The sequence below is a fragment of the Natator depressus genome, chromosome 14 (assembly GCF_965152275.1).
Source record: "Natator depressus isolate rNatDep1 chromosome 14, rNatDep2.hap1, whole genome shotgun sequence".
NCBI classification, from domain to species: Eukaryota; Metazoa; Chordata; order Testudines; family Cheloniidae; genus Natator; species Natator depressus.
In genome coordinates, this window is record NC_134247.1 from 13,589,043 (window position 1) to 13,713,263 (window position 124,221).

General features: G+C 50.7%; 6 protein-coding genes and 3 long non-coding RNA genes across 11 annotated transcripts; 5 read left to right on the forward strand and 4 right to left on the reverse strand.

Moving 5' to 3' along the window:
* Positions 1–385: 385 nt before the first annotated feature.
* On the reverse strand, positions 386–9,987 carry RSAD1 (radical S-adenosyl methionine domain containing 1). The gene is made up of 9 exons (XM_074970830.1): positions 9,856–9,987; positions 7,540–7,673; positions 6,911–7,115; positions 6,279–6,644; positions 5,684–5,747; positions 5,241–5,388; positions 4,556–4,610; positions 2,971–3,074; positions 386–2,893 (listed from the first exon to the last, which is right to left on the reverse strand). The coding sequence occupies exons 1-9, from the start codon at positions 9,985–9,987 to the stop codon at positions 2,785–2,787; spliced, it is 1,317 nt and encodes a 438-aa protein (XP_074826931.1). The 3' UTR covers positions 386–2,784.
* Positions 9,988–11,743: 1,756 nt separating this feature from the next.
* On the forward strand, positions 11,744–13,812 carry LOC141998173 (uncharacterized). The gene is made up of 3 exons (XR_012641802.1): positions 11,744–11,854; positions 12,656–12,791; positions 13,752–13,812. It is a non-coding gene; the product is annotated as an uncharacterized LOC141998173 (long non-coding RNA).
* On the forward strand, positions 13,810–21,713 carry LOC141998172 (uncharacterized). Of its 2 annotated transcripts, none has more exons than XR_012641800.1 (4): positions 13,810–13,930; positions 17,959–18,199; positions 19,956–20,051; positions 20,844–21,713. It is a non-coding gene; the product is annotated as an uncharacterized LOC141998172 (long non-coding RNA). The 2 variants fall into 2 exon arrangements; XR_012641801.1 differs by having other exon boundaries at positions 13,896–13,996.
* A 710-nt stretch (positions 21,714–22,423) lies between these two features.
* ACSF2 (acyl-CoA synthetase family member 2) lies at positions 22,424–76,484 on the reverse strand. Of its 2 annotated transcripts, XM_074972200.1 has the most exons (16): positions 76,244–76,484; positions 64,465–64,660; positions 62,773–62,901; positions 61,674–61,727; positions 57,705–57,823; positions 56,986–57,148; positions 56,429–56,524; positions 55,877–56,025; positions 55,284–55,375; positions 54,247–54,323; positions 25,572–25,679; positions 25,273–25,424; positions 24,495–24,636; positions 23,110–23,220; positions 22,758–22,826; positions 22,424–22,658 (listed from the first exon to the last, which is right to left on the reverse strand). In XM_074972200.1, exons 1-16 carry the CDS (start codon positions 76,333–76,335, stop codon positions 22,608–22,610), a joined length of 1,800 nt encoding a protein of 599 aa, XP_074828301.1. In that variant the 5' UTR covers positions 76,336–76,484; the 3' UTR covers positions 22,424–22,607. The 2 variants fall into 2 exon arrangements, with proteins under 2 accessions (XP_074828301.1, XP_074828302.1); XM_074972201.1 differs by lacking the exon at positions 56,429–56,524 and having other exon boundaries at positions 22,425–22,658; positions 76,244–76,483.
* Positions 39,213–52,603, forward strand: CHAD (chondroadherin). Its single transcript, XM_074970833.1, has 4 exons — positions 39,213–40,056; positions 45,082–45,245; positions 45,468–45,613; positions 51,749–52,603. Exons 1-3 carry the CDS (start codon positions 39,277–39,279, stop codon positions 45,607–45,609), a joined length of 1,086 nt encoding a protein of 361 aa, XP_074826934.1. The 5' UTR covers positions 39,213–39,276; the 3' UTR covers positions 45,610–45,613; positions 51,749–52,603.
* An 8,460-nt stretch (positions 76,485–84,944) lies between the features above and the next one.
* LOC141997961 (uncharacterized) lies at positions 84,945–92,165 on the reverse strand. The gene is made up of 3 exons (XR_012641792.1): positions 92,012–92,165; positions 86,009–86,113; positions 84,945–85,304 (listed from the first exon to the last, which is right to left on the reverse strand). It is a non-coding gene; the product is annotated as an uncharacterized LOC141997961 (long non-coding RNA).
* A 2,586-nt stretch (positions 92,166–94,751) lies between these two features.
* LRRC59 (leucine rich repeat containing 59) lies at positions 94,752–102,972 on the forward strand. The gene is made up of 8 exons (XM_074970538.1): positions 94,752–94,793; positions 96,702–96,810; positions 97,369–97,428; positions 97,994–98,152; positions 98,523–98,627; positions 99,856–99,928; positions 101,275–101,448; positions 102,220–102,972. Exons 2-8 carry the CDS (start codon positions 96,706–96,708, stop codon positions 102,462–102,464), a joined length of 921 nt encoding a protein of 306 aa, XP_074826639.1. The 5' UTR covers positions 94,752–94,793; positions 96,702–96,705; the 3' UTR covers positions 102,465–102,972.
* A 1,150-nt stretch (positions 102,973–104,122) lies between these two features.
* On the reverse strand, positions 104,123–113,547 carry EME1 (essential meiotic structure-specific endonuclease 1). The gene is made up of 9 exons (XM_074971577.1): positions 113,506–113,547; positions 112,234–113,108; positions 112,021–112,151; positions 110,147–110,236; positions 109,581–109,702; positions 109,130–109,268; positions 108,010–108,125; positions 106,475–106,664; positions 104,123–105,277 (listed from the first exon to the last, which is right to left on the reverse strand). The coding sequence occupies exons 2-9, from the start codon at positions 113,066–113,068 to the stop codon at positions 105,101–105,103; spliced, it is 1,800 nt and encodes a 599-aa protein (XP_074827678.1). The 5' UTR covers positions 113,069–113,108; positions 113,506–113,547; the 3' UTR covers positions 104,123–105,100.
* Positions 113,548–113,569: 22 nt separating this feature from the next.
* On the forward strand, positions 113,570–119,506 carry MRPL27 (mitochondrial ribosomal protein L27). Its single transcript, XM_074971580.1, has 4 exons — positions 113,570–113,655; positions 117,517–117,639; positions 118,448–118,515; positions 118,978–119,506. The coding sequence occupies exons 1-4, from the start codon at positions 113,607–113,609 to the stop codon at positions 119,182–119,184; spliced, it is 447 nt and encodes a 148-aa protein (XP_074827681.1). The 5' UTR covers positions 113,570–113,606; the 3' UTR covers positions 119,185–119,506.
* The last annotated feature ends 4,715 nt before the right edge of the window (positions 119,507–124,221 follow it).

The following is a 124,221-nucleotide window of genomic DNA, read 5'->3' on the forward strand; positions in this document are numbered from 1 at the left end:
TTAGTCACTATGAGCTAAAAACAGGAAGTGGAGGATGGGAAAAGGCAAAACAAAAACATCTGAAACATAGACCTAGAATTTCCAACGCAAAATAATTACAGCTGTTCTGGCACATGGCTTACTCATAATCCCTGACACAGGACAGGCCCTCAGCTTGTATGGATGCAGAGAGATTTTCCCCATCCATTATAACGATGAAGGTGTCAGGCAAACTTTGGACCTAAATTTCTTTAGTATCTTTAATAACACCCATAAAAAACCTAAATATAGTTCGTGCAACCACAGATCTAGGACAGAGCCCCAGGATTTAATCTGATTTTGGAACCACTGAATACACAACACTGTTGACAGTGTAGCAATCTTGTCTTTGGGCCAGAAGGTCATTCATAATGTTCCACGACCACACACGGACTTCTCCTTCCCAAGGCTGACTGTAGCCCTATACTGCAGAATGAAAGGGGCACTAAATTCAAGCTGTATAAGCGATTAGAAGTTAAAATGACAATCCCTTCTACCCATCTCTGGTGGCACAGAACGATCACATTTAACCTGAGCCTCTCAGCTTTCACATCCTCTCTATCAAAAGCAGGTTCTGTGATCCAGGACTATGTATGAGCTATTGCTCATTGCAGACTGGTGCTTTTGCCCACAGAATTGCTGCCCAGCCAGTATGGAATTGATTCCATTATAAAGCACTCAAAGAACCCTTGTTTGGTCTGGTCTGGTCTGTAGGGTAATATGCTTTTCTGTTGACCTCTTCATCTTCCAGGAGTTCATGACAAATTGCAAATAAAATCAAGTTAATATTTTAAAATGATTATTCTCTATTTGAACTGCCGCCAGGTCTTGAAAACTGCATGAGTAATCTATCACGGGATCCAAATATTGATCTTACAGCTAAACTACAATTACCAGACTAAGTCAGAGACAAACTATTACAGGCTGGTTTATTAAAAGCAAAACTTCTTACTTGTGACTGTAGCAATCAGAACACCCGAGTAGATCAGCAAGCTTGCCTGAGCTCTTCACTTTGCATTCACCAGAGACCAGAAGGAACGTCTCAACAGCTGCACAGCTCTTCACCAAAGCTAGGCATAATATAATGGGCCTAAATCTGATCCAAGATATGTGGCACTCACCTCTGTGTCTCCTCCGCACGGGGAATGCAAGGACCACAATGAAGCAGAAGTTTCTGTATAGTAATATGTGCATTTGCTTTGGTTTAAAAGGGAAGTGATGTCTGGGCTGGACACTGTCCTGCAGCCTGGACTAGAGCACTGGACTAAGACTCAGCACACTCAGATTCTATTCCTGGCCCTGCCACTGACCTGCTGTGTGACCTCTGGTTCCCCTCCCACTTTTTGTCTGTCTGGTCTGTTTAGACTGTAAGCTCTTCAGGGCAGGCACTGTCTCTTATTATGTGTATGTACAGCATCTGGCGCAACAGAGCCTTGACCCTGATGGGGGCCTTTAGGTGCTACTGTCATATGAATTGCCGTCTAAAGACAGGTCTCTACACCTTTGTTCCATTCAGCAGTGAGGCCAAGGGCTGAGAGGGCCACTGAAGACAAACTCTCCTCTTAGCACGAAGTCAGGGCTATGGCGTATTAGTGGGGTGGGGTAGGAGAGCCTTGGCCTGCCAATGCCTATGCTGTAACCGTTCGGTGGGCAAAAAGCACTTCATTCCCCAGGGCTGTCCCGGCGGCACTGAATTCCCTCCAGAAGTGAATTGATACCCCAGGCGTCACTGCACCTGGGAGAAAATGGGGCTCAATAATGTATTATTCTGGGCTGCATATTCTGCACCTTCCCAGCTTTCTGGCGGGGGGGACGTGTGTCTCTGTGACATCGCCTCTGCTTGTGGCTCCGTTATCCACGACAGGCAGGGAAAGATGGAGTTAAACCTGGGGTGCCCTGCTTTTGCACTGAGGGGCAGCTGCTGAGACCAGCAAGCTACTCTGCACAGTCCAAGGAAAGGCAAAGAGAATAACCAGCAGCCTTTGCAAGGGAGCCCTGAGCTCACCTGTCCATCTTACCAGCGTAAAAGGTCAAAAGTGCTACAGAGCTAAACCAGGGGGACAGGGAACAAGCTGCACCCACATGCTTTATTAGTGGGCATGAGACGGAGGGCTTCCGAAAACTCAGCCAGAGTGAGAGGTAGCTCTAGTCGGTCCCGGTCGCCCACGCTGACCGTGGGGAGTTCAGTCCAGAGCACGCTGCAAGCGTCGGGCAGGAAATGACCTGCTCGCTCTTCCTCGGGGTTTGACATTGCAGTATTTTCGCTTCACTCCTTATCTCCATCTGCTGGAGGGAGATTGTATCACATGCTGACTGCAGAGAAGAGACTGGTTTCAGAGTAGCAGCCGTGTTAGAAGAGACTGACTTTCCTCACTGAAGTAGTTTAAGTCACTGAAACCCACACTATTATGTACTTTCCATTCAATCTAAAATTAAAATGCTTTTACCCTATTTTCTGCAGTAGCCACTGAGCAAATATGGTGCACATAAAAAACAAACAAACCAGCTTCCTCTCTGCTATAAGCAGATGCAAATTGCACTGATTTACTCCAAGCCTGGATTTGGCCCTAGTCCTGGATTTTGCAAATTGAGGGCTCCAAAGTGACTTCAGCCAAGAGCCAAGTTGTTCCTTAGGATCGGCCTCCCCTGCTGCAATGCTTTCCAGATTGGATGCAAGATCTGTCTGTCTTCGGGTCCCCTGTCCATCCAGGACTGCTGGAGTTTGCTGGGAAAGGCTGCTGCTTCCTGGTTGAGAACTGTCTAGCTTCAGGTCTGATGGGCTGTTCTGTCTTCCCAGGACTTCTGGAGCTGGTTGAGGAGGGTCAGCAGCAGAGAGTCCAGCACTGCCAAACCTTTCCAAGAGCACCTGAGCCCCCTGGGAAAAAAGCAGGACATGGATCATCCCCCCCATCAAAGAACAGGGCCCTTCCCCCGCCACAGGCTGTCCCTTACCTATTGTCCAAAAGCAGCAAGCCCTGATCCTCCAGCTCTTTCACTTCCTCTGAGGTTCCAAACACGTCCCACAGGCTCAGGCTGGTGGCAAACTGCAGCCAGTGCTGATGGGGGAGAGACTCCTTGTAAACACTGACTTGACAGAGTTTATTGGGGCTTTGATCTTTTATTTTGTGGGGTTAGTTTCACCTGCCTAGTAACAGATTCCACACAAAGCTCTAGAGGGAAGGGTGTGAGTCTCTCGGAGAGGCCTAGCCTTTCTCAGGGCTGCCTGCCTTTCTGCATCTGCACTGCTCCTGCAAAAATAGCACTCACCTGGCTTTGCACCCTTAATTTAGATGGTTCAATCCCTGACTGTGCCTGATGCTGCGGTGATGGGGGCAGTGTGAAAGTCCTGATCCCGCAGAGAGAAATCAGGTGCTCAGCTGCCTAACGGACAAGATTTGCATCTCCAGCTGAGGGTGCCAGAAGCGCAGGTGCAGTTTCTATGGGTGCCCATTAAAAAAGGGGGTTGAACAGAAGCCCCTTGAAATCTCTGGCTGTGGCATGCAGTCCAAGGAGCCGTTCGTATGGCCCAGTGGGTAATACCCCTGACTGGCCAACAGAGACTGAACTCCTCTCTCACCCCTAGAAGTCAGGGCTAAAGGGTGGGAGAACCTGTCCGCCACGTCCAATCACCGCATGGTCAGCATCTAGTATTGGTAAATGCACTTACAGTCGAACGTCAGAGTTATGAACCCCTCCGGAATGGAGGTTGCTCATAACTCTGAAATGTCCGTAACCCGGAACAAAACGTTCTGGTGGGTCTTTCAAAAGTTTACAACCGAGCATTGACTTCAGACAGCTCTGAAACGTCACTACCCAGAAGAGAAATGCTGCTTTCCCTTATTTTTTTTAGCCGTTTATGTTTAAACACAGCACTGTGCTGTTTTTGGTCTCTGCTGTTGCCTGACTGCGTACTTCCGGTTCCAACTGCGGTGTGTGGTTGACTGGTCAGTTCACAACTCCGGTATTGATAACTTCTACTGTACTTTGCATACTGTGCCCAGCAATGTGTGATCCCAACATGAGATTAGAATATCAAAGGTGCCACAAACAATCAAATCCTGTCCTACCGCGTGTGACTGGGACCTGTATCCTGACTGTAAAGCTTTGGGGAATTACTGAATTCACCGTTTGGACTTGATGACCTTGGGCCGAACTTTCAAAGGCATTTAAGCACTTAGTGGGATTTTCTAAAGCTACCCGTGCCTAACTCCCTTTGATTTCTGCATCTCTAAGCACCTAAATACCTTTAAACATTTGCCCCTTGGGGCTTTCAACCCATAGCAGCTGTACTGGGCCAGGGGCTGACATCTTGGCAATTCAGACTAAGGGAATCCCTGTGAGAGTTCCAGAGCTGCTCAGAATCCCAGCAGAGAACAGACCACTCCTTGCCGAGCCAGTCCACACAAAGCACTTGACCAGAGCTCTCCTTGGAAATGGTTCCTCTTGCTGGCCCTGTCCAGAGCCAGCTGCGAAAGCCACGTTCTGAGAGTTCAAACCCCCGCAAGACAGGCTGCTACAACTGAGAGCCAGCTCTCACCTGGTGTGTGATTCCTATGTCCATGCGGAGCCCCAGGACCAAAACCTCCTCCAACCTACAACACAAAGAGCGATGCTGGAGGGCTGTGGGGTCACCAGGGGGCTCCCGAAGGTGGTCCTGCATCTGGGGCTGTAGGTGCAAGGAAGGCAAAGGGGAGCACCTGAGTGCAAGTGGGAAAAGGCTGCCCACATTGTTCTCCTTCAAGGGCCTGAGACTGCAGCCCTGCTGGCAAAGCTCCCATCGTCTTTCATAGTTTAGCCTGCAGGAGAATGGCAGGATCGGGCTCCCGCTCGGTTAGAAGCATAGCCTTTAGGGCCAGAAGGGAGCACCAGATCATCTAGCCTGACCTCCAGCATGTCACAGGCCACCACCAGCCCCCATCCCCCGCACACTAAGCCCAGCAACCAAAACTAGCCCAAAGTCTCACAGTCCACAGAAGACCCAATATGTGCCACAGGCAGAGTACGGGCAGGACCGAGGGGCATCCATGCTCAAGGCCCTGAAAAGGCAGGGAAGTGATGGTGACATATAGCCACACAGTCCTGGCCAGTGACCCGCACCCAGGTTATTTTATCTCAGTAGCTTGCAGGAAAGGCCACATGCACCAAGACGCTGAGGAGGAGGAAGAGGAGGAGTCAGACACTACCTGGGGTGAGCCGACTGTTGGCCCTGCCCCAATACTCACACCTCCAGCTGGCTCAGCACAGTCCATTTCCGGGTCCCGTGTCCGCAGGCCAGCACCTCCTTCATCCAGCTGTCCGGCTCCAGGGTCTGTATTCTGGCTTCCCGAAGGCTCTCGCCATGTGCTCGCGGCACAAACCTCCCATGAGCTCCTAGGATAAAGACAAGCATTTCTGCAGCATCCCTTCCCTGCTGGAGTTCATCACCCCCAGAGCAGCACTGGCCCTTGGGTCAGAGCCATGGGGTTGATTGGGGGGCGAGAGGAGGTGCCTTGCGAGGGTCAGTCATCACTCAAGGCCCTGCAACAGTGCCCTGGGAGGATGAGCTTCCTCACAGCAGCTCCTTGTAGAGGTCAACTGGACCCCAGCGGAGAGGCTGCTTTGTAGCTCTATACACAACCCCATCTGGTGAGATCCCGTGTGCCTCTTACTTTCCCAGGGAACTCACCTGGCCCGACCCCTATGTACTGGCTGCCTTGCCAATAGGACAGGTTGTGGGTACTGAGCGCCCCCTGCAGGAGAAAACGACACACCGTAAGTGAGGAAAAGGAATCAAATCTCTTTGGACCCATTCCTGCAAGATGCTCAAGGCTTCTGGCACGGTGCCTCCCTATTGGACTCAACGGGACTGGTAGGCGCTCAGCACCTAGCAGGATCAGGCCCATCATGTGGGGTTCTGGGTTTATCTTTCTCACAGTGTGCAGAGTAAGCAGGGCTTCCTCTTTCAGTGCTGGGCTTCCCATCTCTCTCCTGGGCTGAAAAGACAGTCCAGCTTCCTTGCCCACCCCAGCTCCCTGCTGAGAGGGAATCTCAGCAAGCATTGCTAGCAGAGGGCATGCTCAGTGCTCGTCCCCACTCCCAACATCCAGAGAGAGTTCCCCTGGGCCTGCGTCTGCTCCCCCACATCTCGCCCCGGAACACGTTCCCTGCTTGGGGACTTCAGATCCTCTCACCAGTTGCATTCTGAATTATTTGGGTTTATTCTCCCCCCGCTTAGATCTGGGACACACTGCAAAAGGGACAGGCCAAGGGGAGGGACTCACATTCCTGGCAAAATTGGAGACCTCGTACTGCCGGAATCCCGCGACCCGCAGCATCTCCCGGGCAGATTCATACATCTCCGCCACCACCTCCTGCTTGGGCACGGGCAGAGAGCCCCGCTGGACCTGCTTGAAGAGGGAGGTGCCCCTCTCCAGCGTCAGCTGGTACAGAGACACGTGGTCATCACACAGCTGAAGCAGCTCTTCTAACCCCCTGGCCCACGAGGAAACACTCTGGCCGGGGAGGCCAAAGATGAGGTCAACGGACGTGCGGCCGGGAAACAGCTTCTTTGCCTCTTCCAAGGTCCCCAGAGCCTCATCAGCCGTGTGGTCCCTCCCAAGGAGCCTCAGCTCTGCATCGTCCAGGGACTGCAGAGAACAAGAATGACCGGCGGCAAGGTGCTTTAGGCTGCTTTAGAGAGGTTTTGCGGGAGGGAGCACGGGGAAGCCCCAGAGAGGGATGAGAAGGGCACGTGAGGAGACAGCGAGAGGGAGAAAGAGAGCGAAGGAGGGAGCGAGATAGAGCAGGACCCTGTGGGAGAAGGTAGAGAGAGTGTCCCTGAGAGAAGAGCATGGGGGGCAGGAGAGGGGGGGCGTGCCTGAGGATAAGAAGGGTAAATCTCCTGCTTTCTCACCTGGATGCCGATGGAGAGGCGATTGACGCCCGACGCCCGGAATCCCGCCAGCCGCGAGGCACTTGCTGAGGTGGGATTGGCTTCCAGAGTGACCTCGGCGTCCGCCGCCAAGTGGGCGCAGCGGGAGACGGTCTCCAGGACAGCAGCGATGGTGAGCGGGCTGGCCAGGCTCGGGGTGCCCCCACCGAAGAACACCGAGCTGATCCTGCCGAGCGGAGGGGAGAGAGGCCTGGAGTCTCACAGGGTGAATGGGCTGCTGTGCAGGCTACCTCCAGACTCCCTGCCGCGGAGGAATCCTCCTCCCATGCCCCAGGGGACACCTGCTTTCAGGCAGGACGTCCCCTCCCTCGGACCTCAATGGACCCTTACCACAAAGCCCCAGCTTCAGCTCCTGCCCCAGCAGGAAAGGGGAACAGTGTCAAAGAAGCCACGCCCAGCCCCCAGCCGCTCTGGGTCGGGTGCAAAGCTAAAGGCCAGCACAGCCTTTGTGGAATACAGCAGGGCGGATTTAACCACCTCTGCCTCCCACATGCCGCTTTCCCTGGCTGCTGTTGTAAAGCCACAAAGAACCACATTACCTCCCCTTCCCCCAACCGCCACTCTCTCCCCTTTCCTGCTGCAGGACCCACCTCTGGACTTGGCTGAGCCGGATCAGGGTCTGGGCTTCCCGAGAGAGACAGCTCCTCACGGACTCCTCGTCTAGGCCCCGGGGGATGTACTTGTTGAAGTTGCAGTAGCTGCAGCGTTTCTGGCAGTACGGCCACTAAGAGACACGGGGACCAGGATTCATAGACTCGAAGGCCAGAAGGGACCACTGTGATCATCTAGTCTGACCTCCCGTGACACTGGTCACAGGGCTTCCCTTAATTCATTCCTGTTTGTATTATGAATATGGTTACAGTGGAACCTCAGAGTTACGAACCCCTCGGGAATGGAGGCTGTTCATAACTCCGAACAAAACGTTCTGGTGGTTCTTTCAAAAGCTTACAGCTGAACACTGACTTCAGACAGCTTCGAAACTTCACTATGCAGAAGAAAAATGCTGCTTTCCCTTTCTTTTTTTAGTAGGTCACATTTAACACAGCACTGTGCTGTGCTGGCTTTTGTTTGTTTGTGCTGCTGCCTGATTGCACATGTCCAGTTCCAAATGAGGGGTGTGGCTGACTGGGGTCGAGGGTTGCCAACTTTCTGGCTGCAGAAAACCCGAACACCCTTGCCCTGCCCCCTGCCCTGAGGCTCCGCCCCTGCCCCTTCTCCAAGGCCCTGCCCACCCCCCACTCCGTCCCCTGCTCTCTCCATCACTCGCTCTCCCCCACCCTTGCTCACTTGCTCATTTTCACTGGGCTGGGGCAGGAGGTTGGGGTGCGGAAGGGGGCTCAGGGCTGGGGCAAGGGGTTGGGGGCAGGCTCTGGGAAGGACTTTGGGTGCGGGAGGGGCTCAGGGCTGGGGCAGCGGAATGGGGCGCTGGAGGGGGTGCGGGGTGCAGGCTCCAAGCAGCGCTGATCTCAGGCGGCTCCCAGAAGCAGCGGCATGTCCCCGCTCCAGCAGCATGTCCCGTCCGCAGGCGCCACCCCCGCAGCTCCCAGTGGCCATGGTTCCCAGCTAATGGGAGCTGCGGAATTGGCGCTCAGGGCGGGGGGCAGCACATGGAGCTCCTGGGCCGCCCCTGCACCTAGGAGCCGGAGCGAGGACATGCCGCTGCTTCCAGGAGCCGCGTGGAGCCAGGGAGCCTGCCTGGCCCTGCTGTGCCACTGACCGGACTTTTAATGGCCTGATCAGCAGTGCTGACCGGAGCCGCCAGGGTCCCTTTTTGACCGGGCGTTCCGGTCGAAAATCGGATGCCTGGCAACTCTACTGGGGTCATAACTCTGGTGTTCATAACTCTGAGGTTCTACTGTATTATGGTAGTGCCCAGGGACCAGCCAAGATCAGGCCCCACCGGGAGCGAGAGGAGAACTTCTAGAAAAACACCCCATCTTGATTTAAAAGTATCCAGTGATGGAGAAACCACGCGTGGTACATTGTTCCAACGGTTAACTACCCTCACTGCCTTATTTCTAGTCTGAATTTGTCTAGCTTCGACTGCCAGCTATTGGACCTAGGCCATAGGTTATATCGGAGACCTCACTCAAATCCAGGGGAAGTTACCTTCCCAGTAAAGATGGCACCATCTTACATTTAGTACAGAAGTTCAGACCCAGAGGTTCACACAGGCCAAAGCCTTGTCCTGACTCAGGATACGTCTACATTGCAACCGGGAGGTGTAATTCCCAGCTTGGGTTAGCGGACCTCCAGCTAGCACCTAAAAATAGCCGGGTGACCGTGCAGGCAGGGGCGGCTTGGTCTAGCCCCCAGGGCACCTGCCCCAGGATCTCGGCTTGCAGGGGGCGGCTAGCTGAGCCTGCACTTGCTATTCTAGCACCCCAACTTGACCAACGTTAGCACACGCACACCTGAGCGGGGCACGACCCCTGCCGCTGCCCTACAGCCGGCCCCTCGGGGGCTTGTGGGGTGCCCAGGCCCCCTCACGCGCTCCTCCTCCCACCTCCTAGAACGCGAGGGCGGCCGAGGCGGGCAGCCCGCCCCGCCGGCTGCACGGGGCTCGGGTGACCCAGCGGCGCGCCCGGACTCCGGCCCAGGAGGCCCAACGACACCGAGCAGGGTGGGATCCCAGGACGCGGGCTGGGGCGCCCAGCCCTTCCCTAGGGTGATCGGCCGCATTCAGAGGGGCCATCCCTCGCCCCCGTCCTGGGCCTCAGCTCCCGTCCGCACGCAGCCCGCCGCGCACAAGGTCGCAGGGAGCCCTCCCCACCTCCCCCGGCCCTACGGGGCACCGGCCAGGGGCGCCCACACGGGCACGGGCTGCAGGGCACGCGCGTCCGCACGGGATCCGGCCCGGGGCGCGCGCATTGGGGGCGCGCACGCCTGGCCCGGCCCGCACTCACGTGCACGTAGAGGGCCGCCTGGACCGGCTCCGCGCGGGGCGGCTGCAGCGCCCGGTGCTGCCGCGCCGCTCGGAGGCGGCGCAGAGCCGCGGCCAGCCGGGCCCGAGGGTGCCGCCAGCCCGGCGCCGCCATGAGCCGCCCCGCCCCGCCGGTCACGGGGAGGGACCGGCCGGCTCCGCAGCGCGTGTGGCCGGGACCCCTGCTGGGCTTCCCCGCTACGGAGCCCGAGCGCGTGCGGCCGGGAGCCCCCGCCCCCAGTGCCGCGCTCAGGCCGCTTCTTCCCCCCCTCCCCGTCAGCCCTCACCAGCCCCTCCTGCTCCTACCGCCCCTCCCGATTTCAGCCCCCCCACCCCCCGCGTACCTCTGTTCCTACCCCCCAGCTCCCCCTTCGTCCCCCCGTTCCTACCGCCTCTCCCGATCTCAGCCCCCCCGTGTCCCCCTTTTCTACCCCCAGCTCCCCCTACGTCCCCCCGTTCCTACCGCCTCTCCCGATCTCAGCCCCCCCGTGTCCCCCTTTTCTACCCCCAGCTCCCCCTTCGTCCCCCCCCGCTCCTACCGCCCCCTCCCGATCTCAGCTCCCCGTGTCCCTCTGTTCCTACCCCGCAGCTCCCCCTTCGTCCCCCCCCCGCTCCTACCGCCCCCTCCCGATCTCAGCTCCCCGTGTCCCTCTGTTCCTACCCCCCAGCTCCCCTTTCGTCCCCCTGCTCCTACCTCCCCGCTCTGTTCCTACCGCCCCCTCCCCATCTCAGCCCTCACCAGCCCCCTCTCCATCCCCCTGTTCCTACCCCATAGCTCCCCCTTCGTCCCCCCGCTCCTACCGCCTCCTCCCGATCTCAGCCCTCACCAGCCCCCCGTCCCCCTGTTCCTACCCCATAGCTCCCCCTTCGTCCTCCCTGCTCCTACCGCCTCCTCCCGATCTCAGCCCTCACCAGCCCCCCGTCCCCCTGTTCCTACCCCATAGCTCCCCCTTCGTCCTCCCTGCTCCTACCGCCTCCTCCCGATCTCAGCCCTCACCAGCCCCCCGTCCCCCTGTTCCTACCCCATAGCTCCCCCTTCGTCCTCCCTGCTCCTACCGCCTCCTCCCGATCTCAGCCCTCACCAGCCCCCCGTCCCCCTGTTCCTACCCCATAGCTCCCCCTTCGTCCTCCCTGCTCCTACCGCCTCCTCCCGATCTCAGCCCTAACCAGCCCCGTCTCCATCCCCCTGTTCCTACCCCATAGCTCCCCCTTCGTCCTCCCTGCTCCTACCGCCTCCTCCCGATCTCAGCCCTAACCAGCCCCGTCTCCATCCCCCTGTTCCTACCCCATAGCTCCCCCTTCGTCCTCCCTGCTCCTACCGCCTCCTCCCGATCTCAGCCCTAACCAGCCCCGTCTCCATCCCCCTGTTCCTACCCCATAGCTCCCCCTTCGTCCTCCCTGCTCCTACCGCCTCCTCCCGATCTCAGCCCTAACCAGCCCCGTCTCCATCCCCCTGTTCCTACCCCATAGCTCCCCCTTCGTCCTCCCTGCTCCTACCGCCTCCTCCCGATCTCAGCCCTAACCAGCCCCGTCTCCATCCCCCTGTTCCTACCCCACAGCTCCCCCACCAGCCCCCACTTGGTCCCCTGCAACCCTAACCAGCCACCTCTTCCTTCCCCTGTCCCTATCCCCTGCTGTCCCCAACACCACTTCCTACCCCTGCTTCCCACCCCCGATCTCAGCCCTAACCAGCCACCCCTTCATCCCCCTGTTCCTAACCCACAGCTCCCCCCACCACCACTTCCTTCTCTCTGTTCCTGCCCCCCCCAGCCACCCCTTCCTCCCCCCGTTCTTATCTCATGGCTCCCCCATTCCCACCCCCACTCCGTCTTCACCTCAGCCACACATGCCCTCCCCGTTTCTACCCGCATTCTTGTAGCCTTCCCCACTTACACACAGTATAAACGGACAAATAACTGAAAGAGCCTTTTTGCAGTGTGAAGGTTGAGGCCGGTTGGGAAGCAGGAGAGCTGGGTGCTGGGGTGAGCTTTAGAAGGGGGCTTTGGGATAGAATTAAGTCCCAATCTCTGTAACAACCCCGCTGGAGGAGTCCGTTCCCACACGCTCTGTGTGCGGCACCCACTCTGTTGAACAGCCGCACACAAAGGCAGCAGGCTGGTAGTTGGTATTGTATGGTGCCATGTGCCCATCATTCTGTGTATGACATTGGCCAGGGTGTGATAAAGTTCCTGATTGAAAACACACAGCTCAGCCTAGAGAAGGTGACTCCGTTGTGTCCGGGGCACGTAGGATGGACTTTCCACTCTCCTGTTTTTCAGGCAACACTCACTTCCCCAACATTCAGTACTAAAAACCAAGCCGTTTCGTTAACAATAAGTGTTTCCAGGTATAATTAAATGACTGGAACGTTCCCAAGGGGATATTGTGTCTCATTAATTTATACCCTCTAGGCCTGGACTTTCTAGTCAGGAAACCATCAAATAATCTGGTACTTATAAAGTATGTACGCAGGCCCTTATCCTGCAAACACACCAGTGAGTAGCTTAATTACCCGGGCAACTTTCCCTCGTGGCAGCAGCGAGTCAATGAGTGCATTTTTCAAGCCCTGTTGGGAGGCCTGGCTGGTCACGTCCTTTTCTTTAACTTCTCAGGTGGTATTCCTCTGGTATGCACAGTGTGTTTAATTAGTAATACCTACCTCTGAGTTCGTGCCCTTCAACCACTGATTTCAAAGTATTTCCCCAATTTGCAGATGGGGAAACTGAGGCACAGGGGCAGGGAATGACTTGTCTGAGGTCAAAGCTTGTCTCTCTCACCAACAGAAGCTGGTCCAATAAAAGATACTGCCTCACCCACCTTGTCTCGCTAATATCCTGGGACCAACACGGCCACAACACCGCTGTACAGCTTTTATCCAGTGCTTTTCATCGGTAGATCTCAAAGCACTTTACAAAGGAGGTCAGTACCATTATCCGTATGGGGAAACTGGGGCACGGGCAGGTGACGTGACTTGCCCAAGGTTACCTCAGTGGGCCCGTGGCAGAGCCAGGAACAGAATAGAGATCTCGTACGTCCCAGTCAGTGTGCTGTCCATTAGGCCACACTGCCCCCACCCCTCCCCATAGCAATGCTAAGCCCAGGGAGCTTGTTCCATCTGTTCTCCAAAGATCACAGTAGCTTCCAGCTGCAGTTCGAGGCGGTGGCCTGGAGCTATATAACTCGCTATGGTCTGGGCCCTGCCTGGTTCCTCAGAGGCTCTTTGCCATGGCTGGGATCTGCTGGGCTGCTTTGGCCAACAGCACCGGGGGTGACAGAGCCTGATATTCTTGACCGTCAGGGCCGGGGGCAAAGCTCAGCTGTTTACTCAGAATGTTGCCTGTTGCGGGGGGCTGCCTAGGAGAACGAAGGCAGTGCTGGGGGACCCGGGTTTGTGTAGACCGCGTACAGAGCTTTTTGTCACGGGCGCACTTTGATAAATCTATAACTCACGTTAAAAGGCCAATCCTACCAGGCCCGCCAGTAATTGCCACAGCCAAACAGCAGGTGGCGCATCTGTAGTAACCGGCTAAACTAATGAAATCTAATTATGCACTAGTGAAGAGGGAGAGAGGGGCCTGCCTTGCTGAACTCTTAATTCCCACCTCTAGGGGGGTTTCTCAGCACTTTCTTTTGGGCTCACACGTCTCCTGCTTGGCTTTGGGCCAAAGGTGAAGTTGGAAGGTCTCACCTGCCAGGAGAGCGCATTAATATCTGTCAGGTGTGCACAGCAAAGTGAGGGCAGCAGTTGCTACTTTTGGTGCCCAGAAGAGCAAGGAGCTGGAGCATCCTTTGTGAGGAGCTGAGGGGGAAGTCGTGGCAGCACCTGTTTTGTCCTGGGTTTCATTTGCCAGTGAAGTCTCTTTTCCTTCTGGTTTCAAGTGAATTTAGCACTGGAGCCGTTCCAGCTTGTCAGCAGTAAGAACAAGGTACATTTATCCCAGGTCTTCCAGCTCGATGGATCCCAGCTCCAGCTTGTCAGCAGTAAGAACAAGGTGCATTTATCCTGGGTCTTCCAGCTCAGTGGATCCCAGCTCCAGCTTGTCAGCAGTAAGAACAAGGTACATTTATCCCGGGTCTTCCAGCTCGGTGGATCCCAGCTCCAGCTTGTCAGCAGTAAGAACAAGGTGCATTTATCCCGGGTCTTCCAGCTCGGTGGATCCCAAAGTGCTTTACAAGCGTATGAACCACTCCACCCACCATTGAAAAGCCTCTCTCTGCGGGCAGCTGCATTAACAGAGCCCTTCAGCATCATACAGCCATCTTGGGCAGGAAATGAAGAACAGGGTAGCCGGCCAAAATAGCAGAGGGAGTTGGCTCGGGCAGAAGGAAAGATCCCAAACCTAGACACTGGAGCGAATCCCCTTTCTCTTACTTAAAGTGCCATGTGATCTTTAACGCCCACAGGCTATATGAATACAGGCTAGTAGCTCCTTTTTACATTTCATTTGAAAGATGGCACCAGCTGCAGCATCCCACTGCCGCAGCCCATGCTGGGAAACTGGTTTAGTGTTGTCTGAGAGAGACCAGCGCCACCAGCCAAGTTGCCAACGCCAGTTCCTGCAGCAGCCTGGTCTTACTAATCGTGTTTACTGTGAAGGTGCCTACGGGCCAGCTAAGCTATTGTGCTAGGCACTGTACAGGGTACTAGCCAGTCCCTGCCCCAATGAGCTCACAATTAAAGAGACCAGACAGACACAGAGGGAGAGGTAGCGCATACAAGCAGAGTGACCAATGGGATGGCAGCAAACATGTTAGGGCCACAATTTTTTGTTCGTTTGTTTTTGGTGGGGTTAGTTTGGAGGGAACGAGCTAAATGGAAAGAAAAGAGAAGAGTGAGGGGAGTGAGGGTAGGGGTGGAGAAGGGTTGAGGGGCAGGTGTGTAATAAAGCAGAGGGGAAGAGACCGGGGGGGTGGGGAATGGTTGGAGAAATTGGCAGAGAAAGTCCAGTCGAAAGGTCTCTGAATGTTGGAAGGTCCCTCCTTGCTCTGGCTGATTCTGCAGCTGCTCATAGGGGGGCTGGGGCCTGGCTGGCTCCTCTCTGCAGATTTTCCAAGGCCAAGTGGGGAGGGAGGTATCACGTGGGTCCTAATGCCCGCAGAGTACGTGTGAGTCTCCCCTGAAAAGTCCCAGGGACCCTGGGGTGAAGGGTGGCCCCATCTGGGTCCTATTTGACCCCGTTTCCAGTGCAGCAGGTCCCTACTCTGGCTGGTTCTGGCTTCTACAATCCCTCTCATCCCAGAGCTGACCAGAACCAAACATACTTTGCTGATGCAAGTTGATGAAAGCGAGGCTGAGGTCCTCTCTCCCCTGAACTCATGCACATAGCACAGACAATAGCAATGAAGGCTTCCCCCAGTTACTCTGTTAAGGTTCACACCCTTCTTGTGGGAGAAGATAAGTCACTCAGTGCCTATTCAGTCCTAGGCCTCTTTGCTAGCGCAGCCAACAAAGGTAGCAAACGTAATAGCGATTTTAGTGACTTGGCCACTTCTCCCATTGGATCTCACCTGGGCCCACCTGCTCACGTTGTAGGAAAACAGACAGATGTCATCTAGTAATGCATTTTGGCCACTGCTGATCTTGGTTGCATGCGCAGGAGTGAAAGCAAGTCTTCTAGCTCGTGCAATCGTGCAGAAAAGCCCCGTGCGTCTAGTAGGTGGGACGCTACTGGGGTACTAGGTCTCGTTCCTGAACCCTTAGGAAACTTACCAGCCTTCGGGTTTGTTGCTCCTGCTCTTCCCACCTTGCCCCATAGCTAGGGCAGCAGCATAGCCTTTGCTATGGCTGAGATTCCACCAGTGCCACGGCCTGCAGCCCAACCTATCCTGCCACTTCTAAAGGCTACGTCCCCAGCTTGTGCGTGGCCACGTCGCTGAGTCCGCCCAAGAGAGCGGCTGCGTGTTCATCTGTGCCGCAAGGCCGATCAGGCCGTTGGGCAACACCCGTGCTGCTGGACCAGGGCCAGAAGGCAAGGCTTTCCCAGCAGAAGCCTCTTCCGGTCCTGGTTTCTAGAGACACACAAAGGATGAAATTCCAGTCTTTCAGTCCATGGGATTCTGTGCTGTGTCCTGCCCAGTGCCTGTGGGTCATGCAATTAGGAGGAAGGTGTCTCAGTGACAGAGCGTGATGCTGGAAGGTGTTAATGGCAGCCATCAAGCTAGTCTTTTATTTATAAACATCACAGACATGGTTAAAGCTGATGGGGGCATCAACCAGCTACTCTCAGGCTAAATGGAAGGAGCAATTAAGGCCCTGGCTGGGGTGAGATAGCGGGAGACAATTGAAGCTGTTGCAAGACAATTGGCTGCACTATGAAGCTTGAAGAAAAGGAGTACTTGTGGCACCTTAGAGACTAGACTTAGAGACTAACCAATTTATTTGAGCATAAGCTTTCGTGAGCTACAGCTCACTTCATCGGATGCATACTGTGGAAAGTACAGAAGACGTTTTTATACACACAAACCATGAAAAAATGGGTGATTATCACTACAAAAGGTTTTCTCTCCCCCCACCCCACTCTCCTGCTGGTAATAGCTTATGTAAAGTGATCACTCGCCTTACAATGGGGCTAAGAGTGTCCTGAGGGATTTCCCTGGGACAGGGTGCAAAGGCAGGAGCCAAGATGCATGTGTGTTGAGGAAAAACCCAGCAGAAAGGGAGAGAGAAAGGCATGAGAGAGCTGCAAGGGACAGAGCTCCTTGGGCACAGGACTGGCTGGAGGGGCAGACTGAAACTGAGAGCAAGAAAACTGCCCGCTGTTGTTTGTGCCCACTGTGCTCAGGCAAATAGGGCTCTGGGCACCTTCTTGGGACATTACCAACATTGCACCAGAAATACTGGCTTTGTATCATCCATGTCTCCTAATGGAAACCAGCCGGCAAGGCTTGGATACGGGCTAATCGCGTGGGCCGGAGTGGCAAGAGCAGATCCTGTTTGCTGGAGGAGAAGGGAGTAGGATGGGCAGACACACACAACCCCCCCAGTCTATAAAGGAGTCGTGCACTGGAACCCTCAGCTCGTGTGTGCCTTCAGCTCCAACGGCAGGGCTGGGGTAGGGGTTAAGAGACATGAATTCAGGCCGTGCCATCTCTCGGGCACTTGTGCATTCTTAAGCACTGTCTAGCAGCCTTGGTGTTCGCACTCACACCACCAGTAGGATCGGTGCCCTGCACTGCCCCGCCTCCTCGGGGGCTCCGGGAAGCGCCTCTGGAGATCCGTAGGGCTGGCGTGCGCGGCGCCGGAGGTGGCTCTTGTCAGTGTAGACAGCTGCGGCCTTTGTTCACTGAGGCACTCACCTGGGCAGCTGGCCAGGGCAGAGGGAGCCTGGGACTTTGCAGGTGGCCGGTGAGTTCCTGACCCATCTTCCCCAGGGCGGGCTCTGGCTGAAGGGCTGTGGGAGGCAGGGACAGAGACGGGTTTGTCAGAGCAGCCGCTAGTGAGAGTTGTTGGCCGCACTCCGAGAGGCCACCAAAACATTTGTTGTGAGAACCACCGCCTCAGCTCCTGTTGTGCCATGCCTATCCCAACCCTTCCTTTGGCAAGGGCCGGCCTCCCTACAGTCAGTTAACGGGGCATCACCTCTTCCTCTGTCTCCTTTCCCTCGCCCCCACTTCCACCATCACCCACTGGTAACGCTTCCATCAGGCAGTGGAGTGTCAGACTGGTGCTGATCCAGGGCGTGCTGCTGATCCGTTTAGCTCACCTCCCACCCCTCACCATCCAGCGGGGTAGCCCTAGGGTGACCAGACGTCCCGATATTGGGGGCTTTGTCTTACAGATGCAACTATACCCCTCCCCATGAAAAAAAAAAAAGGGGGGTCCCGAATTTTCACACTTGCTATTTGGTCACCCGAGGTACGCCCAGCCCCTGACCCCTGCTCCACTAGTCACTGAGTATCTCTGCGTCCGCCCTCAGTTGCACCCAGGACATCTCACCCTGACTCAAGGGAGCCTGGCGTCAGGAAGTTTCCCAGTCCCCAAGGCAGCAGTGTCATATCCTTTCCTCAGCGTCAGCTCAAGTAGTTGTGCGGTTGGTTTTCGAGCTTGTTCTATTAACAGCTCTGGCGAAATTAATTATTTCTGCAGGAGGGGGGGGAAAAACCCTTGAAAAAGAGAAGTTGCAGCAGGATCAGATCCGGACGCCATTCAGCCTGTCTGTGATGTGACACGTCCCTCTTTGACTCAGCCTCAAACTGCTGAGGTCAGCTTGGAATTTCCTCCTGTGGGGTTAGCTCTATAAAAAGAAGAGATGCGCCGAACAGCTGGAGTGGGCAAGAGAGAGGAGATGGCAGTGCTTCACCGAGAGATAGTGGTTCCTTCCCGCCAGGTGAGTGTATGCTGAGAACTGGGCTCTGACCCCCGGTGGGAGAGGGAGACAGTGCAAGAGAGGACAGGGCCCAGTGCACGCTCCTGGCATTTGGTAGTCTCTGTGTGCTCACACAGAGGGGAAGCTGCTGCTGCGGGGGAAGGGGATCTGGAGATGGATGACGGCACACAGAGCCTTCAGGTCTAGGCCCAGTGGCGGATTAATGATTTTGCCGCCCCTAGGCCCTGAAATAATTCCGCCCTCCCACCCCCCTCCCCGGCAGCTCCCCGCCCCACCTCGCTTCCGCTCCGCCTCCTCCCCTGAGCGCGCTGCAGGGTCCTGCTCCTCCCCGCTCCCTGCCAGCGCTTGTGTGCAAAACAGCTTTGCGTGGCTGGGAGGGAGGAAGAGGGGGGAACGCAGCATGCTCAGGGGAGCAGCAATGCCTGCCCTCCCACAGCATCTTCCCAACGGGCTGCTCTCAGCCCCACCTGCAGGTCATAGTCCCTGGCCCTTGACTATGGGGCAGGGATTTGGGGAAGGGGACCAATAGGGGCAGGGATGGGGTGGAGTTGGGGCGGGGACTTTGGGGAAGGGGTGGAGTTGGGGTGCGGGTGGGGGGGGAGGGGTGCAAGTACCCACCGGTGCCGGGGGAAGTTGGCGCCTCTGGCTGCTCTTACAAATTTGCTGCCCTAGGCCTAGGCATTAATACGCCGCTGTCTAGGCCCCGGGTTCAGATCCAGCTCAGAGGTATTAGTGACAAAACACTACGCCCTTGTGGTGGCTCGGGGGCGGGAGGCCTATGAGGAAGGAGCGAGTGGTCTCTGTCCGGTTCCCAGGGGACAGGCGTCCACTTCAAAGGAAACAGCTTCACAACTGGCAATGACAGCTGCTGTTGAGTCCCTGATGGTGTGAGGATCTGGGTCCTGAACCCGGGCTGCTGCTGCATCCGCCCCACTGCCCAATAGCTCTGCTAGTGCCTGGAGAACCGGGAGCCCTAAGGCCTTATGCTCCGCTAAAGATCCCTCCCATCTCCAGAAGCTGAGTGGAGGATTGGGCTGGGTGCGCTATTTAAGCCAGAAAGAGACAGAGCAAGTTGTTTGTGCAACTATGAGAATTCCTGGCTGGCTGCTACGTCGGACCCTGCCTATGGTGCCTGACTCCTGAGCTCTGCCTTCCCAACTTGTCCCTGGTTCCCTGCCATGCTCCTGGTTCCTGCTTTCCCGACCTGCTCCTAGTTCTTGCCTTCCTGCCCTGACCCCTGAGTAGCCAAGCCCGCCTCTGACCTTTGCCTTGCCTCCCGCCTCGGGCTCCTGCTCTGACTGCCCCAGTCCTGGTCAAGGGCCAGGGACTATGACCTGGAGGTGGGCAGAGAGCGGCCCATTGGGAAGATGCTATGGGAGGGCAGGCATTGCTGCTGCCCACTCTGTAGCTGGCCTGTAGGTAAAGAGAACGTCCACGTCTGGGTCTTTCAGGCTGGTTCTACAGCCACATAAACCCAAGGTCCCCTGGCTGGAGTACCTGAGCACAGATCACATGGCACCATCTCCGGGGAGAAGAACAGTGCGCCAGTGAGAGGGGGTTGCTAGATTTTGGCTTCAGATGTAACTCATGCAAACTGGCGCCACGTTAATGAGGCTCCTGGCAACGCTGCTCTGCTGCATAGATATGAAGGCCCATTTGAGATGTCCCAGGCTACGGGGAGAGACATGGGGTGACAGCGGGTTTTACAGGTTGATGGTTTGCTGATTGTAATCCATTATTGACGTATTTATTGCAGGGTAACACAATGGTTCCCGGTGTTCCTTCTTACCAATGCTGTGGCGATCTTTTCTATTCTTTTGTTCCATCCATCAGCAAGGGTGCTGCTACCCTAGTGAGTATACAGCGCACTCCCATCAAACACGAGACCTGTGCCAAATGCACTGCTATGAAACAAGCACTAGGGAGCACTCCTCTCATGAGCTACCTCCTTCCCCAACACTGCGAGAAGGGAATTAAAGTGTATTTCCTTTGATTGTTTGCACTGTTGGTGTCATCGTGTTGGGCCCGGGATATTCAAGAGACAAGGTGGGTGAGGGAATATCTTTTACTGGCCCAACTTCGCAACAGTTTGTCTCTTTCACCAACAGAAATTGGTCCAGTGAAAGATATTAGCTCACCTCCCTTCTCTCTGTTTCCTTTGATGGCAGGACTGTAGATCTGACCTATCTTTGCTAGCATGTTATTGATTTTGAGTCATTACAATCCTGGGTTATACTCAGCCCCCTTTGTGTAACACACACCCAGGGCAATGAGTTCTGTGCGCCTGCCTCGGGAACGGTCTTACTTAGGAACTAGGGATAAAGGCGAAGTGCATCTCCACATCCAACGTCACTGTCACAGGTTCAGTGGGGAGACTATTTACGTCTCCTTGCCCCCCAGGTGACACGTTACAGGGCAAAGTGAAGGGAGTGCATACTGCACGTCAGCGCACCCTGCTGGCCAAGGAATGCAGCAACAAGAGCAGGCTGGAAAAGGGCACATGTTCCACCTCCAGTTAAGGCACTATCCACCCCATATATGTATCACCCATATATGTATCACACACATCGCTACATAGACCCAGAGCACTGCCAGCCCAAAGCTTCTGGGTTTGAAAGAAACTGCTGCATTTGTTTTCTTTCAGATGAAAAGCATGAACCTCGGATATTTCATTCTGAGGATCTGCTTCCATGGGTAGAGCCCACCCTACAGCTGTGAGACTCAAGATCTCTGGGAAACAAACAAAGGATTCACTGACCCATCTCCCTTCTCCTGCTCTCACTGCTCCTCCCTGTGTGTGTGTTTCTGACATTGGACTGGGGTGAAAGAAGAGGTTAGAATATCCTTGCCCCCTAGCAGAATGCTTGGGCATTGGGTAGGCCAGTTCCAACAGGCATTAGCTTTGCCCCATCAATCCCTGCAGTCAGAGCATGAGACTGCACCTTACAACCAGCAGCGACTTCGGATTTCTACACATTCTGTAAGAAACGGGAACTGCGAGGGACTGGCCCAGAGGCTCCCTCCTGTGACCAAATCCAGCAGTTCCGCTCTCTCTTCCACTGCAGAAATGCCTCAACTTTAACAGCGAAGAGAACTCGGGGTCCTCACTGGAGCATGTTTTTCTCTACTCTGCATTTCAGTGCGCTCCAGATCCAGGGTGGGAGGAGTTCAAGGATGGACCTAGCAGGGCTCTTTAGAAAGTGTTATGAATCCATACGGCTCTGCCACAGCAGACGCCCAGTGAGCAGCAGGGAGAAGGGAAGGTCAGTGGTGCAGGATCGTCGTCATCAGTCGTCTATCTGATCTCCAGCTGGAGTGGGACATTGTGCACGAAGGGGAAGAGGAGCTTCGGACCGCTGCCCCTCTGCTCAGTGTTTCATGGTTGGGAGGCGCCAAATAACTTCCGTAAAACCACTGTCCCGGGCACGCTCTGTCTCGTGCTTCCGACGGGACGGATCCTTTGGCATTTCTGTACCGTGTCTAATGAGCTTCCTTTCCAGGCAGAAATAAACGGTTTTGAGATCGATGAGAGTTTCATGTCACTTCAAAACACCCAAGGGAGGGCTGGGAACAGAACCGGTCCTCTGACTCCATCCCTTCCATTCAGCTGCAGGGAACGGGGCCCTAATCCTCACACGAAGCTCAGCTCCTAACCCCCTCTGAGTTCAATGGAAGTTAGAAGCCTAAATACCTGGGAGGTATTGCTGTTCACGAGGACACCCCTTGAGCGCTGAGGAAGGTCAGACAAAGGCAGAGCGAGGCTGCCTCTTCCTAAAGCCCTTTCTCCCGATTCAGATCCTCACTCTTGGGACAGTGGCAGGTCCAGGGCAGCATCATATCACCCAGGAAATCTAGTCTCACCTTCCTTCCGAGTAATGCAGCTACGCTGGAGTTTTCTTTGCCGGGGAATTGAAGCATAGGTGGCCCACAACAGCCTCAGGCCCTTATGGGGCAGAATCTTTTAAATATTTAAACATGAATCATTTGTATTTCTCTAGCCCCGCCCACCACAGGATCTCAAAACCACTTTGCAGCCCCCTGGAAGGTAGGGAAGTCTCATCATGAGACATACACAGATTAGAGAGACCTGCAGAGGCCGTATCAAAGGAGTGGCAGTCAGGAGTAGAACCTGGTCGTCTGGATGCCCCCTCCTTTGGTCTACCCTCCATCCTTCCTCCCCCCACTGTTCTGAGTCTTTATGAAAAGATCTCAGTTGGAAAAAGAAAGGTTTTCTTTCTTTTAATTGACAGCATCACCAGGCTGACTTCAGGTAGCCAGCGGTATAACGGGGTGGTGGGGGCAGGGAACCAGCTCCCAGCTGCTGTTCTTGGCTTGGTGTGGATGGAGAGACACCAGACTGGCTGAGGCAGGTCCATTCGTGCTTCTCTTCGATCCTCCACCTTTGTGTTCAGAACAGAAGTTGCTTCTCCATCTGCTCTCTCAACTTGTATTTCTGAATCTGGAGGTAGAGCACAGAGGAGAGAGAGTCAGAGGAGAGACAGCCAGGGGGAGCTAGTCCCCGGCGCCCCAGCACCCCAGCCCATGGGCTATCCCTTACCTTCCCTGAGACGGTGAGTGGATATTTCTCCATGAACACTATGTACCGAGGGATCTTGAAGTGAGAGATCTGAAAAGAGAGAGCCGACAGCTACAGCCTGCAAGTAACAATGGACTGGGCATCGTCTGTCACCCCTGGTTACAAAGGGCAGCGTTATGGCAGTCACTGCTCATGTCAGGAATACGTGGGACTGGTTTCAGGCCCGATGCCCAGCGGGTGTAGAGGACTTCGCTGACTTCCAAGGAGCTGTGGCGATTTACCCCAACTGGGGATCGGACCCTTAATACGCTGAGTTCCTGAGAAAAGCAAAGCAAACGTGGGCACGGCATGGGAATGGATGGAGAGTTCCTACCTTCCCTTTGCAGAAGGCTTTAATTTCCTCCGCCGTGCACTCCTGCCCAGCCTTCACTCTGATGCAGGCACAGATCTCTTCTCCCATTCGCTGGTCCTTCACGCCGATCACCTGGTTGGGAGGGAGGGAGGACGACATCAGTCCTAGGAAGTGCTCTTCTCCCAAGAGTCATCTGGCCCCTTCCCTTCCCTAATGGAAGCTCCTTATCCCTTCCTCGGGTCAGTGCTCTGTCCCCACCCTCGGCCCTCATTTTGTTTTCCTGGCTGAGGCACTGTGCTCCAGTCATTAGAATAGCGGACTGAGAGCAAGGCCTCCTGGGTTCTATTCCCAGGCCTTGGGCAACCTTCTCTGTACCTCCATTTCCCCATGTGTAAAATGGGGTCCCTGCCTCAGAGGGAGAGCTGTGAGGCTTAATTAATTGGAGTGCTTTGAGAGCCGCAGATAAAAGGGGTTACAGAAGGGCAAAGCTTATTAATATTGTAAGCTCGGTTCCCCATCCCCATACACAATCCCCAGCAAAACCCTATCATGGCTGAGCTTACAGGCCTACTCTGTACCGAGCTAGGAAGGTCAGATCATTCCACGTAGGAGCTGGATTTCCCCTAAGCGATTCCCCTCGAGTTTGGCTGCACAATTTCCCTGTCTCCCCTCCCACCGTTCACCATCCCAAGCCAACATCCTGAAATTCCAGACACACAGAGATCGTGCTGACTCCCAAGACAGTGACCCAAAGCCCCGGAAAGTGAAGCTCTTCCATACTGGGGTTATTGCACTGAGATGCTGGAGCAAACACAGCAGTAATTAAAGAACTGGATTATTTATGGGTTAAACAACAGCCGGTCGTGCAGCCAGCACACCCAGGTGTGGTTTGTCATGGGAACTGGAGGATGTTCCCAGCAGATTTGGAGCAGCTGGCCACAGCTTCTTACTGATAGACAATGGAACCCTCAGTGCAACTCCTCTCCGCAGTGACTCAGCACAGGGAGAGAGTTCATTCTGATTTCTTGGTTCATAATTTGTGGTTAATGATAATGTGCCCTTCCATAAGGCCTTCCCTTGGTGGATTTCACAGCACTTTCCAGGTGGCTGTGAGTTTAGAAATGAGGAAAGGAAGAGTTACTCTCCTGCTTGGCAGACAGGAAATTGGAGCGCAGGGATTTTGCCCAAGCTTCCAATGAGTTTGTGACAAAGACAGGAACAGAACCCAGGAGTTCTACTCTCACTCTTGGATTTTGAGCCCAAAGTCATCCTTCCCCTGTATATCAGATCGCCAGCTAGGTGAAAAGCTGAGCATGGATGAAAGCAAACAGGTTCCTCCTGACAAATGGCCTGGATGGCAGCATGCCCGTTACCCCCACCCCACCATGCCTATCCATCCTACTCACCTGCACCTCCTCAATCTTGGGGTGGGTGTGTAGAAACTGCTCGAGTTCTGCCGGGTAAATGTTCTCCCCTCCACGGATAATCATGTCCTTGCAACGACCTACAATTTTGCAGTAGCCATACTTGTCCAGGACAGCAATGTCCCTGAAACAACACCCGAGTCAACTTCATAGCCCTTAGTCCAGATCTCCCAGCTGACTGGAGAATGGCTCATCCATCCAATCAGCCCAGAGGAAGTCTTCCCACTGGCATATTCAGACCCTAGAGCTCTTAATCCTGACCACCAGGAGGTTAGACTTTCCACTATCCAGTCCGTAGAAGATGCATCACTATTTCTGCAACCCCAAGAGGAGACTCTCATGCAGGGATCAAAGGATTCCCAATAACTCTTACTTCCAGGAACCTGCATCAGAATTCAATCTAAACTAGAATTGCTTCCATTCCCCTCCCTTTCTCTATGTTCCCCACCCGCATATGCATCCGCATCTGGTTATTTCATGGGAACAGCGCAAAGACACATCTAGCGCAGTGTCCTGTCTCCAGTAGTGGTTTGTACTAAATGCTATGGACCAAATTCTGCCCAGGTGTAAACTGGTCCGACTCCACTGAAGTTCATGGATTTGGCCATGCTGCCAGTAGAGCTGATTCTGGCCTGTTACTAGAAGTTAATGCTTCCCACTCGGACACATCCATTCCCATCCAATGCCAGACACCTGCGCCCTCCCTCCAGAACAGAAGTAAAAGGGGAAAGAGTGGATTCTAGGTAGTTCCCAAACTCACCCAGTCTTGTACCATCTGTCATCAGCGATCACTTCGTTGGTTTTGACGGGGTCTTCCCAGTACCCTAGCATGACGCAGTAGCCTCGAATCTGGAGTTCCCCAGAGCTGTTCAGAGCGGCAATCTCCCCGGTTTCAGGATCCTCAATCTTTGCCTGCAACACAAGAGAGACAGGCTCTTCAAGCACAGTGCAAGCCCCATGCTGGCTGCAGCTCAAGGACTGAGGAAGGGCAACAGCAGCGGTGCTCTGCTGTGGACTGTAAAGCTGGGGCAGCAGGGTGGGGGGGAAGATCAAGTTCACCTCTGTGTGGGGAAAGATGCACCCCACCGTCTCAGTTCTCTGGGAGATGTTGTCCTGTGGGAATCCCATGAAGGTGACAGGGCTATTCTCTGTGGTCCCATAGGCAACCTGCAAACACAAAGGTGTGGGGGATATTCATCAGGGACTCTGCTGGGAAACAGAAACAGCCAAGTTCTACTGTGAAGGTGGAGGAAACTAACAGTCAGTACAGGAGAGGACATTGGGGATGCAGGAGTTCTTCACAACAAGTCATGGGTCACCAGGCAAACGCTCCCATCTTCAGGTGTACATCAGGGCAGCTCCAGATGTTACTACCTCCAAAGCCATTACTGAAAAACTCCCCCCAGGAGACAGGAGGATAAAGAACAATGAGACTGGACCCCCCCCCCCGCCATGGTCCTGCCTCTGCTCTACCACGGCAAGCCTACCAATGTTCAAAACCTCCCTATCTTCCAAGACCTGCTGGAATGATAGTGACGCTCACAACTCACCTGCCTTTCATGGAGGATCGCAGATGCTGTCTCCCCACCCTCTGGTCTCACATGGTCTTTCCTGCCTCTGCTACTTCTCACAAAGCCCTGTTCTGTTTGCTTCCTGCTATCCCTGTCTGATTCGAGACTCCTGTCCCCAAGCTTCTCTCTCTGGTTGTGTCCCCATGACCATACACACTCGTTGTGCAGGATTCACCTTGGGTCTGCCATGCAAAATAGTACACTTTGGACACCACCCCTTGGCACCTGGAAAGAGTGTGCCCTGAAAGAGTCCCAGGCCAGGCCCCTGTTGGTGACAACCACACTCTCAATCTGTCAGCACAAAGGTTTACTTTGATCCTTTTGTGCGCAGGCATCAACATCCCTGGTCCCCTAATCAAGGCATCAAGAGACAGCCCGGAACACTCAATGCAGCTGCATTTGCAAACATAAAGCATCCCAGTGGGGCAGACCCACCTCGCCATGACAAGGGCCCCTGGAATGCTAACCTAGCTGTGGGTTCTGAGACACTCTTGTTGATAGGTTACTCCTTCCATCAAGAAAAACTCCAGCTCTATTGTTCATCTCAACAATCTGTACATTGGCAAGGTCAGAAGCTCCTGTCACCAGGAATAAGCTGTGAAAGGGACGTCTGTGGGGCTTTGAATAACATTTGGCATTTCAGATCTTGTGTCTGCAGCTATGGAGACCCCCTTATATGATAGCACTGAGATGCGACAATGAGCTCCGTATTGGAGCTTTACTGATTTCCTTTGGTCCTGTCCTCCTCTAATGGTGGGTGGGCTACAGATAGCGATTGATAAGCCTGCTACAGCCTTTGCGAACAGACCCAGCTCTGGCAGTGGAGGATCTTGGCGTTACATCCAGCGGTCCCAGGTTTGATCGCCACTGTTGACATTGCCGCTGTTGACTCCCAAGGGCACAGTGTAGCTTCTGCACTGCATGGGTCACCATGCAGCACTTGCTCTACTTCCAGGCCACCATTTGCACGAGGTATTTGAGGTGCCTTGTTTTTGGGGAGGTCCAACTGGAGATGCCTTAAATGGGCCTGTGTTTTGGAGGGTAAGCACTCAGCCCTTTCTGAAACTCAAGAGGCTTTAAGGTGACTCAGGTTGGGCACCCAACCACGAGTTGCTTTTGAACACCGTGTGCAGAGCTCAGTGTAATATCTAGAATGGATTCTCTAGGGGAAGCCTCTTCTTTAAGTGCAATGTGATTCTATGATTCTAACATGGAGGGGATTGACTCCTGGACATTGCAGTGGCCATCCTGTTGAAATGTGGTATCACTGCAGCCCAGAAACCCAATAGGAGCGACTGTGAACATCCCTTTCCTGCCAGGCCTAATAATGGTTTAACAGCCAGGAGGGAACCTGCAATGCTGAATGGTTATGAAGGACTTCTCTCCCACCCACTAGTTGCGAGAGCTCTCTGGCTGGACCTGCACCGCATTTTACAACTGAGACATAAAACCAAGGTCTTCAACACTTATTGAAAGCCTCACTGCACTCTGTGGTGAGGGCTGGGGTATTAGTCCAAGAGTCCCGGCCAAATTCTGGGACACTATTTTCTGCCTCCCTAACCCCCCTGCAATTTCAATTGGATACAACAGAGCACCTGGCCGCAGTGCCAGGTGTCGTCGGGAGTGGTGTGCTGCCCCATTCCCCTCTACATGTCTGGGAACTCGCTCTGTGTTCAAGCTCAGAGACGTGCGCATTCCAAGTGCTCGGCTTGCCAGGTTCTAGCCCAGGGGTTCTCAACCTAGGGGTCGGGACCCCTCAGGGGGTCAGGAGGTTATTACATGGGGGTTTGCGAGCTGTCAGCTTCCACCCAAAACCCTGCTTTGCCTCCAGGATTTATAATGATGTTAAATATATTAAAAGGTGTTTTTTAATTTATAAGGGGGGTTGGACTCAGAGGCTTGCTATGTGAAAGGGGTCACCAGTACAAAAGAGAACCACTGCTCTAGCCTACCCCCCATCCCGAGGCTTCAGAGCCTGCCTGAATGTATACACTGCTGTTTTTAGCACTGTTGCAGAGCCCCCAAGGCTGGAGTCTGTAGACTCACTGCTGTGGGTTACTGCTCACTGTGTGGGTGCTCCCAGTGAGCCACAGAGGTCGCTTTGCTAGAAACCCAAGGTGGAAATCCCCTGGGCAGAGTGCTCAAAGCTACCAAAGATAAACCAGCAGTTCTCAACTCAGCCCCTAGGGGCAATCAAGTGTGAGGGTACTAGGAGTCTCTGAGACCCCTCACATTGTCCCTCTGCCTTTAGGCTGCTGCCCTCTAACTCTAATCTCCTGCTGTGGCTGCTGGCCAGGTACAGGGGAGTTTCTGTCCAGCTCTGAGCCTTCCCATCCCACCTGCCCAGCTGCCTGAGGCCAGGCCTTGTCCCCACAGCCAGCTACCAGGCTGGTGTTCAGGGCCTGCTGCTTCTGTTCTCACCCAGCTTCCAGCTTGCCTCGGAGCCTGGTCCCCTCTGACCTCAGGTAGCTCTTTCCTTGCCTGTACTCTGGGGATTATGGAGCCTTCTGCTGCAGACCAAGTAGGTTCATTGCAATATCCTTTACTTTCTTTCCCAGCTGCTGTGTTCCACCCCAGAGGTGGCTGCATGTTGTTGGTGGATGAAATGATGCTTGTATAAAAGACATATGTCAATTTAGGTTTGAAGACATCCTTGGGGATTTATAGATTTTTCAATGCTAGAAGAGACTCCTAGGATAATCTAGTCTGACCTCCTGCATAACCCAGGCCAGAGAACCTCACCCAGTAATGTTTGCGTCAAGCCCATAACTTCTGTTTGAGCTGGAGCCTATCTAATCTTGAAAGACTTCAAGCGATAGAGAAGTCACCAGGTCCCTAGGATCCTTTGCCTTGAAGGGAGCTATAGCAAATACAATAATATAGCTGATGGTAAACCCTGCTAGGGATGCATGGGATTCATCAGTCTTCAGCAACCTGATCACCCTCTGGATTAGCTCAGAAATGCTAAGTGTCATTTTAAAATTATAGCATCGCAGTTTGTTTGGTGACAAATGCTGCTTTCTCTGTGAATTCCAAGTCTTCGTCTAAACTGGGAATGAAAACTACCTTAGCAGAATGGTGCAGTGTTTTGTTTTAAACACGGTTTACAAACATTTCCAGCTACCACTGTGTAAATATTGACCAGTGTGGATCAGGCAACACTGTTTAAAAAATAACAAACTCTGCTCCAGTCTCAGCAGTGAACACTTGAGAGGCAGAGTGGTCCAGTGCATAGAACTGGGAGTCAGGATGCCTGGGTTCTTTTCCCGGCTGGGCAACATTGGGCACATCAAGTCACCCTTCTGTGCCTCAGTTTGCCCATTGGTACAATGGGGATAAAAATACTCACTCCCTTTTGCCCTCAAATGATGCTGATAGGTTGCAAGGGCCTGATTCATCATTGTGTTACTCAAAATGGAATTCCATTGGGGTAGGACTGGAGTAGAGATCAGGGCCCTAGAGCACCAGAGGGGTCCTCAGATACCAGTACTCTGTCATTGCAACCTATTATTCTATTGGCTGGGAGCAAGCGGAGGGACAAAACCATTGTGCTCCCCCTGCTGGCTCTGCAGCAGTTGTTACACAATAGCGCTGGGGGTGCACAATGATACTGGGACACCAACAAAACTCCAAAGACATGCTTGTTTCAGATCCCTTAACAACACAGGGAGAAACCAGCATCTTGGCCCCAGAGAGAAGGGAGGAAGTGGTTGGGAAAAGTAAAGTGCTTTTCAGGCGTCAAAAAGGGTGTAACAAACAACAGAAAGTCAAATAACAAACCAAAGGAAGTACTGAGGGCTCTCACGCTGGCTCCGCCAGTCCAGCCCCCAGTGACCGAGAGGACGGATCTCATTATCCTAAACCAATGCCGGATGTTTTGTCTAGCTTTGAAGATCTCAACTGAAGTCGATTCCAGACCCTCCCTTGGCATCTAGCTCCCAACAGTCCTTAACTCATCACCCTTCTTGTCTCATTCGAATGTTCACTGGGGCGATGGGGCCTAGCTCTGCTGGCCTTGGCACTGGGTATACCTGAGCTCTCCGGAGTTGCCCCTCCATTCCAAATTTTATGGGACTGACCTGGATTTTCCAGGTCGATTTTACTGCCCCACAACGACTTCTGGATATGTTCCCACTTGGATTACAATGTGATGTCGTCAGCTTCCAGAGCGACAGTGTCATCTCTCTGCCGCAAAATCGGGCAGCAAACAAGTTTGCCTTGTAGGACAATTCTCCAAAGGTGGCCATATTCCTGGAGATCCCACCCACCCAGATAGTCACAAGACAGTCCCAGTCTGAACCGGCTTAAAGAATCCCCCAAATAGCCAATGCAATGTCCTCGCTGTGTCATAATGGCTTTGCCCCAGAGCAGCAGTTTCAAAACCAGCAACCAAACCAGCCTGGCAGACACAACACAGGCGATTGCTGCTTTCCTGCACTGCTGAAAATCAACCTCCTGTTATTTTACTGTCAGGACAAACTGCTCCTGGTGGTTTGGAGTTCAAGCTGTTTCTCTTCTTTCCAGGCCAATTAGCATTCTTGAGGCTCGTAAGTATTTCCCCAGCCTGGCTAGAGTTTCAGAAACTCCGCTCACTGGCGAGCAATGAGGCATGTGACAGTTACTTGGTATTTTATCAACACCTTGAAAAATGCCTTCACTATACAACTCACCCATTGACCTGACACAGGGAGAGGACAACCCGGGGTGGGGGGAATACAATGCACATTGAGAGAGAGAAAGCACAGAGAGACCGAGGAGGACAGAAAAACCAAGAGAAACCCCTTGGCTTGGCGGGTATCTGAAGGCTCCCAGCTGCTGGCATCCCATGAAGAAGTAAAACTGAGGACAAACTGGGCAAAATCCTGCCCCTGCTGAAGTCCATGGGGTTAGGACTTCACCTACTGCAGGCGTCATTTTATTAGTCCACTACCTTGATGATTAGACGCTCTATTAATAATCACTGTTCTGAAAGTACTCGGCCCCTGGGACCTCAGGAACAAAGCAGCCTGTATGGCCTGAAGGCCACCCACCATTGAGGTCGAGCTCTCCTTCCCCCTTCTGCACAGCTCAGTGAAGAGGGCTGAGGGCTGGGGAGGGGAAGAGGAGACTTATATCCAGGACACCTGGTTAGATCCCTGCTCGTGAGAGCTTTAACCCCGCTCCCACTCCTGGAGGCTTGTGGGTTACATTCAGGAATGGAAAGTGGAAGATTTTGGCCATTGGAGGATGGAGGGGGGGGTGAGGGTTGTGGCAAGGGGACAATGGGGCACTGAGGGTAGGGGAAGGGGAAAGCAGCACAGCAGAGGACACTCTGTTCAGGAGTGGGAGACACCCCCCTCCCCCCAACAACTGACTAGCACGCAGGTGCATGGTGGGGTGAAGGATGGAGCGAGAGCTGGGTGGGGGGCTTCAGTGGGCGAGGCAGGGAGCATCAGGGAGCTGTGGAGAAGAGAAGCCGGAGAGGCGGCCAGGAATCAGAGAGGAAGGCAGCTGGGCGGGTGGAAGATAACAGCAGGAAGCTGAGCTGGCAGAGTGTGGGTGGATGGGGTGTGGGAAGGAAGCTGCCTTGCCTACAGCTCCCAAAAAGCAGCAGCCTCATGTTGGCTGGCCACTAACTGCGGGGCAGGGAGCTCTCCAATGGGAAGCAGGCATTTGAGGGTTCCTGACACAGGCCCCAAGCCCTAGGCACTGCAGTGAGGGGTGCCCGACGCAGGCCCCGAGCCCTAGGCACTGCAGTAAGGGGTGCCCGACACAGGCCCCGAGCCCTAGGCACTGCAGTGAGGGGTGCCCGACACAGGCTTTGGGTTCTAGATGCAGTGGTGGCGGGCGCCCACAAACACCCCAGACAAACACCCTGCTGGATTCTGAAAACGTGAGTGCTGAAGGCCCCTGGAGCTGAAGCTCAGCCATCACTAAGGGCGAGATTCTTCCTCAGGCTGGTTGGGGGCTCTGCAGCACCTGGGTCCCTAAGCAGAATTCTGGCCGATGGAGCCAGAACTGCCCCAAGGAGCTCCCAGATAGCACACACTGTACTGCTCTGCAGCAGGTGCAGCATACTTCCTGCTCCATCCCTTGTCCATTCTCCTGGCCTTTGCAGAGAGTAGGGGAGGCCATAACCCTGCTCTCTCTCACCACTGTGCAGGAGTGTAAAGTTGGGGAGGAACCCCCTGTGCATCAACACATAGGCTACCAAGAATCTGGCCCTATGCTATTCCCTCCAGCTAGTGACAGAGGGCCTTGCCTCACATCCCTCTTACACCAGAGTAATCCTACTGGTGTCAGCAGAGTTATTCCTGATTTTCACCAGCGTGAATGCAGACTCAGAGCCGAATTCACACAGGGGACACTGGCTTATGGGACAATGAGCTCTTTTAGTGTGGGGTGTTTCAAGTGTATCAAGTTCTACACAGAAGGACATGCTAATAAAAATGAAGCATGGGGGAAAGGGAAGGGACTGCCTCTTTGAGCTAAAACAAGACACCAGAACAGCCCTGCCCTGAGACGCCAGAGAAATACCCTCAATCTATATTTACCCTGTTTTTAAAAGCTGTGTATTTATTGGCTTAGCCCACAAAGGCCTCTGCGGAGAAGCAGAGGAGAGTCACACATTTGTAAATTACTAGGAACCGGATTCACCTCTTTGTAGAACAGCAAATGTTTGCAGAACTGTTAATCAATTAAGAAAGAGGGGAGTGTGGGATAATCCCTCCTCTTCTGAGATGTCCCAGCAGCGCCAGTCCTGGGGGATCTCCAAGGGCCAGGGCTGAACAGGGGCCCCAGCAAAAGAAACACTCACACTAGACCCGTTGTCACCACCACACCACATGCCACCCATGAGACACTGGCATGCACCAGGCAAGCTGTGAACTTCTGTGGCTCATTGCCCGTTTGCTGCCCAGTCCTTACTCATCCCCAGTCAAGGGCTGTGAAATTCAATGAGTAAATACCAGCTCCTGCCTGCCTGGCAGCAAGACACTCAAATACAAACAGCTGGGAGCCCATGGGCCCCTCCCAGCAGCTGTGCGTGGTGCCAGCTTGTGCAGGACGCCAACCTGCTCCCAGTCTCCTGCAGGAATCTGCTCACTGAAGCAGGGGAGTCAAAAACATTAGCAGAAAGAATTTACCTTTTATTAAACTTTTATATGCATTAAAGTGGAACGTGAGACCAGATTCCGTTCCCCTGACGGCAATGTCCAGGCCCCGTCCCCCAGTACGTGTGTTCCAACTGGAAGGCACACAGCAGCCATTTAACCTCTGCTGGGTCAAATGGGCTGTATGAGCTGTGCCCAGCATGGCGAGACCCTTCATGGAATAAACCCGATCACCCAGCTCCTTGCATCTGCATTACTGCCCGGCCCATTGTGTTCAAGGCCCCATTGTACTAGGCGCTGTACACAGACAGAGGGAGAGGCAGTCCCTGCCTCAAAGGGCGTACAATCTAAAGAGAGAAGACAGACACTGGGTATGTCTACAACGCAAAGAGAAGTGGGTGTTCTTAACTCGGGTTAAAACAGCCGTGAAGACACAGTGACTCGGCCCCGAACTCAGATCAGTAGCTTGAGTTCAAACCTATAGAGCTACTAACCTGAGTTAAATGCGAGCTGCCAGGTCTTTGCTGCTATTTTAACCCGAGTTAAGAACACACCTTCGTTTGCAGTGCAGACACACCCACGGGGTGAGAGAAAGGAAGGACTAGCCCAGGGGTCTCAAACTCAAAATGACCACGAGGGCCACATGAGAACTAGTACCTTGGCCTGAGGGCTGCATAACTGACCCCGCCCCCGCTGCCCTGCCCCACCCCCAATCCACCCCTTCCATGAGGCCCTGCCCCCGCCCCACCTCTTCCCTGCCCCCATTCCAACCCCTTCCCCGAAATCCCCACCCCAACTCCGCCTTCTCCCTGCCCCAGGGGGTGCAGGAGGCGTGCAGGGTGCAGCAGGGGGCTCAGGGCAGGGGGCTGGGGTGCAGGAGGGGTGCAGGGTGCAGCATGGGGTCTGGGTGCAGGAGGGGTGCGGCAGGGGACTCAGGGCAGGGGGTCGGGGTGCAGCAGGGAGTTCGGCTGCAGGAGGGGCTCAGGGGGTGGGCTCCGGCCCAGCGTGCACTGGGGCCAGGGCAGGCTCCTCCAGGCCACACCTGGCCTGACCGCGCCTCCAGGCACCACTCCCCGCAGCTCCCATTGGCCGGGAACAAGGAACTGTGGCCAATGGGAGCTGTGGGGGGGTGGTGCCTGGAGGCACAGCCAGCAGGGAGGGAGCCTGCCCTGCCCCCAGTGCACACCGGGCCGGAGCCGCTCTAGGTAAACGCTGGGGCTGCGGGGAGGCCGCAGAAAATAAACATGCGGCCCGCGGGGTTGAGACCCCTGGACTAGCCAAATGGTACAGATGGGGAACTGAGGCACAGGGAAAACGAGTGTCTTGCCCGAGGTCACACAGGGAGTCTGTGGCAGAGTCAGGAACTGAAACCAGGTCTCCTGAGTCCCAGTCCAGTGCCTGACCCCATAGTTATTTATTTCCATCTATGCATTCATCCTCTGCTCTGGGCACCTCTCACGAGACATTAAGAAATACAGAGTACATAAATAGCTGCAAATCCAGCAGGCTATCTTCATCCCATCCAAAGTACCCCATCCCCCTGCAAACACTGTCACTGCACATCCCCTCCCAGAAGACAGTGGAAACAGATGGCGCTCTGCAGTGTCCCCTAGACTGAGGAACGGGGATTCAGCCTCACTGGGACAGGGATGTGAGCACATTCCAAAGCAGGGCCCCCCCAGGAAGAACACCCTCCCAGCGGCTCAAAACCAGCACCGCAAACTCACCCGGAAGGCAAAGGGCAGGTAGCACAGCTCCTGCAGTCGTGTGCATGACGAGATACATGCTCTCAGCAAGCAGGCGGCTGCACTCCGCACTAGCGTCCACTTCTGAAAGGACTGAACGTGCAGCTCCATGCACTGTGGGAATCTAATCTTGCAGCAACAAAGGCCTGGACGAGGGTAGTGGGGTGAGCATCCCAAAAACAGCTGCAATCTCTTGGCCAGATGGAGATGGAAAAAAGCTATTCTGGCAGCTGTTGCTATCTAATCATCTAACAGCAGCTGGAGGTCTGATCCGACTCCAGCTGGCGAACCTGAGATGAGCACTCTTTGCCCAAGAGGCATATATACGCTCTTGGCTCTAGCTTCTCAGCCTGTGCACTTTTATGCTCCCAGTTAACTAATTCCTTGCCTAGTGGTGTCAGACAGATGTCTGGCCAATGGGTACCCACTGGCCTTCATCTGGGGACAAAGATTCCCATCAGCACGTGCAGCGAATTTTGGATTTTCTTCCTGTTTCTTCACACCATCGTATAGGGCTGGGTCAGACTCATGCAACACGTGCATCATTTCAATGGGGGTTTGTGATGGGGGCGGGGTCAAAGTAAAGGCTGTGTCCCTGTTTACCGGGAGCTCCTTAAATCCAAGCATTGACACAGGACAGCAGGGAACAAATCCCAGAGGAGAGCTGGGTAAGAACAGTGAAATAACCACGAAAAATCCTTTGAATTCTGATGCAAACTCTCTTAGATGGCGGCTGTGCCCCTTTTGTGTTTGCTTTTGATGACTATCCTCGTGAACAGTCAGGCTCACTGGCAAGAAAAGCTCAAAAGTAGCCAGTCCGCACCCATATGCCAAGCTGGCACCTCTCTGAGCCTACCGTCTTGTTCTATAAACCCTCAGCTTTCATCTGAAAATGTCTCTAGCTGTTGTGGTTGTGAAGAGAACCTCCAAAATATCAGGGATGCAGGGATAAGGCTGCAGGGAGCCTGGAACAACAGCTCTGAAAGGTGTGAGCTGCCCCGTTCATCTCAGTGAGGGGTTAACCCAGAGGTCCAGTGATGATGGTTTAAGTGTCACCACTGTTAACTATTTTATTGCTGGTGTAAGAAAGGAGAGGGCAGGTGACAGCTGCATGATTTAACTGTAGGCAATGTCTCATTTTGGTGCAGATAGCACCATCTGGGAGGTAGCACCCCTTTATTTCCCTCCCAGCTAGGGAGCAGTCAGGCCCTAGGAGCCTAACAGAGCCCAGGGATATGCTCAAGCCCCACTGAGGGGGAGTCATGCTCAATGAGCCCACTGGCGCCCACAGAGCTGCTGGAGCCAGAACATTTCGAAGAAATAAGCCTGAGTGGTCTAACAAAGCCACCCCAAAAAAGGGGGGGGGCCGGGTTAGAGAGCAGTGTGGGGGCATGGTTTGCATCATCACACTGGGCATGGGGGGCAGGGTTTGCATCTTTGCATCATCACGCGTGGTGCCCACCCAAAAAATGCACAGGAAAAATAGCAGCCCCAGAGTTAAGCGGAAAAACCACCAGCCACAAGTGGGTAAAACACCCCACCCCATCTTTAAAGGGCAAACCCAAGAGTCCCTTACTTTAAACCACTTGGCAACCCACAGGTGACACATATGGGAGGAGCTTATTTTATGGGTGGAGTTTGGAAAAGTACCACTATCTTTATTCTCAGTCTGACCCCTGCTGGCAGGCATGTCCATGGAAACCAAACTGTTAGTCAACATTGTGAGGAAGAAGGGGAAATTGAACGTTGAAAGGTATAAAGCCAACTATTTACACAGGAAACCTAACTCTGAGAGTTACATTTATCCAACCAAGGAACAGAGATATACCATGTGACCTAGGTGTCCAAACAAAACAGCTGCATTTCAAATGCTGCCAATGAACTGTTCACACACAAGATACAGCTCAGGTATTATTAACAGAAATTATTCAGAAAATAACTTGGAGTAAGTCTGAGAAAGCCACAGTCTGTTCACAGATAGAAAGAGAAAGATGAAATTTTGGGAATTGCTTTACTAATCATTCCCATGCTGTACGGGAATTCTCACCGCACAATGGAGCTCCCAGTGGAAAGCCTGGGAAAGAATTTCTGGGGTGCCACTTCTTTAGTTGCTCCAAAGTCCTGATCAGGAATCTCAAAGAGACATTAAATTACGTGGACAAGGTGAGTGAGGTAATATCTTTTATTGGACCAACTTCTGTTGCCTCCCCCATCTTGTCTCTGTAATATCCTGGGACCAACGTGGCTACAACAATACTGCATTAAACTAGGTGTCAGAGTAGTCAATGCACTCGCCTTTCAGTTCTGGAGACCCCGTTTTGAGTTCTTATTAGGCCACAAACACACGTTTTGTGCCATCTGTTTAACAGATGTTTGACCACAGAACAGCTAGCTCGAAAACCCAGGCTTCCTCTATTGTTCCATCTCAGGACGCAAATCAGTGAGAACTCCTCACATACCGAGGATGGAGAAGAGGATCCAGGATTTGATTGGCAGCATGCTGCCTGGCAGGACTGAGGAGTACTGGAAGAGCTGTATGGCAAGGTTTGCACCAGATTGTCTACATTACATCTCCAGTCAGCCAATGTTAGCTGTCTCTAAGGTTCAAGAGAAACAAAGTTCACCCCCAAAATGAAAAAATAAATAGCCCCATTAAAATGTTCATCTGCAAAACAGAGGCTTGGATGCTGTCAGCCAGTTTGCATAACACCCTCTGGAGCATGCTCAGGAGGGATGGCTAATTCCACATCTCAACAATGGAAAAACCCAGAGATCCCTGTGAATAAGTCAGTCTCTGTGTCCTAAGTCAGCCCTTGGATTTCCTCCCTTTCTTGAGACTGTCTCGCCTCCATAAACACTCCGTCGGGGCTTTGTAGCCAGCTTCAGAGGTGGAAGCCTCAACAAGCTCCCAGTTATGTGCTCGGCTCTCAGTTGTTTGCTACTGCCAGGAACTGGCTAGAAACCAGCTCAAAATGTTCCATTTACCACCTCCACACCACAATTCCTCCCCTGATCTCTCCCCTCTCACACTCAGAAAGGGAGAGAGACCTAGAGATCCTACCTTCTTCCCTTAATTCCCCTCCAAGGGGAGAGCAAGGGGCACCCTCCAGATCTTTAATCCACCTCCTTGTTGCTATTCTTTGTAATCCCTTAACCTGACCAAAGCACCCAGCCCCACTTCCTGTGATGCCATTAGCCTGATGTGACATGAGCCCCTTCACCAAAGTCCGAGCCATCATGTCTTCCCCTCTCCCCTACCTCTGTCTCAGAAGCCCCAGGTGCTACCTGAAAACCACACTGCACCTTAGCTACTGCTCCCCAGGGTATCACAGCATCGGGGTCACAACCCCATTATTCCATTCTGGCTACAGTTCTCCCTAACGGGACATCAGCCAGTCTCTGTCCCCACCACATCATGGAGGTCTCAACTGCTGCCCCATCACCAAACGGCAGGGTGTCTGTCCCCCATAGCTCACGCCGCCAGAGTCTTTCCCCACTACCATATCACCATGGGGCTAGCTGCCCTTCAGTCCCAGGCTGGTCAGACTGCGACTAGCTCAGCAGGAACTAGGTTTCTCCCCACCTCATCTTTCTCTGACCATGACAGATCCTGAAGTCCTCATCCATTATTAGCATTACAGTAGCACCCACAATACACCCGGAGCTGTCCATACACTGAACCTACCCCCAATTGCTCCCAATCTCACTCAATCCTCGCACAGGAAATAAGTGGGAGATGGACAGAATAAGGATGCCAGGGTTTGTCCCTATATGACAACAGGGTTCCTCCCTATCTTTAAAGCCTCTGAAAATAGTTCAAGATTCCACCCATGTTAAAATGTCACCAGTAAACACCTGGAAAACATCAGTACAGGAGAGGTGGGCCCTGTACCAGTTAATGGTCCCTGCCATACCCCCTGAGCCTGGCACTGAAGGGGGACATGTTCTGTGTCCTCTATCCCTGGACTTGGTTCTCCATCTCTGAGTCACCGAGGGTTTTAATCACCACCTGCTTCAGTGGGGAGCGAAGAGATCCCCCCCAAAAGGCAGATGCACACGCTGTTTTCCCTGCCCATTTACCTCCCTGTCCCATGGGGAAAACTGCTCCAGCCTGCTGTCTGCAGCACAGCAGTGGAGGTTTGAAGAAGCCCAAAGGGGTTAAAGTCACACTGAACTCCCAAAGTCAGTCGTTTCCAAGTCAGAGTCTGGCTGCTGCCTGCGGTTTGTGGGAAGGGATTTCGTTTTTTAATAACAGCATTATAAATAGGGCTGTGTTCAGCTTGCTGCAGACTCTCACTCGCTCGTCTCCCTCCTCCTGCCGCTGCTCTTCCCTCCTACACGGATCCCTGTGCTGGCCATGGACCGGTCAGCCTTCTTCCTCAGCCTCCTCAGCTTGCTGGTGTGCCTCCCCCGCCTCCTCCAGGCATGCCCCTCGAGCTGCCACTGCCACGGAGGAGAGCTCCAGCACGTCATCTGCGACAACGTCGGGCTGAAGAAGATCCCCAAGGTGTCCGAGCAAACGCGGCTCCTCAATCTGCAGAGGAACAACTTCCCCGTCCTGCCGACCAACGCCTTCAGGGAGATGAAAGGGCTTGTGTCCCTCCACCTCCAGCATTCCCAGATCAAGGAGATCTCCAGCGGCGCCTTCCGGGGGCTGAAGCAGCTTGTCTACCTTTACCTGTCCAATAACGATATCAGCGTCATCAAGATGGGTGCCTTCGACGACCTGTCAGAGCTCACGTACCTGTACATGGACCACAACAAGATCTCGGACCTGCCCAAGGGGCTCCTCTCCCCACTCATTAATCTCTTCATCCTGCAGCTGGGCAGCAACAAGATCCGAGAGCTGAGATCGGGGGCCTTCAGCGGTGCTAAGGACCTGCGCTGGCTCTACCTCTCTGACAACTCCCTCTCCTCCGTCCAGCCCGGGGCCCTGGACGACGTGGAAAACCTAGCTGTCTTCCATTTGGATAAGAACCAGCTGAGCACTTACCCAGTGGCTGCAATGAGCAAGCTGAGGGTAGTGGAGGACCTGAAGCTTTCTCACAACCCCATGAAGGTCATTCCCGACTATGCCTTCCAGTCCTTCGGGCGCTACATGGAGACACTCAGTCTGGACAACATGGGCCTGGAAAAGGTAGGTTCCTTTCCACCCTCCCTCCCCTTTCAAATTGAAACGTAGGGCCTGGTTCTCTTCTCACTTACAATGCAGTCACGCTTCTGTCCTGATCCACATGGGTCTGAGGAAAAGGAGACTCAGGGTCACAGTTTCGGCAGAAGGGTGAAGGGTTCACTAGCAATTAAAAAAGGCACCTGAACCTTTGAACATCCACGTGATGAATAAAAACAAGAGGACCCCCTCCTCTTGTGCTATGGGACACTAAGCTCTCCTGGGCTCACTGCGCCCAGCGGAAGGGTGGTGGGGCCCAGCTCCAATGGGAAATGTATTCTGGTGCTCTTAAATAAATGAGCAAAGACCTCCCAGCCTTGGGTGGTGGGGTGAGGGAAATGAGAGGCAAGGGGCTGCCCCGTGCTCAAACTGGCAGGACACAGTGGACTGGTAGAGCTGAACTGCCCTGTCTCCTGAGCTGCAGCCTGGGTATCTGCTGTCGGTTCAAAGTGTCAGGGGGAGGAGATTCCTCCAGAAGCATTATGAATAGCAGCAGTTTCTTCCTAGTGCAGTGCAGACAGGTACCCAGTGCACACATGTCCATCTTCTACCTTTTTTTTAAAAAAAACTTCCAACTTTACACTCTATAAAGAAAGGTTTGTCTATTGATGAGCTCTCAAGAGAAACTCTTGCAGCCTTTTACAAAGAAGCCCTGTTTCTACCCAGAGAGCAGGAGGGATATTCAGGTAACCCAGCAAAATACTCCTCTTCTTCTCATGGAAAAAGTCAGGGCCACGGGTAGGAGCATCACGCTGAAGGAGCTACTTGCAACAGGACCCCTGGAATACCAGGCAGTAAAGGCACATATCCAGCTCAGGAAGGACAGCACCTCAAAGCAGCAATGTCCCACATTGCTCTGTTGGGATGCAACAGGATGATGAAAGAGCAGCTCACAGCATCCCAAGATGCTGTGCCAAGAAGCACAGGGATGGAGCGTATCCACGGGAAATAGGATAGCACCTCACAGCAAGGCAGTACCCCATCATCTGGTGCAGAGGGATGGAGAACATCCCAGTGAAAAAGATGAGCGCCTTCTAGCAACACGGAGCCAGCATCATACTGTGCTGGGGTGTGCAGAGCATCTGCATTCAGAAGGACACAACCCAACAGCAGCAGAGAGCTGCCCGACGGTGTTGGGAGTTAGAGAACATCCACGTTACAAAGGCAATACAGCATCCCAGAATGCCAAGCTAGGAAGCTGGAATTTATCCAGGTTGAGGAGGACAGTATCTATAGCAGCACAGCGTCCCTTCGTCGATATCTCAGCTCTTTCCTATTCTCGAGATTACAGTCCCCATACGGATTGGTGTAATCAAGCTCATTCACCTGGAAATTATCTGCTGACACATCTATGGAAGGACTCCACAGATGACGAGCATGTCATCCTTCAGTGATGCTGCCATGTCACTACTGGGGGCATCAACTCAGATTCTATCTGGTTTCATCACGCATAAATCAGAAGATACAGATTAAATGTGAAACTAGATGCAGAGACACCAGAGACAAGATGAGATTTAATGAGTCCAAGATGTTGGGATGCTCAACAGATGCAAGTGCTCTTTATACCGTCAAGGAATTAGCTGAACAAACTGGAAGTCTATGAATTCAGTCTAGCTATGCAGTGACCTTGTTAATCTGGAGAACAGTACCTTGGGCATGAGAATGGAATTTTACAGCAAACAGATGTGGATTCAGTTCTTCCATCTGTTTGATCAATAGGTTGCTAGCTAGAGATGAAGGGTTTAGTCATTGCTGACTTACGGGCGTGCATTGCCTGAAGTCCATAGAGTTATATTCACTCTCACCAGTAGTGAACTTGCTCAGTGGATCGATGGTAGTTCTTTGTTATGTGTATTATCTCGTGCTGCATTGCTGTTTTAACGGGGTTGTCTCGGTATAATTCTGCACATTGACTGTCCCTCATCTTTCATACTTTTTGCCATCATTTTAACAACATTCCAATATAAAAAACTACCTCTGATATCATCTCACATCTCCTGTAGCTTCTTTCAGATTGGAGAGATCCAACCACATGTTACTGGTGGACAAGCTGCACAGAAGAACCATTTCATCCACCAATGCAGTCCCTTCTGGGGTGGAACACAGCAGCTGTTTCACAGTGCACACACCACTCCCTTTGTATGCAAAAGTGGAAAACAATGCCAGATTCAACCTAAACTGCAGGAGGGGTTTAGCTAGGCAGAACAGAATTATACAAATTAGCCAAGACACGAGGGTTAACACCGCTAGCTTTGCAAAAAAGTGCTCTTGACACTTTAAGGACTTACTAGTGGTCAGTAATCGACAGGAACTTTGTTTGAGGTCTCATATGAAATATGGCACTTCCTGCAGCCAAGTGCCCTCATAACAAAGTCTGGACCATTTGATTAGTACAACCGAGAGAGGCGTGCCACCAGATGATCATTCCCATTTCACTATGAACACGGTCAGCCATGGTTGCTCCAGGGTTTTCATTTTTTCACTCTAAAGGTATGTCTACACTGCAGCAGAGGAGCAACTGCACCCATGTGTAGACACACCCGAGCTAGCTTTGATCTAGCTAACTTGAATAACAGTAGCAGTGAAGTCGTGGCAAGGCATGCTGTATGAGCCCACCTGGGACCCTGGGTAATTATTTGAGCAGTTAGCCCATGCTGCTATGGCTTTGCTATTGGTTTTTGAGCTAGCTAGATCAAAGCTAGCTTGGGTACCTCTACACGTGCTGCAGCCACACCTCTGATTGCAGCCTAGACACACAAATTAGTTTTCTCCTCACGCTTGCCAAAGGCCTTGTATCCGTATGACCCATGTGATCCATATGTATGTATGTGAGTCTCCCTGGACACAGTGGCCAGGTGATGGTGGTATTTAAAGTATGCAATGGTGATAATATCTGTGTTCGCAAAAAGAAAAGGAGTACTTGTGGCACCTTAGAGACTAACCAATTTATTTGAGCGTGAGCTTGTAGCTCACGAAAGCTCATGCTCAAATAAATTGGTTAGTCTCTAAGGTGCCACAAGTACTCCTTTTCTTTTTGCGAATACAGACTAACACGGCTGTTACTCTGAATATCTGTGTTGCAGCCATTCCCCCCCCCCCCCGCAAATACCATTCTCAGCTCCTCTTCTCTGATAGGGTTGAATTCTTCTGTGTGGTTTCAAAATTCTATAGCCACTCAGATGTGCGAAACTGTTCCAGATGAGAATCCCTGTCACTGTTGCAATTAACATCATCATTGTCACACCAGAAAAGAAAGAGGTCTTAAACAATTTTGCAACTCTAGTAATGGGAAGTCCTCTCACATGCATGGAAACAAAGAGACCTGACTCTTCTCCGAAGCTTTAAACAAAGATATTATGATACCCATTTCTAACAGGGCTCAGGACCATATTAGCTATGTGCCCCCCAAAAAGTGAACAATAATCATCTTGCATCTACATAAGGACCTTCATCTTGAAGGATCCCAAAGTGCTTGAAGCTCCGGGATAAAGCACAGCAGCTGTTTAACAACACACGGCAGCATTACAAAACAATTGGAACAGGAAGTGAAGTAGAATGCCATAGTAGATTGAAACCGCAGGGGGAATTTACGTGGTCAGAACGGAATTACGCAAACTGGAATTTGGCCAGGACACTGGTGTCAAACACCCCTGCTGCACAAAGCACCGGAAGTGGTCAGGACCTTGGTTTCACATCTCATCAGAGAGACAGCACTGGCAGCAGCATAGTAGAACCCGCTGGGATTTATTCTGTGCTGAACCATAGGGGGCTGTCACCTGCTGACTTCCCAAGACTACTCGCTGCAGGACTTCGGAGGTCTCTTATACAAGCACTAATCCAACCCGATGCTGCTTGGTTTGTAAGATCTCCCAGGTTTGCAGCCTGAGATGGCATAGCTGCAGGAGCTGGGACACACACTGAGAGGACATGTCTGAGGAGTGATCAGTGAGACATGAAAATACACAGATGGGTATTTGACACAGAGCTTTCTGGTGGACCGATGGATGCGTCTCTGGAGATAACAAATCTGTTTTCTCCCCTCCCCACGGTTCTGAAAAGAACAGGAAAGGGGGGGGGAAGAAAAAAAGTTTGTTATTGCTAAGAGAAGCACCCATGCAGTCAACAGTTTCCTCTGTAACCAATGGGCTGCAGGGAAGTTTGTGCTGATGGGTTTGCATTTTACACAAATTCTTCCAAACTAAGTGCCTATGGACAAGTAGGATTGGGGTGGGGAGAAGGGGAGATGGCTAACAGGAGGTGCACAATTGCCAATTTTCTCTCTCTGGCACACGCATTTTACTCTCAGTGCGTGAAGGGGGCTATATTTTAAAGCCTGCCCATAGGTCATGAACAGACAGACTTGCAAACAACCCATTAGGGAGGGGAGGGAGAGAGAGAGAGAGGTGAGGAGACCAAGGCACTGGAAGCCTGCCCTGCTGCATCTACAGCGCTCTGAAGCCAAGTGTAACTTTCCACTCAGAGCCCACGGGGCACTGCCAAAGCCTACAGGCCCTTCAGACTCCACAAACACTCCCTCCATCAACAGTTCCATGAGCCGGAATGCAACAGGGACTGGGAGGAATTCCAGCCCTGGAAAGGTTTGTACCCAGGGAATGTCTCGGCCCATTTAGAGAGGAGGAGCATGCTTTAGAAACAAATGGGACTGGCCTGACCTCAGCTTTTCTTTGGGCTATATGGAGGGGCCTGTGGAAGGCAAGGAGCAAATGGGGAGGGGCTTGGGCTTTAGCCACCCTGTGGTGAGAGGAACTAAAATCCATCACTGAAAAAGAAAAACACCTTCCATGCTTCTGCCTCCTGAATCCCTCCAGGGGGCCATGGAGGAAATTCCTTGCTCCTTACCCTCTCCCACTCTCTCCAGCCCCGCTGCTGTCACTAAGAGCCATGAACACAGGCGGCCTGGAAGAGAAAGGAATGGAGAACATCCCCCACTCGCCCGAGTCACAGCGATCCGCATCTCCCCTTGTGCTTTAGTTTTCAGATAAAGCATTTGCTGGAGTGACCACACTGAAGACTGTTCACATCGAGAACAACAGACTTAACCAGCTACCTGGGAACTTCCCGTTCAGCAGCCTGGAGAACCTCACCCTGTCCAATAATCCTTGGCACTGCTCCTGTCAGCTAGCAGCTCTGCGCAAGTAAGAGACACTCACTTCTCTCTCTCCCCTACCCAATCTGGTGCCCACTGACCAGGTCCAGGGGGAAGGTCCCGGTTAGTTGTGCCCGGTGAGCAGGAAGAGGCAATACCAATAACTTGACACTTGGTCAGTAATGCAGTTTCCGGTCTCCTCTGGCAGCCCACGTGAGCAGTAGTCTGTCCCCTTCTGAAGCGTAGGGGTTTTCTGTTTGTCCTTCCCCAGGTGGTTAGAGTCCAGCCGCTCCCGCCCTGATGCGGTTTGTGCCTCACCATCTCAGTACCGAGGGCAGCAGATAAGAGACACCGCCGCACTCCGCAGCTGCAAACTTCCCACCAGGAGGCCCAGGAAAGGAAACCGCCATTAAACAGGTAAGAAGCTTTTCACAACCACACCCTGTTCTTCTTCCTTCTCCTTCCATCTCACACAGACTCAAACCAAGTCCTGGTCCCCCTGAAGTCCATGGGAGTTTTACCCTGGACTTCCCTGAGACGAAGGATCACCTCCAAAACAGTTAATCCATTTACCTGCCACGACCTAAATGTATAGGTTATAAAGCCAGAAGGGATCATTTTAATCATCTAGTCTGACCTCCTGTATAATAGGCCAGAGAACTCTCCTGGGCTAATTCCTGTTGGAAATAGAGAAAATCTTTTAGAAAAACATCCAACCTTGATTTAAAACATTTCCAGTGATGGAGAATCTCCCACAACTCTTAGTATATTGTTCCAATGGTTAATTACCATCATTGTTGACAAATTGTGCCTCATTTCTAGTCTGAATTTGTCTAGCTTCAACTTCCAGCCATAGGATCTTGTTGTACCTTTGTGAGCTAGATTGAAGAGCCCTTTACTGCCAAAGTTTTGTTCACCATGTAGGTACTTACAGACAGATCAAGTCACCCCTTAATCTTCCCTCTGGTAAGATAAATAGAATACACGCCTTAATCTCTCACTACGGTAGAAGCTCAGAGTTACGAACACCTCAGGAACGGAGATTGTTCATAACCCTGAAATGTTTTTAACTCTGAACAAAACATTCTGATTGTTCCTTCAAAAGTTTACAACTGAACATTGACTTCATACAGCTTTGAAACTTTACGATGCAGAAGAAAAATGCTGCTTTTATCCATTTTAATTTAAATGAAACAAGAACAGAAACAGTTTCCTTACCTTGTCAAATCTTTTTTTAAACTTTCTCTTTATTGTTTTACTAGTTTACGTTTAACGCAGTACTGTACAGTATGTGCTTTTTTTTTTTTTTTTTTTGGTCTCTGATGCTACCTGATTACGTGCTTCCGGTTCCAAATGAGGTGTGCGGTTGACCGGTCAGTTCATACCTCTGGTGTTCATAACTCTGAGATTCTACTATAGAAGGCATGTTTTCCAATCCTTTAATCATTCTTGTGGCTCTTCTCTGAACCTTCTCAAATTTATCTGCATCCTTCTTGAACCGTGGACAGCAGAACTGGACACAGTATTCTCGCAGCAATTGCACCAGTGCCAAATACAGACTTACTATAACCTCCCTACTCCTGCTCCAGATTCCTTTTATACATACAAAGATCACTGTAGCTCTTTTGGCTACAGCATCAGACTAGGAGCTCATGTTCAACTGGTTATCCACCATGACCCCCAAGTCCTTTTCAAAGACACTGCTTTCCAGGATAGAGTCCCCCATCCTGTAAGTGTGGCCTACATTCTTTGTTCCTAGATGTATGACTTTAGGTTTGGCCACATTAAAGCACGTATTGTTTGCTTGCACCCCACTTATCAACCAATGCAGATTGCTCTGTATCAGTGACCTGTCCTTCATTATTTACCACTCCCCCAATCTGTGTGCAATCATCTGCAAACATAAAATTATTGCTGATGAAGTTTTCTTCCAGCTCATTGATGAAAACGTTAGCATAGGGCCAAGAACTGATCCCTGCAGGATCCCACTAGAAACACACTCACTTGAAAATGATTTCCCCATTTACACTTACATTTTGAGATCTATTATTTGGCAAGTTTTTAATCTATTGTGTGCCATATTAATTTTGTATCCTTCTAGGGTTTTTTTAAACAAAATGTCACGTGGTACACTAATTTACATGCCTTACAAAAGTTTTAAGTCTATTTCATCAATACCATGACTTCTATCAACCAAACTTGTGATCTCAAAAAGAGATATCAAGTTAGTTTGATGGGATCTATTTTCCATAAATCCATAATTCCATTGACTGGCACTAATTACCTTCCTTTAATTCGTTATTGATCAAGTCCCATATCTGCCATTCCATTACTTTGCTTTGGATTGATGTCAAGCTGACAGGCCTAGAATTACCTGGGTCATCCTGTTTACCCTTTTGAAATATTGGCACAACTTTAGCTTTCTTCCAGTCCTCTGGAACTTCCCCTGTTTTCCAAGACTTACTGTTAATCAACATACATGGTCTAGAGAGCACCACAACCAGCTGTCTGAGAACTCCTGGATGAAAGTTATCTGGACCAGCTGATTCCAAAATGTCTAGCTTTAGTAGCTGCTTTTTAACTTTCTCCCAAATTACTGTTGGAATGGGAATTGTTTCATCATCTATATCATCTAGCTTTTCCCCAAATATGGAACGAATATTTGTTGAACACTTCTGTCTTTTCTGCATTATCATTGACAATTTACCATTTCCATTTAGTAACAGGCCAATATCACTGCTAGGATTCTTTTGCTCCTAATATACTTACATTCCTTAACTCTGCTGGCCATAGAGTTCACCTTCTGTCCTTTTGCTTGCCTTATCAATTTTCTACAATTCCTACCTTTTGATTTATATTCATAACTATCAACTTCCCTTTTCTTCCATTTGGCTTGGGTGTACATAATTATTTTTATAGCTGCTTTCACTTCCCCTCTAAGCCAGGCTAGTTTTTTAACCAGTGTAGCCTTCTTTATTAAATGTGGCTTTTGGGGTATCTTGTAAAATGGTCTCAAACAATTCCTAATCATCATTCACATTTTTCTGTTCAAATTCTCTCTCTCAGCTGATTTGGCTCATAATTGTTTTATGAAACTGGTCCTTTTGAAGAACCAAGTATATGGGTTTGGACTTTATTCTACTTGCACATAACAAATGTGAACAAATCATGATAATTTGTGCCTAAGCTACCATTAATTTTTAGTTACATGATCCATTTCTCTTTGTCTGTCAAGACGAGGTCGAATATAGAACTCCCCCTGGTTGGATGCAACACTTTTTGAGGCAGAAAACTGTCATCTGTAACATTTAGAAATTCGGAGGACATTTTAGTTCTGTCAGATCTGCAACAGGTCATCAGATTGAGGACCCCGTCGATAATGCAGTTTCCCCACCATATACAATACAGATAAGTGCTTAAGGAGCCTGCCATCCTTTTCTCTAGTGTGATTTACAGCAGACACCAACTAGTACCCCTTCCTATGCATTATCTGTTAGGACACTGATTTATTAGCATTCAAGACCATTACCTTCCAAGCTGTCAGTGACTCAGAGACAGGTAATGCCATTTTTGACAGAATGCTGCTCCCCTTCCCGTTTCGCCCACTCAAGCCTTTCTTAATAGGTTATGACCATTGATTTTTACGTTCTAATAATGTGACTCCTCCCCTCAGGTTACAGTAATACCAACTAGGTCAAATTTATGCTCACAACTGAGCAATTCCAATTCCTCTAGTTTAATACCTAGCTCCAGCCTTGGTGTAGAATAATTTAGCAATTTCTTCTCTTCACGTCCTTTGGTGACTTGATTAATTTTGTTCTCAACAGCTTGATTTTCTGCTAGATGAGTGCTCATTTGTTCCCTCTTTTCACCCTTCTCTTGTAGTTTAACGCCCTCCCCTCCCATTAGGCTGGCTCCCTTCAAGAGTCTTCATTGCCCTGGCAACAGTGGATGACACCACAGCCTCTGAGATTGCAGCCTTCTAGAGCCGTGATGGGAATTCTTTCCTGAGCGGCTGTGATGGTGTCAGCTCCACAGAGCAAAAGCAGGCTCTCAAATACAGGCCTTGGAGGGCAAGTAAAGGTGAAATATCTATTTAGGGTATGTCTACGCAGCAAAGAAAAACCCGTGGCTGGCCTCTGCCAGCCAACTCGGTCTCACAGGGCTTGGGCTGTAGGGTTATTTCATTGCTGTGTAGACTTCTGGGCTTGGGCTGGAGCCCAAGCTCTAGGACCCAAGCCCAGAAGGCTACACAGCAATGAAACAGCCCCACAGTCCAAGCCCCGCATCGGCTGGCACAGGCCAGCTGCAGGTTTTTCTTTGCTGTGTAGACATACCCTTAAACGGTATCAATGGAGTCAAACTAGGGATGGATTTAGCCCACAGTCTTGTCTTGACTAGGGATCATAAGCCTTTTATTTTTCTAAAGTTTCCCAGTTTTCTTCCCAAAAGGCCTTTCTGGGGGAAGTGGATGGGACAGGGGATTGGGGATGGGACACTCAACCATTAGCCTCTGTCAGATGTGGGCAAGGTGGGTAATGACCAAAAAATCATTGCCATCAGACAGCTGGGCAGTGGGCTCTATGCAATACGCTGGTGGCCACAGTGTAGTTTTCAGTGGAACACCATCCATGACCCCACCTGCATTCTTGCTGGCACTCTCAGTAAAGAAGCCAGTGACTGCTTGGGCTGCAGAGCCCGAGCTACTCTCATATCCTAGCAAAGGTCTCTCCAGCTCAGCTTTGAAACCCATTGGCAGGGCACAGTGGGGAAAGGTGGCACCACGGCCACCCATCTTGTACCTGGTTCAGTATCTAAGCAGAAGACTTGGCTCTCCTGGGGTCCGCTCAGGACCTCGTTTATTTATTTAAAGCACTGATTTAAAAACAAGGCCTTGTGCCCTGGAACATGGTGTCCTGCTGAGCCCAGAGCTGTGCCCCAGATAAGGGAGAGCGGAGACAACAAATGGGTTTTGAATCAGAAGGTTGGTGCAGGAGGTAGGAAGGTAAGAGCAGGGAGGAGAAAGAGAGAAGGTGACACAGGAGATAGGGTTGCCTGGGCCCTAAGCAAAGATCCTGTTGATCCTCAGTCTGGACACTGAATATGCAAATACATCACAGACCCATCTCCCTCTGTTGAAAGCTGCTGAGTGTATTATCTTAAGGATTCAGAAAACCAAGAACCTCACCAACGTTTTACTGTGCCCTCTTGCACCTCATAGGCTGCTCAGCGTTTTGTTTGTCTGACGGCCTGATCCAAAGCCCACTGAAGTCACTGGAAGAATTCCCATTGATTTCTACGGGGCTTTGGATCAGGCTCTAAGTTTGTAAGCTGTGTGGACAGGGACCTTTTCTTTTTTGATTTGTAACATGCTGGGCACCTTTACGGCACTGTTTAAGTAATAGTGACAACCACTTTTACTGCTCTAACAGAAGAAGTAGGGAGCAGCCACTTGTGGCTCTCCGATTCCCAGTTCACCAGGCCCAAACTTTGTTTTCTACATCCATGGCTAAAGAGATGGTGAAAACAAAGCTGTATGTCCTGAGTGCCAGAGGAGATACCAGCTCTTCTACCCCTTCCCGGAGCGATGCCATTTCTCCTGGTCGGCTGGCAGATGTTATTGATTACAGATGCAAATACCAGCCATTCCAGGCAGGGCTGGTAGACTTCCGCACTGGAAGTGGAAACTTTACTTTTCTAAACCACAGTGCTTAACTTAGTGTATGTAGGAGACTCTCCCTTCTCGGGCAGGAAGAGGAGAAAGCCAAACCCCCATTCCAGAGCCCTCCTCCAGAAGGGTGGAATAACAAAACGACGATGATAATAATACTTTGCCTTGAGATCCTCACATGGAGGGTGCTCTACAAAAGCAATTTCCCAACATCAGTGAACTGATTCTCACAACTCGTGAGTCAGAGAATTTATCCCTGTTGTACAGATGTGAAAACGAAATACCTTCAAGCTAGGCACACAGATATATCCTAAGGCACCTAATTAAGTGTCCTGATCTTTACAAGGGTCAAATACCTACAGTTTCCCCTGCTTGCACTGAGAGTTGTTCTCAGCACCTCTGAGAGGCAAGTCACTTATTGAGATGCCCATATATACTGATTTAAGGTGTAATCTCTATGAATGACTTGTGCCTTTTAGGTGCCCAACTTGAAACATTTTAAGAGGGTCTGATTTTCAGAGGGAAGGTGCTCTGAGAATCAGGCTTCTTTGCAGTGTCTCAGCCCAGGCACCCAAAATCACTTGTTGCTTTTGAAAATCTAGGCCTCAGGTGTGTGTGTGCAGGCAGCCAAGTTTGAAATTTTAGGTAAGTTACTTAAGAGTCGCACAGCAAAATAGTGGAAGAGCCAGGATCACAGAACCCATCGGCCTGGTGTCCAGTGGAAACTGGGGTTGTTTGGCACCTCTGAAAAGGAAGTCAGGTGTCTCCTGACTCACAGTTGTGTATGCCATTCATGAGACCATGAAAAAGCCTCAAGTCCCTGGATCTGCTTAAAAAACCTTTTAACATAGATTCATTTTCTCCCTCCTCTGCCCTAACAGGCCCTGGTATGGCTTGTCCAGGTGACTGGCCGCTTCAACCAATCAGAAAACTACTGACTCCATCCAAGTCCACCCATAAGCTTCTACCATCTGTCAAGAGACATTTCTGATGTATCTGATCACCTCTAGCCTCCTCACAATCCTCGCCTATCTGCTGACTGGAGGATGGAATCCAACTTTTCAATCTTTTCCAACATCTATGTATTTTAAAAGAGGCATTTTTTAAACTAAACTATGCATGACAATGCTAACACAAGCTAACCTAGATCCTGCCCGTAAAACACAGTCATCTTCCCAGAGGCAACCTAAACCCATGTCCCTGATTATCCTGTTTGTCTCCATCTTTCTCCTTCCAGTGGGATGCAAGTGAATAGAAAGCCATAAGGGTTCCTCCCTCCCCCGGCCCCTGACTGCTCCAGGAGGAAAGCCATCCCACCTCAACTCATGCAGACAGAAACCTCCTCCTACCTGAGGAGGTGATCCCTGCAGGTCAGGGCAGAGGACCACAGGTGAAGCAATGTTCAGGGTTCAGTGGACCTGGAGAGTGAGTTTCCCTTACAGTCCAGCAGGGGATGATCTCTCTAGGTCAGGCTGAGGTCTGCTAGTGTTGGGGAACCTCAACATTGAAATAGCTTAGAGATTGGATTCTCTTCTCACCCCGCAGGAAGGTGGTCTCACAAAGTACCTACACATGTAAGGGGATCAGCCTATATCCGTATCAGCCTATATCTGGGGAGCGATCTTGCTCTCCAGTCCTCCTCCTCTTCTCCCCACCCCTAACCCAGAAAGCCTAGCGGGAGAAGAAGATGACTATGGTTTATCGTCATGGATTTTACAATACCACAATTTCAACTTAACTGCATTTTTTTATCTAAAGATTTATATAACTATATATAAATATATATATATTTATTCCTCTGTAACTGAGTGTAAATGACTCTTAGGAGGATGAAAACTCCTCTTACTCTTATATAGAAAACAAACTGTATATTTTCTTATGTACATCTTCTGTATAAAGCTCTCGCTGCAAAGATGCACTCAGCAGGTTTCCAAGTTTCTGCCTGAGGCCTGGTGACTCATGCTGCAAACTGGGTGTGAGTCCAGCTACACAGCTCAATCCAGACCCTAGTCCCCCTTTATCCTGCCTGAAGGTTCAGAACAAAGTCGTTTTAAAGAAAATGGTTTTATTAGCAGCCCTACTACTGTGCAGGAAGCGGTGACTCACATGTTCCAAGTATTGGCCACCTTGTAATAATGGTGGGGAACATCGTGGGAGGCCACGTATAGGCCTGCTGTAAAGTAAATGCCTGCCACCCCATTGAAGTTCATGGAGTTAGGCCACAGCTGAGTTTGGCCCCTGGTGTTTTAAACTCAGCCCTGACAGCTTCACACAAGAAGCAAAGCCGCAGAGCTCCCTTGAGACATCACCCTGTTCTAGAACAGTTGCCCCACACTCCCTTCGTGCTGCTCCCTCCTCCCGGAGCACACAGCAGGGCCGACAAAACTCTTGGTATCAGCACGTTCTGAAGCTGCCAGCAATAAGAGCAGAAATCTGACGCCTAGTCTCGTGTGGTTAACCCATCACATCACTTTGTTTCCTCGGCCTTCACAGGCAGCTTGTTACTTCCTTTAAAGCAAAACAACCAAGCTGTGCGCGCTCACTCGCCTTCAAGGACTCCCAGATCTGTTTCTCAAATGGATAATGAGGGTGGGATCTGGGGCCAACTACACAGAAAGAGACAATGCCCCATTACGCTAAACATAGCTGATGCATTTTGCAGTAAACCCCACTGAACAATGGATGGGACCGGGCTGGACATTCAGAACACACCGTTGTTCATGCACAGGAATGAGGGTACACATGCATGCTTAGTGACGGAGTGCAAGTCCTGCTCAGGCACGGTGTGTGTGTGTGTGTGTGTGTGAGAATACACAAGAAGGGCTACAGTGTACATGGCACTGGATCTGACCCTCCACACGCTCAGGTTCAGGGCGTGTGTGCGAATCATGCAGGAGACTGAACATGTGAGTGCCATCCATGCTGGTCAGCCAGGTGTCTTCCTCAGTGTTTATACTTGAGGATTCAGAGACAGCATGCGCAATAGGGAAAAGAGAATTGTCTGCTGCAACCAGAAAATACACAGAGACATGTCCCAGCCTGGGATACGACCCAATGCGGTCACGCTGGGTGCAATGCTCTCCCTTCTCACAGTAGCTGTCCTTGTAGTTTCCTGTGTCCCTCCCCAGATGGGTTGGGCCTCTGATCCCCAGCCCAGTTACTCTACCCTGTACCCCCTTGAAAGGCCAGAAGGCACGAGGCCTCTGCATCCCATCACACATGGACACATTCATTCAGGGAGCCTCCAGTTCCATCGCTCTGTACACAAGTCACACATGCTCAGGTTCCCGAGTCCCACTGGGAGGGTGTGTGTGGGGAGGGTGTGTGTGTGGAAAACACAACCGAGGCAGCCCAGGCCCAAGCATGGAAATCGACTCACCACAATATCCCTCATATTCATCTTGGTCATAATCTTTTTCATGATCTCTGGGGGCACCGGGGACCCTGCAATGACTCCTGGAAGAGAGAAGGCAAGAGGACTACGTTGGAGACTCTTCCCCTGGAAATCCCACTGAGAGGGGTCGGTACAGTTAGATTTAACAGCTGACAAAGCCTTTGGGAGGCACTCGGCAACCTCAGCCCTGTCAGCATGCCTCCCTCCTGACCTGGTCAATAGAACCTATTTCAATGGTGGGACAGCGAAGGGTAGAACACAACCTTCCGGATGAGACTGATATTGCACAAGATGAGAGATTACAATGTCAACTTTCAGCGTAATCAACAGACTTGACAGGGTCAGGCCCCTTCCTCAGATGCGCTACCCAGGTACCTCTCATTCACCCATCGCAGTAGTCTCTGGGTGCTAACGCTGCCCATAAACTCTACATCACTTGCTTCAGCTGTTGCTACAGGAAATTTCTATTATTGATGCTTTGGGAGGGAAAGGAAAGCTCCAATACAAACGATCTGCACATCAGCTACCTAAAAACTTGGGGAGCAATTTTAAACAAGCAGGGAATTTTACATGTAGGAAATTCACTAATCACTGCAGCATTGCCCGTTGTCACCCTGGGGAACGCGTACAAAGTACAGTACACCAGGCGTCTGCTGCCACATGTTGGTGGATGGAGGTATGGAAGTCCAACAAGTACAATCCTTCCAGCATACCCCATCCCCTCTCTGTTTCCATAACACACCACAGCTGGATAACTCTCCCCTAAATGTTCAAGTCATCAGGCCATTGCTCTGAAGAGAGGAGAAGGGTGCTAGAAATAAGGTAATCATGAGCAGAAGATTGTCAAGGTAGGAAAGCACACCATTGAATTAACAGGGCAAAGGAAAGAGCTTGCAACACAAATTTTTCTTCCTCACTAGTGATTTGCTTGCGCAGCCAAGCCCATGAGCGTCTGCCTGTCCAGCTGGCTTCCTTGAGGAGAAGCAGCAGAGGCCAGTTACCGTGGGTGCTGATGTACTTACCTCCCCGGAGAGACGAGAGGTCATAGCTGTCGAACTCGGGCTGGGAGAGCATGTCTATGAACATGGTCGGAGTGCCGTGTAAAAGGGAGCATCTTGAAGGGACAGGAGAGAAAAAGCCAAGCTGCAGAATCAGAGCCTGCGGCAGTAAGGCCTATGTACCCCGCTCCCCACTGCGCCTGGGTCAGGCCTTTGAGCCCGCCGGGCAGGCCTGGGAATAATGGGTTTATCATGCAGCAGCAGCACCTTTGCTTTACAGACTACACCCGGACAGCACCTCGGAAATGCAGCCACCGCTGGGGCGGAGGGGATGGTGGCGGGAGAAGGCGGCTGGTTATGTATAGACACACACACCAGTCACTAATCCAAACAAGGAGAGGCCAGGCCTTCCAGCCAAGAGTCAGCAGTGACCAGGGCAAGTTGGGACCAGGGCAGTGGGGCATTTCACAGGTTCCTGGGCGCAACAGGGCCAGGACTCAGACAAACAAGAGATTATGCCTCTGCCCCAGTGGGGAGGCCAGGGGCAGGAGCTGCCTGCCAGCAGAGCTGAGCTAAGTGACCCCTCCAGGTGACACTCAAGGGCCCTTGATTCTCACTTCTCTTGAGCCACTGCTTCCAGCACAGCTTTCCCCTCAAAGCTCAAGGATGAGAAGATAGCGGGGGCGCCATGCACAGCCATCACCATAGCACCTCCAACGGAGCCCAGGCAGTGGTAGAGGGGTACAGGGAGGGCAGTACGGGATTCCTAAGATCAAGCCAAACAAAGGCAGCAATGAGGAGATAGCCCTTCTGGTCTGTCTGAACCATTCTGATGCCTGGAGTACATGGGCCTAACACAGGGCTCTCCCAGAGCCACTTACACCCACGAGATATGGGGGCTGGATAGCAGGGGGAAGGAACTGCCTGAACTGTCATTGTGCCTCAAACCCAGCCCTGTGGGAGTGCCCTCTGCTGGCACCCCGGCAGCACTACATTTCTCCATACTCCGTCCTTAGGGCTCCTCACTAACAGTGCTCTCAGCACCCCGCACCCACAACTTGGGGGGGGCCTTTCGCTGTGTCTTGCTGGGGAGTCATCTGCCTTCTCCACGTGTTCAGTCCCCCTACGGCCGGAGCACAGCCCATCCCCGGCCAACCGAGGAGACTCACCTGCTGATCGACTCCCAGCCTCAACCCAATCAGGTTTGCATTATTCACAATATTTTTATGAGAGAGGGTGGCCCCTTTGGGGCTCCCAGTTGTGCCCTGAAAGACAGAGAGCATTACGAGATCCTCTTGTACGACCGTCCGTTCAGAGGGACAGCTGCACAGATTCTCTGTGGTGATCCCTCCCCTCCCCGCTCCGCAGATTTCTGTTCTGCTCTTGTCCTTTAGTCTCCCTCCAGACACGGAGGCCTCAGATCCGACAGCCCAACAAATGATATGACACAGAGCAACTGCAGCTGGGATCAGAGCTCCGTGGCACCGAGGCCCGCCCATCTCATCCCTGCTGTCAGCTCCTGGGGTAGTGGCAAGCCATGGGAGTGGTGGAGAAAAGGGGAAAATCCCAGATGACCTCCTAAATCCTATTCTGAAAGGGCCAGGGAAGATGGGACAGTATCCACCCCAAGTGGCCTGGTGTCAAAGGGAGCAGCCTGCTTAGCACTGGCCACAGGGGTCACCGGATCTGGTGTCCATTGCAGGGCAGAGCAGCGTGCGGTACCTACAGAAGTGAACTGGATGTTGACAGGCTCGTTGCAGGACAGAGTCTGCTGGACATCTCGTAACTGCTTCATATGGCTGCTGTCCCCAGCCTGCATCACCTCGCTCATCTGGAACGCGCCAGGCAGCTTGGAGTCTAAGGTGATTACAATTGATAGGTCTGGCAGCCTGAGACAAAGAAAAATACAGTCAGCAACAGCGGAGTCAGGAGGACAGACTGCCTTGGTGCTTGTGTTCTGCTGGGGTTAACCCCTGGGATGGGCCCAAAGGCCCCTGTATCGCCTGGACACAGGAAGCAGGAGCTGATTAAGGTAGCTCACAGGGGTAATGCCATACTGGACTCTTCTTCCTTTCTCCTCTTTGGAATGCAGGTTACGTGGGAGGAGCTGTGTGTAACACAGGGCACTCAGCTCCAGCCCAGGTGGGTCTAAGCGAGATCTCCTCTGTTTGCTGGGGAAGGATAATGGCTGATTCCCAACTGGGACAGGGTGCGGGTCCCAGATGTTATCAGCCACTGATCTGGGGTCTATTTGATGCTCAGATAACAGGGTGATGGGTGCAGCAGGGTATAAAAGCCTAGACAGAGATATTTGTGTGGGACCCCTTTCCCCCTGGGATTATCCACCAGGTTCAATAGTAGGTTTGTCACCCTGCAAGTGTGAGGACCCAGTGCAGGGCACAGCCCTGGGGGACTGCAAGAGGATCTCTGGTGTTTCTCACTCACCTCTTGCTCTTTATTCCCCCTGGACTGGATTTCTCTAGCTCAGGACAAGTTTGCTTCAGGATCTCATAGTATCTCTGGGTTTTAAACTGAGTGGGGAACACCAGGGCCTTACAGCCAACCTGTGTGGGGAGAAAGAGGGAAGTCAGGCTGCAGTGACACCTGCTGCCCAGGGAGTAATGAACAGTCCCTGGAAACCTGACAGCAGGGCATTTGCATTCACTGCTGATGGAAAACCACCACACACACCCTGAGAAACCAAAAGGCAGGAGTTAAACCTTAACACTACCTGGGGCTCTTCCCAGGACTTGTTTGGCTATGAGTGTGTCTTACAACAGCCCCTGTCTAGACTGAGCTTTCAAACCATGTTAGCCCCTTCCTAGAAGGAACCATCCTGTAAGACGGCTTAGAAGCTGGGGCTGGGGACAGCTCCTACACCACACCAGGAGACATTTAAGGAGTCCAACCCTCCTCGTGCCTTGCTGCGCCCATGAGCAACCCTGTTTCCCAGCAGAACGGTGACCCCAAGATCCCAGGCTCACACCCACCTGCAGCGTTGGGTTTAATGTTCAGCATTCTAACATTTTGCCCAGAGCGGACATCCCTGGTGTAGGCAGGTGCAATTCCACAGACTTCAGCAGGGCTGCACCTGCTTACACCAGGCCTGAATTTGGCCCAGAGTACATAAATTGTATGTTCCATTTAACATACCATTTCTGAATCTGATGCTGGCAGGAACAGCCTTCCTGAAGGCGACCCTGCCAGTGAGGGAGCCAGCGTCAGATTGAAAGCCAGTTTACATCCGATTTTAGTATTGGGTTGACAGAGCTTAAAAATGGTCCTGTTTCCCCAGCCGGGACTAGATTCCCCCCTCACTTCCACGGCTTACACTCTCCTGTCGCCCCACTGTCTTCAGCGGTGCTGCTCCTGACTGAGACAGATGTATGTGTGAGAGGAGGCTCAAACCCGTACAGCCACATTGTCAAAGCAGGGAGCAGCGGATGTGCCCAGGAGAATGCAGCTGCACTGCTGTCACACGCTGATCTGCATGTGCAGCTGTGGGTTTCTGTTGCTTCCTGGGCCCTTTGCATTGTGCTGAAACTCTGCAGTTCCTTTTCTGATTCGCTTGAAAACAGGACAAATGTTACCTGTCACCCCAACCTCACCACGTTAAGAGGAGGCCAAGACATGCCAGTTTTAACCAAGAAATTATTTGCATGTACTCTGTGATTTGCAATGGGAGAGAGCAACAATTGCTTTCACTTTCAGACAGGAATCCACCAAAGACCTCATCTATACAAGGAAGTTTGGGGCTTTGTAACTCGGGGTATGTCTACACAGTAAAGAAAAACCCATGGCTGGCCCACGCCAGCTGACTCAGGCTGGTGGTGTAGGTAGACTGCTTGAGCTCTGGGATGCTCCCTCTCCACAGGGTCCTAGAGCCCTTGCCCCAGCCTAAGCCTGGAAGTCTACAAAGCAATGAAACATCCCCACAGCCTGAGCAGGCCAGCCATGGGTGTCTAGTTGCTGTGTAGACATAGCCTTTAACTCCAGGGACACCATGATCAGGGTCCATTTGTCAGGGACAGACAATTCAAGCCACAATACTAATCTGAAAACTCCAAAGCACCTTGTCTGTAAAGGTAGCTATGTGAGGAGAGGAGATGCTGCAGGACGGCCCCTCTTAACAGACACGGCAATGGTTAGCAGTAGATCTTTCTGTAAAGGATCTGCACTGGGAAAGCCATGATCTGTTTGTATTTACAAAGTTCTGGAAATCTGGTGCAGGGAAATGATCGAAGGGAGGAGCAGTTTGGAAAATTGGCTATTTATTATTGTGTGCTGGAGGGAATTATTCTGCAGTGGCAGGAAAAGGATGAGGCTACTGATGGGTTCTGTGATGAATCTATTTAGATAGTCCAAGCCCGTGAGGGAAGGATTTTTGTTTTGCAGATTTCCATTAACAAACAGCAGCAATCTAAGGAGAGAGAAGGCACTGGCAGGAGATGAGGACAGGCAGACAGCCTTAATGTCAAAGCTACAAGGAACAGCCATAAATACCAGGGAACCGTTTCTCCTGCCACAGGATACAAGCGACTCCCACTGAAGTCAAGAGGGCATGTTCTGCTCCTGGCCACCCCTTTGTAAATCCAGATGGATTCCACTGACCTTAATGGAGTCGTTCTGAATTTACACCAGTGTAAATGAGAGCAGAGTCTGACCCAAGGAGACCAAGATAAAAACAAAAGCTAAGTCCTGGAGGAGGAAAGAGAAGCTACTGTTGTCCCTACAGAGCTAATCAGAATGGAAAGCACAAACAAAGCCAGGAGTGGCACAGACAGATGATACAAATAACAGCTGCAGTGAGGCTATGAAAACCCTCCGGTGCCAACACTCAGAGCTAAAGCAGGCCCCAGAATCCAAGCTCTAGAGACCACCTTTCATTCCTCTCTAAATGCAGCTATCTGTTCCCACCCCTCTGCTCAGGGTGGTCATTAAGGAAACTTTGGGGCAGGAACAGACAACCGTTTGGAAAAGTTGTGTCTGACTCTGAAAAGGGGAAGCCACGTTGGTGAGTTTACACACCAGATTTAACAGGATGACAACTTGAGCGACCAAACTGCAGCGCAGGAGCTGACCGTCCAGGGCACTGAGGTGGGAGAAAGATCGCCCAGTGCTGCTGTAAATTCTCCATTTCAATCTTCTGATGGCATAGGGGGTGGACTGGGAAAATCCAGACTGGCATTTTGGTTCCACCTCCTATTGTACTTGGGTTTTAGATTCCCAAACTGAACAAGTTAAAACAGAAGCGCAAGTGGCCCCTTGATCCAGGAAGGATTAATTTTATTCATAAAAGATTCAATAGCTTTAATCCCTCATTATTGGGGATTAGAAACCAGAACGTCTTAGCCACTAATCGTTCCCTTGCATGCTATCATGCAGAGCTGAGGAAGAGTCCCATGCAGCTCTGGAACCAAGGCAGGCATGTGGGGACTTGAAGCATAGCAGCATGGGAACAGATCATAAAACGTGCGGACAGATGTATAAGAGCCAAGCCAGACTGAGCATAGCCCTGGAAAATACATGGTTGGGAGCAAACCTGCAGTGATGGAGGAGGCTGGCACCTCCAGAGGATTTTCCCCTCTCTGGTTTCAAGGGGTTAAATCCTGGCCCCACTGCAGTCAATGGGAGTTCTGCCATTGACTTCAATGGAGCCAGGATTTCACCCTATGATTCTACCATACCTAACCACTGCCACCGTACACACAGAACTAACAGCCCAGCAAGGCTCAAACAAGGGAAGTTCACAGGGGATTCCAGAGTCGGCGGGGCTCCTGCAGTTATTGACAGGGGCCTACTGACAGGGGCAGAGTCAGTGGGATCAGCAGCTGCTTTGTGTTTTCACATTGGCAGAAGCCCAAGAGTGCAGACAAGTGTTAGCTCACAAGCGCCAGCTGAATCAGAACTGACTCTCACCCTGCAGTCACCCCAGCACACAGCTTCTGAATGGATCTGTCACTCCCAATGCTTTATTGTCCAAGGTGAGTAGAACCGACCCTATGCTGGACCCTCGGCACCTGCGTGGTTTCCTCAGCACCAGTCTCGAACCGGCAGCTGGAGACAGAGGGGATGGGACGGAACGCAGGAATCTCTTTGTGGAACAGGTGGGAGGGTAACACAGGGAACAATAATGGAGGAGATTTACTTCTAGGCATTCACACTCAATAGGGCCAATTGCTGCACCGTGGGGCCCCCTGTATACGTGGCCATATGGCCCACACCAGCCCTGTTCACACAGGCTGCCCCAGAAAGATGTTTTTCTGCTGCCTGCATTTCCCAAGAGCCCTCCCTGATCAGAAGTTTTTTTTGCCGGTGCAGTTCCCACGGTTACCCTCTGCCTTTAACATCTCCCTGTTTCAAAACATTTGCGGACAGAATCAAGTGGTGTTACCCGTAAGTGGCCTACAATACCTTCTTGATCACAAACTCCAGCTCCTGGGCCTGATATGCAGGGTTCACAGACACCTAGAATGGGGAAGAGACAGGAGAATTAATCAAGGCTCTGAAAAAGCCTCAAAGACCCCGTCTTTGCTTTGGAGGAAAAAAATCTCAATGAAAACACACTTCCAGCTTCTTCCATGTATAGGACAACCAGGATTAGGATAACAACCCAAATTTCATGTTAACCAGGGAAGCCCATTTATCCCCATTTTTACATATAGGGCCTGGAAGTAAAATGACTCGCACAAGGTCAAATGACAAGTCAACAGCAAATCTGGAAATAAAATCCAGGCCCCCTGACTCCTAGCTCATGCTCAGCCCACTACACCATAGTAATTCACATTTCTAGGGACAACCAAAATCCTTTCTGGATAACACAAAGAGTGAAAACTTCACTATCGCATATAGCACACCATAGAAGTTTTGGCCCCCAGTGCTGAGCTGAGCCATCAAATTTAGACTTTTGGTAGCCCACTAAGTTAAACCCATCTATTTACCCTGTCTAACATTATATCTTTTGAGCGCCACCACAGCAGGTTATGCTGTACAAAACTTCCAGGAAGACACAGTGCAGGCCTTGCCCCATCATGTCTTATAATGTAAACAAGACAAAGCCCTAATGGTGCTATCGGTGATGGCTGAATCTCAAGGGCGGGTGGGGCAGACATCTTAGCATATATATTTTTAAATGGTCACTTTCTGCAAAGGATTTTCATCCGGAGGCACCACCGAAAGTATTAAGGGGGGATTTTAATACTGGTTGCTTCTTTGGGGGCACCAGGAATAGATATAAAAATGCATAGCCTCCCTATACATTCCCTCATGCCATCAACACTTGTAAATTATGTCCCAGGGAAGCTGGTCTCACCAGCTTGACGTTTTGCTTTTCTGGGTAATGGAGGGTCAGACTAATGAGGACTGAATGGACCTTGCATGACATCTGCTCCCATTCTTCACCTCAGTTCCCTTACCCAGCACATTATTCAATTTCTCCAAGATCTCCAGGCTTCCCCTTTGTCTCCCCCTCACCCTAAAAAATCCAAGCACCTAGACAGACAAGTCTCCTTACCAGGATGATTCCTGCCTGGGCTGTTGCAAATTGCATTAGAACCCACTCATACTTGTTGGGACCCCACATGCCCAGCCGATCTCCCTTCTTCAAGCCAATAGCCAGAAGTCCAGCTGCTGCCTGGTCCACCTGCAAAACACATACGACACCAGATCGGGAGAGAAGGCGCATCAGGGCATTTCAATCTCTCGTGTGCTAACTTGAAGGCAGCTGAGCTTCATTTTAGCCCCCAGTTTAGGAAACTGATATCAAACGTTATGCAGCACTACTGCACAGTCTGGCAGCTTACTGCTTGGCGCTGTTCGTTTTATAGACGGCCATGCCTAGTGGACTTACAAAGAACAGATCACCCACACTTATCTGGTGACTGATGGCACGTGAGGCACAAACTCAGAACACATGTACAAAGGCAGCTGGGAATCTGGTATATTGGACATGTACAGGCAACATCATTCCTGTGCAGCCAAGGCCTATGCACCCTGTAACTCCTACATAGCCCTCAAAATAGGACTTATATAGTGCTGCTGGATCCATGTACAGAGTGAATTTTAATCACACAGGCCTTATTGCTTACTTCTGAAATAATTTGGATTAAGAACGCAATTTAATGAGAAGTCTGACTCGTCTCAGGTTTGAACCCTATCCACATGAGTCAAAACCCAGGCATTATATTAAGATCATCATTTATCTTGCATAATGGCAAATGCATTTCAGGTGGGGTTGGACATACACTGTCCAACGTCCTCAGTAATGTTTCATTAACTTTCTGACATTCTCTCCTTCTAGTGTTTCCAGATGAGCTGGATTTCAGTCCACATAACTGCTTATAAAATCTCTTTGTAGGGTTCTTTGTTTAAGAAATGGGTATTTTCCAGATGAGCCAGTAAATATTTTAAAAATTAGTGAGTTCTGCAAATAGAGTTTATTCTTGTAAATTAACAAAACTCTAGCAAATCTACAAAAAGCAATACGTGAACACCTTGGATTATCAAGACCATCCATCACATCTAGGATCATACAGCAAATCTAGTGGAAATTCCCTTCCCATTTACAGATGTAATATTGTATGCATATTCAGAACGCCCATTCATACATATTATTATAAACAGGGCCAAGTCCTGTAGTCTTTACTCAGGCAAAACTCTGACTGATTTTAATGAGAATTTTACTTGTGTAACAACTAGGAAGCTACAGGTGCTCAGTACCTCTGAAAATCAAGTCACACTGATTTCAATGGGATTTGAATTAGACTTCAGGACTTGGCCCAAGATAAATCAGATAGAGAGAGAACCACTTCCTAAATGCAGTAATGCAATCTAGAATGTGCATTTACTGCATTACGCATGAGTACTTCCTCTGTGCACTGCCCTCTCCCTTTGCTCTCATGCCTTACAGAGCAGCTCATGAAGATAGGGTAAGCATGCATGCACACACACACACACACACACACCTGATCACGCACATCAGATGATAAATCAACACGTAGCTTTGCTATGTATTCAGAGCCAGGATCAGAATCCAAACCAAACCAGCCCAAGCTCTGTTTTCAATCCAGGGACGAAATCACTTTTTTTCATTTCTCCGATGGGTTGATCAAGCCACCCACTCATACTGCAATTTGGCTGGATTGCAAATTCTCAAGGGTGGTGAGCTGAAGGACTGGACTCTGTAACAGACAAGTTGGCCACTCACTTCTTGTATGAATTGGGCAAATGTCTTCCGAACCCCATCTCGACAGAACACCAGGGCCTCGCGGTCTGGAAACCGATGGGCTGTCTCCTCCAGGCACTGACCCACAGTTTTGGTGAGCAGTGGAATGGTTGTGGCCCCTTGGATGTAGCTGTTGGTTGCTATTGGTGTGACGGGGGCCGTATTTATGTGCAGGGCACTGTAAAAGAAAAGACGAAGATCAACAACAGCTGGGAGACAGACAGTCACCAGTAAGGTCTCCCTTGCGATACTCAACTCACGCAGCACTCCCTAGGCTACTGCCCTTCCTTCTTTTGGATTCATCTTATACTCACATTGGCTTCACTGCACTATAATGTAGCTACAAAGGATTTACAGGTCATGTGGCTCTCAATCCCAACAAGACAGAGGTCTAGTCACTAGAGTGGTTTTGGATATATGTAGCCCACACACCTGCTGGGCGTGGTGCTCTGTCCCATCTAATGGCACCGAGACTACTTAGAGAGAGATTAATGAGTATGGTCTACAGCCTTAGCTAACGGCCTTATGGCTTTTAGCTCATGAAGTAGAGGCTCATGCACTAAGCTCCAGAGGTTCTATCCCGCCCACTGACAACCGGGGTCTGTCGGTGTTACATATAGTACAACAGGGCTACTAGAGCACTGGACCACAACTATCTATCTATGGTACTTCTATCGCCCTCATTAACAGCCTTTCTGAGAACCTCACACTCTAATGTATTTGTCCTCCCAACATCTTTGTGAGGTAGGGAAGTGCTGTATGTGACAGACTTCCTGGGCAAACTTTATTGAATTAAGTGTATGTATCATTGTGGGCCAGGGATTGTATGTATTTCCCTGAGAGAGGGTGACCATAGCCCATCCAGGAACTAAGAACAGTGTGTGTAGTTGTGGGGGTGATTAAGCAAATTCACTCAGGTTGTAACACTTTGCAAGAGGTCCCACCACCCAGAGAGGTTGACATATACTGATTCAAACCGGATTCTTTTGAGACCACCGGACAACAGAAGGACTTTTGGAACAATAAGCGACGTTTAAACTGACTCCGGGCCTGCTTCTGGATCCAGCAAACAGACAGCACCTTCTGTCCAAGGGAGGCAATCCCCAATCCTTTCTGAGACAGGTTGAAAGGACTTGACCTATTCCTGGGGGCGCTTGTTCCGAGCTAACAGCTGTTATGAACTTGTGACCACAGGGAAAAAACCCTGGTGGGGTCTGAAGGTCTGGTCACCTGCCAGAGCCCTTGTTGGGGCTGGGGTGATCTCTGCTCAGCTTATCAGAACATGTGCGGGTTCTTTCATTGTTTGTAATGTTTTTTATGTGCTGTTTTCACCTTAACAACCAATGTACTTGCTTAGAAAGGGCTGCGTGTAACTTATACAGTGGGCAATGATGCTGTTTATAGCCTCCAAGGAGAAGGCAAAGCAGGCCTGCTGAGGCAGTCTGACTTGATGGGGAATTCACAGGGTAGACAGTGGACTGTGCAGCCTGGAAAAACCCTGATCTGGAGGGAGAGAGGCACCTGTCTCTGCCCAAGAGAAGTGATGGCAGAGAGCCAGAAGCCTGAACATGAGTGCCCTGGGTGGACCATAGAGGGGGAATATAGGTGCAGTTGCCCTGAATTGTGACACTGTTCCCATTTTACAGATGGGAAACCGAGGCCCAGGGAGGCTAAGTGACTTGCCCAAGATCACACAAGAAGTCTGTGGCATAGCAAAGATCTGAACTCAGCCTCATTTACCAGAGTGCAGACAAGTATGTTTGCTCTCAATTCTATCTGAAAGAATGAAGTACCTGAGTGAGCAGAAGGAAAGAGAAGGTAGAGAGGCTGCTAACTGTGCGTGCAAGAAAGGGGGTGGGGGGAGAGAAAGCATCAGAACAAAGTTAAATTTTCAATCTTTCATGGCAAAGACGGAATCCTTTAAAACAAGCAGTCTGAGAGGTTAAATTCCCCAGTCATTTGAAACCAAGACACCCATGTCAGTTGGCAGGCTGACGCAGCCCCAGCATAACTCAGGTACAAGCAGGTTTCCTCAACAGATAACACACCAAACCCTCAACTGGTGCACATGGGAGCAGTTCCATTCCAGTGAACAGAGCTGTACTGATTTACACCAGCTAAGGGTCTGACTCAATGTTTATAGCCAGAATTAACGCAAATTAACCTAGGCTAAAGTAACAGGAAATGCCTCCTCCTGGGCTCCAGGCAGGGTAGGCAAGCTCCACCATCTGTCTCTCAAGCAGCTTCCTCTGAGCACCTGTGGAAGAGGAGGGCATGTTCACCGGGGAGCAGGCCGGGCCCCTGCAATCTGTCACAGTCTACGCAGAACAAGAGTTCCGAAGGCCAGCTGTGCACTGTCCGTACAGAAGGCGTGCGGGTGCCCAGGTGGGCCACAGTTTTTATTGCTCTGATACAACAGCCGGAGCTTATTTAATGCATTCCTCCCAGCTGACCTGGAACCGGACTCTGGATAGCTTTTGAGGCAATAAAGATACTTTCCACCCTCCGGAGACAGAGGGGAGAGGGATGGGTCAGAGTTACAGGGGAAAAGTCCTTCTCCCCATCCCCTTACAAGTAAACATCACGGTAGGTGGTGTCCTCCCTAGTCATTAAAAGGTACCTGGATATTACAGCAATTGGTGCTATAAAAGCATCTAAGATGGACACATACCCTACCCTCAATTTCCAGCTTGCTTGCTAGGTCCCTGTTACAGCAAACTTCCCTCTAGTAAAAACCCCTGGACCCAGTTTCCCCCAGAGCCAATCAATGGAGCTCTTTCAGCCAAAAGCAACCATGGGTTTTATGACACTGAATGCATCCGATGAAGTGGGCTGTAGCTCACGAAAGCTTAGGCTCAAATAAATTTGTTAGTCTCTAAGGTGCCACGAGTCCTCCTGTTCTTCTTTCATGGGTTTTATGTCGCCTCCATGTCTGACTGCCCATCTTTATATAGCGTGATTTTCAGAGTTGGGGGATACCTACACTGCCATCAGAGGCGTGACCGCAGCACGCCTAGATGTATGCAAGCTAGCTCCGACTTCACTAGCTCAAACCAAGCAGCTAGCTCTTGCTGCTGTTAATACATACCCGGGGTCCCAGGCAGGCTTGTGCAGCCCCTGCTCCCACAGCTTCACTGCTTCTGTTATTGGAGTGAGCTAGAGCAAAGCTAGCCTGGGTACATCCACCAGCGCGCACGCACAACTCCAGCCAACACCAACGGGAGCTGGGGCACTCAGCACCACTGAAAATCAGGTCCTTGGTGTCTCAAGTACAAAGACAGAAGTATCCAAAAATTAAGAGGATACTCTTGAAACTATAGAGATAGGCCTGGGAGGGACCTCCCGGCAGCGAGACTCCCTTACATAACCCATCCCAACTCCAGAGGATGATCCACTTCCAGCCACGGCGTGCCTAGCCCTGCTTGCTTAGAGCTTGAAATCTAAACGGTGGTTTCCCCCAGGGCAGGACTCTGTGCTAATCCTAAGCCATTGGACCAGCCCTAATGTTCTTTGCGCTGCAGATATTTCATCTGATACGCAACCTCTCTCGAAACGCTGCTGTTCGCTTTGGACAGCTAATGCCCTCTGCCTTTTCCTGTGCGAAGCAGAGGGAAGATCTATCACTACTGAGTTGCCTGGGAAATGAAAAGATGGAGATAGCCCTGAAGTTCTGGAACAAAAACCAAGAGTTTGTAGGAGAATCCCCTTATGTTGGATTAATTATAAGGGGTAAAAACTGATAAAAGAGAGACAAAGAGGGCTAAAATAAAGCCAGATAAAGACATAGCATCTCTCTCTCAAGAGGATTCAAAGGACAGAAGGTCTTAATTAGGCAGATTAAAAACTTTGTGGGGGGAATCAAACAAAGGGAGGCCACAATAAAGTGGCAATCTCACATTATGATTTGTGTATATAACACCACAGATGTCAACAAGCTCAGGGAGAGGAGTGACAGGCCCCAAAGGACATATAGTCTTGTAGCTAGCAACAACGAAGAGCAGTAGTTGCTCATCTTCTCAGCAGAGAGATCAGGAGGGAAGGCAGAGCCAAAGCAGCTGGCTGTAAAGACAGAGAGGAATGCTGCTGCAAGCATACGGTAGCACGAAAGCAGGGGAACAGGAGGGCCTGGAGGAGGAATATAGGATGGGATGCCCAGCTGTAGGAGGAAACAAAACCTAAGCAGTGGTGGGCTGTGGAGAACACTGAAAGGGAGAATGAGGAGCTTGAACTTGATATTGAAGAAGAGAGGAAATGGTTCTTGGAGAGGGGGAGGGCAACAGGGCCAGAGCAGTGAAACAAGAAGTACTTGTGATGATTTTAACCCTTCCGGTGCAGTACACCACTGACAACCAGAACACCTTTCTTGATCAAAGGGTTGTAACGCCACCATCAAGCTGTAACCCTTACAGATCCTTTGAGCCAACTCCGCAGCCCTTCTCCCCACCCCACCACTGACCAGCACACAGCCACAGCAATTCTTCTGGGCCGGCCAACCCAGCTCCACAGGGCTTGCAATCTTCACTTGGCCACTCCAGCTAGCCTGATTCCTCCGTTCCTCCTTTCCCATCTTCCGCCCCACCCCCCCAATCCCAGCCCACCCCCTTCCTGAATGAAAGAAAAATCAGGAGAGAAGGGGTTAATAAATAGTCATTGGGTTCATCAGCTTATGGGACCGTGAGGCATGCATACAGATTCCTTGTAAAACTTAAGGAGACTAATGTCTTTAATGAGACTTCTTCTTGGGGAGGAAAATAGATCAGACGGAGCTCAGATTTCCATTGTTTGAATCATGGGGCATCGCAAAAGCAATATTCTGCCCAGTATTTGTCTTTCACTGGCATAGAGGTGTTCTCCTGCCTCTGGGAAAAAAAGAAAACCACCTCCCCCCAGCCCATTTCTATCCTAAAACATTGAGGGGCAAGTTCGGGCCTCTGATATGCTCACATTACTCCATACAGCTGACTTTTACACCCGGGACATAACGAGAGGAGCATGGAAGGTGTGAGGGAGTGTGAGAGAGAAGGGAGCAAATGGAAGGGGATAAAGACAGGCCAACATTAGTATTAACTTTTATTGTTTGGAAACGGGGAGGCAGGGCATGTAAATAAACTAGGAGCGAGAGAAAAACAGAGTGAGCTGCAGGAGAGAGGTGGTTTTATAGGGAGCTTTTATTTCCTAGAAAAATTCTCCCTCAGCCAAGGAAGCCAGGGTGCCCCTCTTCAGATAAACAGGAGAAACTGCTACAGTATTTCACAGCTAGACCACTGCTTCAACTAAAGAGCAGGTCACTGGCTGCTCAAAAGTCTTTATCACCGGATCGCAGCTCAGCAGTCTCAAGTAAATAATCCAGCTGCTAGGAGCAAAGCGATCCTAGCATTAGCACTGTTATTAGACTGAGAAAGGACTGACTGGGCTGAACTCCATCGATCTAGGCACTTTTATGGCCCACTCTCACTTTAGCAGAGGTCCCTCCAGGCCAGGCTCGAGGAACACAGGGAGGCAATGTAGAGAAGCTTGCACTGAGGTGTTCGGTTGATACAGGACTTTAGTCTTGAAAACCAAACCTTAGTCCCACCCACTGCGGTAAAGGGCAAAGTGATCATGGGCTTTAGTGGGAGCAGAACTTGATCCTAATGGCTTCATTTTCTTCTTGACCTCTGTTGTTCTGGGAGTGCCCGCTTCTTGCCTATGCACAGCATTCACTTGCAGAGATTTAGATGGAAAGGAGAGACTGGCATGATCAGGCAGCCACTGCTGGACAGGTTATACAAGAGTCCCCTGCTCAGCGCCCGCAACTCCATGGAAGACACTGGGAATTGAGGCTCAGCACCTCCCAGGATCAGGTCTGAAAAGCGTGTGAAGCAACCAAGCATTCCATCTCCTTTGCAGTTTCCATGGGGACTGGGCCTGAGGGAAGAGCTCTTAACTGGGGCAGGAGAATGGCCTGGCACATACTCCAGCATCATGTGGCTCAAAAGAAACAAAGGGAAGCTGAAGAAAGGAGAGGTGGTGAGGAAACCCGTCCAATCCAGTCCCTCCTGCCAAGTCACACCCCACAAGTGTTCCCCTGCCTGCAAGTGGTTAGTCTATCTTCTTTTAAACACTGTTCATACTGGCTGCCCCGTTGCCTATTAAAGGGCGATGTGCTGGCACTGCCCCATCATTTGGCACACTGCCTCCTTCAGGAGGGGTTAAAAAGTTCAGGCTTTATGTTCTTACCCTTCTATCCACTTTCACCGTTTCTCCAGTTCTGCAAGGCAAACCTTGGTCCCACTGACTCCAGTGGCACCAGAACGTCACCCTGCGTGCTTGAGAATTTTCTCCATGGCATTAATCGGTTTGGGAATCTACAAGAGCCCCTCAGGTTGGCTTGATAAACTCTCTCATGGGACGTTTAAGGGCCAGACCCTCACTTGGCGAAAACCAGCACAGACAATTTAAACCACAAGAGGATCTGGCCCCAAGTCTTTATGGCAGCAACTTTCCCCTACCAAACAGGAGGGGTGAAAGATGACCAGATTATCACGAGGAAATCCTCCTGGAATGTTGCACTTGCTAAAAGACAGTCTGTCAGGTATGCCCAGAGCCTGAGCGCATAGGGCAGTTGCAATAATTTTGTACTTTGAAGAGCTAGATGCAGGATCAAATTCTGTCTCCACTTCCTCCAAGTGTCTAACAACTGAGCACACTGTTCTCCTGGCTCATATCCATGTAGCTCATTTCATCTTCCAAGTGCTTCACAAACATTCATGCGTCCTGTCAACAACCTTCGGAGGGATTAGCCCCATTCTGCAGAGAAGGAAACTGAGGATGCAGAGGGGGTATGCCCAACATTTTCAAAAGAGGCTACTGATTTTAGGTGCCCAACTCGAGACACCTCAAGTTCGATTCGCAGAAGGGCTGAGCACCCACATCTCAAATTTAAACTCAGCAGCCCTGAAATTAAGGCCCAAGTTATCATGTGTTGGGCACCCAAAAACTGAAGCACTCCAAATCACTATCACTTTTCCAACATTGGCCCACATGACTTGCTCAAGGTGTCAGAGTCGCACCTGGGATCAGAAACCAGGACTTCCTGAATCTTTGCTTACCACTAAATAGAGGACACATCTATCTTAATCCAGCTGCCCACAAGCACTGCATGTTTTAGCCTCTCTGTGCCTGGCTAAAGCTGAAATGAAAGCAGTAGGAAAGGAAAGGGGTGGGGGGGGGAGAAGAAGACTCCATTTGGTTTCATGCCTTATGAAGCTGATACAGAATCCTCTGTATAACATAGAATCCTGGTAGCTCTCATATTGCATGGGATGCTGACATTGAAAGAGACAAAACAAATGTGGTAAGTTAGCAGATTGTATTCCTGGTAGCTCCCAGCCTCCCTAAAAATGACCAAGGATTATACATATAGATCTTCCCCAACAGCTTGCGGCCAAGGAGGGAAAGAGTTACCAATCTGCCCATTAGAGAGAGACAAAAGGGATTTATACCCAACTCATGTATCTGGAATCCTTCTAAGCATCCGTCTTTCTCCAAAGAATGGAACTTTCCTCACAGCACAAGGACTGCACTAGGGAAGAGAGGAACCCAAGGTGATAATGTTTGTTATTTTATCATTGTAGCATGTTCATTCCTTCTCCCCCGACTCTCCCCATAAGACTGGATAGGAAACCCTCTAGTCCAAATACAGACCTGTGCGAGCAACTGTAACACCATAGATTTCAGTGTAGGCTGAATTTGGCCCTCTCTTTTTTAATTGTTGCACAGAACTTGGATGTTAAGGACAGGCAACGATCCTCAGAAAGTCATGGCAACTTTTATAACATTATGGCTATAGAGTTAGGAAACTAAAAGGGCGTAGAGGAGGTAAATACCTGTCAGAGAGTAAACAACCTTGTTTAAGCAATGAAAAAATCAATAGAGAACAATCACTCTTGAGCATGGGCCACTCCATAAAAATGTTGATTGCCAAGGAGGCAGCGTGCATTTGGGTCACTGACTGACCTTTTCCACAATTCTGGACTGAAGAAGCTTGGGCACCACTGGTATAAGGACCGAGTATGGGACTGGGGATTAGCAACTCCTGAGACCTAATCCTGGCTCTGATACCAATTTACTGTGTGGCCCTGAACTAGACAGTCTAGTTTTTCCATCTGTGAAATTGGGACAGTACTTAGTCACCTACCTCATCGGCATGTTTGGGGATGGACTGTTTGACATCTGAAGATGTAAAAACACTATAAGTGTATTGAATAGGAAGGACAACCTTGGGGCTGAAGATTGACAGCCAGAAAGTCAGGGTTCTGTTCCCAGCATTGCCCAGCAATTGCTTTGTGATCTCGGAAGTGTCATTTTCACATCTGTAAAATGGGAACAATACTAGTTGCCTCTCTCTCAGGGAGCTGTATGGATCACAAAGAGCTTAGGAAATGCTTTGAGATTATAGGATGGAAGGAACCGACATGCAAAGTATTAATCATCACTAATGCCACACAGAAATCACATATTCAGTCTCTATGCCCTCTGGCCAATGGTGAGTGCACCGCGCACTCTGAAAGAACATTTTCACAGGGAAGAGGTGAAAAGAAAGGCATAAGTTTTGGCAGGAAGTATTCCAATCACCTTCCCCTGGCTTCTGTCAGGGCAGGAGACACGAATGGACAGACTGCAGGTCTGATCCGCTATGGCCGTTCCCTAGCGGAGCAAAGGAATCTGAGAGCGAGGAGAGCAGAGTGGGCTGCCAAATGAAAGCACTCTCCCTGAAAGCACATACGTTGCCTAAGCAACAAATTCTGGTGCCAAAACAGTTTCTGGTGTCAGATAAGGAGCCAAACTCAACAGCGGGTCCGGCAAAGAGGACGGTCAGAACAGACTCTGCTGTCAGCACAGAGCACAGATGTATCAGAGACTTAGGGATGTTGGTTCGATGTCTGCACCAAGTAAAGAAAAGGCCCCACCTTTCCTCCTGCAGGAGCAGGGCAGCTAAATCTGAAAGTTCTCCGCCCTGGTGGGAACAGGTGGAAAGCATGGTGCATACACAGGCACTCTCGGAGATGAGGAGGAGCTGCATGTATTTATCTCTGCACAGCCTCAGCCACCTCTCTACACTTGTTGATTCAAGATAAGTAGCCTTCTCTCTTGACCTCTAATATTGTCCCCTGGAGAAATTACCACAGAAAGGGAAAGGGACTTGGTGCAGTGTGCATGGGCCCTGGGGAAGCAATGCATTTACATCACCCTCGGCCCCCCCATGTGAGCACACGAGAGGGCTCTGGCTACACACCCACAAAGGTTTCAGAGTAACAGCCATGTTAGTCTGTATTCGCAAAAAGAAAAGGAGTACTTGTGGCACCTTAGAGACTAACCAATTTATTTGAGCATAAGCTTTCGTGAGCTACAGCTCACTTCATCGGATGCATACTGTGGCATCCGATGAAGCGAGCTGTACCTCACGAAAGCTTATGCTCAAATAAATTGGTTAGTCTCTAAGGTGCCACAAGTACTCCTTTTCTTTTTACAACCACAAAGGTCATTATTCCCCTGTTTGGCATCCTCCCCTCTGCTTGTCTGGGTACCTCCTGAAGGCCAAGTGCACAATGGGGAAAGCTCATGAACTCCTCCCCAACCCAGTTTCCACCTGCTGTGGGGAGACTCCTTCCCCCCTCGTCATAGCAGCTCATGACTGAGGCTCTAATGTACCTAAATTGCAATTTTTGGCAGGGTGGGGATGGGCAGGAAAATTCGCCCCGTTCTGCTGTTTCCTCATATCTTCCCCACTCTTAAAGTCAGACATTTCAGACAAACTCATCTTGAATTTTACTTCCCAGAAACTAGTTTTGAACTAGAGGATTTTTAAACCAAGAATGGATATTCTTCTTAAAGATATTCTCCAGTTCAAACAGGAATTAATTTAGGGCAATCCTATGGCCTGTGTTATACAAGAGATCAGACTCTGGGATCCTAGTGGTCCCTTCTGGCTTTATAATCTATGCATCTAGGACTTGGAAGTTTCCTGAGCTTTAATGGAGCCTTCACATTCTAAATTCTGGTAGAATTTTGGCTTAAAGTTTCCATTGCCCCCTCCCTTCCCCACAACAAATCTGCTCTGAAGAGTTTCAGTAAGACACCCAAAGCCGCCCTTGAACCCAAACCTGCCCTTATAATTACAGTCCTGGGTTGGATTCCAGACCACAAGGGGACCTATCTCCCCATGCAGAGGCAGCTGTAATTTCATGAGAACAGTTTATCAGGTTTTGTTGCCATCGAAGGCACTCCCAACCTCAGCCTGGTCTCTGAGCCACAGACGAACACCTCCCTCCTGGCCCCCATCTCTTGTTATAAAAGAACAGGTAGAAATTATACAGTGAAAAAGAAAAGGGGTATTTCTTCCCATTTGCTGCTGGGATGAACTTTAATTTCAACTGCACTGCCGGGAATTCAACTGAGTTCATGAAAAAGCCACTCCCTTCCTGTAGGGCAGGTGGGATTTGAAAGCTCCATGACTGTAGCTACATGCCCTTTCCCACCACCTACCCTACAGCCAGCTTTAAGACCAAGCAAGACAAAGAACCATTTCCAGATCCGTAATACAGTAGCTTCATCTCCCAGCCAACTGTACAGGACCAACTCACCTCCCAACACCCCATATAGCTTGGGGATCCACACATTGTAAGGTCACTTCCATCTAGGTCCCATGCTGCACCCCAGGAGGCTCCTGTTGAATAGCAAGGAGCAGCGACAGAGCTAAGCAAAATCAAGTGCTGGGATCAGTAACACAGAAGGAGCTGGAGGAGCCACTTGAGAGGTTTTCACTTGATCGTCACCAAGAATACACGATGGGGAAGGAAAGATTGGATCTGGGGCAGGAGACTGCCCTGAGATGCCCTTGCTCCCTGTGAATTCCCCTGCGCCCAAAGTCACAGCCTCCGGCCAGTGCTTAAAGGGATCTGAAAAAAGTGTGGGTGGGGGCCAGGGTCTAGCATAATCAGATGGTAGCAAGTTTGGTAAAAAGAAAAGGAGGACTTGTGGCACCGTAGAGACTAACAAATGTATTTGAGCATCAGCTTTCGTGAGCTACAGCTCACTTCATCAGATGCATGCAAGTTTGGTAAAGCAGAACGTAAAGTGGGCCCCTCACAGACCCAACTCAATTTAGAAAAAAAAAAGGCAGGTCTGTGATTCCTTACAAGCGTCCCTTCCCCACTGTACGCATGGCCTCCAGCCCCACCATGGGGCTCCCAAGTTGTAGGGAACTGTCCAAGGGACTGACCGCCACACACTGCTCTGGGGACACAGGGTGAGCTGGAGCCGCGTTTCTCAGGGTGCCGGTCCCTGAGCTCTCCCTGACAGTTTAGGAATGCAGCAAGCCGGTCCCTGGTATCAAACAGGTTGAGAACCACTGAGTTAGAAGAATCAAAGAGGGCTGAAATACAGAGCAGGAGAACTTGGGTAGCAAATTAGCTGTTCTTCGCACCCCTCCCCTGGCATCTGCACCATCTTCCTCCTACCCCAATTAGCGCATGCCCCCCACCTACCTCCAAACTGCCCTTCTCCAGGCAACCTGCCCAACTACATCACCCCCCTGCACCTACCCGCTACCCTTCCCAAACCGTGGGCATCTTCTTCACTGCTCTCCCTGCCCAAGCTGCCGGGGTCCCCGCCACTGCCCAGAACACCCCCAACTGCCACCTCTCCTGTCCCCCATGAGCCCCTCTCAGGCACCTGCCTCCCCCACTAGCCCTGAACGACTCCTCCCCTCCCTCCATACCTGACCCGCTGAGCGCCCCGGAGTCCCGGGGGCTTCCCAAGGGCGGGCAGCACCTCCTGAGCCACCAGCTTCAGCCTGGCTGCGCTCGCCATGGCTGGATAGGGCGCTGCGCCCCAGAGCCCAGCCCCACGCAGACGGGGATGGCAGCCAGCGGCGGCTACTGGCAGGGCTGCAGCCCGAGAGTGAGTTTAGGGAGCGAGGACGGAGGAGGCGGGTAACGCTCCGACTGCGAAACAGCCAAGAGCTTTGCCGAGCGAGGGGCGGAGCAGGCGCCGGGGTGCGCACAAGAAAGATCTGTGTTAAAGGAACTTCTGCAGGCGGGGTCCCGCCCCAGCGAGCTCCCACACGGCGCCATACTTCCCCAGCCACTTCTGCCGGCGGGGTCCCGCCCCAGCGAGCTCCAACACCACCCCAGACTGCCCCAGCCACTTCTGCAAGCGGGGTCCCTCCCCAGCGAGTTCCCACACCGCCCCAGGCTGCCCCAGCCACTTCTGCAGGCAGGGTCCCTCCCCAGCGAGCTCCCACACCGCCCCAGGCTGCCCCAGCCACTTCTGCAGGCAGGGTCCCACCCCAGCGAGCTCCCACACCGCCCCAGGCTGCCCCAGCCACTTCTGCAAGCGGGGTCCCTCCCCAGCGAGTTCCCACACCGCCCCAGGCTGCCCCAGCCACATCTGCAAGCGGGGTCCCTCCCCAGCGAGCTTCCACACTGCCCAGCCACTTCTGCAGGCAGGGTCCCTCCCCAGTGAGCTCCCAGACTGCCCCAGCCACTTCTGCAGGCGGGGTGCCTCCCCAGTGAGCTCCCAGACTGCCCCAGCCACATCTGCAAGCGGGGTCCCTCCCCAGCGAGCTTCCACACTGCCCCAGCCACTTCTGCAAGCGGGGTCCCTCCCCAGCGAGTTCCCACACCGCCCCAGGCTGCCCCAGCCACATCTGCAAGCGGGGTCCCTCCCCAGCGAGCTTCCACACTGCCCCAGCCACTTCTGCAGGCAGGGTCCCTCCCCAGTGAGCTCCCAGACTGCCCCAGCCACTTCTGCAGGCAGGGTCCCTCCCCAGTGAGCTCCCAGACTGCCCCAGCCACTTCTGCAGGCGGGGTGCCTCCCCAGTGAGCTCCCAGACTGCCCCAGCCACTTCTGCAGGCGGGGTGCCTCCCCAGTGAGCTCCCAGACTGCCCCAGCCACTTCTGCAAGCGGGGTCCCTCCCCAGCGAGCTTCCACACTGCCTCAGCCACTTCTGCAGGCGGGGTGCCTCCCCAGTGAGCTCCCAGAATGCCCCAGCCACTTCTGCAGGCGGGGTGCCTCCCCAGTGAGCTCCCAGGCTGCCCCAGCCACTTCTGCAAGCGGGGTCCCTCCCCAGCGAGTTCCCACACCGCCCCAGGCTGCCCCAGCCACTTCTGCAAGCGGGGTCCCTCCCCAGCGAGCTTCCACACTGCCCCAGCCACTTCTGCAGGCAGGGTCCCTCCCCAGTGAGCTCCCAGACTGCCCCAGCCAATTCTGCAGGCGGGGTGCCTCCCCAGTGAGCTCCCAGACTGCCCCAGTCACTTCTGCAGGCGGGGTCCCTCCCCAGCGAGCTCCCACACCGCCCCAGGCTGCCCCAGTCACTTCTGCAGGCGGGGTCCCTCCCCAGCGAGCTCCCACACCGCCCCAGGCTGCCCCAGCCACTTCTGCAGGCAGGGTCCCACCCCAGCGAGCTCCCACACCGCCCCAGGCTGCCCCAGCCACTTCTGCAGGCGGGGTCCCACCCCAGCGAGCTCCCACACTGCCCCAGGCTGCCCCAGCCACTTCTGCAGGCAGGGTCCCACCCCAGCGAGCTCCCACACCGCCCCAGGCTGCCCCAGCCACTTCTGCAGGCGGGGTCCCTCCCCAGCGAGTTCCCACACCGCCCCAGGCTGCCCCAGCCACTTCTGCAGGCGGGGTCCCTCCCCAGCGAGTTCCCACACCGCCCCAGGCTGCCCCAGCCACTTCTGCAAGCGGGGTCCCTCCCCAGCGAGCTTCCACACTGCCCCAGCCACTTCTGCAGGCAGGGTCCCTCCCCAGTGAGCTCCCAGACTGCCCCAGCCAATTCTGCAGGCGGGGTGCCTCCCCAGTGAGCTCCCAGACTGCCCCAGTCACTTCTGCAGGCGGGGTGCCTCCCCAGCGAGCTCCCACACCGCCCCAGGCTGCCCCAGCCACTTCTGCAGGCAGGGTCCCACCTCAGCGAGCTCCCACACCCCCCAGGCTGCCCCAGCCACTTTTGCAGGCAGGGTCCCACCCCAGCGAGCTCCCACACCGCCCCAGGCTGCCCCAGCCACTTCTGCAGGCGGGGTCCCACCCCAGCGAGCTCCCACACCCCCCAGGCTGCCCCAGCCACTTCTGCAGGCAGGGTCCCACCCCAGCGAGCTCCCACACCGCCCCAGGCTGCCCCAGCCACTTCTGCAGGCGGGGTCCCTCCCCAGCGAGCTCCTACACCGCCCCAGACTGCCCCAGCCACTTCTGCAAGCAGGGTCCCTCCCCAGCGAGTTCCCACACTGCCCCAGCCACTTCTGCAAGCGGGGTCCCTCCCCAGCGAGTTCCCACACTGCCCCAGCCACTTCTGCAAGCGGGGTCCCTCCCCAGCGAGCTCCCACACTGCCCCAGCCACTTCTGCAAGCGGGGTCCCTCCCCAGCGAGCTCCCACACTGCCCCAGGCTGCCCCAGCCACTTCTGCAAGCGGGGTCCCTCCCCAGCGAGCTCCCTCCCCAGCAAGCTCCCACACCGCCCCAGGCTGCCCCAGCCACTTCTGCAAGCGGGGTCCCTCCCCAGCGAGTTCCCACACTGCCCCAGCCACTTCTGCAAGCGGGGTCCCTCCCCAGCGAGTTCCCACACTGCCCCAGCCACTTCTGCAAGCGGGGTCCCTCCCCAGCGAGCTCCCACACTGCCCCAGGCTGCCCCAGCCACTTCTGCAAGCGGGGTCCCTCCCCAGCGAGCTCCCTCCCCAGCAAGCTCCCACACCACCCTAGGCTGCCCCAGCCACTTCTGCAGGCGGGGTCCCTCCCCAGCGAGCTCCCAGACTGCCCCAGCCACTTCTGCAAGCGGGGTCCCTCCCCAGCGAGCTCCCAGGCTGCCCCAGCCACTTCTGCAAGCGGGGTCCCTCCCCAGCGAGCTCCCAGGCTGCCCCAGCCAATTCTGCAGGCGGGGTGCCTCCCCAGTGAGCTCCCAGACTGCCCCAGTCACTTCTGCAGGCGGGGTCCCTCCCCAGCGAGCTCCCACACCGCTCCAGGCTGCCCCAGTCACTTCTGCAGGCGGGGTCCCTCCCCAGCGAGCTCCCACACCGCCCCAGGCTGCCCCAGCCACTTCTGCAGGCAGGGTCCCACCCCAGCGAGCTCCCACACCGCCCCAGGCTGCCCCAGCCACTTCTGCAGGCGGGGTCCCACCCCAGCGAGCTCCCACACCGCCCCAGGCTGCCCCAGCCACTTCTGCAGGCAGGGTCCCACCCCAGCGAGCTCCCACACCGCCCCAGGCTGCCCCAGCCACTTCTGCAGGCAGGGTCCCTCCCCAGCGAGTTCCCACACCGCCCCAGGCTGCCCCAGCCACTTCTGCAGGCGGGGTCCCTCCCCAGCGAGTTCCCACACCGCCCCAGGCTGCCCCAGCCACTTCTGCAAGCGGGGTCCCTCCCCAGCGAGCTTCCACACTGCCCCAGCCACTTCTGCAGGCAGGGTCCCTCCCCAGTGAGCTCCCAGACTGCCCCAGCCAATTCTGCAGGCGGGGTGCCTCCCCAGTGAGCTCCCAGACTGCCCCAGTCACTTCTGCAGGCGGGGTGCCTCCCCAGCGAGCTCCCACACCGCCCCAGGCTGCCCCAGCCACTTCTGCAGGCAGGGTCCCACCTCAGCGAGCTCCCACACCCCCCAGGCTGCCCCAGCCACTTTTGCAGGCAGGGTCCCACCCCAGCGAGCTCCCACACCGCCCCAGGCTGCCCCAGCCACTTCTGCAGGCGGGGTCCCACCCCAGCGAGCTCCCACACCCCCCAGGCTGCCCCAGCCACTTCTGCAGGCAGGGTCCCACCCCAGCGAGCTCCCACACCGCCCCAGGCTGCCCCAGCCACTTCTGCAGGCGGGGTCCCTCCCCAGCGAGCTCCTACACCGCCCCAGACTGCCCCAGCCACTTCTGCAAGCAGGGTCCCTCCCCAGCGAGTTCCCACACCGCCCCAGGCTGCCCCAGCCACTTCTGCAGGCAGGGTCCCTCCCCAGCGAGCTCCCAGGCTGCCCCAGCCACTTCTGCAAGTGGGGTCCCTCCCCAGCGAGTTCCCACACTGCCCCAGCCACTTCTGCAAGCGGGGTCCCTCCCCAGCGAGTTCCCACACTGCCCCAGCCACTTCTGCAAGCGGGGTCCCTCCCCAGCGAGTTCCCACACTGCCCCAGCCACTTCTGCAAGCGGGGTCCCTCCCCAGCGAGCTCCCACACTGCCCCAGCCACTTCTGCAAGCGGGGTCCCTCCCCAGCGAGCTCCCACACTGCCCCAGGCTGCCCCAGCCACTTCTGCAAGCGGGGTCCCTCCCCAGCGAGCTCCCTCCCCAGCAAGCTCCCACACCGCCCCAGGCTGCCCCAGCCACTTCTGCAAGCGGGGTCCCTCCCCAGCGAGTTCCCACGCTGCCCCAGCCACTTCTGCAAGCGGGGTCCCTCCCCAGCGAGCTCCCACACTGCCCCAGGCTGCCCCAGCCACTTCTGCAAGCGGGGTCCCTCCCCAGCGAGCTCCCTCCCCAGCAAGCTCCCACACCACCCTAGGCTGCCCCAGCCACTTCTGCAGGCGGGGTCCCTCCCCAGCGAGCTCCCAGACTGCCCCAGCCACTTCTGCAAGCGGGGTCCCTCCCCAGCGAGCTCCCAGGCTGCCCCAGCCACTTCTGCAAGCGGGGTCCCTCCCCAGCGAGCTCCCAGGCTGCCCCAGCCACTTCTGCAAGCGGGGTCCCTCCCCAGCGAGCTCCCAGGCTGCCCCAGCCACTTCTGCAAGCGGGGTCCCTCCGCAGCGAGCTCCTACACTGCCCCAGGCTGCCCCAGCCACTTCTGCAAGCAGGGTCCCTCCCCAGCAAGCTCCCACACCGCCCCAGACTGCCCCAGCCACTTCTGCAAGCGGGGTCCCTCCCCAGAGAGCTCCCACACAGCCCCAGCAAATTCCCACACAGCCCCAGACTGCCCCAGCCACTTCTGCAAGCAGGGTCCCTCCCCAGCGAGCTTCCACACCACCCCAGCCACTTCTGAAGGCAGGTCCCTCCCCAGCGAGCTCCCACACCACCCCAGTCTGCCCCAGCCGCTTTTGCAGGCAGAGTCCCTCCCCAGCCAGCTCCAACACAGTCCCAAACCACCCCATCCATTTCTGCAGGCAGGGTCTCTCCCAGCCAGCTCCCCACAGGGCCCTTAACTTCACCTGCCACTTCTGCAGGCAGAGTTCCAACTTCCTCCCCAGTGAGCTCCCCAACTGCCCCTGCTACTTCTGCAGACGGGGTCCCTCCCCAGTGAGCTCCCATTGGCTCCCTGATTGCCCCAGCCGAGCTCCCACCCCACCCCAGACTGCCCCAGTCACTTCTGCAGGCAGGGTCCCTCCTTCGTGAGCTCCCACACCAGGCTTGAAAGGCAGTTAGTGGAGAGCCACCCACATAACCCCTGGCACCCGCACTCTTCAGTTCACAGTACACTATCTCTTCCCAGCACAGACATGCTGCCCACAGCCTCCACTCCCTGCGGGAAGGCAGGGGAAAGACTCTTTAAGAGGCAGTGTCCACAGAGAAGATGAACTCCAAACCTTCTAGATGTAAAGAAGGTGGGGGAAGGGTGAAGCAGGTTGGGAGGAGGCAGAAGAAAAAGAAAATCTGTTACGTAAGGGTAATAATTGGGCCAGGAAAATGGAGAAATGAGCCTGTGGAAAAACAGATGGAAGAACATAAGAAGTGTTGTTCTAGCCATTCTGTGTAGGTTGGAAACTCTTTGGGACAAGAGCCTGTCTTGGTTTATGTCCGGAAAAGCAGCCAGCACACACTGAGGTGCTGCATCTAAGGTCAAGCAAGGCAGCAGCCTGCTTGGGTGTCTGCAGTAGCTTCAAGTTTCAGAGTAGCAGCCGGGTTAGTCTGTATTCGCAAAAAGAAAAGGAGGATTCGTGGCACCTTAGAGACTAACCAGTTTATTTGAGCATAAGCTTTCGTGAGCTACAGCCCACTTCATCGGATCACAGACCGCTCACAATTCCACTCTCTCCCACTAGCTTGAGCCTTACCAATTGTCCCACCAGCCAGCTGCACTTCTATACAGATTCCACCACCCTTGTTAAAATTGAAGGGTTGGTGGATGTCTCTGCCTCAGATGGACACACACACACTTCTCAGGCTGCTGCTCAATCATCCTGCCAGAAATGGCATGTTACTGATTTGCCTTTAGAATGGGCCAGACTGCACCAACGGAGAGGTCATTGGGGGAGGGGAGGAGAGGAATGTCCTGGGGGAAGATTTGTCCCTCCAGAACCTACTGCAAAGTCTCCATCCCTTCCTCCCCATGTACAGTGACACACCCTGGATTGAATCAACACACTCCGAGTATTTCTTGGAAGCAACACACGGACACTTGCAGCTGCTTTCTCTCAGTTTGTTAGCTGAGTGGTGCTGCTGCCCAGCTTGGTTCCTGTTGTGAGAAAACATCATTTTTCCATTTAAACAAAATACAGATTTCCCAGTCCTCCTGGGACACGGGGTACTGCACAAACTAAGAGGGAAATGTTTGCGTGAGCCAGAGCCCCTTGATAAAATACAAGCAGCACATCACTCCTCCACACACAGAGATCAAGGATAATTTTAAATTAATTGAAGGGGGATGAATACAGAGACAGAGAACTTTGAAGCTCATTAACTGTCCTGCCTCTGTCCCTCTTCCCTGGATTCTACCCCACCATACGCACCCTGGTATCTGTTCCTTTGTTATCTGCGTCCCTTACCTGTTCCCCAAGCTGCCCCACTTGCATCCACCCTCCCCAACCCAAAACTGTCCCTTTTTTAACATTTGTCCCCTACCTACCTATTCTCCAAACTGCCTCTCCCTGAACATCTGCCTCCTTCCATCTAACCTTAAATTGCCTGCCCTCAACTTGGCCTCTGTTTCCCAGAATCACCTGGCCCCCTTACATAACTTGTCAAATGCCCTTCAGCTCCGTTCACAGGTGCATTTACAGGTGCAGCTCCCACCTCCCAAACTGCTAGCTTCAAACATGCCATGGCGATCATGCATCTCCCTGCCCCCAGTGAACCTGTGCCTTGGAGCCCACCTACCCACATTGCTTCACCGGGTAGGAAGAGCAGCTGGGAGCTGCACAGCTATTCCAGAAACCACACCTAAGGGACCAAGGCAGATCCAGACACCTAGCCCCAGGACACAGAGGTACCCAGCTCTATGCAGCACCCAGACACAGGGAGAAAGCAACCCTGAGCCGATCACAGCAGCACTGAACCTGAGGGACAAAGGGTGCTGCAAAAATTACTCTGATTGTAAAATGACAACTGCCCTCACTGGGCATTAGCATTTCAGTGTCAACCAGCACCGTATGGACCTAAAACTTGCCAGGTTTCAGAGTAGCAGCCGTATTAGTCTGTATCCGCAAAAAGAACAGGAGGACTTGTGGCACCAGGCAGCATTAAGCCATGGCTAGGATAGGTTTCACACCAGGTTTTTGAGGGGGTCGATGGGGTTCATGTGCAGCAGCCTGTTTGGCATTAGTGCCCCTTTCTGATTCAGTCACTCAGGCTCGCTCAGACTGAGAGGCTGCCCCACCTTCACTTTCCTTTAGCAAACTCAGTGATCTGCTGGCACAGATCCCTTGAACTGTAGGCCTGACTTCCACTTTATGTAATTGGAGATGCGTGGAAGCAGAGACATGGCAAACCTTAAATACACCCTTTGATAAGGTAGGACACAGCTATGTGAGGGCAAGTGGCAGAGACGCTGTCTATACAAGCCTCCCTATATTTCTGATAGCCTCAGTACACTGCCAGTGCTAGGAACTGACCATTTTACATCTTTAAAGTACCGTACAAACGGTAACTAAATAACGTCACCAGTGGGCACTGGACTGTGACTCAGGAGACCTGGGTTCTATTTCTGGCTCCATCACTGATCTCAGGCAAGGCATTTCACCTCACTGTGCTTCCGTTTCCTGCCCACCCTTTGTCCACCTTGTATAGGCAGAATGCAAGCTCTTCGGGAGGGGGACTGTGTCTTATGATGTGTCTGTACAGTGCCTAGCACAACAGGGCCCCAATCTCAGCCTTGAGGAGAGCCTACCACAAGCTACATCCTCCCTCTTCGCAGCACAGTGTGACTAAAAGCTGGAAAATTAAAATGCAGAAGCCAGATTTTACAACAGAGACTAATGATTTTGGGTGCTCAGTTACAGGCAGCTTAACCAGGCCTGATTGGCAGAGGGTGAGTGCCCAGCACTTTCTGATATTCAGGCTCTTTGAGAGTGTCTCAAGTTGGGCATCCAAAAATGGAAGCACCCTACGCCACACTGGTCTGATTCTACTCTCACTCTCGTGGAATGCCCCAGACTTCAATGGAGTTATTCCTGATTTACACCATTGTAAAAGAGCAGAGAATTTGGCCCATAGTGCAGCTTCATTTAGCAAATCCTGCCTCCACTCACTGATATTCCTTCCATCCGCCTGCTCTTAGACTGTAGTCCTGCCCTATTTGTCTCTTATTTTGGTGCCAATCCAGCAAACACTAACTCACGTGTTACTTCACTCATATGAGTTAGTCCTATTAAAATCAATACATAAATACAGGAGTAAATTTATGCATGTGCATAAGTGTTTGTGGTATTGGAGCCTTTGACTATAAGGTCACCTTGGTCGATCGGTCCTTCAGCCCTCGTATAGATTGTGCTGATCACAACACGCCTTCCATTCTTCTCATATCCTGGCCTTCCTTCTCCACATGCAGCCATGTCTTTAAAATCTTCCCATCTCTTGGGAGGTCGGCTGAGGGGTCATTTCCGTTCCCATCGGTACCACTCGGCGACAGCTGCAGTCCATCAATTGTCAGTGAGCCTTGCTATATGCCTGGACCGTTGCATTTACTGTAAGGTATTCAGGGCAAAAATAATGTATTTTTATCTGAGTTAATAATGTCAATTGTCAGTGCTATATATGGCAGCATCCCAAACATGCCGTGTGTTACAACCACAGTGGAAAACACAGGCTCTGACCCAAAGATCTTACAATAAGTGCAATAAGATAATTAATAATAACAAATTCGGCATCAGTCTAACCTCCCCACATTCAGATTATCAGCCTACGTGGGTGAATCGCAGTTACACATTAATCTAGGTAATATGCAGAAATCCCTGTGACTGACCCCTCTGGCGAAATGAGGGCACATGGTCAAGGCTGTCAAAACAGCGACAGTATGAATGAGTGAAATCTTGCCTAGGGTTGAGAAAGATTTTAACTGTCTCCAACTAAGCCACAAGTCTTAAAATCTGCCTACAAATTCATTCCAAATGGGGCAACTTGGCAGATCTGCTGTGCAACTGTGACATGTGCTCTCGTTTCCTGCTGATAAGAGCCAAGTGCTCCTAGCCCAGTTTAAACCCAGAACCCAAAGTCCATGGACACTTCCCTGGATGCCAAAGATTATTGGAAATCTGCAGCGAAGCAAATGAGACAAGCCCTTTCCTTACAGACACAGAACCTGCTCCTGATCCCACTAAAGTCAATGAGAGGTCTGTCACCGGAAGCAGGATTGGACCCACAATATGGCCCATGGCCAGGTCATACTCACAGATTCCGTACTGTACTGTGCACTGCAGATTTGGCTTTCAGTCATCCTAGGCCCAGGGCAATGCTACAGCCAGAGATGCAGGATCCTTGGAACTTGCAGCTGCTTCTAAAGTATTATGGGAGATTAGGTACTGTTTTATTCACCTTTAGGAGATTTATTCTAAACCACTTTGTTAACCGGTCTGGGCTAAATCTACCCTGTGTGCTAGAGTTTGGGGCAGGGAGGTCAAGTGATTCTGTCCTTTGTGTTGTCCTGAGGGCCACAGGGAATCATTGGCTCCATCAGGCGATCAATGTTTGGGTGATCTGAATAGCTGTGTATCCACCATCCCTGCCTGATTACCTTCTCTGGTCCTCTCCTGCCCCCAGTACCCAGTTGTGTAGGGACATGGAGAATCCCTGAAAAATTGGACCTCACTGGTCCCAAGGAGTTCATAAGAACATAAGAACAGCCATACTGGGTCAGACCAAAGGTCCATTTAGCCCAGGATCCTGTCTTTCGACAGTGGCCAATGCCAGGTGTCCCAAGGGGAATGAACAGACCAGGTCGTTATCAAGTGATCCATGCCCTGTCGCCCATTCCCAGCTTCTGGCAGAGGCATACCCCCTATATGGGCTCTAATTCTGGCCCACTCTTGTGAGGCAGAATTAAATTGTTAAAAAAAAAATGGGGGGGGGGCGGGGGGAGAGAAACCAATTTGTTATTTGAGCCGATTAACGTCCCTTGCGATGCTCTTAAGTCGCCCCCCCACCACAACTCACCTGTACCCAGGTTCCATTTCTACTAGTATATTTTGAAGCAGTCAATTCATCTAGAAAACCCGATTTCCTTTTTAGTGATTTTGACTAAATCATTTATATTTCAATAAATTAAATTAGGTTCTTACTTTGCCTGCAGTGGCCAGGACAAATTGATCATTTACAGACACATTCACTGGGAAAGGCCCAAATTCTTCAGAATGAATGGCTGTAAAGGCTTCTCAGGAAAAAAAAAGCATATAGTGACCTTCCCTTTGTATAATTTGTTTTGTTGTTAAGGGTTTCACCAGGTGTGACTGCACAGAATAATACTGCCATAACCGGGTTTATTATTAAACCAAACATTCTCTCCTTTAACACTTAACATTCTTTTTAACAAAAAGAAAAGGAGTACTTGTGGCACCTTAGAGACTAACCAATTTATTTGAGCATAAGCTTTCGTGAGCTGATGAAGTGAGCTGTAGCTCACGAAAGCTTATGCTCAAATAAATTGGTTAGTCTCGAAGGTGCCACAAGTCCTCCTTTTCTTTTTGCGGATACAGACTAACACAGCTGCTACTCTGAAACCATTCTTTTTAACAGTTACACAACCCCCAGCTGTTGAATTCCCTTCAAACTTTGCAGTGTTTATTTGTGCAAAAGCTTCTTTTAACGTCTTACTTTTAATAAAAAAAATCACTTGTTTCCCAAAGTGACATTTTTAAACAAATTGTTTTGGGAGCTTTAAGCTTTTTACAAATTTATTTATTTTTACATTTATTTAATGCAGTACACTTGGCCTGCAAAGCTGTACTCACTAAATACAGTCCTTGAAGGACAGCTCCTTTTTAGTTTGGATTTATGCAAATAGGTAACAGACATTGTTTTCTCCCTGACCTTTTAGGATTTGGTTTCCATTTAATTTTTCTTCATTTCAACTTTCCTTTGCTCTTTATGCTTTTTACGGTCATTCCTTAAGGTGGCATATTTTGTTTGTGAAGTTTTAGCCACCAGAAATAATCCTTATAAAACTGCTGTCTAGATCTCGATTTTCTTTGCCTTGGAGAAATAAACTAGATACTATTTTTAATTATTTTTATTTGTAGTGGCATTTAACAGACCTTTGCTGTACTTAGCCAATACTTTATTTATGGCATTTGATGGACCTCTACTATCTTCTGCCAAGCATTCTTTTTTCCCTCCCAGACCACTCTCTGGAGTTCCTTTTTTACCCAATCCCAGTCTATCCCTAATACTTCCCATAGGGGCCTCCCTTAGATTTAACCTACCTCTTCCGCTAACTTCGTTATATTTAAACCCTTAAATCCTTCCAATGCCATTTCCCTTAATGCTCGGTTGTGACCCTCACGCTAAGGGGTTTCTACAGATGAGCAGATCCGAGTCACAGTACTGATATGCTGGGGTAGCCTCTGAGACCGTATCCACTTCGGAGTATGTTGGGGTGGCTTTTGAGACCTTATCCACTTGGTTCCCAAGAACTCAACCCACCTCCAAATCATTACTTTGTTGGCATAGAGTCAAACGACACTTGAGTTGATCAGGCTTAAGCATATGGGGTGGGTACAGGGCATACCACACATCCAAAATTACACTGCAAACCTCTTCCTTTATATACATTTACTATACATTGCATTACACATTGTGGAATTGGCTTAGACACTTTGTAGGAACCAATCCCAGTACAGCATGCGCTGTCCACATGCTCTCCATGTATGACTTTCTCTTTATCTCACCTTTACATTCCCAACTTATCTTATCCATTGTTATCTTGTCCACTGTAAGTGGCTCCTTGAGCATTCCCCATTATCATAGCTAGCACAGACATTCTGTTTACAGCCTGCCTATCCATTTACCTCCCTAATCTGTCGCCCAAGAAGTGAGGCTTCACCTTACTCATGTCAAGCCAGGCCTACAACAATCAGGGTCCAGGCAGTCCCAGGTTTAAACCCTGCAAAATAAGCAGTTAACCCAACTGATTGCACACTGTGTTATTTTACTGTAAGAGTACATCAAGTAAGATCATTTATGAAAGCTTGTAATGCACCGAACTGAATAGCCAAGGTCAGATATATATACAGGTTATGAAGGTGTGTGTGTCTGTACATATGGAAAATTGTAAGTGTGTTGTGACTTCAGCCTCACCTCACAAGAGGTCAGTGAAGCAACCAGGCAGGGAAGGGATACCTCACCAACCAGAAGAGACTGGCTTCAAGCACCTAGGCATTGTCCAGCCCAGGAAAAAATGACGAGGAATATCAATACAAGCGGGAATAGCTTGAAACTGAAAACAAAACCCTTGTGTTCAGAAACCAAAAACGGAAGGACTTTCCCCCACTTTTAATATCGAAAGAGACAAAAGAAAAAAACCTGTAAACCCTTTTAAAGTGGAAGGGCTTTGAATTGAAGACTATCCAGAATTTGGGGGACAACCTTAAGGCAGGAGGCTGTCCGTGAACACTGTAGCTACATTGGGAAACTGTTTTAAGATGACAGATAACTTATTCGAAAAGGGATTTGATGTAATATGAGAGTGTAAAGCCTGAGATTGCATCTTTATGTTTATTTTCTATCTAATTTGTATACATTTGCTTTCCCTTACCATTTCATCTCTGAATCTCTGCTTTTTCTGTTAAATAAACTTTGTTTATTTTTATACCAAGCCGGTCTCTGGCGTGCAAACTGTGTGGAGTATGTACACAAGGTGAGCTAGTACCTGGGGGGCTGGTTTCACACCTTCAGGGTTGATGTACTAGAGGGGAACAGTCCGAATGTCTGGGCACTAAGGACTTGGGGAGACCCATGACTGGAAGGGCTATTGGTGTCACCCTCCAAAGAGGAACTAGGTTGGTGAAAGCCAGGGTGAGACGGTATGCTTGTGAGCAGTCTACTGGTGTCAAGGAATTGAACCACAGCAGCACAGCATAAAGGCCCCCAGCGCTACAGGGGTAGTGACAGAATCCCTTATCGCCCTGGTGGTCCCCAAAACATCACAGTCCCATCCCCTGATGTTCTGGGGGAGATTACAGATGTCTGCCCAATGCCCCACATATCATACTTTGTGCAGGACCCCAGAAAAGTTAGGGCCAGCACTGACTGACTCCCCTAGAGCAGAACCTATAATTTGGCTCTGTAGCAGCCTCCTTTCCTCTCTCATTGACCCCCTGAGCAGTGAGGCAGTAAAGGTGGTGAGAAAGCACTTTGCTCGCGCTCACCCCACGGCTCAGCAACTCTGTTCAGTGCCAACCTCAGCATCAAAACCAGAGAGCACTAATTCCAGACTCAGAGGGAGACCTAGTGACCTGTCCCAATGCAAGCAAGCCCAATGCCTGCTGCTTAAAGGGGGTCACCCCCATGGAGAACATGGGAAATTTGTGTCTTATCATTACGAAATTTATATATGACTCAGTTTCCCCACTCAATTTTGTAGTGTTGCCCATTGAGTGTGAAGGGATTAATTTCTTTCCTGGGACAGAGGATAAATTTCACTGTACACACACAAACCAACAAAAAAATATTTCCATCAATAATAATTAAAATTTAAAGATAGGCAAAGTAAGAAGAATGCTGCTTGAGAACTTAGTCAAAATCCAGTGAATTAGACTTGTTCCAGATAGACTAAGAAATGAATACGGTATGATTTGTTGATTTATGGATATGACCTTTGCATAGTTTGACATGTGATGTTGACCATTTGTGTTAATGGTTTATAAAGCATTATCTTTTTGAATCTCAATGTCTACTGTCGTTAAATAATGATCTGACCCCTCCCCCATCACTTCCTGCTTTTGTGAACATTTAAAATCACTAAAAATCTAAAAAATTGCTTAAAAATAAACATTGCTATCAGCCATCAAAATTATAAAAAAACCCAACAACAAATTCTGCCAAGTCTAAGAATAAGCGATGAAATGACTGGGTGTAAGTCTACAGAGAACTGTCAACATGTGAATGGAGCGACCTTGGAAATACAACGTAAGACCAAAGACTAGATCAATAACTTGACAGGACATGTTAAAACAGCATGATTGGAACCGGAGACAAAGGTGCCGGGGGACTGCAATAGGATCCTGCTCTGTGGGGGCTGGGGGGCAATCCAGGACATTTAGACAAGGCTGAGGTGGTGCTACCAGCATGCAGTTTAGTTCCCCAGGCCAGGGCAAAGCAGGGACCACCTAATTGACTACACAGAAGCTGGCAAATTAGGGGAGAAACGTGTGTTGGGTTTGCTCTTCTCTTCTAAGGTAGTATCCCTGTCTTCCACTTGACTAATAAATGATGTCATTTTGCAAAGGCTGTCCTGTGTCTCCGGAAACATCTGCTGGTTGCAGAGCTCCAAGAAGGGTAAGTCTCCAACAGGGATGCAAGCTCATTGGGACCTGCTAAAGGAGCCATGCTGAGAAACAGAGGTGCTGAAGCCAGAGACACAGTCTTGGAATAGCAGAGCTACAGGGCTTCCCCTTGTAAAAGGTGGAGGCCCAGGGCCTAGCACTGAGAAGGACACACTCCCAGAGAGACTGTATGAAGGGCAGAGGTATAGCATGCCCCGTGGATGTGTGACAATTGGGGTTAGCAGTAGAATACTAACTGCTGCAGCAGTGCTTTCCAAAAAACACCTAAAAAGAGCAGTTAAGGGAACAGCCGGGGGAAAGTGGTTTACATTCTTTGGGGTAGAGAGAAGGAAAGGACTGACAAGGAAGATGAGATATTATCCTCTCCCTAAACAGATTATACAGCTGTGCAGAGAGAGAGAGAGTTAAACTTTAAGAAGTTATCCAAAGCACAAGTGGCTGATCTGCTACATGAGGACAATCAGTCAAAGAACCTCGATCCTAGGGTGACCAGGTGTCTGGTTTTCGACCAGAACACCCAATCGAGAAGGGACCCTGGTGGCTCCGGTCAGCACCACCGACCGAGCCATTAAAAGTCCGGTCGGCAGTGCTGTGGAGCTAAGGCAGGCTAGTCTCTACCTGTCCTGGCTCTGTGCTGCACGCCAGAAGTGCCCAGCAGGTCTGGCTCCTGGGTGGGGGGGGGAGGGGCACGCGGCTCTGTGCGCTGCCCCCACCCCGAGCACTGGCTCCGCACTCCCATTGGCTGGGAACCATGGCCAATGGGAGCTGCAGGGGCAGTGCCTGTGTAACCCACATATCTGCTGGGTGTGGTGCTCTGTCCCATCTAGTGGCACTGAGACCACTTAGAGATTAATGAGTCTGCTCTACGCCTTAGCTAAGAGCCATATGGCTTTTACCTCATGCAGTAGAGGCTCATGCATTTAGCTCCAAAGTTCCCAGGTTCGATCCCGCCTGCTGACAACCGGGGTCTGTCGGTGTTACACCTGCAGGCAAGAGCAGCATGTAGAGCCACCTGCCATGCCTCCGACTAGGAGCCGGACCTGCTGGCTGCTTCTGGGGTGCAGCGCGGTGCCCCTCTGCTTACTGGGAGCTGACGGAGGTAAGCCCATGACCCGAGCCCCAGCCCCCTGACCCAGCCCTGAACCCCCTCCAAACCCAGAGCCCCCTCCTACACCCCAAACCCCTCATCCCTGGCCCCACCCCAGAGCCTGCACCCTCAGGCAGAGCCCTTACACCCTTGCACCCCAACCCCCAGCCCAGAGCCCCCTCCCACACCCTGAACCCCTGTGCCCCACCCCCCAGCCTGGAGCCCCCTCTTGCACCCCTCATCCCTGGCCCTACCCCAGAGCCCACACACCCAGCCGGTGCCCTCACCCCCTCCCGCACCCCAGCCCCCTGCACCAGCCTGGAGCCCCCTCCTGCACCCTGAACTGCCCATTTCTGGCCCCATCCTGGAGCCCACACCCCAACCCCCTGCCCCAGCCCAGTGAAAGTGAGTGAGAGTGGGGGAGAGCGAGCCACTGAGGGAGGGGGAATGTAGTGAACGGGGGGGCAGGGTCTTGGGGAAGGGATGGGGCCTCGGGGCAGGGGGTGGGGCTATGGTGTTCGGTTTTGTGCGATTAGAAAGTTGGCAACCCTACTCAATCCAGATCCTGACAAGGTTGTGGGAGGACAACCCAGTTCACCAACGTCTGTCGGGGGAGCCGGAGGCCTGCATGTCCCAGAAGTGCCAGGAGAATCCAAAGAGGACAACTGCAATGAAGGGTTCTTTCACTATGGGTGGCAACTCCTTGAGGCTGCTCTGGGGAATCAGCTCTCATCCAGTCTGACACCCTCTTCCATCAGTTACTCAAGCTGTGATCCCTCGCTCTCGAGTCATGACTGAGGGTGTTTTCTCGTTGTGACTCAGCCCGCTAGTCAGGTCAATAGAGTCCTCCCCCTCCAGGGTAATAAAGTATCTCTGGACCAGTTGTCTGGTGGGCACCTCCAACACTTCTGTGCCGCTTCCCAGTGGCTGGTTGGGGAACCCAGGCCCACCCTCTACACTGGGTTCCAGCCCAGGAATCCTATAACAAACAAACAAGATCTGCACAGTCCTACCCCTTGCTGCTGTTTCCCTAGGCTTCTTCCTACCTAGCTTTCTCAAGCTTTCTTTCGCCACAAATCCTCTGGGGTTGACCCTTCTTCCAGGGCTAGAACCCCAAGGCTTATTCTCCTTTGGATTTCTCCTCCCCTCCTCCCTGCTCCCAGAGAGCAACCGCAGATTCTGTCCCTGCAGCCTCTTTCTGCTGCAAACTTCTTGGCTCTGTACTCCTGGCCAACTGGGCTTCAGTTAGATGTGGCTCACCCTCCAGATGCAGTCAGGTAACCTAATTGGCCCCTCAAACCCACATTAACCCCTTCACAGCCTGTGTCGGGTACATACCACATCACAGAGATCAGGAAACTGAGGCACAAGCAGCCCCATGGCAAGATAAGCAGGGGGAGACCACAGAATGCCAATTCCACAGGGAGCATAGATGCTAAATTATTGCCCCAGTTTAAGGAGACATAGCACTCCCTTTGATCCATGATACCTCAGTTACATCAGGGCCAAGGCTGGCCCCTTGGGTTTATTTTAGCATCCAAACTTGTCATGTAAACAGAGATCAACACATCCATGCAAAGGGATTTAGCATCCAGTATCTCATGGGCCCACTGAGGGCTCCCACCTTCCCAGAATAACGGGGCTTGACGTAGCCTGAAGAAAACTGAGCTAATAAATCTAGTAGCTGGAGGATGAAGTTGTTGCTTTGGGGGAAGGACCAATTTCAGGGGGAATAAACACCTGGATTAGAGTGAACATCTGAGGAAGATTAAAAATGTCTCAGAAGTGACGTGTGGCAGAGATCACAATGGTGGCCACTGGAGAACTCTTAAAACTCTCTGCATGGGAGAAATCCCAAAGTCTGAAACAGAAACTCGAGCAGTGACAGATACATTAAAGCGCTGTAGCTCTGGTACAGGTTTAATAACGGGGTTTCAGAGCCCCTGTCAGGCACAGCTACTAAGGGGAAACAATGTCACCCTCAACTGTGTTAAACAAAGCAGTGCTAGCAAGGGCCATCTCTCCCCCCTCACCGCCTGGTCCCCCTGCCACCTCTGCCCCCCACTCCGACCTTTACCCCTCCCCTCTCCACCTCTCCCCGCTCGCCCCCTGCTCCCACCGTCACACCTCTCCCATCTCCCCGCCACTTGCTCCCACCTTCACCCCTCCCCTCTCCACCTCTCCCACCCTGCTCCCACCTTCACCCCTCCCCCTTCTCCCCCTGCCCCCACATTCACCCCCCCCTCTCCACCTCTCCCCGCTCACCCCCTGCTCCCACCTTCACCCCTCCCCCTTCTCCCCCTGCCCCCACCTTCACCCCTCCCCTCTCCACCTCTCCCCGCTCACCCCCTGCTCCCATCTTCACCCCTCCCCTCTCCCCGCTCGTCCCCTGCTCCCACTTTCAGGCACCTCCCCGCCCTTCGCTAGCTCAGCTGAGAGCCGCTGGCCCTGCAGAGGGCGCCGCTCTGCCCCTCCTCCTCCGGCCTGAGCGTGGGGCCCTCTTGGCCACCGGGCCGGCTCGTTGGCGCTGGTGGGCTAAGACGGCGACGTGGATGCGGAAGTGGCTGGCAGCGGAGGAGCTGGGCGGCGCGGTGAGTGCGGTCACCGGGGGGAAGGGTCGCTCCGCCGGCTCCGGTACGCGCCCCCCGGGGGGGAGTATTGGGGGGGCCGCTGTGCGGGGGCGGCCGGGGGGGGGAGGAGTGTGTGGGGGGGGTCCCTGTGCGGGGCGGCCGGGGGGGGGAGGAGTGTGTGTGGGGGGTCCCTGTGCGGGGCGGCCGGGGGGGGGAGGAGTGTGGGGGGGGTCCCTGTGCGGGGCGGCCGGGGGGGGGAGGAGTGTGGGGGGGGTCCCTGTGCGGGGGGGTCGGAGTGTGGGGGGGGTCCCTGTGCGCGGGCGGCCGGGGGGGGTCGGAGTGTGGGGGGGGTCCCTGTGCGCGGGCGGCCGGGGGGGGGGAGGAGTGTGTGTGGGGGGGGTCCCTGTGCGCGGGCGGGCGGCCGGGGGGGGGAGGAGTGTGGGGGGAGGGTCCCTGTGCGCGGGCGGCCGGGGGGGGGAGGAGTGTGGGGGGAGGGTCCCTGTGCGCGGGCGGCCGGGGGGGGGAGGAGTGTGGGGGGAGGGTCCCTGTCGCGGGCGGCCGGGGGGGGAGGAGTGTGGGGGGAGGGTCCCTGTGCGCGGGCGGCCGGGGGGGGGAGGAGTGTGGGGGGAGGGTCCCTGTGCGCGGGCGGCCGGGGGGGGGAGGAGTGTGGGGGGAGGGTCCCTGTGCGCGGGCGGCCGGGGGGGGGAGGAGTGTGGGGGGGGGTCCCTGTGCGCGGGCGGCCGGGGGGGGGGGGAGGAGTGTGGGGGGGGGTCCCTGTGCGCGGGCGGCCGGGGGGGGGGGGAGGAGTGTGTGGGGGGGTCCCTGTGCGCGGGCGGCCGGGGGGGGGGAGGAGTGTGTGGGGGGGTCCTTGCAGTCTGAGGCTCCCTCTTGGCCCCTTGGGGGGGAAGCCCCGGCTGTCTGGGGTGCCCCCACAGGGGATGGGGTTGATGGGACTCGGGGTCGCCTTCTCTCTATGCAGTGCCTGTAAAGCCCCCGGCTAAAAGGCGCCTGAGGATGCGCCTCGCTCCTACCTTTGTGCTCCCCGCCCCCTTTACCAGAAGCAAAGGAATAAAAGCAGCAAAGTGGCAGCAGGATGTGCTGGGACAGTCAGGGAGCTGGGCCAATGAACTGTTCAGCATTGCCGCCTCCCCTCTATCCAGTCACCCCCTCCACTCAGGATAATGTTACCCCTCTTGTACGTCTCCCCTTCAAACGGAGAGCTCTCTTCACAAACACCCTTGGGATATCCCGCGCCCATCCCCCAAAAACCTCAACCCTCGTGCAGTGGGACAAACAAATAGAAACTTCACAATGTTTTCACAGTGCTTAGATGCCCTGTTGCCAGGAACACCTACCTAGGCTGGCACTGGAGGAAGCTGGGTTATTTCTGAGAAAATAAAACTCGTGGTCAGTCAGAAAAGTATTGAAGGTGTACACCATGATCTATACTGGGGATCTCTATCAGGCGTCTCACGTCTAGGTTGCCAATCTATATCCAGCTTGAATTGGTAAAGAGGAACGACTAATAGTAGTTCCCATTTGGTGGGCTGTTCAGTAGCTTGTGCTAAATGAGTTGGTGGGCTGTCCATCCAGTTCCCAGTAAGCAGGTTGCAAAAACCACATCCTCAGTTAGCCTGAATTGGCAAACACTGGCACCTGGACCAGAAAGATCTGAATGGCCCAGGGGGACCAAAATATCCCTGGCCTCTAAAGGAGGTTCTTAAAGGTTACAGTTGAGGCATACTTGTGAGGCATAACAGCTGTCACTACTCCTGCTGTACTTGTTAGGTAGATACAGATGAAAAGAAAATCTGGAGGCTTGTTAAAATTTATTGGTGCCCCCTCCTCCATTCCCTGTCTTTTTCCCTTTCCAAGAATGGGAAGGCTCTTTGCTGAGCCACTTGAGACTCTGAATTTATCTCTCAATAGGATCATGGCCAAAGCTGGAGGAAAAGGAGTGAACCTGAAAGACAAACTTGATGGCAATGAATTGGACTTGAGCCTGAGTGACCTGAATGAAGTACCAGTCAAAGAACTGGTCAGTATCAGTCTTTCTTGGGGGATGTAAGGTATTGCAGGGGAGCCTCTGAAGTTACACCTGGTCTTTGGGGATGTACTGGTTCTGGAGGTGGGATTCCTGGGAATGCCTTGGGCCCTTTGTAAATTTTGTGGGTTTTATCAGCTCTAGGTGTTGCCAGTTCTGTGTTTAAAGGCACACACTCTGTTTCTCCTGGTTTGAAGAGAAGGAGACACAACCTTGAACTCTTCCTTTCATCTTGACTTTTGGTGGTTGAAGTGACCTGAAGAAGAGAGGGCTCCCAACTGATCTAACAAATCTAGTAGATTGTGGGTTAAACTGATGCTTTGGGTGAAGAACCTGTTTCCAGGGGGAGCAGTGTTCATAAGCCCCTGAATTTGAGCAAGATGTAAGAGTCTCAAAAGTAACTCGAATGGTAGCAACTGGGGAGTTCTTAAAACTCCATGTATGGGAGAAATCCCAAAGACTGAAACAGAAACTTAAACAGCAGGGTATCAAATGTGTTAAAGTACTGTAGCTTTGATATGGGTTTAATCTGGTTCCTTGGCTCTTTTTTAGGCTGCCCTTCCAAAGGCTACCATATTGGATTTGTCCTGTAACAACCTCGCTTCCCTACCGGTAAGACGAGAGAGAAGCTTTGTGGAGGAGGGAGGGGTCTGTTTGGAAATATCTTTGGAAAGGTACAATCATCCTCCTGCATGGGAGGACCAGGCTGGAGTGTTGTAACGAGCAGTTCTCTTAGCTTTGTGGGAGGATGAGTGACACTGCCACCATTACAGAGGGGTCAGTAGAGGTGACTGACTTTTACTGAGGATGGCTGGCATAATTAGCTGTACTTTCTCATAGAAAATGTGAGTGTACTCAGTGAAGATTATAGCAGCTTCCACTCCAAAGTGCTCTACCAGCTAGATACCAAAAGCAGCATTGCATGTCTTATTTTCATTGTAATTATATTGCTATGTGTAGTCCTGTTTAGGAGAGTATCCACTGTTCCCTACTTCACAGTCCGAAGATAGAGGGGGAAGAAAGTAACTTTCCTCCATCACACAAACAGCTCTGTAATGAGTCCAAGTCCATGTAGATCTTCCTCAGTGTGCAGCATACGCTAGCTGTTATATCTGTTATTCCTTAGTAAAGATGATTGACAAACTTGTAAACTTCTTCACTCCTGTTTGGGTTCTAGTCGGACTTCTGCAGTTTGACCCACGTGGTGAAACTTGATCTGAGTAAAAATCAGCTTCAGCAGCTCCCCTCAGACTTTGGTCGCCTGGTTAACTTGCAGCACCTGGACCTCCTGAACAACCGATTAGTCATCTTACCAGTCAGTTTTGCACAGCTCAAGGTAAAACCCCTCTGCTCTGATGTTTACGTAAGGCCTTGGAGTGCAGCCCAGAGTCTCACGATTCTTCTGAAGTTGATTTCTTTGGTAAAATGTCAGTCTCTCCGCCAGCAGACCACTGTGAGCTCCAAAATGTAACTGGGAGCTGCAGCGCTGCCCTTGATGCAACTTCCTCAGTTTTGTTACAATTAAACTCCTGCCTGAAATCTGCACTTGCCTCCCATATCTCTTTCATTCACGTGACAACTAAATAGATCTTTGTTTCTGCTTTGAACTCTCTAGAATAAACATAGCCTTGTTTGTGCTCTTTCTTTAACACTGTACTGATGCGTGCCTACTCTAGCCTGGTCGCATTTGTGTTTCCTTTCTGCAGAATCTGAAGTGGTTAGATCTGAAGGACAACCCCTTGGATCCTATCCTGGCCAAAGTGGCAGGAGACTGCCTGGATGAGAAGCAATGTAAACAGGCTGCTATCCGAGTAAGGAACTGCTCTACATTTTATTCTTGTCTTCCTACATGGATTCCATGGCTGTTAGTTCTCCTCCTCTTGCTTGGAGGCTTTCAACGTGGTAATTTTTAAGGTATCAGTCAGGAGGGCAATGAGGGAGGGGCTAATCCCATTCAAAGCCAATGTTAATCCTGCAATGATTTCACTAGTGTCATGACCCTGTTGATCTAGGAAGTGAGCTAAGCAGGGTGCTCAGCCTAAGGAGGCACTAAGAGCGAGCATTTAAATGTTGATCACTAGGAAAAAGATATACTGAGGAAAAATAATCCATATCCAGCTTTGCGGTTCTGAAGAAGTGCTGGCAATCTGTAGGCTTGTGTGAAGAGTTACTGCTGGGAGCCATGGAGCAGGGCTAGAGCAGTTGGAGCCTATGCTGCTGCTGCAATTCTCTCTCATTCCTGAGGCAGGGATCACTTCCCCTTTTTCAGCCTTAGAAAAACCATGTGATCATGGAGCAGTGGATACACCTAATACCAGCGCACAGACTGCAAGGAGGATTTCTTTTTTTAATGGAGAGATTTTGTCTGACCCTGAAGCAGCAGCTTTGGGACCGAAGCTGAGCCAGCGCTCCAAACACTCAGCAAAGGCATGGAAGTCTCAGCGGAGCTGCACCAAATTGTACCAGCTGAGGATCTAGCCCAATGCAGATTTTATTAGACGTTCCTTTATCAGTCGTGTATGTATGTTGGTAGATGACATTGTCTCTTGTGTAGAAAAGTCAAATCAGTGTCTATTGTCACAGCTTTCTTCACATTAACGTCTGTTACCTCACTTCCATGATTAAAGCCCAGTGTACTGTGAGGCAAGTTGGACCTAAAATGGGCAGCAAGGGCTCCTGGACTCTGGCAGCCTCACTTAAATTAAGTGGTGGTTTGTATTATTCAGTTTCATGTCTAAGTCGTATAATCAGTATGGTGTCTCCTCTTGTTAAAATAAAATGAAATATTATCTTGTCCCAGCACTGAATGACAGGGTTTTTTTGTACGGACAATGCATACAGTCAATGTGGAGGTTGTGGCATCGGTGTAAGAGCCACTTGGGACTCACTTGTATTCTGCTACATAGAATTAGAAGTCAATCCCAGAGGAATGCGTTCCTTCTCCCACTTATGGCTGCATTCTAATGCTGTTTCCATATTAAGAGGATAATGCAATGAATCTGCTGCATAGATCTTACGCTATTGTTTTGAATCTTGAAGGTGCTGCAGCATATGAAAGCTATCCAGTCTCAGCAGGATCGAGAGAGGCAACGAAGGCTACAAGCAGAGCGAGGTAGGCAGATGAAGCCCCCACCCACTTACTGCTTTAGGCTCTTTTCTGCTTCCATTGACTACATATCCAAATCAGCTGATTCTGCCCTTCCACGGCAGCTAACAAAGACTGTTCCAAATATAATGGCACTGAGGACCTATAGAATATTCGTTTTGAATTGGAGGTGGAGGAAGAGATCCCTCGATAGCCAACTGCTTAACTCTGTGAAAGGGGAGAGAGGTCTGATCCACTCTAGAGGAGAGGCATGGGCCTCTGGAGGATCAGTTGGGTAACCAAAAGAAGGCCTGATGGGTTGTGGGTTTCTGATATGTCTTGGGAGGCCCACTGAAACCTAGATGCTGATTTTACTTCAGTATATCTTGGGAAATGATTTCCATGCTGATACACCGTACTGGAGAACCGCCTCTCTTCTTAAAGGGGATCATTTTCCATAAGCACCTTCTTTTTCTTCCCTTCTTGAAAAGGTTTGAGTGCTGGAGCAAGAAAATGGGAGTCTTACTGCTATTCACTGTGAACATGTCACACAGGTCTTGTCTACACTGACAAAGTTCAGAGCTCTAATTCACCACAAGTAGAAGTGCTAGTGTAAAGAAGGTTCAGTTGTTTTACCTCAACAGTGCTAAAAAGGCATGAAGCCTGTCCACAAAGTGCTTGCACAAATGTTGTTACCATTGATGAATTATGGGTCCAAACTCTGAATGTAAATGAACCCTTAAAGGAACATTAACAAACTGGAAAATCACATTTGTCTGAAAACTCTAATACCGAAGATTACTATAGTTGAAAAGTTAGTGACAAACATTTATGTCAATATACTTTGTGCATTTGACAATACTCAGAGCATGGTCAGTTTCTCGTTTGTGAAACAGACCCATATGAATAGGGGGCAGAAGGACCCTTAATTTTTTTAAAAATTAAAAAACTACTAAGGGAATACTACATAAAGAGTCCTCTATGAAACTAGGATTTCTTTAAAATTTAAGTTTACAGTGTCCCTTTAACCTTTGTGCTTCCATTTTATGCATATGTAACAAGGGGACAGTGCCTCATATGTGGGGCTCAGTTAATGCTTGTCAAGTGCTGAGCTCTCTGGATGAGAGATGCTATTGAGAAAGTGTAAAGAATGAGGAGAGTGTAGATTTTTCACTCACTCACATAAGACTGCTTCCAGGGGAGAATAAACCTGAAGGAGGAAGATGGGGAGTGCATGCAACACTTCTAGACAATAAAATGGGGCAGTTATTTCATTGCTTTACCTTCCCTGTGGGGAAGAGCAGTCATGCAGCAAGGGGGAAGATGGAGTGCTGTATTTACAGAAGGAAAAAAATGTTTGTGTTGGTCCTCAGAAATGGAGAAGAAGCGTGAAGCAGAGCAGCGAGCAAGGGAGGCTCAGGAGAGGGAACTACGGAGGCGAGAGAAGGCAGAAGAGAAGGAACGAAGGAGACGGGAGTATGACGCACTAAGAGCGGCAAGGCAAGAGATGGAAACACAAACAAAAAAAGAAAGCAGTGAAATCCCAAGTAAGTTAATTGTAGATTCAATTGAGAGAGATCCACCAAGGAGCAGGTGTATTCTGTATAGTGCAACTGTTTTCATCTATATTTTGGCACAGCATAGGAGAAATAGGTGGAAGAGAATGAGCAAGAACCTTATCATTAAAGTGTACCTACCTCCAGCTCCACCACGCTTTTAATCGTGCCAGATTACGTAGCAAGATGTTAGGAAGTAGTCCCTTGTGTTGAATATGGTCATGGGGTGGTGGAATCAGGCCACAGTGGCCGAGCTAGTTCAGAATCTTGCAACATATGAATAGCAGAACTTCAACATCTTTGCAATTGATGGAGCTCTTGATTACTTACCTGCATGATTCAGAGTTCTGCAATTGCTGCTAAGGAATATTTTCCTCTGCGTTACAAAATTGAATGTACTTTAAAAATATCTGCAAAAAAGGCTTTTTAACATCAGTTTAATGTATTTCATCATCTTCAAAGCTGTTTGCAAGCATTATGGTGGTTTTCTGAGAGATCAAAAACATCTGCTTCTTGAAAAGAAATACGTGTTGTTTCATCCTTTGTGGATGGGGCAGGCGCATATGTTTAGAACTGAAGAAAGCCAGGGAAGTCTGAAATGGTGTAATAATTGTTTTCTTGTTTTGGGAGAGCTAAACATGTGGCATACCATTTTACCATAAGGGACTCAGATCTGCATGTTGGATGTTATAGGGGTACAGATTTCTCTTGATAAGTGACTTGGTCTTCCCATTCTCTTTCCCCCAATTTATATCATTACAGAGCTTTCATCAGTTTCTCATCCATCTCAGCTGCCCCAGCACAGGCGCTCCTGGTTCCAGGCATTGTTGAAGCTGCTGCTTTTGATGTTCCTGTGTGCCCTTAGTACTGTGGCTGTTTGCCGCGTGACGGAGCTGCAGCGCCAGTCTCTGTGCGTCAGCGTGAACGCTCTCTATGAAGATGTGGTAACTGCTCTGCAAAGCCACAAAATTGTGCAAAATGTATTACATCAGAACTCACAGCAATGATGCTGCTACCTGGACATGTGCATTGTCAGCATCTCTTGCCACCATCGACACAGCCAGAATTCCTATGGAATTGTGTTCTGGTGAAACTGTCTTTAATCAGTCAGCACTGGATTTGCTGGTCGATTCAGAACAGAGCAGAACTACTGCTTAGATCATTTTTGTTGTGCTTGTGTCTCAGATGGTCTGCAACTCCTGTCGTTTGTTCATATTAAATTAGAACATGTTAAGACTCTCTCCCTCACTAATGGAGTAGGAGGTTGCCAGTCAGAGGAGTGAGGAAAGCCATAACCCATCTGGGTAACTATGGCCCTGTAAGGAGGTGGAGTATATACATCTTCTTGCTGACACTTGCAAGCAGGTTCATGCAAAGCTTTGCTAAAGTCAGGGGTGGTGTGGCTGTCTGGTATAGAAATATATATATAAGCCCATTCCAGGACCAATCAGAAGTATGTAGGATGGCTGTGTATTGATACATCAGAGTGGTGGAGTGATGAAATGCTATTGAAATAAGAATTGTCAGCTTTGTCAATATAACAGTTTTCGCAGCAGATTGGTGTCTGACTCTGACCTGGATATTTACATTGTTTACATACATTTGTACAGTGCCTCAGTTTTGATTAGGAGCTTGCATGTGAACATATTTTACTATTACACCATAACGGGACCACTAATCTGAGCAAGCTAGTGTCAAAACAGCTGTTCCGAGGAAAGACTTGGCAGCCATGCACACTAGTTTTCCCTGAGAGCTAGCGCAGGCTCCAGAAGGCCATGCTACAGCTAGCCATCAAAATAGAACCATTCACCTCCAACCTATGTTAGGAGCAGTATTAGTCAATAGGTGACACTAGGATAGTGTTATTAAGACACCATCATATATTAGAGGCCATTCTCCATAAAGTGTCTCAAACTGGCCAGCTTTACATTAGCATCCTCTTGTTTCTGTAGGTCATCTCGTCTCCTAGGGCCTTAGCAGTATAGGATCTTGTACTGCCTTTGTGCTTAAAGTGTAACAGCCTACAACTTCTGGTGTTTTGTGCACCTGTGATTTAGCACAGCTGTTCTGTTGCTGTAGAGCAGTGTGTGGGATTACTGTACTCTCGCATTCCCAGTGTTCAATTCCCAAGAGTTAATCACAGAAAGGAAGATATGCCTTCACCTGTGTGCTGTTTAATCCAAATGGGCAAAAGATAATGGTACTGCTCCCTAGCTCCATTGTAACAGAGGGTTGGGGGGTTCAGCTAAAAGGAAGATACACTGAAGCTTGTTCCAGGGGCACACTACTTAACCCACAGAGGCAAGTTCAGACATGGAGTACCTGACACTATCACCACAATGCTGACACAAGTGCTTGCTTTTTATCTGAACAGCATATTATTCTGAGGTGCTGCAACTACTGTTTGTGAACCATCAGTACCCCCGTTCTAGGCACAGGTTGTTGCTCGTAGAGCAGTGTGTTCTACGCAACAACTGTTCTAGTGAAGTTTGTCTCATAGGAGAAAGACCTGTAGCAGTCAGCAGATGCACTGGTAACAATATTAAAATTTATATCACAGCTTAACAGTAGGACTATTCCAAAGGCATCAATGGCAATGCAAAAAAATCACTTACTAGCTGTAGAGATGATCCCAGCATGGATGTATTAGAGAAAAATGCATATTTTCTCCCCTGTAGTGTCACTAGTTCAGTAAGTTATGTGCACTGCATAGCATTTGACTCTTAGTACTCATTTCAATAATTGCTTTGTTACATAAATACTGAAAGACCTCAGCTGCCCTCACACATGCATTTGAGTGCTGATGGCTTCAGGGGAAGTTAGGTGCACATACCTAAAGGCAGATGCTCCCTGGCTTAAAGCATCTCTTGCTGCAAATAAAGCCTGTTAGAGCCCTGCTCATTCACTAATCCATAAATCAGACTTCAGGGCCCCGTAGATCAAGCTGTGGCTGGACCCTTTGAGTCAGTACAGCTCTAAACTTTGTACCTGAGTGTAGTACAAAACATCTTTCAAGGGTGGAGGTGGGAGGGGGTGGGATTCTTCTTTTCTGCACCAGAGATGAAAATTCTCTCACTCTAATAGACTACAGGGTTGTGCTGTTTCCAAGCAAGCGTTATTAGACAGCTATGAAAGAGCCAATGTCCCTCCAGTACTAGTGTTAGGTTTTGTTTTTTAAAACTCACGGGTGGGGGAAAGGACAAATAGTAGCAGCTGATTTCTTTAAAGAATGATACTGGAAAAAGCTTGGCTCATGTAGAGGAGAGCTGGCCCTGTACAGCAATCCTAATAGGTCCTAGAGCAAACCTCCTACTTCGAAGAGTAGAGAAAATTTATTCCCAGAACAGAAAATACAATTTATCACAGACAGAAAGAAACTACCACTACTGCACTTGAGGGCAGTAGCACAGCACCTTGGCTCAGGAAAACGTTGCAGTGCTTTCTGAAAACACCACCTGTAGAGCATTTCAGGCATCCTTGTGCCACAGGGCAGGTGTTCTCCATTGCAGGCTTCAGAAACAGGAGATTTCAAGTCTTTACAAGCAAGACCCATGATTCCATTTATTAGTTAATACACTTTTCTTCCTAGAAGGGAGATGAATATGTTTAACCAGGCAACCAGTAAAATCCATGTTCTCTTGGGCTAGCCAGTGACATCCAAAGAGAGATCAGGATGGTGTGAGGTCATCTGCAGGTAAATCCGTTTGGAGAGTTCTGGTCCAATCCGCCGCGACGTGGCAGTTACACCATTGCCACGGCGCACAGGTATGTCAGCGAGCATGTTCTGTTGCTCCCGCTCTGAAAGGCATCTACAATAGGCCTAAAAACAGTACAAAGGAATGGTGATTTCATCCATTGTCACGTTCCTTTGTCCTCAAAGGACAGAGGGGAAGGGCTCCTTCACTGCTTCAGCCTTTCATGTTTTACACTCCTTTCATCAGTTCTCCCACCAGACCTCACTTGGTAGCCAAGAGGCAGCACCCACTGTCAGCAGGAATTCAATACATACAGACTATGTGCACTGTTAAGGACTGTGCCATGAACAGCTGCAACAGAAAGAAATGTGCAGCCTGGATACATCTAGAACAGCCAGCGCTGCTTTACTTATGCAGGACTGGAGATTCATTTTCCCTCTCTGCAAGGGGAACACTTATTCAAGCAAGTGAGGGTATGAACTTCAGTAAGACAGATCTCCTCTCAATCGCTTCATTCTGCTCTGAATGCCAGTCTGTGACCTTCTGCCAAAGCCAATGGATGCAGAGAAGTCATTTCTTCCATCACTTGCATTCAAGTGCAGATGCTCTTATTCCAAATTAGTTTAATCCATTTTAGAAGTGGATCAAAGCATCCACACGTTGATTAATCAGGAATAGTCAGTCTGCTTTAAATTCACACCCTGCTTTATTCCAGATTAATTTTCATACACAGACGTGCCTCACGTCTGAAACATTCAGGCTCAAGATACCTCTTCCCAGAAGCACAAGGGAAGGTTCCTTATGAACTACCACTAACCATTTCAAATTTTTTTTTTTTTGGGGGGGGGGGGGGAGGGAAGAGGAGGAGTGAACAGGAAAAGACTATCAAGCAGTCCCAGTTTTTCCACAGATTACTCTGGTGTCCTATAAAAACAGCTCCCCTTCTTGTTGTCAGCATCTCCCTCACATGCAATCTAATGCTTAGAGCAGAGGAAGTAGGAGACTGGAGTTTTATTCCTGGCTCTGTCACTAACTCATTGGAGTGCTGGGGCTGGGTTACAATCTGTGCCTCACTTTTCTCTTCTGTAAAATGGGGATAAGGGCCACCTTTGGAAGTGTTTTGAGAGCCACCAATGAAAGGCACTATGGAAGTATAAAGTTTTTGCCACGAGGGGACTGGGTGTTTCAAACAAAGTATTCTAAGCTGACATGGGATCAATATCTCAGAATTAATCTCTGTGAAGTTATTTAACACAAGTAACATTCTTTGCATTAGTAGCTGTGTGTGCACAATTGTATCAAAAACCGTAGATCACCCTTACCTGATCCAGAAGCAGAGGAGAAGGGTATGCGGCTACAATGGCGCTGGCCATCTCCAGACTGACCCGGTTGAACTGTTGGATCTGCCTCTTCCAAACCTGCGAGAGTCCCTTCCCTGAGCGGTCCACCTTCACTCCCCTACACCACTCACTCTCCAGGTAGAAGGAGAAGCCGGTCTTCTCTCGCTCTTGCCTGCAGAGGGCACAGAAAGGAAGGTGAACAAAACAATCACAAAACTTATCTTTTGCATCTCTCAACAGATGATAACTGGAGAGAGAAACAATGGCCACAGAGCAGGGAAGCCTCATATCCAGCAGAGAATTAGAGAGATCAATAGTATCAAGGTAGATGAGCAAAACCTGACTTACATTCCATACAGGTGTTAGCAAGATCCTTTTATTTAGGTGGAAAATAACCAGAGAGAGTGTGGCACATTAGAAGCAGGCTGGCTATAACAAAGGGCACAGAGGCAGCTATACTACCCAGGGATTCCTCTTGGCAAGAGCAGCCTCAGGCCCCCTTTCGGCAGCACAAAAGGAACTGGGTGTAGGGCAGATGCTGGCCCAAATAATGTGTGCTTTTTATTCTTGATACGAATGGCCCAGCACTATGAGCAACCCTGCAACAAACCAATGCACATGCAATCTGGGGAAACAGAATGCAAGCTGTTGAAGAGATGTTATAAGCAGCATATAAAAGCATTTTAAAGGTGTGTGTGTTTTCACGGATGTTATTGTGAGACAGACAGTGAAGCTGTTGTGATGAGCGTGCTAGTATGGGGTTCAACTTTACACTGCTGGGGAATGACCTGTGAGAACATAATTACAACAGTGAGTCTTATGATCCTCTACTAAACAGGGATTCTGCCCCAGTGACATCTCTCAAATCACAAATATTTTCAGGTGAAGCATAAAAGCTGGTGCTGTAGTGACTGAATCCAGCTAGAGAGCACAGCCCTCCTTCTTTATATCCCCTTTCCACCTCCAAACACAGATTGAAAAGAAGATCTTTGCTTGACACCCTCTCTCAAATCAGACTCCAACACTGACGAGGAGAAACAAGCTCTAGGGGCTGTAGCCTAATGCACCACCTGTTTCAATGCAAGAGGCACTAATGTTGTTGGTTTTAAGGCACCTCATCAGTGGCTGCTCAGTACTGCCTGGTCTTTGAGGATGTCTCCTTACTGCGAAAAAAGTGTATTCTTAACTCAGGTTAAAGTAGCAACAAAGACACTGCAACTCAGCTTTTAACTCAGGTTAGCAACTCAAGTTCAACCCCAGGCTGCCCTACAGGCTTTAACTCATGCTGCTTTCCCAAGTTGAAGCAGAGCCATTGTGTCTTCACTGCTAGTTGAACCTAAGTTAGCTAACTTGAGTTAAGAACACACCCTCTTTTTTGCAGTGAAGAATGTACTATACTGTGTAGCACTGAAGTAAGGCTGTATATTCCCCTCCAATACTCATGGAAATGAGGCCTCTCCTGAGAATATCTCCAAAAGCAAGTTAGCTTATAAAATAAATCCCATATGCTCACTCACTTGAATGGTGCTTCAGCTACAGCTTTGGTGAACATACTGGCAAAGTCTCCAAGTTCCTTCCAACTCTCAAGGATTCGAACCTGGACTCCTGTGTGAAGCTGCAGATCCACCAATGCCTGTAGACATGATAGGGCCCAAAAGTGAGTGAGGTGACTCATCCCCCTCTCCCTCAGCACACACCAGCCTCAAGTCCAATCCCTACCCTTTTTGCCTAGGTCAAACATTTAGGGGATGTTTTGGGAGGAGACACGAACCCAACAAGCCTCCGAAAACAGCCACACTTGATCAAGAAACCAAACAACACATACAAGATTGTGGCGCGACGGGGCCTTCATAGCACTTAGCATCAGAGGTGGTAAGGTGTTTTTGGGACACTGCCCCAGTCCCTGCTGTAGAACAAGGAGGCTGCCTCCAGTCAGCCAGCTCGCCCACTTAGGAATGGCTAGTTTGAAGCATTAAAAGATACAGTTTGGGATGTTCTATCCATTGCCTCTCGAGTTGTTCTTTAGAAAAACTTGCTGCATGCCAATTTATTGCAATTTCAGTTGCAGCAGATTAACATCTCCATGAACAGGCCCGTTTTGCACCATTTACCCCATCCAGTGTTCACTGTCACCTACTGCACACACTCTGGTTAGGGTTATCCACTGGGCTGTGAAGAATGATTGGTGTTACATCAGAGATCTACATAAAGGGAATGACATCTGGAATCGACATGGAGGAGACACCCTGGTCTCCAGGGAGATCGGATGCACGTGCAGCATTAGGGTCCTCTAGCAACTAATCACAGATAAAGTCTCCATCTCATTCAGGCTGCCTCCCTAGCAGCAAGGAGAGTGTGAAAGAATGCGCTTAGACACAACACAGCCAAAAGAGACACAAAACCAAGTACCTGATTCTCCCTAACATCAGAATCTCTGGGCCTGTCCTGTTTCTATTAGATATGTTCAGGTCAGTTCCTCTTTGCCTATGGTAGAGAGCTGAGGCTGAAAGGTTCTACCCACAAACTCATGTATTAAAGAGTGTTGAAGTCCCCTCACCACAGAGTGGGTCTACTCAGGTAAAATGCTAAATCATTGAGAGAGCCAGGAAAGGAGAACAATGCTCCAAGTTTACCCACTTCTTCCACTTCCACCCTGGACAGCTCTGGGCCAGAATCCCCCTTTTCCTTCCGTTTTTTCCGTTTCCTTTGTCCTTCTACTTGGCTTCTATTCAGCACTGCCTGCCGCAGCTTCTTCCGGGACTGAACTTTGTGAGATCTGAGAAGAGAAAGAATAGCCCAGGAGTCCGCATCTGCTCCAGTGCCAGCAGAAGGCACTGTAGGAATGGTGCAGGAGTGCAGGCTGCTGGGGGGGCTCACAGTTACTAGCTGTCCCCAGTAGGAGACACTGTATAAAACAGTGAAGGAACTCTGGTTACAGAGGCTCTTCCGGCTGTTTTTTATGTTTCAGCCTACGCCAGTAGGAAATACAAGTAATGATGCAGAACACCTATGGCATTCTAGCTGTGACCATTGCCAGCACTTATCCTGCAAGAAACAGCATAGAAATCTCTGAAGGAAGAATTCTAACCTGAAATATTTTTCTAGTTCAACTACAGCCAGCGCTAGAGTTTTCCTAGGAGCTCTCTCCATGACACAAGCTACGAAGCTCCGTAAAGTCTCTTTCGGTCCTTCTGTGCCACCCTGGACTTCCTGCAACGAGAACCAGAAAATAGCATTTAAACCCCCTTTGAACCATACAGTCCAGGACAACACTAGCAAAGAGCAACCTCAGGCCCCAATCCTGCAACTGGAACTGTGCAGATGTAAGGGTTTGCACATGCCGATCCACTTGCAGAACTGGAGTCTCAGGTTCCAGCGCTGCAGTTAAGTCAAACCCCTCAACATGCAGAGAAATGTCTGCACTCCCAAGGCCTTCTTCCAATACAGCAGCAATGGGGCAGGCGAGGGAGAGCGGGAGGTTCCATTTCGCCAGTTCGGAAGGCTTGACAACATTGGACATTCATATTGTTTTAAAACAGGAAAATTATTTGCCTTAAGACTCCAAAACAAACCGCTGTAAAAAGAGAAATGGGTAACCCAACTGTTTGAGCAAGGCACGTTTGGACAGCACATAGAAACCACAAGCAGCCTCACCTGCCTGTAGCTGTAGATCATGGATACAAAATCCTCCAGGCGAAGCAGAACCAGGATATTGGGTTCTTCTATCCAGCTGCCTTCTTCAACCTGCCCAGAGTTGAACACATACTGAATTCAAGGTATTTATGAAAGCGATCCTATTCTGATCCTAGCTTCACATATATCCAGTGTTTTAGCCACAGATGAAACATTTCAGCCTGAGAGCTTGTTAATGACCCATCTCCCTTAAGTTGATGCTCCTGCTCATTGCCACAGTCACTAAAAGGAGGCAGAAGGGCAGAGTTACTCAGATTGCTGATGAGTTTTATAGTGCACATGCGGCATCAGTTTATTAGTAATCTGAGAGCAAGAGCATGCAAAAGGCTGGGAACAGCAAGAGACCAGTGTGGCGGTAGAGAGCAGAGAAACGTGACACCAAAGTGGAGAACATTAAGAGAGCTCAGCAGAAAGAAGGGTTTGAGGACATGGACAATTCATTGTGTTTATATAGGATTAATAGATTGTATCAATCTGCGTCACAGAGAGTCACTGGTAGGAAAGATTCAACAAAGGGAAGTGGGAGAGTGGCCTGGAGTGAGGGGAACAAGTTCCAGAGCAAAGTGAAGAACAGCTACCCTTCTGGAGAGGGATGAGAACAAGAGAGAGGAGTGAGTGATTGGGGAAGTAGATGGGCACAAGGTCAGAAGTACTGTGGAGAGAATGTCTATGGATACGTCTGAATACCAGCAAAGGAATTTGAAATTGAATTCAAAGATGGATAAGAAGTCCGCAAAGGTAGCATGGAGGATGGGGATGTAACGGTTACACTTCTGGGAGGAAAAGTAGTCTGGCTAGAGCATAGCTGAGATTTAAGAAGACCATAAGAGAGGGATTTAGAATAATCCAGAATGGGAATAAAGGTGCAGTTAAGCATTTCAGAGGAGTAAGGCCAAGACAAGGACTGGCACTATCTCAAGGGAGAGGCAAAACAGAAAGAGTTCAGATGAAAGATAACATTCCAAGATTTCTGCCCTGGCAACCAAGGCTTATGGTCCAGGTTTATTCCACGTCTCTGAAATCACTAAAGGAGTTTTAACTCAGGAGGAAGACTAATTTCTGAAGCATTCAGCAGTAGGGTCAACCAGGAGCTGACAGAACCATAGCAAGCAGTTAGACAGTGTCAAGTCAGGTGTAGAAATGGGTGTTATCTCACTAGAAATAATGCCAAAGGTTAAACCTGGGGGTGAGATCACAGAAATAAGAAACAAAGACAGGTACATCTGGGAGCAGAATTCTGTGGCACTCCAAACAGAGGAAACAAAGGGGAAATCTAAATCTTCCTTCAGAAATGATAAAGGTGGCTCAGAGGAAGATTGAGAAGAAAGTAGCCAGAGTTACTGGGACTGGAAAAGAGATGAGATGGGAAAGGTAAGTCTTGGAGTTTTTAGTTACACAGTATGGAGAAACAACAAGGAGTCCAGTGACACCTTAAAGACTAACAGATTTATTTGAGCATAAGCTTTCGTGGGTAAAAACCAGAAGTGGGGTTTTTTACCCACAAAAGCTTATGCGCAAATAAATCTGTCTTTAAGGTGCCCCCTTATTGTTATTGTTACTGTATCCTTGTTATTTTTGTGGATACAGACTAACACGGCTATCCCCTGATACCTGATAGTATGGAGAAGAAGAGCTAGTGAGAACAAGTGGGAAATGAAGTTTTGCATGCTGGGGAAAGACCAAAAATAAGTCAGTCTCATTTTAAGATTCTCTGAGTAGCTCACAGACAGACACAAGGCTACCACCAGTAACTGCAGATCACCAGGCAACACAACCCCAGGTGCTAAGCACAGAGGAAGAAAAAGGTGTAAACTTCAGACATTGTGGTCCCCTACCTGAGATGACCCAGCCCTCCTCCTCCTCCAGGTGATGCTACAGGGAACAGCCTGACTCTCAATCACACAGCCACAGTTCATGGACTGCAAAGCACTGAGGACTTGCCCACCACCTTCTACCTGTAACAGAACTGAGATGGGTGCAAAGGTCAGGGGTCCACAATGAGGGCTGTCACTTAATTCAAGGCTGAAAGAAAAGGTAAGGAATGGTACCTGGATCCAGCACCACTGTTATGTATTTCAGGCACTCTTCTGGTCGCTGGGCCTTCAGCATATTGGCAAGTGCCTTTTTCCTCTCTCGCTCCTGCTCCCGCTGCCCCTTCTGCACTTCCCGCTCTCTCCTCCTCTGCAACACAGCCTGACGAGCCCTCTCTCTCTCCTCCTGGCTGTGTTTTGACTTCTTCTGAGGAGGGGACATTTCTGAACTTGCCTCTCCCACCAGAGACCTGCTACTCCGGGCTGGAGAGTCTGACAGACAAACTAGAGGCTGGTGCAGAGGTATCCTCTTGGAATCCTGTATGGCATCATCTTGGTCACTATCTGATACTTCCCAGGATGACACAGGGGTTCTTGTCTGGGTGTCAGAAGCCTTTGGCAGCAACTCTTCTCTGCAGTCAGTAACCTCTTGTTCATAGTTTTGATGGAGCACAGTACCCCTAGCTTTACACACTGCATCACAGCTACTCAGTTGCTGGGCCTCAGAAAGCAAAATACTAGTTTTGGAGGACTTGTTGTTCACTAATTTCCCCCTTAGCCTTTCAGACAAGGGGATTATCTCCTCTTCCTCCTCACTCTCACTGCTTAGCCTTGCAATCACATCCTTACAAGAGCTGGCTCGGTCAGAATCCTGGCTGCCAGGGAACTTTTCCAACCCCGGGGAAGGAGGAGAGGACTCATCAGAGTCAGAGCTGCAGACCACCACAACTCTCTCCTCTGAGGGAGGCTGCCAGCGGCGGCTGCTGCTGCTTTTTACCGCAGGAGGCTGTTGCTTTAGGAAAGTGAAGTTTGGCAGGTCCTCGACGTCGCCCTCATCCGACTCCAAGGACATCGTGGTCAGTCAGTGCCTTCTAACGGGCAGCACGCAGCATCTAGGAACGGGAAGCAGAGCAATGAGGACCCGGCTCCAGACAGTCCCCGGGCTGTGGCGAGGACCCTGAAGGGGCTGGGTAACCTCCTGACCAGTCACAACCTAATTCCGCGGTGCGACTAGATCTCGGGCTTCAAGACCCAGAGCAATAAGCCAATTTACGGCCAGGAAGGGCCCCTCCCCCCGGCACGAGCCGCCAGGGCGGGTTCCCCGTGAGCGCAGGATACCCCCGAGGCGGGCTGGGGGGGGGGGGAGGCAGTCCGCGGAGAGGCGATGGCCGAGGGAGCCACCCGCCCGCTGAGGCGCCCTGGGGAGGGTCCGTGCCGCCGTCTCCCCGCGCGGAGAGAACCCAGGCGTCCGAGTCTTGGCCGCGGCCTTTGCTCTGGCCCCGCCCTCACATTGAAACCAGCCGCCTCCGCCTCCTCTCCGTCTTTGACCGGAAATCTTGCGCCGGAAGCGGAAGCCGCCCCCCCGGAAGCGGAAGCGGTGGTGCAGGAAGATGGCGGAGCTGGGGCGACTGCGGGGCTTGGTGGCGGTGAACAGGCTGCGTGAGTCGGCGGGGAGCGCGTCCGCACCCGGGAGGAGAGACCTGGGGGAGACGGGGCTGGGGGCAGGGCTTGGCCCTGGGAAGCGGAGAGTTAGAGGCGGAGTCCGCCTGGGGCGAGGCAGCGGCGGGGACTCAGGGGGCTGGGTGGGCCTCGCCCACCCTGATCTAAGTGCAGCCCGGGCGGGGGTAGGAAATCGCCCTTTCCCCGGGCGCGCCCGCCGCACTTGTGTGTGTGGAAGGCCGTGAGCCCCCGAGCCCGCTAACTAGCCTGTGGGCTCGTAGTACCAGGAGGGGGCAGGGGGGCTGCTGTGGCGCCATCTCTTTGTGTCACAGGTGTGTAGTGGTTACAGCCTAACGGGAGGCTGCCTAGGCTTCAGAAGTGATGTTGGGGCCAATGAAAGTCGAAAACGTGGATGATCTCAGGAAGGGTGGCACAGAGAGGTAGTTGTGGACTGGGTACCTGCTGTGATCTAGCGACAAGGTTGTACATGTGCCCATAGGTGCCAGATACCTTTGTAAAGCACTTTTGAGGTCAGTGGATAAAAAGCACTGTAAAAGAGCTAGGTATTATTAACAGCCATTGCCCCCCTTACTTCCCTCCCTCTTTAGTTACCCCTTTTTTGCCCATTGAGCACTCTGTCTAGAGTTCTGCATCATGCCCTGATCCCTAGCAGAGCATCTGAAGTTAGAGTAGTCTGATGAGCTAATAGGACTAATAAAAGTATACCGTTCTGCCAGGTATGGGACATTAAAATCTCTATGCCATGCACATCTGCCCATGCCAGTTATAGGTTGGGCTAGTTCTGCTGCCAGTGGCATCATTAGAACTAGTGAAGTCACTGAAGTTACTCTGGTTCTTACATCTGTCCACCTGAGAGTAGAGCTGGTCCAACGTATATAAGATCTGACATGGGAGGAAGTAGGCATATGTTACATGTTACCTGGTTGCATACTGACTTCAGTGGAGTTACTTTGGTTTTACACTCATTGGCATCTTGAATAGTGTGTAGTAGGGAATCCTTCTGCACCAGGTCAGGTTTATTTTTTTTACTGTTAACTGATGAATTGGAATGGGTTCAGGTGCCTTTAACATAGCAGCCTTTGTGCCCCAAAAGGAAAATCCGAGTCCTCATTTAAAAAAGTCTGTTGCCCCTTTCCCTCCTTGCCATCCACAGCATGCCCACTTCCTAATCTCCATTTCTCTTTGAAACTGGTTGTGGGCTAGGAGGTCAGATGGGGCCATTGGTTCTTTAAATGGATGGTCTCCCCTGCTTAACATGCGGGGCAAGTCAGGTGGAGGAGTTGGTCAGCTGGGGTTAGGAAGCTTTGGCTATAGGAAGACTGGATCAGGGAGTGGCTGCTAGTCTCCCTCTCAAATGTGAGCTCCCTGTTCAGATTCAAAGCTGGATCTGAGGAGGTAGGGACCATAGGGCTGCAGCAGCTGCAGGGCTTCCTTTTGATAGAGCAGCAGCATGAACGTCACCACCGCCTCTTTTGCGCTGCTGGAGTGGCCAACAGGGGATTGTATGTGTCCCCCATGACCACTGGCTGGTGGACACAGGAGGGAAGTTCCTTTTGTAGCAGGGACCACAGGATTTAGGGGGCTGGGGGCTCAGTGGTACAACAACTGCTTTAGTATGCAGCAACCAGCTTGGCCTTAGGCTGGAGGCTGATCTTAACATTTTTGAGCAGGCCTCTAAAACCAATTTCACTGCAGGGCCCCATTCCCCCTCCTCCCCCCCACCACAGCAAAAAGAATAAAGCCCCTGTAAACTTTCAACTCACCATCTTATAGCCAGAGGCAATAGGACACCCATCTCTATTGCAGTTTGAGGAACAGCCGCCTGGTAGAGAAGCCACCTAGGGGAGAGTCCGTCAAATATTATGGAAAGGGAACTGTACTGGGTTGATAGGCGCTGGGCTGAAGTGGAAGAAAACAGGGACTTGGAGGAAGGAGATGGTGTATTGGACTGGAAATTTTTTTGAAGTAGGGGGCCTGGCATTGTTTCACCCAGGAGATTTCACATACATTTCCAACCACCACATCACGTGGTTGAGTCTCAGAATTTTTCGTAAGAGGCCATGGTACCTTCGCTGCTGTTACTATCAGGGCAGACCAAGCCTGGGGCAAATGAGATGGCTGGATGTCAGACCAATGACTTGTAGCTTCATTTTCTGTGTGTCTCTGATGTGCACTGACTGCTGTTTGGGTTTCACATGGAGTTTAAGAGGCTGGTTTTGACCAAAATGAAGCAAACTAAACCTAAATAACTTGGGGATCTGCTCATTTGTGAGACTGCCACTCTCTCTGTGCTGTGCTGCTGCATTTACAGTCAGCAGTGGTGCTCAAGCTTAAAATCCTCTCCTAATAAAAAACAGAGAGCTGCTGACAGGGCATTCTCCAGGAGGGGCTCAAAACTTCTGAATTCTGTCACCAGTTCATAGTGAGTTTGAGCAAATCCCTTAAGCTTTGTGTCTTAGTTTACCCATCTATAAAATGTAAATACTTTCCTACTACACTTGATGTGATGTGGTTTTAACTGATATTTGTAAAGTGCTTTGATGTCCTCACATGAGATACTGTACCTGTGCACAGTATTATTTAAAATATAAAATAATTACATTGGAGATCAAACAAAGGTAGTTAGTTTCATAGATAAGGATTAAATTTAATCCCAATCTAGTAAAAATACTCTGCCAGGAGCTCTATAATCCCATTATTTTCTTTCCCCATTCCGCTGCTATTTCTCTAAGTCACAGCCCCTTTCTTTTACATAATGTATTCTAAACAAATGTAATACATTGTTCTTTATAAAGACATCCTCTCCCCCCTCCCCCCCCAATCTTTGTGATTTGCAAAGTATGTGTTATAATGTGCTATTGCTATTTTTGAATAAGGAAATGAGACACTTGTGCCAACCACAGTTTAGTAACACACTACTTAGACATCTGAATAGAAGGATTTAGAGTAAAGGGAAACTGGCTGTTGATTGTATGAAAAAGAACTAATTATATCCAGGACACTTCTTATGAAGTAGAATTCACAAAAGGGTCAGACTTCCTTGATTTTAAACATTTGAATTGTATTTATTGACAATGGATTTTGTGTATTTGGTTTTTAATGGAAGAACTTTGTGATGTGAAAAGGTGACATGTTCCAAGAAGGAGAAAGACGAATCACTTACTGTAACAACTTTATTTTTTAAACCCAGGCCTTGGCTACTAGGGCATGTGCTTAAATTTATCCCGATTCAGGACAGCAATTAAATACTGTCCTGTATCGGGGTCTTGATCATGAAACTGTGCATTTTTACAGACACTAACTAAACCTCACAATTTGAGATTAAGTATTAATACCCATTTCACAGATGGGAAAACTGGGCCATACAATATTTGTGACTTGTCTCAAGTTCACTGAGTGAGTTAGTGGAAGATAAACTCCAACTGTCCTGAATTTCAGTGCTGTGCTCGTATCAGTTGGCTACACTGACTGTTGTCTGTAACTGTTTCTGTAGCTCAGGATTTAAAGAGCATGGCCACAACTAATAGCAGAATGTTTGCATTTAGATGCACTACTTAGAGTTCTGCTACTCCATTTAGGTAGCGGGATGCTTTCTGAAGTGTGACTTGGTTGTGTGCAGGAGAGATACAGTGAGTTAAATATGAATTATCGTTGTTATACATTTATTCCAAGGGCTTTTTTCTGTCTTTGGCTTTAACATTTGTTTTGAAATGACACGACTGAGCTTCGAATTAATTTGTCCTTATTTAAAAGGAAATGTAAATATTTGCCCATTTTGAATTCATTGTTGTAGATATTACTTTTTTAAAACTTTTTTTATTTTTCTTCCTTCGAATACAGTTCTGGCTGTTCCGCAGGTGACTGCGGTTGTGGTGCGATGTGCATCCAAGAAGAGTGGGGGCAGCTCAAAAAATCTTGGTGGCCACAGTCCCGGGAAACACTATGGCTATAAGAAAACAGAAGGTCGGTCAGTCGGTCTGTCCCGCTGCTTTATACGCTCTGCAACGTGCCCTCCCCTGTTGCCTGGTTATCAGGGACTGTTACATGTGAAACTGCGTGTGTTTCAGAGTTCAGATGGGAGGGGTTGTTTGTGACTCTTTGCAAAAGAAAGAAACCTGAAGGTTTAACCACCATTGGCTACAACAACACTGCATACATAACCACCATTGTGAGAGTAGCCAGCAGGAGGCTAGAGTAACACAAGCTTGTTTCCAGATCTGCCTACGTGCGGGAAATTGAAATTACCAGTAAGAAACGTGCCTTGGTTCTAATTTAACTCGTCTCTGGGGAATCTGGGAGGAGGAACACCCTAGGGGGCACCTGATAAGTTAAGTGCCCTTTCCCCTCACACTGTGCTCAGAAGCTGGGCATTTCAAGTATTGATAAAGAGGAGAATTATGAGGCTTAGTAGAAGCCAAAGTACAGATGCCTGTAACTGAGTGCCTAACAATTAGGGTGGGTTTGCTGATGGAAAAAACTGATGTAAAAGGCAATAAAAAAAAATGCCTGCAGCAAACAGAAAATGCCTTGTGCCCTCAAACTAATCTTTTCAAAGGCTAAAACTGCTTTTTGCCATTGCTTATCAACTGCCCTGTATTCCCTGGTAGGAGTGTTCTTACTTCAAATGTTTTTAGAGTTTGGGATAATTCCTCCTTAGGAAACATCCCAACCAATGCTGGCTTTGTGAGCCCTTGAGCAGTTCTCATTCTGCCAGCACTCAGGCTATAGAGATGCTTCTTTTGTAATCTGAATCCATATCTCTCTGCTGCAGGTTCCTTTGTTCATGCAGGCAATACATTAGCCACCCAACGGATGATACGCTGGCATCCAGGGGCTCATGTGAGTTACTTTTTCATCTATTATAGCTCTCCACAGCGAAGTGCAGAATCCAGCCTTAGCTCTAGCAAGGCTCTTCCCTGTTTCCTAAGGTGCATTCAATAGAATCCTGAAATCATTGTTTCATTACCAAACACTTTCTACAGTTCATTCAAAACCATGTCAGTGCATGAGCCAGATTTAGTAAACAACTGGAGAATTTTGACTATTACTATTGAAAGTTTTGCACATGAAGTTAAGGGAATCAGTTCTCATGCTTCAGGATTAGAATAATCCTCCCCACCCCCACAGTGTGCAGAATTGTCTGCAGTTCCCTGAGTGTGTTGTGTGTATTGCCTTCCTTTGAAACATCAGGTACTGGCCATTGCTGAAGCCAGGCCATCAGACTAGTGACTTGGTTAAATGATACATAGTGACCTAAACACCACCTTCTCTTTCTAACAATATACTGTTCATCTCGTCCAGGTGGGGATGGGTTGTAACAAGACTCTCTATGCTCTGGAGGATGGGATTGTGCGATTCACCAAGGAGGTCTATGTGCCACCACCCCGCAGCCAAGAGAGCAGGGAAGTGATCTGTCGTCTACCAAAAGGAGTGGTGCTTTACAAAACCTTCATCAACGTTGTCCCCACCAAAGAAGTGGGGAGCTTCAAGCTAGTCACCATGCTTTGAGGCTCTGCTGCCTCATGCAGTAATGACTGATCACCTTGACAGATGTGGTACTCAATCAAAAAGATGTCTGGAGGACTCCTCTAGCTCTGAAATGACTTGCTGGTGACTCCAGTTTCCTGCTCCTGGAACTCACTGGGTGTAAATTTGAGAGTTATAAGGTAACCCAGACTACCTTGAAGTTTTTTGTAGAAATATATATCCAATAAATGTTTTGGGATTCTCTAACAGCATGAGGGTGTTCGTGGAATAAATGTAAAACAAAAAGGGCTCAGCAAAGCTGCCTTTCCCTTCTGGACAGCTGTGCTCCAATCCAGCCAGATATACTGCAATTTCTGCACAGGAATTATCCACTTCTAGGTACGGCCATTTTGATTCTCAGCATTCCTTGGAACGGCTCCTGTCCTAACAGCACCTGATGTACACTGGGAATTCCGGAAAGGGAATTGTGGGGTGCGGGAGGGAGTCAGTCCAAGACTGGGAACCTGAGTTCTAATCCCAGCTTTGGCACCAACTCACTCTGCAGCATTGGGCCTCAACTTCTTCCCCAGTTTCCTCATTGGTAAAACCGGGATGATGATAATCACATCTTCAGACATTTACAAACATGAATTCTCATAACGCGTGTGAAATAGGAAAGCAGCTATTCCCATGAGACATGGGGAAACTGAGGCTCAAGATTGCTGAAGGCTCCAGCATCAGGATCATTACTCAGGAGTTACTGAGTCAGTCTAACGATGATGCCTTTTGGTGTGTGCTAACTATAAGCATTGTTTCTAATAGGCGGGAGCAAATTGTGGTGGGGATTAGAGGCTATATTGAATCCTTGTTGTCTCTCCCCCTCCTCTTAATGAAAGAATTTGCAGCATATTGGTAACAGTTATAAATCTGCATGCAAGGAGTTACTGGGTTCCCAACACTGCAGTTTATTGGCATGAACAAGTACCAGAAGGAGCTGTCTCCACTGTTTGTGGTTATCATCTGAGGGGAAAGTCTAGGGAGACAAACAACCAGCTCTGCTCACACGGTGAGCTCTGGTTGTACTGCGTGAAGCCTGCCTCTTTGCCAGAAGTTTTGTTGTAAAACTCCTGTCCTCTAGGTAGCAGAGGAAACTCTAGCAGGTCCCTGTCCAAAAGACAGCTTCAGAAAATGAGAATAAAATGTTTTTCTGAATTAATCATGAAATAGTTTTAGAATTATGGCCATGTCCAATCCTGCCATGATGAGCATATTCAAAAGGGAAACTGGCACATTGTGGCCAAAAATAAAACCCTACAGTCAACAGAAATATTTTCATGACTTTCTAAAGTTTCATTCCAAAGCAATTTGTCTGGATTTTGAGTCCCTCTCATGTTTAATGCTCATGTTACAGCATTGTGCAAGGGCAGGGGAACCAGTGACAAAATAAGGCCAGCTGACTTTGAAAATGTTTGATTTTAATAGTAGAAGGTGTTAAACTTCTGTTCCTATAATTTCTAGCATAGTGGGCCTTTTAAAAAAAAAAATCCTTATCCTTGCCTTCTGCCTCTTTAGTAAACATCAAATCATTTTTTTAGGGAGTCCTTCATGCTAATTATATTTTGCACTTTCACTTACCTTGGATGTAAACCTAAACTGGTTGGTTTTATTTTTGTCCCTAGTTATTTTCACTTCCTGGTTCTCAGGCACTGGCACTATACTATTGTGTTTAGGTTCCAGATTCTGCAGAAGAAAATTTTCCTTTCCCTTCTTGGAACCACCCCCGCCCCCCCCAAAAAAGTGTGTAACTCCCAACTGGGCGAAGAAGTCTGTGAGAGCATCATACGCATCAGCTGAAGGGTGAAAGAGGCGTAATCCAAACAACAAAACTTCAGTCTTGTCAGGCTGCAGCACTCGGTCACACAGCAGACATCTTGTGATCTGACTGGCCGTGTTTTATCTACAACATTGTAAACAACATTTTAAAAGTTTGTCCTGAAATACAAAAAAAATAATTGAACATCTGAGTTGCAATTACATCAGCACTAGGGAAATTAGATGATCTGATTTCCAGAATTCAAATAGCCATTTGTTTATGAAGTGGAACTGAGTAACTTAGGTTGTCATCAGCATGGTTCTACCCTGGCACCTTTCAGGGTGAAGCCCCCTGTGGTTACATTAACTCTTTCCCAGCTGCCCATTGTGGCACACAGCTCATGCTGTTCTGAAATGCGGCTGTTCTCTGCCTTTGTTTACAGCATTTTGGGATTGTACAGCAAGTTGCTCCACGAGTCCTAGCCCTTGGTGAACCTTTATCTTGTCGGAACTGACAAGCCTTCCTCCACGTAGCGTTTTTAAATCCCCGAGGAATGTGGAGCACGGAGCTATGATTTGATGATAGCAGCTCTAGTACAAATACATTCATTCTGTCACTTGCAGGTCAGGATTCCCACTGGTACCTGATAAGGTAAATGTTTTAACATAAGAAGTAGATAAGATAAAGCATTTGAGGACGAGAGGCCTAGCTTCTGAGATTTAATTGAGTGTGTGACAGTAGCTGCTGCAGCCTCACAGAGGTGTATGTTACAGTGAAACAGCTCCCTGCCTTTGCTCCAGAGACAGTCCTTGGCTGAGTGGACCATCACCTTTGCTCTGCCCCCTCAAATACAACAGAAATGGCTGAGGATTATTCCATGGTCTTTGGTTAAGATAAGGTTACTAGAGTGAAAATGGTAGAGCAGAAATCCCCTCAGGTTTAGTTCACTGTTTCTGGGAGAGAGATGGCTGCTAAATCGATCCTGGTATTCACTCCACCTTCGTTCTTGTAGGGGAGTGAGTTGATGGAAATGTCCACGGCTTTGCCTGTGATTTGCACAAGTGGTTCTCAGCTGCTTGTGTGACTGAATGAAGACATGAAGTTCTACTCTGCCCCGCCGGAAGGGAGAGACATCACAGGCCCTGCTATCCTTGCCACAGAAGGAAGGAGAGGTGTTCCAGGGTTGATTCCCGTTCTACACAGCTGTGTTCCTTTGAGTTTGGTAGCTGATGGAAGCCTGGAATGTGTCCAGCAATCTGTGTCCATCTGGTAACTCTGACCCTGCTCCAGTTCCTGGGAGGGCTGGAGGATGCCTTAGGGCTTGCTCATAGGGAGGTGGCAGCTATTTGAGAGGAAAGAGGAATCCATTATTACACTGATTAGAAACACAGTGGCGAAGATTTCCCCATGTTATAGAACAGGTTTACGTGAGTTCTTTCACACCATTGCCACAGCTCTGAAATTAAATACTCTGGGCCATCCATTAAATTCTTCTTAGAACAGCAGCACTTTTCACGTTGCCAACTAGATAAGTGTGCAGGAGGAGATTATAGGCCAACTGCAGTTTCTGAAGAGAGTTCCGGTGGAAATCCAATGCAGCTATTACAGCCCATCCCACCCACTCCTACGGCCTGTCTCCTCATCCCCAGCTATGGCGTTTGCTGGTAAGTTCAGGGATCTGTCAGCGTTCCCCTTAAAAACCTTTTCTCAGGAAACCTTCCCTGTGAAACTATTAATTTCCTGTTAAAATAAGATTAGCCACTACATATTCCCCTCCCCCACCTATAAATTTCTGGGCATTTAATGCCAGCTGTTGCTTATATTTATAAGTATAAGCCAGAGCTGACTACTCAGGTTTTCATACACCCCTCACTGTGGTATCTGTGGCCCATATCCTCCAAGGTATTTAGGCCCCTAGCTCCTGCTGAAATCAGGAGGAGTTAGGAGCCTAAATACCTGTGAGGATCTGGGCTTGAGTGTTTAAAACATCTCCACTTCTGCACAGAAAATCAGTCTGAGGCAAGGTGCGTGGTACAGAGCTAGGAGCCGGAACTCCCGCTCTACCCCCATCTCCCTCTGAGACAAGGCCCTTACCTTCTCTGTGCCTCAGGTTCTCTGCCTCACAAGGTGCTAGGAGGTTTAGTAAGTGCATGTAACGCACTCTGCGCATGCAACCTGCCCTTGGGAGGCAGGGCTAAATGTTGTTATAGGGTCAACTGCACTGATTCTTTTTTGGAGACAGTCTTAATGGCTCAACCTTTAAAGGAAGGAAGTCAGCAGAGGAATCCCACTGTATTATAAAGAGTCTCAGATTTCCAGTCTGCCCCAGTCAACCCTGGGTGTGGCAAGACTGAACCGATGCCATTTGGTACAGCAGACTTATCCCGCCTGGGGTGCTGCCCCATGGCTGACCTCACCTGGATGTGGACACTTCCGACAGAACACCTGCTTTTCACTAGTCTACTGAGCGGAGGCTTAAGGGTTGGAAGGTGAGCACCAGGCAAAGCCTCACAATCCAATAACTTATGAACAAGCCCAGGCAGGGGAAAAAGACATTCAACAGTAGCAGCAGCGAGGAGGGCTGCCAGCATAAGGAGAGGGGGAAAGGAGGACTTGGAATCCTGTTAGATCCTGAAGTCACATTCCCATCTTCAAACAGATGGTTCAGACCAGCAGCCCTGTCCCCTCTCCTAGTGCTCTGCAGATGCACTGGGGAGGGATCAATCATTAACCTGTAGAAATGTAACCACAGGGAATTTCCTGGAACCCAGGTGTGCCTTTCCCAGAGAGAAATGCTATCAGAGAAAGGCAACCTCAGAGACAGAGAACAGAGTCCTCTGCTACTGCACGGCAGAGTGCTGGGGGAAGACCTACGGGCAAACAGGATGGCACCACTGCTGTGCTTCTAGACAGTTGGAGGCAGGATTTTGGCAGCTGAAGCAGCCTTCCACTCACCTCCTGGGAGGGGTCTACCCACAGTCCAAACCTCTCGGCAATCAGCTGATGGATCTCCCGCTGCCGATCCTTCTTCCGCACGCTCTCGTAGCTTGGCAAGCGCAGCTGCTCCCATGGAGGGAGCTGATAGCTGCTGGGGGGCCCAACGCAGAATAGTTCATCTCCCTAGAAATACCCAATGCCGCAAGCATGGAAACAGGTCATATGACTGTCTGAGTCCGTCAGCGCCCCTAGTCTGCTGGGAACTCCATGGCCCAGCATGCCTCAGCCCAGGAATTCTGTTCAGGATGCCAATGCTTAGAGTACTCCCA

Coding starts and splice junctions, on each gene's coding strand:
- LRRC59 (XM_074970538.1), top strand. CDS start 96,706: ATGGCCAAAGCTGGAGGAAAAGGAGTGAACCTGAAAGACAAACTTGAT. Junction 98,628..99,855: donor GTAAACAGGCTGCTATCCGA/GTAAGGAACTGC, acceptor TGAATCTTGAAG/GTGCTGCAGCATATGAAAGC. Junction 101,449..102,219: donor AGAAAGCAGTGAAATCCCAA/GTAAGTTAATTG, acceptor ATATCATTACAG/AGCTTTCATCAGTTTCTCAT.
- MRPL27 (XM_074971580.1), top strand. CDS start 113,607: ATGGCGGAGCTGGGGCGACTGCGGGGCTTGGTGGCGGTGAACAGGCTG. Junction 113,656..117,516: donor GGTGGCGGTGAACAGGCTGC/GTGAGTCGGCGG, acceptor CTTCGAATACAG/TTCTGGCTGTTCCGCAGGTG. Junction 117,640..118,447: donor TGGCTATAAGAAAACAGAAG/GTCGGTCAGTCG, acceptor TCTCTGCTGCAG/GTTCCTTTGTTCATGCAGGC.
- CHAD (XM_074970833.1), top strand. CDS start 39,277: ATGGACCGGTCAGCCTTCTTCCTCAGCCTCCTCAGCTTGCTGGTGTGC. Junction 40,057..45,081: donor ACAACATGGGCCTGGAAAAG/GTAGGTTCCTTT, acceptor CTTGTGCTTTAG/TTTTCAGATAAAGCATTTGC. Junction 45,246..45,467: donor CAGCTAGCAGCTCTGCGCAA/GTAAGAGACACT, acceptor GTCCTTCCCCAG/GTGGTTAGAGTCCAGCCGCT.
- RSAD1 (XM_074970830.1), bottom strand. CDS start 9,987: ATGGCGGCGCCGGGCTGGCGGCACCCTCGGGCCCGGCTGGCCGCGGCT. Junction 5,748..6,278: donor TCTCCAATTTTGCCAGGAAT/GTGAGTCCCTCC, acceptor TTTCTCCTGCAG/GGGGCGCTCAGTACCCACAA. Junction 3,075..4,555: donor ACATAGGAATCACACACCAG/GTGAGAGCTGGC, acceptor CTCCCCCATCAG/CACTGGCTGCAGTTTGCCAC.
- EME1 (XM_074971577.1), bottom strand. CDS start 113,068: ATGTCCTTGGAGTCGGATGAGGGCGACGTCGAGGACCTGCCAAACTTC. Junction 112,152..112,233: donor AACAGTGGTGCTGGATCCAG/GTACCATTCCTT, acceptor CACCCATCTCAG/TTCTGTTACAGGTAGAAGGT. Junction 108,126..109,129: donor CCAGGGTGGAAGTGGAAGAA/GTGGGTAAACTT, acceptor TCATGTCTACAG/GCATTGGTGGATCTGCAGCT.
- ACSF2 (XM_074972200.1), bottom strand. CDS start 76,335: ATGGCGAGCGCAGCCAGGCTGAAGCTGGTGGCTCAGGAGGTGCTGCCC. Junction 61,728..62,772: donor CCCAGGCAGGAATCATCCTG/GTAAGGAGACTT, acceptor TCCCCATTCTAG/GTGTCTGTGAACCCTGCATA. Junction 56,525..56,985: donor TCAACATCCAGTTCACTTCT/GTAGGTACCGCA, acceptor TCTGTCTTTCAG/GGCACAACTGGGAGCCCCAA.